Source organism: Lissotriton vulgaris, chromosome 8 (assembly GCF_964263255.1).
Source record: "Lissotriton vulgaris chromosome 8, aLisVul1.2, whole genome shotgun sequence".
NCBI classification, from domain to species: Eukaryota; Metazoa; Chordata; class Amphibia; order Caudata; family Salamandridae; genus Lissotriton; species Lissotriton vulgaris.
Window position 1 is genome coordinate 1,547,386,849 of NC_141696.1, and position 144,179 is coordinate 1,547,531,027.

Sequence of the window (144,179 nt, forward strand, 5' to 3'; positions counted from 1 at the left end):
TAGCCGCCGCCGGACATCCGTCTACTTCACACCCCGTGGTGACGGCTCAGCTAGACCGCTACACCACATCTCCCCCCTTTACACTTCCCAATATATCAGATCAGTCTTAGTTGCTCTCCGTGTTGAACTCTTCAAACCTCCTGGGTAGCATGATCCTTCTACCCCTCCGTGTCTGGAAGTCCTTCTGTGTGTTAGCGGGCGACGGTCTTAAAGTTTCACGACTGTGCACAGCCTCACTGCCCTCACTGCCTTCCTCCCATTCCTCTTTGTGATCCAGTCTCTCCAGTGTCCGGGACTCTTGCTCTCCTTCTCTCTCTCTCATGCGCGGTGATTCCCTTTGAATGGTTGCTTCTCTGCCTTCCTTCGGACTCCTGGGTACTCCTCCCGTCCTTGGCGTACCTTTCTCTCTCTCCTTCACTGTGTCCCAGTTCTCTACGCGATTGCACTTTGCCATAAGATCCTGTGACCATATTTTGCCATCGCTGAGTAACGCAGATCTGGAGTATGGTTCCACGACTTGGGGTGGAGGGGTGAACTTGCGGTCTCCCTTCTTCTTCTGGATGGGTTGCTTGACTCTCACCGATTCTCCCTTTTCCATAATGGTTTCTTGAGTGTTGCGTCTTTTGTTGTAATGCTCAGTACAGACCGCTTGAGCCTTCTCCAGGTTCTTACGGACTACAGCGGGGGACCAGTGGCTCTGGACAGTGAAACCCTTCCAGGCGACGTTGTCCTTGGTGAACGGTTCACGACCTCTCAATATCCTGAACGGGCTATACCCCGTGGTTGTCGGTGTTATACGGTATGCCCATATCAACCGCTTCAGCTCCTTCTCCCAATGCCTTGACTGATTGCTGCCTGGATGGAACCCATAATCACCCGGTTAAACCTCTCCGCTAGGCCATTACACGCCGGGTGATATACTGTTGTATGCCTCACTACGATGCCATTTCTTTCCATAAACATGGTCCATTTAGCTGAGGAGAATTGGGGTCCATTGTCATTTAATATCCCTTTGGGGATCCCTTCTCTTATGAAAATGTCCGTTAGGAATGCCAGCACCGTCTCTGTTTCTGTATCCTCTGTTATGTCAATTTCAGGCCACTTGGAGTATCGGTCTACAAGTACTGTTATGTACTTTTGCGTGCCTTGCAGATCCAGGACGGGCCCTAGGATGTCTATTGCTATCTCCTCCCCTGGATTCTCTGGACAGTCATGCTTACCTAGGGGTGGGCGTAACAGCTTTTGCGTTTTGTCAGCATTGCTGCACTGTTCGCATGTCCTGACATATTTTTCAATCTGCTTGTCCATCCCTGGCCACCAATAGTCTTCCTTCAACCTCCATTTTGTCTTGACGATGCCTAGGTGCCCTTCGTGCCCTATGCTTAGAAGGTGTTCAATCAGGGAGCCAGGCGGGATTACTTTATCACCTCTCAATAGGAAGCACGGGTTGTCTCCAACGGATAATTCCTCGCGGATCTCCCACAACTGCCTTAGCTCGTTGTCCAACATCCTCTTGTCTGACCATCCTGCGGACACATAAGATTTCACTGCATCGAGTTTGTCATCTTTGGTGTACTCTGCTTCCCACCCCTGGACGCTTATTGCTTGCTCTGGGTCTGCAGTTGTTGCTATTGCATACCCCTCCCATTCGTTGCTGCCTTATTCCCCCGCGCTTTCTTTGGCCGCTGATCTGCTCAAGAAATCAGCCACTTTGTTCTTGTGTCCTGGCAGATACTCCACGTCATATACATAGTCGAGCAGTCTCAATGTCATCTTCGCTATCAGTGGAGTCGCTCGCTCATGTCCGCTCGATGTGAGCACTTTTACCAAAGGTTTATGGTCGGTGCGTAGTGTAAACTTTCCTCCCCACAAAAACTGCCGGAATCTCTCCATGGCCCACACGGCCGCCAGCATTTCCTTCTTGATGACACTGAATTTTTGTTCATTGGGGGCCAATGCTCTTGATGCAAAGCTTATTGTGGTGGTAGACCCCCCGTTGTTTGTTGTGTGAGCACAGCACCCAATCCACGATCACTGGCGTCCGTGGTCAGTATTGTTAGCGCATCTTGGTCGAACCCTTGTATGGGCACTGCTTCACAGATGTTTTGTTTCATTTCCTCAAACTCCTTCTGTTCATCTTCAGTCCATCAGAATGCAGTTTTGCCCTTTAATATTTGCCGCATGTGATGAGTTTTCGATGCAAAGTGTGGGACAAATTTGCCGTAGAACTCTGCCATTCTTAGGAAGGTTCTTATGTCTTCTTTGGTCTCTGGTGTAGTGACGTTTTGGATCGCACTTACATTCGCTGCCTTGGGTTCAATACCCCGATTGCTTATCTCATGCCCCAAATATGTGACTTTATTCACTCCGAATTTGCACTTCTCCCATTGGGCGGTGAGCCCATTTTGTCTCAGTGTGGCCAGCACGTCTCTCAGCTTCTTGTCGTGGCCCTCTCGTGATGTTCCCATTACCAAGATGTCATCTTGGAAATATTGGATACCGTCCATCTTGTGGAAAAGGCGATACATACATTTTTGGAATACGGCCGCTGCTGAGGCTAGGCCGAACGGCATCCTCAAAAATTTGGAACACCCGAAGGGTGTGATAAATGACATTATTTGGCTACAGGACCGGTGTAGCTCAATCTGATGGTAGGCCGATGTGAGGTCAATCGTAGAGAACCATTCCACACCCTTGGTCCTTGGCAACATCTCGTTTATTTTGGGGAGAGGAAATTTGTCCACCAAAATGCATTTATTGAGTTCTCTGAGGTCTGTGCATAGTCTCACCTTCCCATTTGGCTTCTGCGCCACCACCAACGGCGCCAACCACTCCGCGCTGTAAATCGCCTATATCACTCCGTTCTCTTCCAACCTCTGTAGTTCTTCCTGCACAGCGGTCCTGATCCTGAACGGGATGTTCCGCACTTTATGACTGTTGGACTTGGCCCTTCTGGCAGGTTCACCCCTGAACTTTTTGCCTAGTGATTTCTGGTCTTTGCGCACTTTGACACTGTGGCGCAGTGTAAAGTGCGTCCTCTCCCTGAGTGCGTGTGTGAGATTGGCCTGCTCTCCCATAGGAATGCATGGGGAATGTCTGTGTCCCTGGTAGTTCCTGATGCGTGAGGCGTGCATGGTCAAGTTTGGTATGTGCGAACTCGTGAGAGTGAATGCTGCGCAATGGTATGTGCGGCGTTTATGTGTCTTGTACGGAAGCGCCACTTCTAGACATGGCTGTGTATGTGCTGTGAAGGTGCTGGCATGTGAAGTCTGTGTGGGTCTGCCCCGGTGGTGAATGGAGAGATTAGCATGCTGATGTGAGGGAGGGGCTGCGCCTGTGTCCTGAATGAGGCTGGGTTTCCCCCACACAATGCTGGCTCCGCCCCCTGTGGTGCGACTGATGACTCTAGCCTGCCTGGTGAATGAAAGGGGTGGTTGAGCCATCAAGGGTACTCCAAGACCAGCTGCGACTGGTTCTGCCCCCACCCTGCACCTACAGACAAAGGAAAAGGTGTATAAAAGAGGGGCTGTGACCCCATGAAAATGTTCTTGTTTCTGACTTGGATATACCAGCGGCAACCTGCTGCTTTGGCCCAGGGGAAGGCCCGCCCCCCCTGGGTCCTGCCCAGCCCCTGGCTTGCTGATGGACCCCTGAAGGACTTTTGTTGCTCTCTGTGCCTTCCTAGCGCCTGGAAGCGCTTTTGATTGCCTTTTAGCGCTTGAGAGCGCTTTATTTCTCCCTAAGCGCTGGGAGCGCGTTATGTTTACTGCCCAGCGCCTGCTAGCGCTTTGTCTGCAGAGGCCGGTGCCCACCCGGCATTGTCCGCCCCAAGCGAGTGCCACCTCGCTTATTTTTGAGTATTTCGTCCCCTGGCAGGTGCCCACCCTGCCATGGACCTTGCCGACATTTTTAGATTTATCACGAGGGAGCCCACTCCTTGGATAATTGGGACCCCACCTAACGTGCCTGGACGGGCCGCCGCGCTGCCCGCGACGACCCGGAAGTGCTTGGCCGGCCGGCCAATCACAGCGCGGCCGGCCGGAAGTCCCGCCCCCGGAGCCCGAGGAGCAGGGCTGCGGTGCTTGTGAAGCACCGCACCAAGGAGAGGACACCTAGCCACAGCCAGAAGGGGAAGCCCAGCGGAGAGAGCCGACGCCGCGAGGAGACGCCGCCTCTAGCTAACGGTGAGTGCGGGCGTTCCCCGGGTCGCGCCTCTGCCGGGGGCAGTGTCGGGCCCGATCTGGACGAGCCCTGAGGGGCTCAAGTGCATTCCCAACCAGAAGGGCAGCAAAGGGAGAGGGGCGTCGGGACTCATTGTCGGTGTCCGCCCCTCCCCCGTAGCGCGACCTCGCGCTGGTAGTTATTGAGAGCCTGCGAGGCTCTACACCGCCAGTAATTCTGAGTCCCCCGTGAGGGACCCCCACAGCCCAGCGAGGCTGCACCTTTGTTGTTGGAGCCCTGAGAGGCTCAAGGGGGCATTCCTTTGTTCTCGGAGTCTCCAGGAGGGGGACTCCAACGATGCCCGCAATTGTGCCTACAGCCTAGAGAGGCTCGAGGCACCCCCAGTGTTCCCGGGTCCCCCGTGAGGGACCCCAACAGCCCAGTGAGGCTGCATCTTTCTGGTTTTAGAGCCCAGAGGAGGCTCAAGGGGACAGTTGTTTATTTCTGCAGAGCCTGTGAGGCTCCCACGATTGGCCCATCTTGCTTGCACCAGTTGCCCAGCACTTTGTGGGCAACTGCCACGTTTAGGTTTTGGCGCAGTGTCGCAACCTGGACCCTGGACTTTGATGTAAGTTCTGGCTAATGTGATTCAGGCGCAATTATGATTTATGTGCTAATGTGATTTATGCGAAGTGTTCTTTGCTGCACCTCTGAATGTGTTGTAGATGCATCATGTGCCTTGTTCCTTACACCGCTGAACGTTTGCTGATGCGTCATGTGTTCCTTATGTCAGACTCCACGCTGCAGGATCCGGTTGTTGTACATATAACTCCACCTCCCGACCTCACCAACACGCTGGCACTAACAACACAGCGTGTTCGAGGGATAGGGCGAGGGAAAAAAGAAACAGAACAAGGAGGGGACGGAAGGGGACAGCAGGGAAGGGATGGCTGAAAGACAAGAAAACAAGTATACAGGTTATAAATGGTCACAGGGAAATCCTACTCTCGTTTTATTCTCTCTAAGTATATTAAGTTATTCACCTTTCCTGAAGAAGTGCACTCCACCTCCTCCCTGTATATTGAATATGAATAACCGCACCGCTAGTCCCTATGGAACATAAACACCAGTTACTCTCATATAACCCAGAGAACAGATGTTCAATTCACTCTATTGGATTTGTACGTAACCCGCCTTGTGATAGTTCAGTGCTCAAAAATAAACGTGTATATTTTCACCAACCAAAGTGTATCCAAATCAAAAGTCGGTCTCTTGAAAGACAAGTTCTTCCTTCATGAATGTACAAGTATAATCCTTAATGGATACGGCAAGACGTAGCTTCCTACTACAGTCTTCCGCTCTCAAACTAACAATCACGTGTCCTCAATAAAGAATGCTCCAAACACGGCAGGGTGTAGGATTCCCCCACTACCTTCCGCTGTGGCAATTGACCCTGTAGACACTAGTGCCTTTCTTCGTAGCGGCAGTGAGCAGAAGGCTTGCCCCACTACACTCCGCTCTCCCTTTTTTAACACAACAAGAAATCCGCTGCAGGACACAGCCGCGCCTGTCGTACACTCCGCAGTATTTCACTTGCAATCTAGGAAGAACTATTCAATACAATCCTAGCAACGCGTTAACTGTCACGCGTTGCTTAATTAACTCACAGTACTTGTGCCGAGCAGTCAAGGTCCGCTCTTCCTCCGTTAGGATTCCTCTCCTTCCAGCCACGATATTTGGCAGACAACAGGAACGCCAGGGGGAAACGAACAGGATGCACAACCCACGCGCTACTCGGTAGGACCCGAGTCAATCCAAAGTACTAAGCGCGTTTCCTCTTTCATTCGCGCTGGAAACGTTATGAAAGGGACAAAACCTCTCTCTGCAGAAAACAGGGAGAAGACGAGCAACAGCACACAACTAAAGGAAACCAAAAGCACTGCCGTTAACAAAATCACGAACAGAGTAGAAAGGGCCCACCCAGCCTTTATAGGACCACGCCCCCCTCTCAGGACTTCTGGGAGTTGTAGTTCCTATATTTTAGGTAGGCGCCTTGGCAGATCCTGACACCTTACACCGCTGAATGTGTTGTTGATACATCATGTGTTTTGTCCCTAGGTCTATACCCCTAAATGCATGGTGATATTTAGTTGGTTGTTCTTGCTAGTACAGGTGGTGCTAGTGAGGTCCTGGTTCCCTGCGTGACCTGTTCCTAAGGTGGTTAGGATTGCGTAGGGGGTACTTACCTGATTACCAGTAGTTACTGATTGTGTGCTCTTTTGTGCTCTGTAAATTCTGCCCGTGCCCCTGGCACATTGTAAAGTGTGTGTTTTTATCTAATGTGTTTATTGTAATACAAAGGCTATTTTTATATACAACCTTGTGTGGAGTTTCCTTTGTGGTGGGCCTTGGGTGTTGTTGCTGGGGTGCGTGCGCAAATACTTAACTCATATCGCCTCCAAGTTTAGCCTTGCTGCTCGCGCCACGTTACCTAGAGGGTGAGTAGGGGTTATCTTGGCGTGTAACTCCCTTGCCCTGACTTAGGAGTGGTGGTCTCTGACTGACTTTGGCGCAAGCCCTGGCCAGCCAGGGATCCCATTTCTAACAATGACATTTGGGTAGCATATCTTGTGCGGAAACTTCGTTAAACAACCTATGGTACTCCTAAAGACTTCCGGGAATTCCTCTTTCCAGGCCTCTGCTTCATATGTTCTGGCCTCTTCCGTTGCGAGTACTTGTGTGCGTCCTCCTGGGTTCAGCTTTATTCCGAGAGCTCCTTGATCCTTCGATCCCAACACTGACAGTCCCTTCTCTGCAACATATAATTTTCCTCCTGTCGACCTGGCCTTGAAGGTAAATGATAGTGGACAATATCCTACCATGGGAATTGGTTCCCCGGTGTATGTCACTGGGTGAATGTCTGATGGTAGGAGTTGACGTCCGATTTTGGGTGCGAACTCTCTTTCCCATATACTCCTCTGGATGATCGTGTAGGATGACCTCGAGTCGGCTATCATGGTCGTTTGTACTCCACCTATTTCCATCTCGCACTTCGGTTTCCTGTCAGTGGCGCATTCAATTCCTAGGATTTGCTCTCCCACCATCAAGATCTCGTCGTCTTCACCCTCATCGGCGTCTTCGTTCTCCTGGTTCGACTCATGTGCCACATATTTGACCTCGCTCCTGGACAGTTTTCTCCTGCACACTTTCTCATAGTGCCCCACGAGGCCGCAGAACGAGCACTTGGCTCTGAATGCCGGGCATCCCTTGTCGTTTGCCGCGTGAGTGATACTTCCGCACCTGTAGCATGCATTCTTACTCCAGTTCATTTGTCCTTGCGCCTTGTAAGTTTTCTGGTTATATTTCTTATACGTGCGTAATCCTTGGTGTCCTGATTGCTGTTTGGCTTTGGTCCCTCTTTTGTCTGTTACCCTGCATACAGCCGCACTTTGACTGTTGTCTTGTTTTGCTGCTTCAGCGCACCTTTTCGACATCTCCGCTTTCTTCACCAAGGCCACAACCTCCTTCAGTGGCACGTCGCCATTTACCCACAGCTTCTCCTGAATAGATGTGATGACGGTGTGCCTGATTATTTGGTCGCGGATCAATTCTTTCTGCAATGCCTCGAACTTGCACGTGATGGCTAGTTTTTGCAATGCAGCCATGTACTCGTCCACTGTTTCTCCTTTGGTCTGTTTTCTTTGGAAAAAGTTGTATCTGTTAATAGCTGTGCAGACCACGGGCCTGTAGTGAGAGTCCAAATCGCCCAACGCATGCTGGAACACATTTGTGTCCGTGGCTGGTCTCTCTGGTTTGACTAAGTTCAGGTATACTCTTTGGCCGGCTGGGCCTAAATTATGCAGCAATATTTTCTTGCGTCGCGCGTCCGGGAACGCGTCCTCGCCTTCTTCCTCCAATGCCGAGAGGTAATTAAGGAAGTTTTGCTTCCAGTCCTCCCAGGGCATCTCAGGTTCGCCCATCTTCGGCAGGAACGGCACTGGGTTTGTCAATGCAGAAGTTTGGACACACATGACCGGGACGCTGGTGGCACGAACCGCTCCTCCGTCACTATCTCTTGGGGGGAAAGTGCTTGGCGGCGCGTTGTCTCGCCCTGCTTTGTCTAATTGGGCCTGTTCTCCCTCCTGCGCTTGGCTTTCGCTGTGGTGCTCCAGCGCAGCACGCCTGTAGGTGGCACAGTGCCCACGTGGTCCGAGGGGTGACTGGTTGGGCGTCCGCAGCAGCCTACCCTGCTACTGGTGCCTGCTGTGTGATTGGCAGCACTGTCCTCGCTCTTACCCCGTCACTGCCACGCTCCCATACAATGCCTCTGGTCCTTGGTAGCCTGCTAGGCTGCAGGGCTTCCCTTGAGGGTTCTGGGTACTCCTGTGCAGGGGTGCCTTTCACCACCTCGTCGCCATTGTGAAGTTGCATGCATACATCAAGGGCCTAGGAAATACACCCGGACATGTTTCTGTGATATCAGGGGGTGTTTATTTCCGCTTCTAAATTTGCACAACTAATAACGTTCGGGAGCGCCGGAACAGGCTCCTGCTCGCATCGGAGTCTGCGCGCCAATGGTAAAACATGGCCGCCGCCGGACGTCCGTCTACGTCACACCCCGTGGTGACGGCGCAGCTAGACCGCTACACCACACGTACCATTGCAAGACGACCACATGCTGCTTTGTTTAATTTTTCTTTTTCTGTTTTTATACTTTTAATTTCTTGCGTACGTTGCTGAGTTTGGCAGAGCACTTTATTGTGTGGTGTAAATGAGTGAATTTAAGAGATACTCGGTGATAAATAGATGCATGAGTGCAAGGATGAGTAGAAGAATGCATGTATGAGAACGTATTCTGTACCTACACTTATTAATGATTAAGGAGGAACTTTATATATAAGCCAGTCCTATTGACATTGTCAGTGCTTATCAACCTTCCAGTGGTAGCTAGTCGATCTTCCTAGTTGCACATCTCATCACTCGGCTGCGCACACAAGCTAAAAATGTGTGCACACAAATGTTCTGTTGCCGCACACGAGGACAAATAATTTGAGGGAACATTGGTCACGGGTAGGTGACCTCTATCAAGAATCAATAGAAACACTGCCCCCCACTGCTAGAGAGCCTGTGATCATCTCAATTATGAATCCTGGCAAAGATGCCCATCCTGCAGACGACTATCTCTATTGAATCTCAATAATAAAAGTCTAGCTTGGATCATTGCAAACTGACTCAACACAGTAATGAGGAGCTTAGTGTTGTCAATGGACTGACTTCCATGCCATTTCCAGTGTATAGAGGTACACGAGGGGGATGTCCCCTCTGACCTTTGGCCATGGAGTATTTAGCTACATGGCTTCCCAAATAGATATGTTTTATTATCACTTTATGCTAATGACATTTATGTTCTTTGTGGAAAAAATGGAGGGTGATCATTAACAAAAGAATCAAGGTATGGAGCGCTTACAGGAATAGATGTTAACTGGACAAAATCAGAAATATTTCCCTTCACTGACTCCTCTCTTAGGCCACAGGCCAATTTGTTCACTTGTAATGCTCTCATGTATCAGTTCTGTTCCTATTGTGAAGCGCTCTGACACCTTCGGGTAAAGTCCGCGCTAAATAAAAACGCTTCCTTAGATAAATAAATAAACTCTCAGCCCTGTGTTCCTTAATTTCCTTTTCCGGGTCAGCGGGGGCAGAGACAGCACCAGCAGCGAATGCAGTCATTTCCGGCCTCTTCCGCGGCTCCAGCAGCTGTAGGGGTGGAAGGATCCTCGGTCTGTGCGGTGACCTTCACCCTCTGACCCCGGATGTCACCCCCGGCCTCGGATTGCCATCTTCACCGTCCCAGGCCGAGGGGGAGAGGACTCTGAGCAGGGGTCTGCGCAGGTAGGAGCCTTCAGGCAACCCCCTTCCCGCTTCAGACAACCTGAACTCTGCATCCCCACCCTTCAAGTCATGGCCCCTCCCGGGCTTCGGCCCCTTCACCTCTCCCCTCCCACCTCTGACCTCCCACCTTCCTTCCTCCCCTCCTCGCCTGCGGCCCCTTCACCTCTCCTAGTGCAGAGAGTGGGTGTTATTCACGAGGAAAGCTCAGCTGACTTTAAAGCCCCCTGAAGTTGTGTTGTCCTGCTTTTGTCTGCCCTCTCTGTCCTCACTTGCTTTGCTTCTTTGCTTTGTGGTGTTTTTAACTTCCAGTCCAGGCCACTGCACACAGGGATTCCAGATTGCTTCATGTCTTTGTGGTGTCAGGCAGAGAAGCATTGGTATTGATGTGTTCATTGCCTTGAATGATGTTTGCAATTTCCAGCTCCATGCAAGTAAAACCCTGAGCCAAGCTGTGAGCCTCCCATGAAATATGCTGCTCAGATGCCCTGCACTAAAGCTAGCTTTGACTAGCTAGTGAATTTCAAACTGCAGTAGTCATTAGGGCTTTAGCGCTGACAGCTGGAGCATCCAATGCAGTCTAGGTGTCACAACAAATCAGAAACAAGGAAAAGATATTCTACAACTTCTTTGTTGACCTTTAACCATTGAGAAACTACATACACAATAAGCGCACAACTGAATGAAAGATGATAAACCACACCTTAAAGAAAAGAATGAGAAATGCGTTATTTTATGTTACCATTCTCAAACGTCACTTTGTTAATGCAATCACTGCACATATTTTGTGTGGAACCAGAGAGAAACTGAATTGAACTTTTGTTGGCCCAGTGGGTTCTAGTGGCATCTGTGTTATAGAGGTCAAGTCAAGTCAAGTCAGAAAATTTATATAGCGCACTACATACCCAGAGGGTTTCAAGGCGCTTAGAAAGGGGAGGAGGATTACTTGTCAAAAATCCACGTTTTAAGATGCTTTCTGAATGCTAGGTGGTTCTGGGTAAGGCGAAGGTAAGCGGGGAGTGAGTTCCATGTTTTAGCAGCTAGGTATGAAAAGGATCTGCCTCCCATGGTGGTCTTGTTGATGCGAGGTACGGTGGCGAGGGCTTGGCTGGAAGAACGTAGTTGGCGGGAGGGGGTGTAGAAGGACAGTCGTGAGTTGAGGCAGTCTGGTCCGATGTCGTAGAGTGATTTGTGTGCGTGGGTAAGCAGTCGGAAAGTGATCCTCTTATTGACAGGTAGCCAGTGGAGGTCTTTAAGGTGACCAGAGATGTGTTCGTTGCGTGGGATGTCTAATATGATCCTGGCTGAGGCGTTTTGGATTCGTTGGAGTTTCTTCTGGAGTTTAGCGGTAGTGCCCGCGTAGAGGGTGTTTCCGTAGTCCAGTCGGCTCGTGACCAGAGCGTGGGTGACTGTTTTCCTTGTTTCGGTGGGGATCCAGCGAAATGTTTTTCTGAGCATGCGGAGAATGTTGAAGCAGGATGAAGAGACGGCGTTGACCTGCCTGTTCATTGAAAGTGAGGAATCAAGGATGACGCCTAGGTTCCGTGCGTGGTCTGTCGGGATGGGTGCTTTTCCGAGGGCTTCCGGCCACCAGGAGTCGTCCCATGCAGAGGGGGATGTACCTAAGATGAGGACTTCTGTTTTGTCTGAGTTCAGTTTCAGACGGCTTTGTTTCATCCATTCTGCAACTTCTTTCATTCCTTCGTGTAGGTTAGTTTTGGCGGTGCTGGGGTCATTGGTGAGAGAAAGGATTAGTTGAGTGTCATCCGCGTAGGAGATGATGTTGAGGTTGTGTTGGCGTGCGATGGTCGCGAGGTAAAAGGTGGCAGCCTGCAACTGAAAGCACAATGAAGATGCGCTTAGTTTTAAAATTGTATTGTACACAGTAAAAGGCTGCAGAGATTTATTTTTGTAAGGCAAGCATTAACCTTCTATTTCTATGTTCTTGCAACAGTTTCTTCATTACTTGGTTTTACTCATAAGAAAGTGTAATTCTAAGGAGTGTTACATATTGGCCAGTTGAGTGTCATAACATGTGTATTTGTAAAGCGCACATTCACCCAGAGGTTTTTTGGCACTGAATAACAGATGTTTATTGTTACCCAACTCAATGATACTCATTTTATCGACCTCGGGTGCATGAAAGGCTGAGTGGACCCGCGGGGAATTGAACCTGTGACCATGAGGTCGAACACAGGCCCCTGCAGTGGACGCATTAGACCAATGAGCCACCAGAGCCGGTCACTCGTAACTGCACTGAAATCATGGAAATGTCACACATAAGCAATCTAAAAACTTGGCAGCTCTGCTACGGTGGCCCTGAGTGGCCAAATCTGAGATTCACTACTTTGGTTCATTGTTTCTGCTGCAACGTTGCATGCAAAAACCAGTCCGGCCGAGCCCGGTCTCTACGGGAGACACATGGTGACATGTGGCATTGGATCAATTCGGCTGCAGGCTGCTAGGAGGAGACTTTAAATACACAAACAGCAAGCGCTGTATCCCAACACCTTTTGCAGTTTTCCGGATCCCTGAAACTAGTGATGTAGGTGACTAAACACTGAGCTGCCATTAGACCTACGGACCCCCCACTCACTCCTGTGCCCCTTGACCCTGGCTTCAGGGGGTGCATTACACTCTTGCAGTGCAGCTAAGGTCATCTGATTGGTGCCGGTGGGCGCCACTGGCACTTATCCTTGGGACCAGAACTCCTTCCTCACAAGCAGCAATCCTGAACATAATTTTGCTTGTTTTATGTAATTTATTTTTTTTAAACGTCTTTTCTGACAATCCAAGCATCATATCGTATGTGTTATGTCATTGTGTGACCTCAGCGTCATTATGATGAGTCATTCCCCTCTTCTTTGCCTGTGAGCGCCTTGTCTAGACCGGGCCTCTGCAATTGCAACACAGCCCACCCGTGAAGCATGTCTGCAAACAGTCATCAGGAAACATTGACCCGTAAAACAACCACACCATTGGCCTGTTCATTTCTACACATGCAACGCACTGGTGACTTATAGCACTGCTTTGTAATTTCATTTATCACTCCTCGGGTCCTGCCCCAGCCACTCCTACTTCATTGTCGACAGCCCGCAATCATTTCAATGTCAATTGTGCAGTCCATCCAGGAGGTTCCAGACCTCATGCAAGAGTGAGGGGTCAGGAGGTCATTGGTGACACCCAGCTTCATTTCTTGATGGCACATGGAACCAGGTACAAATACTGCCTCATTGGTTAGCAGCTGACCCCTGGTGCTCTGCAGCTCCTATATAAAGGAGGCAGTGTGCAGGGATTGAAGGACTCTGGGCCAGCATCAGCCTGTCAAGCAGATGCCTTATATGATATTTGATGACCTTAAAGTTAAACCACCCACTTAAGCAGTGAGTCACCTTTGGCACAATTCTTTCTCTATTTGCTATCGGTAAAGTGTTTTTGTTGTGCTTTAAAATGGAAACGGTTGAAAGAGCGGTGCTGCCTGACTTTGTAAAAAGAAAGAGTCACTTGTGATTTAATGCAGTTCTCTGTTCATATTAGTTGTGTTTTTCTTTCTAAATATAAACATTTGGGTGGAATAAATGGCTCACCATTTTCATTGCTGCGTAGAGCAACACATACACACCCAGAAAATATGGGACTGTCAGTCATAAGGATAATAAAAACCAGCAGCTATGTTGACCTGGACTGTGCACAGAAATTACCCTCACTCTGCTGCTGTGTGGAGCATAGGGTGCAGACAGGGCAGGGTCTGATCTGTCCCAGGGTGGTAGTGTTGTAGCACATAGTTAGTGCTTGATAACACTGAAAGGGTGCCAAAGCACGTTTTCAAAGGATGCAGCACACTTTCCCTGTGGGTGTGCCATGGATTCAATTTCATCAATTATATATGGGTAGTGTTTTGATGGACATGAGGACATAGATATATATTTATCTTGTTTGTCTTTGCAGCTTGGATTTGATGCGAACATGATTGAGAAATTAATCACTTTAGCCTTGGGTGCCAGTGTTTGAAAGGGTACAAACTGTGCGAGTGAAGTATATTTTGTGTGGCAATTGGTCTGGTGTTTTACCTGTACGCAGAGTCTGCTCAAACCACACTAGAGCAAGTGTGCAGCATTGTCTGTGCACCAGTGTGGGGGAAAGGTGAGAGAAAAGATGCGCTCATCCCTGCAAGTGGATACCTACCAGTTTTGGCTTGGTCTCTCTTGAATGTGAGCATAGGAAGGGGCAAGACATGAGATGATACCACTCTTTGGGCGGGTACTTTCTTTCATTATCTACAGCATGGGTGCTCATAAAAGTTTTACTGGAGTAGCAGCTTCTGCATTGGGGTGTTGGGGCTCCACCCTTCAGAATTTGAGGTCTGGATTTCTTCCATCTGTTCTTACACTTAATACGTAACCTTACTCATAGCATTATTGGGCAGCCAGCCAATTATGGGATGACCATTTGGTTGTATGGGATTCACTCTAATAGGGCTTATCCTTTTACTTTCTTTTTACATTTCTTTTTATTGAATACAGGTGAGGCTACATTCCAACAGCACATCGTTTGCATACAGTATGACATTATGTGAAATGGCATGAATTAGATCAACCATAGACATATCAGCTACCAATCTAGATAAGCTTTTACCTATGTACTCTACACTGGTATCACAGTTGTGTTGTAAAGGTAACACAGTTGTTACCTTTACTTGTGCAGCTCTCTGTGTGGCACTTCGAAACTGTCTAGTGCTCTGTTGATAGCCTAGTCTTACTTCTCTGTTCTTCTCTCCCAGCGCAGCGCAGCAGACTACGTGCTGATGCTGCGGGAGAGACTAGCCAGATCTGACCTATTGGAGGGAGGAAAGGGGTGCGGTCCAGTTACTGGCCGCATCCCACCCTCCTCCGTACTGGATAAAAGGACTCACCCGTCCCGTCCGCGCAGCGGGCGGGCGCAGCGAGCGCGCCAAAGGCAAGCCCGTCTGTGCCCGTCCGGGGCCGGAAGGGGCTAGGGGCCCAAACCTATGTCCAAATCACCACCGATGCCCAAAAACCGATCACATATTCGAAAGACCAGCTAATAAATCTCAGCTCTTCCACTCAGAAAGCGTGTAATCATACGCTGAATGCTGCTAGCCTACCCCTATTTTGTGAACACTGTCGTTACAACCCTGCTAATGACATCACTGTAGAGGGTAAATTTGAGTCTCTTAATATGCTATCGATTAATTGCCGCTCGTTGAGGAAGCATAAGCTGCATATATACGACCTCTTAGTGGAAAAACAACCAGATGCACTCTTCCTCACCGAGACCTGGCTGGATGCAGAGTCAATCCTGATATACTGGAAGCAATTCCCCAGGATTACGGGATAATAAGACTTGACCGGGTCAAACAGAGGGGAGGTGGGATTGCCATTATTCACAAACTGGATCTGCTATGTACTTTGGAGAGAGTACTAATTAAAGAATGTGAACGATAAAAGACCATCATAACAGGGCCATAAATGGATATCTGATTTACCGTCCGCCAGGTAGGACGTCGCTCTTTTTGGATAGCTTGACGGAGGTAATAGCCCTTCATGCTTTACGGTATAATAAGTTCCTCGTGTTGGGGGCCTCAATTTTCATATTGAGGATGTAAATGATAAGGAGGCTTTAAGTCTACTTGCATCTTTAAAAATGTTTAATCTTAATGTTCAATCCCTGATGCCCACCCATAAAGCAGGCCATTTGTTGGACCCTATCTTTGCCAACTGGGAGGGGGTGGCGGTGCAATCCCCCAGTAAGGTATTATGGACTGACCATTTTCTGGTGGAGTTTACCATCCGTAAGGAGTCCAAGCTATTACCTAGCATTAAACCCATGGTATGTAAACGGAGGCAATGGGGGAAAATTAAACAGGATCAGTTAGAATTGGCTCTAAAAAGAAGCAGCCCCCACTAAAAGATAATGTTGATGAAGCTTGGACAGATTATAAAAAATGGCGGTCAGGAGCTTTAGATGAAACTGCCCCGTGGACCACTAAGGCCCCTGCGAGGCGCTCAAAAACAGCTCAGTGGTTTAATAAAGATCTAAAAGCATGTAAAACGGAATGTAAAAAATTGGAGCGCATTTGGCGCAATAATTATGAGGAGGTGGCTAGACTCAACTATAAAAACAGCATAAAGAGCTATCACAAATTGATTAGATTCACAAAGCGCAACTTCTTAAAAATTAGAATTGAATTGGCTGATAACTCTACCAAAGAACTCTTTGTTATTTACAAAGAACTCACCTCATTGAAGAGAACCATAGCTCCTGAACTACATTCTAAGGATATGTGTGAAGCCATTGCTGACTTTTTTTGTGCAGAAAGTGGATAACATATATAAAACCTTTCCAGACACACCGGCAGAACCCCCTAAGGACGCCTCTACCAATAGGCAGATGATTAACAACGGAGGCCTTAATCAGTTTGTGGTGCCTAATACTATGGAGTTGGCGAGTATCATACATAGTATTAAATCTGGCTCCCCTGAGGAAATGGAAAATAGCGCAAGTCATTCCCTTAAAAAAAAAAACCCATGTGAGTGCTGCGCAGTTGTTGGACAACTATCGACCTATATCGCTGCTGCCTTTTTGTGCTAAGGTGGTGGAAAAGATAGTTAATAAACAGCTCTCTAAACATTTGGATAACGGACTGTATCTGCATCCCTCTCAGTCAGGGTTCAGAGTTCACCACTTGACTGAATCGGCACTCCTCTTCTCCACCGAACTATTGAGGAGTAGAGTAGATGAGGGGAAGACCGCTGCGCTCCTTTTACTAGACCTGAGCGCGGCATTTGACACCGTCTCCCATCCTGCTCCTTTGTCTTAAGGAGGCGGGTATCGACGGTCTGGCTCATGAGTGGATGTGTTCATTTTTGGCAAATAGACAATTTCAGGTCTATTGTCCTCCGTTCAAATCCGAGGTGCGCTCGCTCAGATACGGGGTGCCTCGGGGCTGAATTTTGAGCCCGACCTTGTTCAATCTTTATATGGCACCCCTGGCCAAGCTGGTGGTGACGTACGGGGTTGAGATAGTGTCATATGCTGATGACACCCAGCTGGTAGTGACACTGTCTCAGCCCCCGGAAGAGGCCTCATCCAATTTCTCGGCATGTCTGAGCAGAGTAGCCGGATGGATGAACACCAATTGCTTACGCCTCAACGCTAACAAAACTGAGCTTTTGGTGTTGGGGAAATCTCCATCCATCTGGTCATCGGCATGGTGGCCTAAAGAACTTGGCACCCTCCCGAAACCATTAGATCAGGTTAAAAATTTAGAGGTCAGATTGGACGAGACTCTATCCTTCGAACACCACACTAGAGGGATAGCAGGGAAATGCTATGGGATCCTTAAGGTCCTACGCAAGACCCTGGACTCGCTCCCTGCTAACAGCAGGAAAACGTTAATCCACACTTTGGTGACACCCCACCTTGACTATAGTAACGCCTTGTATCTAGGTTTGAGTAGGAAAGGTTTACATAGGTTACAGTGTGTCCAAAACACGGCAGCGAGACTAGCTCTCAATCTCCCAAGAAGATCTTCAGGGAAACAAGCCTTAGCTCAACTTCACTGGCTCCCTATACGGGAACGTATTATCTTCAAGAGCATGTGTATGACCCATCGCATTGCTTATGAGAGAGGGCCCGCCTATCTACAAAAGCTACTCACCAAATACCACCCCAATCGTCCGTTACGATCTCAGGGCCGTATGCTCTTTCAGGTACCCAGGATTCAACGGGCACGGATGGGGGGTCGTTCTTTCAGGTATTTGGCTAGCAAATAATGGAATGACCTCCCCATTGAGCTCCGGATGGAGCCATCAGAAGCAAGCTTTAGGCGTAGTTTGAAAACTCACCTCTTTCCCAAATCTTGATATTCTCTTGACCTCTCCCTTAGCGGCCTTTTTGTTTATGGGGTTTAGTACTGGTGAACAGTTTAAAGCGCGGGGACACACTGTTCCTAGTGTAACCAGGCGCTATATAAAAGGTGTTATTATTATTATTATTATTATTGCCATAGCCACAAATAATGAAAACGCGTGAGACAAGAAGGAAAGAAAGGGATTATAAGAGAGGGAAGGGGATTACGGCCTCATCACGATATGTACCGGTATGACATCTTTCTCAATCACTGCTCTGCATTCACGTGTATTTTGGCCACTATGTGTCTATCTTTCGATTGAAGCGGAGAGGATCATCTTAATCTTATGGGTTGGTACTAAGGTACCTCTGCAATTGTTCCCAGATGTCCCTGGGGTGAGCCTGTGCATAAATTCCCAGTAAAGTACGCCGCATCCTAAGCCAATCTGTGGCACGTGGTTTCTGGTGGCAGCCCCAGCACATCGCCACCCGACGTTTAGCCAGCAACAGAAGCATGGACACTAGTTTTCTACTTGTCGCATGTGCATTTCTCACATAGCCGAGCAACTCTTATCAAGGGGGATTGTTCTTTCTGACACTTCAGCATCTTATCTAATGCATCAAACATGGTTTCCCAGTAACATGTAATATCTGGGCAGCAGCAGACCAAATGCAAAAAGGACACCTCCTGTGCAGGGCATCTCAGACATCTCACATCCCCACTCAAACCAACTTTATATGACCATCAGGAGTCCTGTATAATCTATGTAAAAACTTAAAGTGAATGAGAAATTTCCTAGTTCATACAAAGGAAAGTTTCATTTCTATTAAGGACGTGGAGGCGAGGATTATGCATGTCCTTTCTCCATTTTATTGGACAGCAAGTTAAAAGCATAAGAAAAAACAACCCAGCCATGAACTACCTGTCCCAATATGCTTAGCGGTAGTCATGGTAACCAAACAGCCAATAACAGTCCATCCAAGAATATATAGAAATCCCACGCCGTAGTCCTTCCTCTTTCTTTTCTGCTGCTGGAATGAAGTCCTCTACCCTCTAGTCTGCTTATCTCGTCCAGAATAATGTGGAATAAATCAGAATCACATTGCAATGTGGAAAAATACAAGAAACATCAATAATCAGATGCAAGAGAAAACACCATGCGAATGCAGCAAAGCAGAATACAGCATGAAATATCGAAAAACCAATACTTCTCTGAATTGAAGAAATTATCTCTGGAAACCAAAATCCAGGAAGGGAGGCTAGATGAAGCCAGGCAGGGATAATCCTCGCCTCCGCGTCCTTAAGAGAATTGAAACTTTCCTTTGTGTGAACTAGGAAATTTCTCATTCTATGTCAGGAAGCGGAGGCGAGGATTATGCATGTTTAAAGCTTACTCACAACCAGAGTAGCAGCTTCATGAATTGGCTTAAAATAAAACTTTTTGAAAGTTGAATCAGAAGACCAATCCGCCGCATTCATAATGTCCTCCAATCTGCCCTCAACTTGGACAGCCTTGGATGCCATTGCGCCTCTAGTGGAGTGAGCACCAAAGTTTGTAATATCAATTCCAGCCTCGGACATAATCCATCTGACCCATCGGGCAATAGTGGGAGATGAAACCGCTTTAAAAGGTTTTTTGATAGCAATGAGCAGTTGTCTTTCACCTGGTGGACGAACCTCCAGAGTCCTGTTCTCATAAGCTTTGAGGCAACGTACAACACACAGTTTAGGTGAATCTGGAAAAGCTGGATAGGATACTGACCTGGTATTGCACTTTGTTCTTCTGGAAACAGTAAAGCTAACACCCTCAGGTGTAAAAACTCTAGCGGAGATATCTAGAGCCTGAACATCGGAAGCCCTTTTACAAGATATAAGACAGAGGAGAATAGCTAACTTAGCCGAAAGTTCCTTACGTGAAAGGTATTCATTATCCTGCCAGGATAAAAGATGACGTAAAACCATATTAACGTCCCACAGGCCCGAATAACGGGGCTCCAGGGGACGTGAAAGACGAATACCTTTTAGAAGCTTGCAAACCCAAGGATGTTCCCCAACCGGAGATCCATCCACCAGGGAATGACCAGCGGAAATTGCTGACCTGAAAGAATTGATGGTGCAGTAAGCTAGATTTTGTGGAAAAGATCAGCAAGGAAGTTAACTACGTCAGTGACAGGGGAGCCCACGGGATCCAGGTGTTTTGCCACACACCAATGAACCCATCTGTTCCAGGCTGATCGGTAGCGTTTTGTGGTACTTGGGGCCCAGGCTCACTGAATGAGGAGTTCAGCCTCTCTCGAAAGCGTGTCGTTAGACCAACGTTCCCTGAAATCCTCCAGGCAATGAGATGTAGATGGCTTTGGAGAACCAGGGGATGAGGGTGACCTAAGGGATCTGTCAGAATGAGGTTGAATGATGGTAACCGAAGAGGCTTGTCCCATGATAATTCTAGAAGGGACGGGAACCAACACTGAGCCTTCCAGATCGGGGTGATCAATATCAGAGAGGCCTGTTGTCTGCGGACCTGGGCTGCTACTCTCTGAATGAAAAGAAATGGGGGAAACGCATATGCTGGGAACCCTGACCAATCCTGCATAAAAGCATCCACCGCTTCCGCTCCCGGATCCGGCTTCCAGCTGAAGAACCGTGGAAGCTGGGCATCCCACCTGGACGCAAACAGGTCCACCACAGGATGGTCCCAAAGATCCGAGATCTTTTGAAACACTGACGGATCCAGTCTCCAATCGATGGCATCCCGAAAATTCCTGGATTGCCAATACGCCACCGTGTTCTGATCGCCGGGGAGATATTCCGCCGTAACAGAGTTCTGATGTAGAAGGCAATAATTCCAAAAATCCTTGGCAAGATCAGCTAGGACTTTGGAATGAGTGCCTCCTAGGCGATTGATATACCTGAACGCTGTTGTATCTATCGTCCATCCGGAGAAGAACACAACAAGAGACCTTGGTCGAGGTGAACGATCGGAAGGCAAAAGAACCCGTTAGGAGTTCTAGGCAGTTGATGTGGAGGTGTAGCTCCTCCTCCGTCCATCTGCCCCCCACAGAGAGGGAGCCGCAACTGGCTCCCCAGCCTTGGCGACTGGCATCCGATTTGATCACAAGATCCGGGTGGGAGCAGAAAATCGCCCTCCTGTTCCAGGCATCCATGTGATCCAGCCACCAGAGGAGTTCCAACTTGGCCTCCGTGGACAGGGAGATGAGTTCCGAATAAGTGAGACCTTTGCGGAGATTAAACGCCTTTAGTCTCTGGAGAGCCCTGTAATGAAGGGGTCCCGGAAAAATGGCCTGGATCGATGACGACAACAAGCCCACAATCCTGGCCAACTGGCGGAGGGAAATTCGGTCCCGACGTAGAACTTTGCAAATCTCCTTCTTGATATTGGATATCTTCTGAGAAGGGAGATGCAACGTTGCGTCCCTCGTTTTGATAAGAAAGCCGAGGAAAGTCATGTCCTGCTGAGGGACTAAGTCCGATTTCTGGACATTGATAATGAACCCTAGAGATTGGAGAAGAGAAATGGTGATCTGCAGATGTCGAAGGAGAAGATCCTTGGATTGGTTCATGATGAGAATATCGTTCAGGTAGATAATTAGTCGAATCCCCTTGGTGCGGAGATGTTCGACTAACAGACGTAGGAGCTTGGTAAAGCACCAGGGTGCTGAGGAAAGCCCAAAGGGGAGAGTGCAAAACTCGTAAACTTGATCCTTCCACAGAAATTGGAGGAACCGGCAATGTGGAGGGTAGATTGGAACCGAAAGATAGGCATCCTTGAGATCCAATTGTACCAGCCAGTCGTTCTGAAGAAGTAAGTCTCTCAGAAGATGGATGCCCTCCATCTTGAAGTGCCGGTAAATCAACCATTCGTTGAAGGAGCGGAGGTTGATTACAGGTCTGAAGCCCTTGTTCTTCTTTTGGACAAGAAAGATATTGCTGAGAAAACCCCTTGGATGAAGGAAAGACGGAGTGATGGCGCCTTTTAGGAGCATATCCTGAACAGTCTATGAGTGCCTGATCTGTGGTTGAAAAAACCAAGGGACGAGGACGAGAGAGCTTAACGGGGGATCCGTAAAATTCTATGTGAAACCCCTGAACAGTCACTAGAACGCAATAATCTGAAGTGAGATCTGACCAGGCGTCTAGAAACACAGCAATCCTGCCCCCCAGGCGCACTGGGGAGAGGATAGAAAAGCTTACAGTTGAATCCTTAGGAGGTGGATTGATTCCCTCCGCATCCTCTGCCCTGGCCTCTGCCTCCACGGGAAGGGTAGAAGGAGCCTTGTCTCCCGTCTTTCCACCCGTTGTCCCTTCTGCCTTGACCCTTATTGGAGCATTATTGGAATTGGCGGCCGGCAGAGCGACCCCTGCCTCTGCCGGCCCCAGCAAAAACCTTCCTCGGGAAAATCTTTTTCATGGAGGCTTGCACCTTATCTAGAGCAGAGAAGGTAGCCGCAAACTTGCCTAATTCCTTTGCGAAAGGATCACCAAATAAGGTACCCTGAGCTACTGAACCCGCCTCCGACGAGTACAACTCCCCAAGCTTAGGGTCAATTTTGAGGAGGAGAGAATGGCGACGCTCGGCAGAAAGGGCACAGTTGGCGTTACCCAAAAGGCACATGGCCCTCTGTGCCCAACCCGCTACGTCATCTATGGAAAGAGGCTGACCAGATTCTTTGGAGCGTTGAGCGAGCACGATAATTTTTGTAAGAGGGCCTACGATGTCCAGGAGGTTATCCTGACACGCCTTCCAGGACCTGTCAATCCCCTTTTTTGGGTCTTTAATATACTTAGCAAAGAACGTGCACAATTTGCGGTCTATCTCAGGAGTTACAGCCACCCTGTTAGGAAGGGAAGGTCTAGGGCACTCCGACCGCAGTCGTTACCGCACGTCTTGAGCAAGGGGTTGACGAATCTTAGCGGCTACATAGTCCGCAGTTGTTTTATCAGGGAGCCACTCGGTGGAACGAGGCCAAAAAATAGTGTTAGGATCAAACATATCCGGTTGAACCAGTTCGCCGTCACCAAAATCCGAGCCACTGGACTTAGGGCGCCAAGACCTGCCAGCGTCCGTCCTGACCTCAGAGGACTCATCATCATCATCATCCATGTCATCGTCATCGTCATCATCTCCCTCTAGGGGAAACCCTTCCTCCGGGTCAAGGTCCTGTGTGGCATCGCCACCAATAACTCCGGGCGAGTCCTCCCCCGGTAGGGTGCGCTTCTGAGCATGCGCGCACTCTTATGGAACACCTCAGCAAGCCCGCTGAAGCCCTCCAGGTGCCCCGCGTCACACTTCTTGGCCGTGCGTGGTGGCACAGTGTGAACACCACTAGGCCCCGCCCCACTGTCTCCCAATATACCAGAACTAGTTTTAAAAAACATGGGCAGACAGCTTATTGATGCTGTCCTGCAGAGGTGCCAGCACTTGGGCAATCGCCGAAGAGAGGAGTCTGTCCACCTCTTCAGGAGGACGCAAAAGGGGAGGTTGAATTTGCTCATTTGCATTAGCCACATAAACATGGTCCTGACGAGACTGCATTTCCGTCCAGGATTGGGCACCCATAGACATCCACACCCCAAACGAATTAAAAGGGGGGTTCCCCCAACACAGGTACCCAACAGGCAACAGTAGGATATAACACTAAGCCAATAATGTGTGACTAGTAAGGTAAAATACACCAGGACCACAAAGTCAGTCACAACCTAATCGTACCACAGAAATACGGTGTCAGTGAGGGGGGAAAGAGGCACAATTAAAATTAATGAAGCGCAAAAGCCTCTGCGCGTGTTCTCCACAGACGCGCAAAAGGCGCTGTGGAGAAGCCGGCAAGCGTCTGAGGTGAACGACGCCACACACCGCACACGCGCACCACAAAGACGCTCGGGCTGAAAGCCTACCGCGTCGCGCTAAAAATAGAAACAGCCTGCGAAACACAGGAAATAACAACAAATGCCAGAAAAACCACGCTGACCACAAAATATATATATCAACTGCCCCGCCACAAGTTAAAGCGGTAAGAAAACGGGGACTTAACTTGACGCGGCAGCAATGGAGAAAGAGGAAGGACTCCGCCGTGGGATTCCTATATATTCTTGGATGGACTGTTATTGGCTGTTTGGTTACCATGACTACCGCTAAGCATATTGGGATAGGGAGTTCATGGCTGTGTTGTTTTTTCTTGTGCTTTTAACTTGCTGTCCAATAAAATGGAGAAAGGACATTCATAATCCTCGCCTCCGCTTCCTGACATAGAATCAACCATAGCCTATAGTTAGGGGACAGCTCCTGAGCCTGCCCGCAGCAGTATTTATTTTATTTATTTTAAAGGTTTTATATAGCGCTACCTGGACCCTAGAGTGTCAGAGCGCTTTACAGGATCTGGTTAAACATAAAGACTGGCCAAACTAAATACAATTGCTAAAATAAGGTAAGGGAGTTGAACTTTAAGAGTGATTTAAGGTTAGGAAGTTCAAAATCATGTAGCAAATGAGTGTTAGTAGGGATTATGTGGGAATGCATGAGCAAAGGGTGCTATGGAATTGTTGCAGTACAAAGTGGTTCCTTTAGGAGGCACTCTCTGAGCGGGCGTTGTCAGCATGCACAAGGACATGGCCTTACGGGAATAGATCTCCTGTGGTGTGCAGGTCATGGTGTTGTAAGGTGTGCTTAAGAGTGAGGGGGGTCCAGGGGCTATCAGCCTAAGGTAAAGCAGAAGAGTAAAGGATGCCCTCTCCAAAGACACAGCAGAGCTTACACCATGCCCAGCAAGTGGTAGACGAAGTCTGGATGTCTAAAGGATCCACAGGGATGCCCTTCGGTAGGACAGAAGACGAGGGTGATAGATCACCAAGCTGGTCTCTCTCGGGTTTGAGATAAGGGATACAGACGTCTGGGTGGTACAAGTGATCTGGATATTGGCATTGTGCTGTCAGGTAATAAAAGTGAAAGTCTGTGTCTCCAAAGCCACCGCGTTCTTAAGGGATGTTAAGGTATATGCCCACTGGTCCTCTGCTATGGGGAATCCCAGCAGTGTCTCCCACTCCTCACACACCCCAGGGATGCATATCGGCGCTGTGCACTACATGCCTGTGTATAGTCGGGTAATCAGTTTGCCAGGTGATGGGTTAGTTAGAAAGTCTACTTGTACCTGGAATGTGGGCGGCGCCATCGGGAAAGAAGCAAAGCCAGCATGCAGTGCCGCGCTGAGCTGATATGAGGTCATTCTGTCAAGCAACCCCATGCGTTACCCTGCCATCACTCTATCTAGCTCGATAAATGTTCCCTCCGGGAACGCAGCTCCAAAAGTGTGAAGATGAAGCTTCCTAAGTCTCCTTTAGGCACCCGTATCCCCGGGAAATGGCAATGTTGTGTGCCGAGGCAGTGGCACAGATGGGGCATATAACATCTTCAGTTGTGCCCTACGTCGCAATCTCTGCCAGGCCCATACTGCACAGCCCACTGTATCTACCCTAGATCACAGTGTAGTGTGTGGCCTTTAAAGGACTGTGTTCAGTGGCGTCAGAGCCGATTGGTCGTGTTCCAGCGCTGTATGTGCCATGAATTGCAGTGGGAATATCCAATGAAATCCGAACTGAGCTTGGGCATAATTGTAGTACAGCTCCATGAATTTCACATATAAGGAAGGTGCACTCATCGAAAGTGAATCCGAGCCAACAAGTAATTTCCATTTATCTTCTTTTAATCCAAAAATCGTTAAAAAACGGCAAACAGCCAATGCGTTTCGTTCTTTATAGCCAAAGGAACTGCTTCAGGGCTATAAATCAATTGAATTGAAGAGTATTGAAACAACAAATAAACGATATACAAGATATCCAAAACTTGCTGCCAGTTATTATGCTGTTTGGTACGCCTGCATTGTACACATACTCATTTTAGTTACAAATGTAAATCGTCGTTTATCTACTTTTGGAACCTTATTTCGTGTACTCCTCATTAACTTTAGTATGGAAGCAACATTTATATGATGGAAGAATTATAGTAATCAAGCTTTGGATATCGTGTATTTGTCGTTTCAATACTCTTTGATCCAATTGATTTATAGCTCTGAAGAAGTTCCTATGGCAATAAGGAACAAAACGCGTTGGCTGTTTGCCATTTTTTTACAATTTTTGGAATAAAAGAAGATAAATGGAAATTACTTTTTGGCTCTGATTCACTTTCGCTGAGTCACCTTCCTTATTTATTTCTTTGAACTCTGTAGCATCGAACAGCGATGGATGCTGGAAGTAGTTGCACCCAATTTGACAACATAAATTTGGTAATTGAAGTGCTTCACCTTGGTCTGTCATTGATGGCTTCTTTTGTTTATTTAGTAAAGCTCCATGTCTGGGGCACCCAAACCTTCCTGCTCAAAGGGTAGGGTCAGGGTTTCCAAAGAAATCCTGGGTTGTTTTCCGGCCCAGGCAAGGGATATCAAGTTTGATCGCAGTCTACTTCTGAAACTAGTGCTAAGAGGGAGCGGGAGGTTAATAAACATGTAGAGAAACTTGAAGACAACAACCATTTTTGCTATGCCCTGTCATCCTGCTAGGGACAGCAGCAGACCAGCCCCTCATCCCATTAGACTTTCCAGCCTGTCCATGAGTCGCCCGTAGTTATATTGCCAAAGTTCCTCAATATTATGGCTTAGCCAAAATCCTAGGTATTTCACTGGGCCCTCCGCCCAGCAGAGTGGATACTCCGATTGAAACCGTTCTGTGACTGTCGTCTGCGGCAAGATAACAGATTTCCCCCCAGTTAATGTTTATGCCCATGAGGTCTAAGTTTTTGGCTAGGTGTTTGACGTACAGGGTCATGTCATCCACATGCAATAAAAAAAGTATTACCCAAGGAGCAAATGCCTTGCCTCAGTGCGCATGATGCTGCCTTAGTCTGGCCGCCAGGGGTTACATTGCTATGGCAAAAAGAAGGCGAGACAACCGGCATCCTTGCCTCGTGCCCCGAAATATATGGAAAGCTGGCGGGGGGGGGGGGTATCGTCCTGTTAATCCAAAGCCTCACCATAGGGTAAGATTATAGGAGAGCGTTCAATTTGATGAATTTGAAGCCAATGCTCAATCTGGAAAGGAGAGCAGATAAATACGGCCATTCTAAGGAATCAAATGCCTAAGTGGCATCCCGATATATCACAGCCGCTTGGAATGAAGGGTCAATTTCTTGAATTGTTGCAACAAAGGTGCGTAGATTGTGAGATGTAGCCTTTCCGGTAACAAAGACGCACTGGTCAGGGTGCATCACGAGGAGCAGCAGTGGAAGTAGTCTCGCAGTAATGAGTTTGGCGAGGATTTTATTGTCCAAATCGATCATGGGTAGGCACCTATAGGAATCGCACTGCTTAGGATTTTTATCTGATATTAGAATTGTAATGATAAGCGCTTCACAAAGCGAGAGGAGGAGTTCGCCCCTCTCCAGCGTTTCCTCATACATGCTTATGAGATGGGGCACAAGCAGTGGTGCAAATTCTTTTAAAAGGCTGCTGTCAGGCCATCCAGTCTGGGAGCCCTATCCCCTGGTAAGGCGCGGATGACTTTGATCACCTCTTCCTCGGAGAACGGCTCATCCAGATAGCTACGGTGGCCGTTCTCGAGCCACAGCAGCTGGATAGAGTAAAAAAAGTCAACCAAATCCGGGTGGAAAACATTTTGCCTCGCCTCATAAAGTGAGGAGTAAAAGGATATAATTTCCGCCTAGACGGTGGTCTGACCAATCCCCTCTGTTGAAGTGCTTAATTTGCTGATGTAGTCCCAAGCCCATGGTTTCTTTTATAAGCTGGCTAGTGTCTTGCTCGCTCTGTCCCCCTCTCCATATCTTCTAGCACATGCCTCCATTCCAGGGTAGTGTGTCTTCTGTATGGCCCCTTCTTTAAACTTCCCAATCTTACCCCTAATATCCCCAAGGTTTTGGACTTGGTGGCAAAGGATTCGCTTACCAGACCCTATATATCCTATTCTAGGCACTTAATGTCTCTCGACAGTGAGTGTAGGACCCCCGCCTGCTTTGCAATACATTCCCCCCCGAATCACAGACTTAAATGCCTCCTCAAGCATAGTGGGGGAATCACCTGTGCCCTCGTTTAACGCAAATTACTCTACTATTGCAGATCTGATTGTATCGCGGTACACCTCATCCAGTAGTGCACCTCACAGGAGTCACCAGCGAAACTCTCTGCTTGGGCAGTCCGGCAGAGTCAGTTCAACAAGTACAGGGGAGTGGTTAGAAAGGGCTCTAGCTATATGGGTGACTGTAGAAACCCAGGCGAGTACGTCCCTTGAGGTCAGTCAGTAGTCGATTCTGGACCAAGAGGGACCTGCTGATGATACACATGTACCCTCCTCCATGTTTGCGTTTCGACTGCGCCACAAATCTATCAGTCTGTGGTCTGCTATAATAGAATGCTGTTGTGCTGATGCCCTTGGGTGGGGCGTTGGGCACTGCCCTATCTGTCTCTGTTGGGTTCTAAGACTTTATTGAAGTCCTCTACGACCCCTCCCCCACACCGAATCACTCCTGGGCGTAGGGTATCTGCTGATCTCCAGACCTCTCCGAAGAAGTCTGAAGGTCTTGCGGAGGATACGGAGGGTGTTGAAGCACCTGGAGGTGACGGCGTTGACCTGTCGGTTCATGGTGAGTGATGAGTCGAGCACGATGCCAAGTTTTTGGCGTGGTCTGAGGGGGTAGGTGGACTTCTGAGGGCGGTCGACCACCGGGTGTTGTCCCATGCTGAAGGGGTGGTTAAAAGGATGAGGACTTCTATCTTCTCAGCATTGAGTTTTTGGCAGCTGTTGGCCATCCAAACTGTGACGTCCTGCATTCCTTTCTGTTTGGCGGCGGTGGGGTCTTTGGTGCGGGAGAGAAATAGCTGGGTGTCGTCTGCGTAGGATACAATGTTGAGGCCGTGTTGTCGGACAATGGCTGCGAGGGGGGTCATGTAGATATTGAAGAGGGTCGGGCTCAGTGATGACCCCTGTGGGACTCCGCAGGTCATTTTCTTGGAATCGAAGATGTAGGGTGGTAGTCTGATGCTTTGGCTTCTCCCAGTGAGGAATGATCAGATCCAGTCCAGGGCTGTTCCTTGAATGCCGGCGTCGAGTAGTTTGGCGATTAGTGTGCAATGGGACACGGGTCGAAGGCCGCTGATAGGTCGAGTAGAATAAGGGCTGCGGAGTGGCCTTGGACAAGGAGGGTACAGATGTCGTCTGTGGCGGCGAGTAGGGTGGTCTCGGTGCTGTGGTTGCTTCGGAATCCAGATTGGGACAGGTCGAGGATGGCGTTCTCTTCGATGAATCGCGTCAGTTCCTTGTTGACTGTTTTCTCTGCAACTTTGGTTGCGAAGGAGAGGAGCTAGATGGGCCGGTAGTTCTTGAGGTCGGTGGGGGTCAGTTGAGGGGCTTCTGTAGCAGGGGCCTGACTTCTGCACGCTTCCAGTCGTCAGGGAAGGTGCCTGTGTTGAAGGTGGTGTTGATGGCATGTTGAAGTTCGGGGGCGATGGTGGCCGCGGCTCTGTGGTAAATGTGAGGAGGGCAGGGGTCGGTGGGGGACCCCGAGTGGATGCCTTTCATGGTCGAGGTGGTGTCTTTGGCCTTGACAAGTGTCCAGTTGGTGATTGTGGGCTGACTGGTGTTCCTGGGGGCAGGGGTCCAGCTGTGGCGTCTGGTGGGTGGTCGATGAAGTTGTTGTATAGGTTTTTGATCTTGAGGTTGAAGTATGTTCCAAGCTTATTGCAGAGGTCTTGGGATGGGGTGATGTCTGTGGCTTCACTGCGTGGGTTGTTGAATTCCTGGATGACACTGAAGAGTTCTTTGGAGATGGTGAAGTTGGCGAGGATTTTGTTGTGGATGAAGTTCCTCTTGGTGGATCTGATTTGGTTGTGGTAGTCCGTCATGGCGTCCTTGTAAGTGTTGTAGTTTTCAAATGTGTTGGTGTTTCTCTAGTTGTTTTCCAGGCATTTGCAGGTGCGTCTGGCTTCTTGGAGGGCGGTGGTGAACCAGGCGGCATTCCTGGGTCGCTGTTTGTCGTGATTGCGTAGCGGGCGAGCTCATCTGCACAGTTGGAGATCCAGGTGTGGAGTCCTCTGGCTCTTGCGTTAGCGTCGAATGCACCTGTGTGGTTGTCTCGGGTGAACGTGGAGATGAGTTGCTCATCGGTAACCTTGCTCCAATTCCTTCGTGGTGGGCGTGGGGCTGGATTGGGTCGACGGCAAAGTGTACGCAGTGGCGGTCGGTCCATGATGGTTGCGTTGTGTGGCTTAAGTGAATGCTGTTTCCTGCAGGGAAGATGGGGTCTAGTGTGTGTCCTGCTCTGTGGGCAAGTGTTATGATGAGTTGCTTAGGATGGTGGAGTTGTGGTCACTTGGGGTGTCGAGGTATGTAGTTCAGTGAGGCGATGGTGTGGGGTGCGATGAAGTCGGTGATGGTGGTGGCGAAGGTTGTTTGAGGGCTGGGGGGTCTGTAGACGAGGGTTCCTCGGGGTGTCGCGTTGGGGCTGATCTGGATCTGGAAGTGCCAACTAACTAGTCCCAGAGTTCCCCACCCCACACCATCTACAGCCACCAAACCTGGAGGGTCCCCCCACAACCAAAATACGGCCACCTGTGGCCAACTAAAAGACATAATAGAGGAATCATCCTTGAGGGGGTAATCACTAGGGGCTCAGCACTTCCCATCTGGTGGAAGATGGGTGGCTGGACAAAGTTAACGCAACAGGAAGGAACTCCCAGCTGCCGGTAAGGCAGGCATCAATGCATGTTCAACATATATGTGGCTCTGTTGTCCGCTATTACAAGAGCACATGGCTTTGACACCATCTCTTATGCGGACGACAATCAGGTGATTATTCCTTTTGATTCAGATCCTGCTGTCACCAGAGTCAAGTTCAGGACCTCTATGTTGAACATAGCCGAATGGATGGGGGACAATTTCCTCCAATTGAATGCCAACAAAACAGAGATCATCCTGTTCAGGAAGGCGGAGGAACTCTGGTCAAAGGATTAGTGGCTTACAGAGCTGGGGCAATCTCCCTCCACTGCAAAGCATGTCAGGAATCTGGAGGTTTTACTGGACAGCAAATTGTCATCTGAAGATCATATCAAATCACTTTCCGGCACTTGTTTTGGAATTCTGAAGATGTTAAGAAAGGTATTTCCTTTGATTCCCCTAGGGGCAAGAAAGACTCTGATACAGGCACTTATTGTAAGCAGATTGGACTACGGTAACGCCCTATTGGTCGGAGCCAAGCAAGATTTGCTTACGAGGCTCCAAGTGCTGCAAAATGCGGCCGCAAGAATGGTCTTGAATAAAACCCACACGCTCCCCTTCGCAACCTTTGCTGCCTGTAAAGAAAAGAGCAGTCTTCAAACTCCTTATTCTGGTGTTTAAGGCAACTCGAGACCTGGGGCCAGCTTACTTGAGGAAAAAGACTAGGCCTTATGTTCCTGGCCACCTCCTCAGGTCAAGTAATCAAAATTTGCTAGTACCTTGCAGAATCCATAATTCCAGAATGGGAGGACGGGCTTTCTCCTATCTGGCCCCATTCCATTGGAATAGGCTGCCGGAAGAGATGCGTCGCTGTACCTCAATGGGACACTTTAAACAAGCATTTACAATGCAATGGTCTCGGCAATATTATAGGTAGAGCTATTAGAATTGCTCATTATTTTTTTAATCTTTTTTGTATCCCTAAATAAATGGCATTGTCATTTGTATTGGCATTAGCTTTGTTTTTTGCATATGTGAACCTATTGCATTAGCAGAGAGAGAGAGTGAGATAGAGAGAGCGAGTGAGGTATTGAAATAGAGAGAGAGTGAGGTAGTGAGATAGAGAGTGAGGTAGTAAAGAGTGAGGTAGTGAGAGGGATGTTGTGAGGTAGTGAGATATAAGCATAGAGTGATGTTGTGCTGTAGTGAGAAAGAGGTAGTGAAAGAGAGAGTGAAAGTGAGTTAGTGAGATAGAAAGAGTGAGGTAGTGAGAGAGAGTGATTGAGGTAGTGAGTGAGTTTGTGAGGTAGTGAGATAAAGAGGTCGTGAAAGAATGAGGTAGTGAGGGTGAGAGTTGTTGTGCTGTATTGAGATAGAAACAGAGCGATGTTGTGAAGTAGTGAGCTAGAGTGAGGTAGTGTATGAGAGCGTAAAAGTGAGTTAGTGTATTTGAGAGAGAGAGAGAGAGTGCGGTAGTGAGATAGAGAGAGTGAAGTTGTGGGGTAGTGAGAGAGTGATGTAGTGAACTTTACAGAGAGTGTGTCGTGATATAGTGAGAGAGAGATAGTGAGATAGAAATAGTGAGGTAGTATATAGAGAGAGTGTGAGGTAGTGAGATAGAGAGAGTGAAGCAATGAGTTAGAGAGAGAGAGTGAAGTTGTGAGGTAGTGAGAGAGTTGTGAATTTTTGAGAGAGTGTGTCGTGATATAGTGAGGCAGTGAGAATGAGATAGTGAGATAGTAATAGATAGAGTTAGGTAGTGATGTAGAGAGAGTGAGGTAGTGAGATAGAGAGAGTTACGTTGTGAAGTAGTGTGTTAGAGAGATATAGTTCCTGTGGTAGTGATATTGTGATGCTGTGAGAAAGAGAGTTGAGTAGTGAGGTAGAGATTGAGGTAGAGAGAGAGTTAATGAGCGATAGTGTAGTAGTGTGAGAGATAGTGAGTTAGTGAAAGAGAGAGTGAGGTAGTGATAGAGAGAGTGAGGTAGTAGGGACGGTATAGTGGAGCTGAGGAGAGAGTGAAGGGATGGTGCAGTGAGAGGCTGAGGAGAGTGCATCAGTGAAGGGACGGTACCATAAGAGGCTGAGGAGAAAGTGCAGCAGTGAGTGATGGTGCAGTGGAGGAGTGAGGGCTGCAGCCTGGATGGGGGGCGGGGCTGAGCAGAAAGTGCAGCAATGAAGGGACGATGCAATGGGGGGCTGAGCAGAGTGCATCAGTGAAGGGACGGTGCAAGGAGAGGCTGAGGAGAGTGCATCAGTGAAGGGACAGTGCAGGGAGAGGCTGAGCAGAGAGTGCAGCAGTGAAGGGACGGTGCAGGGAGAAGCTGAGGAGAGTGCAGCAGTAAAAGGACGGTGCCGTGGGGGCTGAGCATAGAGTGCAGCAGTGAAGGGACGGTGCAGTGGGACTGAGGAGAGAGTGTAGCAGTGAAGGGATAATGCAGTGAGAGGCTGAGGAGAGTACAGCAGTGAAGGGACGGTGCAGTGGGGAGGAGGAGTGAGTGCAGCAGTGAAGTGACCGTGCAGTGAGAGGCTGAGGAGAGTGCAGCAGTGAAGGGACTGTGCAAGGAGAGGCTAAGGAGAGAGTGCATTAGTAAAGGGATGGTGCAGGGAGAGGCTGAAGAGAGTGCAGCAGTGAAGGGATGGTGCAGTGAGAGACTGAGGAGTGCACAAGTGAAGGGACGGTGCAGGGAGAGGCTGAAGAGAGTGCAGCAGTGAAGGGACGATGCAATGGGAGGCTGAGCAGAGAGTGCATCAGTGAATGGACGGTGCAGGGAGAGGCTGAGCAGAGAGTGCAGCAGTGAAGGGACGGTGCAGGGAGGGGCTGTGGAGAGAGTGCATCAGTGAAGGGACGGTGCAGGGAGAGGCTGAGGAGAGAGTGCAGTAGTGAAGGTATGGGGTAGAGAGAGAGTCTGAGGAGAGTGCAGCAGTGAAGGGACAGTACCGTGAGAGGCTGAGAGAGAGTGCAGCAGTGAGTGATGGTGCAGTGGAGGAGTGAGGGCTGCAGCCTGGATGGGGGGGCTGAGCAGAGAGTGCAGCGATGGCGCAGGGAGAGGCTGAGGAGAGAGTGCGGCAGTGAAGCGATGTTGCAGTGAGAGGCTGAGGAAAGTGCAGCAGTGAAGGGACAATGCAGGCTGAGCAGAGTGCATCAGTGAATGGACGGTGCAGGGAGAGGCTGAGCAGAGAGTGCAGCAGTGAAGGGACGGTGCAGGGAGGGGCTGTGGAGAGAGTGCATCAGTGAAGGGACGGTGCAGGGAGAGGCTGAGGAGAGAGTGCAGTAGTGAAGGTATGGGGTAGAGAGAGAGTCTGAGGAGAGTGCAGCAGTGAAGGAACAGTACCGTGAGAGGCTGAGAGAGAGTGCAGCAGTGAGTGATGGTGCAGTGGAGGAGTGAGGGCTGCAGCCTGGATGGGGGGGCTGAGCAGAGAGTGAAGCGATGGCGCAGGGAGAGGCTGAGGAGAGAGTGCTGCAGTGAAGCGATGTTGCAGTGAGAGGCTGAGGAAAGTGCAGCAGTGAAGGGACAATGCAATGGGGGGCTGAACAGAGAGTGCATCAGTGAAGGGACGGTGCAGGAAGAGGCTGAGGAGAGAGTGCTGCAGTGAGAGGTTGAGGAGAGTGCAGCAGGGAAGGGATGGTGCAATGGGGGGCTGAACAGAGTGCATCAGTGAAGGGACGGTGCAGGGAGAGGCTGAGCAGAGTGCATCAGTGAAGGGACGGTGCAGGGAGAGGCTGAGGAGAGTGCATCAGTGAAGGGACAGTGGAGGGAGAGGCTGAGGAGAGAGTGCGTCAGTGAAAGGATGGTGCAGGGAGAGGCTGAGGAGAGAGTGCAGCAGTGAAAGGATGGTGCAGTGAGAGACTGAGGAGAGTACAAAAAAAGACAGAGCCATATAACCTCCACTACGAGAGTAGGAAGAGACACTCTGAGACAGACACAGAAAGAGACAGACTAAAACACCTAAAAAGACAGAGGCCCGCAACACACAGAAAGGGAGCGACAAGAGAAACTCTGAGACAGACACAGATCTCTCTCTCACCCCCACCCACCTCCCCACAGAGAGGCATTGAAAGCAGATCACAGCCTCCAAGAGACACTCTGGGACAGACACAGATCTCTCTCTCTCTCCCCCCAAACCCCTCCCCACAGAGAGGCCATTGAAAATAGATCACAGCCTGCAAGAGACACTCTGAGACAGTCAGATTTATCTCTCTTTATGTCTCTTCCCTCCCTCCAATCAGCGCGGGAGATTGTGGTTAGACAAATATTTCTGTGAATTACCTAAAACTTCTAACGCAAAGTTCTTCTATTCGTCTTCCACTCTCTCTGCACCCCAACACTGCTGCACCCCGCTTTACTCATTTTAAGTGAGTTGGGGAGACTCCTTGATAACCCCGCACATATCCAAAGCCCCCGAGCTCAGGCCCGGCCCAAAGGACGCCGGGGCATGCGCACTGCGCTCCTGTCTATCTGGGAGTTAACTCGAAACACATGTGCGCTCACATTTCTGAGCAGGAGAATAACAAAAATGTCAGAGCTCAGGCTCTCCCCTCACAGGGACCAGGACACCGAGCTCCGCCTGACTGAAAGCAGACTCCAGGCTGACGGGAAAGACCTGATCACAGCCCCACGTGGAGGCGAGGCCTGGCCACATCAGCCGTCACTTCATTCTGACAACGGCACATGTGGTACAAACATCACATTCATTTGAATGTTAATCTTGACAGAAGGGAAGGATTGCATTGCCCTGGACACGCACGCGGCCATGCACACAGGCACGTCCACACACAAATGCTTTCACATACATAGGCAAACACACACACACCGATGCGCGCACACACACACCTACACATACACACAGGCAAACACACTCACGCCCAGTCGCACACACACACACACGCACACACACACACGCACACACACAAATGCGCACACACAACCGGACACGCGCACTCACACAGATGCACAGACACACAGATGCGCACACAAGGCCAGGCACGCACACACACAGACAGATGCACACACATAAACAGGTGTACACGTACACAGGCACACACACACATATGCGCGCACACATACACAAATGCGCAAACATCCAGGCACGCACACACACAGATGCGCATATACACGCACACACACACACATGCGCACACACGCCCAGAAACGCACACACACACAGATGTGCACACACCCAGGCACACGCACACACAGATTTTCACATACGCCCAGAAACACACACACACAGGCACACACACAGATGCGCACATACACAGGCACACACACCCAGGCACGCACCCCCACACAGATGCGCATATACATAGGCACACACTCACAGATGCACACTCACAGATGCACACACACACGCAGATGTGCACATACGCCCAGGTACGCACACACATGCAGATGCGCACATACGCCCACTCATGCTCACACAGATGCACACACATACACAGGCACACACACATAGGCACGCACACATACACAGATGCGCACACACGCCCAGGCACGCACACACACACATACATGTTTCCGTCTGCGAGGCTGGGAGAAAGAGTTAATTCCAAACTCCCCGAGTAGTCACATCTAAGATAAGAGCAGAATGTTCTACAACAAAACTGCCCAATCAGAGGCTCCGGCAGGAAGTAGTGTCAGAGCTCCAAGGGGCTGAAAACAGCATTTCACAGCAGCAGAAAATACTTAACCAGAACTACACCTTGAAAGAGAGGCCCATCAGGGTTTGTTGTATTCGGACTAGCGCAAAAGGGACACAAAAATAACATTCCTTTTCAGTTAATAATGACAGCAGCCCCTACTATTTTCGATCCCCCCCCTAACCCCCTTCATGCTCTTGCACGTGACGCTACAGAGCAGCCCGAGTGAGAAGAGCATTGTACTTCAGCGGAAATATCTGAATTAGACGCGCATCTGGAGGCGCCAGCAGGGCTTTACATGGGATGAAACTGGGCAGATGCAAAAAGGGGCGTGGCTTAAAAATATACGCGCATAGTGCCCCCCCCCCCCCCCCCCCCCCCCTGGTATTTTGCTGCTTCCGTCATTGCCCCCAGATATAGAATACAATACGTAACATTACACCTACAACAAGCCAGGACTATGGGCTTGGTCATTGGTTCTAAGTTGTGTAAGATAAATATGAAACAACCTTGGCTCCGTTGTATAGAACATTGAAAATGCTTCGGTTTTGAAATGATGAGATAAGAGAACCAGTCTCTCTGAGATTACATCATATACAGTGATGGTCGGCACTGCGGCAGAGTTAACATTTCTTTTTTTCACCCTCAGGGTGAGGGCAAAAACGGAGAGCCCGATAGGAACTCGTCTCAGCAGCTGCTCTTTAGATCTGCCGGTGCTGCGTACCAGTAGGACCCCGCCCACTTAAAACACTGGGTTCATGGTAAAAAAAACAAAAGCTGTAACATGTTTACCCAAGTCTTACCGTCCATATTTGTCAACAGACCTCATTCAGGCGGAAAACTCCAGATTTCTAGAGCAGAAAAGTGGCTAATGGTGGCTGTCTCCTGACTGAAATTGCCACTGCTGTAACAGAAGTCAGTAGGACGGATGCATTTTCCCGATTCTGTTAATTTATTCAAATCTCCCCCTTACCTCTTCTGAAATGCTGGCATGTGTGCCCATCGGTTCCCGATTTTCGGCCATGCTCTTAAATGAAAGCTGCTCCTTGGACCCTCTGACGCAGACGGGTGAATGGACTGCGGGACTCCGCATCTCACCAGGGCGGAGGACTGGTGCAAGGACTGCCGGTCTCCGCATCTCACCAGGGCGGGGGACGGATGCAAGGACTGCCGGTCTCCGCATCTCACCAGGGCGGGGGACGGGTGCAAGGACTGCTGGTCTCCGCATCTCACCAGGGCGGGGGACAGGTGAAAGGACTGCCGGTCTCCGCATCTCACCAGGGCGGACGGGGTTTCAGCAGATGTCCCGTTGCCTTCCCCCTCCGGCATAGCAGTCCTATAGGCCTCCCACTAATGTTACCAGCCACAGCTCCCCCATAAACTCCCACAGCAGCAGCCCTGCGGCCTGGAGTGTCTCTGCTTACCCTGTGCCGGCACAGCTCCAGCAGCACGTAGACGAAGTGCTGGTCCTCGAAGGAGCCGCAGAAGCGCAGCACGTGCGGGTGGTCCAGGCTGGGGTGGATGGCGATCTCCGTGCTCAGCTTCTGCTCCGGGTCCCGCAGCCGGCTCTTGGGCACGATCTTGCAGGCCAGCAGCTCCTCCGTCTCCATGTCCGAGACCTCGAAGCACTTGCAGAAGCTGCCCCTGCACAGGAAGCGGCCGCGCTTGTAGCGCCGTCCGGTGCGGGGGTCCGCCAGGATCTCGGGGATCTCCTTGGGCACCTCCTCGGGCACGGCGGCGGGGGGCTCCTCGGGCACTGCGGCAGGGGCTGCTCCGCCTCGGCCTGCCTCACCTCGGCGGGGGGGCTGCTCCTCCTCGGGCACTGCGGCGGGGGGCTGCTCCTCCTCGGGCACCGCGGTGGAAGGGGCAGCTGCCCTCCCGGGGATGACGGGCATGGCAGGCAGGGTCGGATTGGGATCACACTTCGGCCTGGGCACCGGAGGTGCGCTGCAGCTGTGGGAGGGAGCCAACACGCAGCTCGCGGAGACACTTTTAAAGAGGAGCCCCGGGCGCACGACGACCCTCGGGTCCCCCCCCCCCCCCAGGAGCAGGAAGCATTTAAACAAAAGCGAGCCCCCAGGCGCCATTAGAGGCTCGGCCAGGGGGCACGCAGGCGGACAAAGTGCAAACCGAGCCCCCAGGCACCCTCAGAGGCAGAGGCTCGGCCAGAGAGCACGACGTGAGGGAAAAACAAAGGAGATAAATAACGCGAGCCCCCAGGCGCACTGTAAAGTGCTCGGCCAAGGGGCACGCAGGAAAACAGAAGCACACGACCCAAACCGACCTCCGGAGGGCTCGAAGCGAGCTTCAAAATGGCTGAAAAAAGCCCCGAGATTTTTTCGGATTTGGGGGCGTGGTTTTGCGCCCTGAGTGACAGACGACGTCACAGGGCTAAAGAATGCAAAAAATCACGCCCCCGAATCCGAAAAAGACGGAGCTTCTTTGGAGGGACGGCTCTCTCCTCCAATGGCTGGCCTCCTTTTAGGAAGCCAGCCAATGGGAGATGAGACGAAAAGAGAGGTGGGATAAAGGAGCCACTCTAAGTAGCATTAATTCTCCTGACTTCCGGTCTTGGCCTTCGGCCAAGCCTACAGTCCCTCGACCTAAAAAGTTTAAAAACCTGGATGTTCTGGGGGTCCGCACCGCACATGGTCTCTGTCTGGTGTAATACCCAGGCGCCGTGAGATCCCCCTGGGGATGATACGATGCGCTCTATAAATGCCAAATAAATAAATAAATAAAAAACGGAAAGACAAAAAGAGAAAGGTCGGTAGTTACGTCCCTATGAATGTAGAATAGATGCTCTGTGGGCCCGACCAGATTCCAGGTCGCGTTGGGTTGGCGTGTCTCGATCTTTTAGTCATTGTCGCTGATGCCGCAATCTTTTCCACTGTCCTTCTCTGATTCTTTTACTTTCTTGATTGTCAAGAGCAGGGGTACTCATAGTACAACAAAAGAGTGTTCCTTGGTTTTTACATACAAAAGTAAAGGAGCACAAGAAACCAACAAAGCCCATTAGGTTTGTTTAGAAAGCCCTCACTCACCGACCTGGTCGGTGACATGCTTCATCATCGGGCCCCACTGGGTGTGACCGAATGTCACCCCAGTGTGCTACAACGCCAGATTTGCTGCGGAGCTGGTAATGTGAAGATGTGAGGGCTATGTGGTGAGTTAAGTGAACACAGTGAGGTGGTGAGTTAAAATTGCCTTGTATGTATCAAAAATTGATTTAATGTATGATCATCAAGGGCAAGGTTAAAAAATGTGTTGGTAAGCAAGGTCAACTTAGTTGGATGGTCTGCTTCCAATAACATTAAGTGAAGAAGTGATTGGTCAACATGTCTCAGCCGATGTTGGTATAGTTAACCTGGCATTCGTCAGGACCTAGAGTGAGTAAACCCCGGCGGTATGGGCACACTAAGGCCCACCCTACCAAAGGACGTGAAAGTGAAAAAGTGTCTGTGAAGTGCAACAAAAAAAGGGGGGCCTCACCGAACAAAAAAGCGGGACGCACACACCCTCTTGGTCTCTAAATCAGAGACAAAAAATTCAGTGCACCTGTGGAGATAAAAAGGATACAGACAAACATAGAAAGACAAACACACAGTTAGATCTTTGTCAATGAGCCAACAGCTTAGAACCGGTGACTTGTGCTCGGTGTGCCAACAAGTGCATCACTCATACTTAGTAGCAGAGGTGCGTGGCTCTGCCTGTGACTGGATCTTAATTATTTATTCACTATCTTTAACTAGTGCCAAGTCAGTCTCACGTGTAGTACTTAGTGTTTGGACACTAGTACAATGACCCTCAGTGCGTGTGTGCTACGAGGCAGGTACGTGAGAAAATGGGGAATGGCGGTACGGTTGACACTCGCTCACAACTTAGCAACTAAGTGATCAATGGGCCAAAGGCCTGTGACCACTAACCCCATCCAAAAATAGTGAGATAGACAAGTTCTCACTTCAAAAGGGATGAACTTTCAACCCATAGACCGCGGGAGGGGGGTGACGGCGTATATGGCACATCCTGCAAGGGGGAAATAAACAAACAAGGGACAAACTCGCTACAGAAGCTTCAAAAGTACTTAGCTCAAATGGCAGCGTGCAGCCGGAACATTACTCACGCCCACGACGCCAGGCACCCGAATGTACACCTGGTCAGCCCTCAGAACCGGGTCTCGCCGATCCGGGCTTTGGATGACAAGCCGGTTTAAATACCCGGGCTGACTAAGCAACGCACGCTCTTCCGGGGTGGGCGTGGCATATTGTGCGCATGCGTAAAAAATGGCCAATGGGATTGGAAGTATGAAGTAAACAAACCCGTGAAGACAATCTCACAGCGGAGAGCGTCTAGCGGTATCGTAACTGAAGGACTAGCATGTTTGTAGCCTCAAAAAATTCAGTGATGCGGACATAAAGTCCTGAATTAACGGGTGGGTGAAAAAAACGATAAAAAATCAAAATTAATTTGTATTGCGAGTCTGGGTATTGTTTGCTCTAAAAGACATAGCACACAGCAGTAGTAACTAGCAGTTAGGTAAAGCAACAGAACTTGTACGGGTAGTATTAACAGAAGATAATAGGGACCATTTGTCAGGACAGGTTACTTGAGAACAGAACCCCAAGGGATATCGTCATTCAGGCCATTCTCGTGGGTGCCAAGGCGATACACCCACCGTTGTTCCTTCTCGAAGAGTCTGTCAGAAATGTTGGGCCCCCCGGATATATCAGTTTCTGAACCTAAACCTGAGCCTACCACCGAATCTGAGGTGCCTGATTCTGAATCTGAAATAGATGAATCTAAGCTGTTTGTTTCGCTTCCATCAAGCTCATCCTCATCTTCTTCATTGTCTGCTTCATCATTCCCAGTGTAGAAAATCTCTTCACCAGGTGATGCCAACAATGGCTCTGGAATACTTTGCAAATGCTTTATGTCACCAGTGCTTGTGCTTGTGGCCCCTAAGATGTAATTATTTAACTTCAATGGCTCCATTGCTTCCTGTACTTGTGCCTGTGTCTGCATTTCCATAGCCTGCATTCCTCCATTATCTCCAAGGGGGGCGGTATTCACAGCCTCACTCACCGCACTGTTCGCAATGCCAGGTTCAGAATCTCTAATTAGGTATAGGACTGGGGATGGATCTGTAGGATTATTTTCTCCCTCTGTTAAGGCAGTGTCTGCATCAGGCTCCTGGCCCTTTAAATCCGTGGCTCCGCCCCTGCTGCTGCCGCATCCAGGACTGGTAACGCCTCAACCCTCTCGGACAGCGATACTGATTCCTTGGAGCATGAGACAGTCCAAAAAGTGGTAAGGCGAAAAGTAAAAAAAAGGCCTACGAGAGGAGCCTAGGAAGTCAAAAGATAATGACTCTGTATATAAGGGTAAAGCGAGAACCGTCAACCCAAGTCGCAGGAATCAATCTAAAGCACCACACAGAAGACAAGTGAAACCAGTTGCAAAAAAATTAGTTTGGGATAATACAGCAGAGTGCGGAATAACCCAGACTGGAGTATTTGTTAATACGGAAGCAAGTGTTCAGGAGTTTACCTCTCACAGAGCGGAGGGAGGCTCTGAAAGGGGTGCCTCAAATTTCGAAGTCCTATTCTCGACTTTAAAGCAAATCCAAACTGAGGCACGTGCTGAGAGTCAGAGATCAAGTAGGAGGGCTAGACGTGCAAACAAAAAGATACAATCCTCTCTGCACAAGGTTAACAAAATGTATGAGGACATGGTTGGGAGAGTATCTGAGCTAGAGGTCAGAACAAGTAAATTGAAAGACGATTTTGTTAAGATGAAAGATGGCGGTGATGATAAGGATAAGACAACTGCTGACATGCTCTGGAAGCTAGAGGACTTCGAAAATAGACAAAGGCGGAATAATGTCAGATTAATTGGAATTCAGGAGGGGAAAGAGGGGGGGGATGCACGAGCTTTTGTTATTGAATTGTTGAAAGGTGCATTTCCCGATCTAGCCTCATGGGACTGGGAACATGAGATTCAAAGAGCGCAACGATTCCCGCTGGTACGAAAGGAATTGCAGGGCAAGCCCCGTGCAATATTGATTTATGTTGGTAACTTTCTTTTGCGCGAAGAAATAATCAACAAGGCAAAGCCACAGTCTAAACGCTCCTACAAGGAAACTGAGTTTTTTGCCCGTCCTGATTTCTGCCACGCCACCGTGGAAAGAAGGTGGCGGATGAGACAGCTCATTACTCCGTTTCAAAATATAGGTTATGAGGCTTTCCTTTTGTTTCCGGCACGTCTAAAAGTTGGACTGGAGGGTAATTTCAGAGTTTTTTATTCTGAAATTATGGCGCAAGAATATCTCACCTACTCGAGAGAGAATAGGAGCCGTCAAAAGTCTCCACGTAGTACTCTGGAGGTTCAAGATGTACAAACTGGCCCTGTTAAAAACATACCCCGTAAAAAGTAGCATATTATACAAAAAAAACAAAAAAAAAGAGAAAAAGTAGGGTAGCAGGAGCAGTCAGATCTCTAAGTATATCTTTATAAATTTTTTAATTGAAGGTTGATTGTACAACAGTGCTCCTAACTGCTTTGCCTATTCCCTTTTTTTCTTGCCATATACTTATTCTCGAGGAAAATTTCTCTTTTTTTATTTTTGATATGGTTAATTTTCTATTGTTGTTTAAGTTGGTTGATATACCTGTTTAAAGTGCAAAACTATTACCTAGCGGGTAGCAGTTGCTTACAAAAATTTCAAGTGACAGTATACTCGCCTAACTATGTTTATACGTGAGGGAGCATTCTGAATGATGTATATAGTCTAGGAAAATCAGGGAGGGGGGGGTGGGATAACCCGGTGGCAAATGTCGGCCAGACATAGGTCTTATGGACCTATTTGCCCGTAGGGGGGGAGGGATCCTGAGGGTGGGCTCTTCGGGGGGGGGAGGGAGAACTTAGGGACAGGGCACAAAGGCAATGAAATTTGTAGGGGTCATGGTGGGCACACGATGGAAAAAGTGACTCAGTGGCAGAGTGTCAAGGGAGGGAGCATTGAAATCAATATCTATGCACTGTATGTATCAGTAGTACTGAAGTCGAAATTTGTTAAAATAATGACAAGTGAACAAGCAGTCAATGGTTCCGGGCAATTCAGTAATGATACTTAGGTTTGTAACATGGAATGTGAGCGGCCTAAATGATGTCCAAAAGAGGTATAAGATAGGTGCTCGTTTACGCCAGATGAATGTGGATTTTATTTTTTTGCAAGAGACGCACATAATGAGTACCCAGGAGTTTTGTTTGAATTAGTTGGGCTATCAGCTCATAGCTAGTTCTAAACAAGGGGCTAAAAATAGAGGTGTTGCCATTTTGTCAAGGAGGAAGAATTTGATAATAGGGAGAACATTAGAGGACAAATGGGGAAGATGGGCCATAGCAGAGATAGAGATAGATGGGACTTGGACAACGATGGTGTCAGAATATGGATCCACGCAGGATGATCCGGAGGTATTACAGTTTTTAGACTCTGAGCTAGCTGCTTGGCCCCCACAGGTTATTATAGGAGGATATTTGAATATTAATGGGGCTGTTGGGTTAGGAACTGGTCATAATAGATGCTATAAAGGCCGTAAGAAAAGAGTCCATAAGGCACTTGTTGATCTCCTGCGTAATAATAACCTGAATGATGTTTGGGGCACAATTAGATCACAACAGAAAGGATATACTTACTACTCCGCACCACACCAAGTTTGTGTTAGGCTCGACTATTTTATGATCTCTAACAATTTAATGTCAAGGGTCAAGATTGAAAGACTGCCAAGAATTTTAAGTGATCATAACCCGTTAATTTTGGAATTAAAATTAGAAGGAGGTAAAAGATCTAATCGGGTATGGACTTTCGAAAGAAGACTTCTCTTAGAAGAGGATTATATACTACATATGTCGAAATGGATCACCGAGTTTTTTGAATATAATAAAGGAACTGCATCGGTGGGAGTCATATGGGATGCTTTCAAGGCAGGGGTCCGTGGAGAAACATGTAGTTATAGTATTCATAAACGCAAAATGGAAGGGGCACTGCAAAGGGAGTTAGAGAGAGCCGTCTCAGAAGCAGAAGAACAACGTAATAATTGTCTTATTAGAGGGGAGCCGGCTGAACAATATTTGATAGATCTAGTAAAAGTTAAAAGCGAGGCGGAAGGGGAATTGGCAAAAAAAGCGGCAGTACACTATACAATCCGTAGAGAGAAGTGTTATGAATATAATGAAAAAGTTGGGCATGTACTGGCAATGCGCACTAGGCAGATAGCGGCAGCAGGGACGGTTAAGCAAATTAGAGACGAAAACGGTAATATACAAACTGGCCCTGAAGAGATAAGGGAAGTATTTAGGAAGTTTTACCAGACCCTCTATGATCATCAACACCCCTGTAGTAGTGAAGAGATTAGCGATTACTTAGAGAATATACCAACTGAGAGGGTCTCGGATGAAGAAGCAGATAGATTAGAAACTCAGCTAGAGATGGAAGAGGTTAAGGAAGCCATGGGTAAATTCCCTTCAGGTAAGGCAGCTGGTCCTGACCAGATACCTCTAGAATTTTATAAAACTTTCTGGGGAGTGCTCTCTCAAGAGTTAACTAGAGTGATTCAATCTGCACAGCTCGGACAGTCCATACCAAAGTCGTGGGGGGGGTGCAGACATTGTCCTGATTCTCAAAAAGGGTAAGCCGGATGATGAGCCTGGGTCCTACCGCCCTATTACATTAATGAATAATGATACTAAAATATATTCAAAAATGTTGGCAATGAGATTTGCAGAAGTGATAAGCTCTTTAGTTTGTTATACCCAACATGGCTTCATTCCTGGTAGAGGAACGACCCACCATACTAGGAAAGTAACAACATTATTGGATTCCACCGAAGTCACAGGAGACCCGATGGCAGTAATGCTGCTCGACGCTGAAAAAGCGTTTGATCGGGTCTCCTGGGACTATTTGTGGTACACTTTGGCTAGAGCTGGACTTAGGGGTGGGTTTATAAAAGCATTACAAACTCTATATAAAGAACCAGCTGCGGCTTTAAGAGTTAATGGGGACACTACAGATCAATTCTTAATTAAAAGGGGTACACGGCAGGGGTGCCCATGTTCCCCATTATTATTCGCCATTTATATGGACCCATTGATCCGTAAATTAGAGCTTTGTCCAGAGATAACTTCATTGCCAACATTGTTAGGTCCGTGTAAGATATTGGCTTATGCTGATGACGTGGCGGTGATAACACCAAACCCCACAGAGGCAACTGTCTATATAGAAGAAGAGGCCCGCAGATTTGGACGGATATCCGGGTACGCCCTAAATGCCTCCAAGACCCAGATTATCAAAAACTCAGCGACTACGTGTGATGATAATCGTGTGGTTCAGGCGGGGACCTATCTTGGAATTAAAATATCAGCTGATTTAAATAATCTGGTAGAAAATAATATTGCTCCAATAATAAGTAAAACAAAGAAGGACCTGGACCGGTACGAAAATCTACACTTATCATTAGTTGGCCGGGTCAATATTATTAAAATGATGATATTGCCAAAATGTTTGTATATATTTAGGGCTATCCCACTTTTATTTGAAAACAAGTGGTTTAAAATATGTGAACAAATGATCAATCGCTTTGTTTGGGCTAAAGGAAAAACACGTAGGGCACTGAGATATATGTCTTTACCGCGGGAGCGTGGGGGCTGGTCTTTACCAGATTTAAAAGTGTATTATTGGGCCGCTGCATTCCAAAACATGTTGGGATTGGTAGGGGGGGGGCGGATATAGATGATTGGGACAACGTAGGTTCACTTGCAATTTATGGTTTGGTTCTTGGTAAAAATGCGGAAAATATATTTTTGAGATTCACTGAGGAAAGTTATTATAAAAGAACGCGGTTTAAGACCCTAATGGCAGCGCATAATGTTTGGAAGGGAATATCAAAAAAGATAGGAATTGGGAAATATAATTTTTACACTAGGTTCAAAAACAACCCTTCACTCCCTAGTATGGTTTTTTCGGGAGCTGTATTCCAAGACTGGGAGAGGCGGGGGATAAGAAAGATTGGAGATATTCACGGACCCCAAGGTATTTTACAATTTGTTGAGCTACAGGCTCGATATACTTTAGACACAAAACATTTTTTTAAATACCTTCAAATAAGGAGCTGTTTAATAAATAGGAAAGGAGGGCCCTTGGGGTTTGATAGAAATATAATGCTGGATATTATAGAAACAGGCTCAGACTGCACCATAAAGAGATTCTATTCGGAGATGACTATACTAAAGAAAGATGATATGGAGAAATGGATTAATAGGTGGTCTGTAGATTTGGATATAAATAGTGATATTTTCTCAGTTTCATTAGAGATGGGAAGAAAATTGTTGTGCTCATCATCACTACAGGCTCAACATTATAAGACCCTATTTCATCTGTATTATACACCTGGGAAAATTGCTCAATGGGGGGTATTTCGGGAACCACCTGCTTCAGATGTGGTAGTCCGGGGGCGGACCTAATGCATATTTTTTCACTTTGCCCACACTTAAATAGTATAAAACGGGATATTAAGCAATTTTTACAGAATGTATTAGCAACCACAATAGAATTAAATCCAGTTCTAATGTTATTAGGAGTCAGCCTCGAGACGCACGTGGATAATGAAAAGTTTCTATTTGTAGCATTGGCTACTCTCAGACTATTAGTCGCTTCGGCATGGTTGGATCCTAACCCTCCTACATATCAACAATGGTTGGGGAAGATACTATCTATTCAAAAGTTAGAATCAGCCATTTATGCAAGGAGGGGGAGAAACAGCAAGAAGCTGGGGCTGCAAATATGGGAGCCTCTTGTTCGCTGGAAACAAGGTCCCGATTATTGATTATGGTTTTATTGGCGGGGGGGAGGAAATCGAGAACGTAGTGTATAGAAGTTTTTGTATCTCTGGTATATATGATTTGCTTTGGAAAAACTATGTATGATTTAATATTACACTTGTTTTCTATGCTTTGTATAATTCTCAAATGTATATATGATTTTGCGCTGCATTGATTGTTATTGTGCCCTGTCCATATCTCAGGGGGGGGGGAAAAAAGAGGAAAAACTTCAATAAAAATACTTAAAAGAAATGTTGGGGCCCCCAGTGATTTGTTCGATGACAGTCCATCTCAAGTCATTAGTGGTATGGTTGGTTTGTAAGAAGTGGTCACTCATTTTTGTGGTGGATTTTTTGCACCTAATATTGCTCCTATGCTCACATATCCTCTGTTTAACTTTCCTGGTCGTCATACCCACGTAACGGAGCAGACAGGGGCATGTGATAAGGTAGACAACATTGGTAGAGTTGCAGTTGGTGTGTGCTTTTTGCCACCATGTTTTGCCTGGTTCCAAAGCCAATGATTTGGTGGCCGTCGTCAGGTGACATACAGAGCAATTAGCACATGGAAAGTGGCCAGTGACTTTGGGTAGATTCCATGCATCGGTGACACTACGTGTTGGTGTAGCTGTTAGTTCTTTAGGTCTAGTGTGAACCAGTGAATCTTTTAGGCTCCTTCCCTTCTTAAATGAAAACAGGGGTTTCTGCCAATCCTTCTTAGTGCTAGAGATAATTTTCCAATTTTTACTAATGGATTTTTTCATTAAGTTGGATAAAGCACTGTAGGTAGTAACACACGTGAGAGGGGATTCCACCGTGGTTCTTATGACAGGTTCCAGTAGGACTTCACGTGGCTGGTTGCGTGCCCGTTTGAATCCCTTGTTTAGAATATGATTGGGATAGCCTCTCTGTTGTAACTTCTCAGTTAGATCAGTTGATTGCTGTTTGAAATCTTCTGTGCTACTGCAGTTACGCCGGATTCACAGATATTGTCCATAAGGAAGGTTTGCCCTTAAAGGGCGTGGGTGAAAGCTGGAAAACTGCAGCAGGTTATTTTTTGCCGTGGCCTTGTAGTGGGTTTTGGTGGTTAGAGTCGTACCACTGTTGGTTATCACCACATCAAGAAACACCACCTCCGTGGTGCTTACTGTGTGGGTGAATCTCCGGTATCTGTTGATGGTATTGATCCATCCGAGGAATTCCATCAGACGTTCCATACTTCCTTTCCATATTAGCAGCACATCATCTATGTACCGTTTCCAAAAGGAAATATTTCTGGCAAAGGGGTTATTTATGGACTGGATATTTTTGGCCTCAAAATCTGATACGTACAGCCCCGTCACACTAGGGGCGAACGTACTGCCCATCGAGGTCCCGGAGCATTGGAGGAACAATTGCCCTTTGTACGCAAAGAAATTCTCTTTGAGTGCGATGGTGGCACACTCTATTATGAGTTCTCTTGGTGTGTTGTAGTCCCAGGGGACTGAGTTCAGAGCTGTACTTAGGACTTTAATCGTCTCATCTTGAGGGATACTCGTATACAGGCTCTCAATGTCTAGAGTAGCAAGTATAATGGAGTTTGCCTCAAAGGAAATGGTCTGTAGTTGGTGGAGTAGACTCTTGGTATCCTTTAAGTATGTTGGTGTGTTCTGGACAATAGGTTTCAGGAATTGATCGCAAAATGTGGACAAGGGTTCTAGTAGGGACCCAATACCTGACACTATTGGACGACCAGGGGGCGGTAGTTTGTTTTTGTGGGTCTTTGGCAGTGTGTAAAAATAGGGGACAATGCTTTTACTGGTGGACAGGAAATCCGCCTCATTTTTCGACAAATGACCCCTTATTTTAGCTTCCTTGACCAAGTTGGTAATGCGATTTTGGAGATCGACAGAGGGGTCAGTAGTTAGTGGAGTGTAGTTGTTGGTGTCGTTCAGCAGCTCTTCACACCACGACACCAACAAGGAAGCTGACGGAAAATTCTAATGCGCCTGCCATATGCAACTGAATATTAGATTAACTTCTATTCTTTTTCATTTTGAAATGTTGAAATCATTATTGAGATCAGATATGGCGTTTTTAGTGGTTAATAGCCCTTTCCTCATTCCTAACATGAAAAGGACATTGATGCATTTCCTTTGTTTCCTTGCAAATGCATTTTGAAAACCCTGCTACATTGCAAAACAATTGCTTTAGCTCTGCTGATGTAGGAGACGGTTGTCTGAAAGGGGTTGTATTTCTGTCACTGATGTTCTGTCCCTGAAAAACAGCGAGTTCTTACCAAAATGCAAGAAGTGACTGCAAATGTTGCAGAGTGAAAATGTCTGTTGTTGTGAGCCATCCAGAACTGTCCGTGGCATGATCTTTTCTAGAACAACAAACTGCATTCTTACACCCGTGTTTGCCAGAGGACCTGTTTGTTAGCATTAATGTGAGCAAGCATAGGTGATGTATGGTGAGAATTTTTTACTTGGAAGTCGTGCGTGTTGTGTCTTGTACTCTCATGTCCTAAGTTCAGGGCTTTAAGGGGGATGAAAAAAACTAGGGGGTCTCTCAAAGTGGCGCCTCTGTCTCTGCAGCATAACAGAATGCAACATTGCCTGCTTTAATGCTTCTTCTCGTCCACGGCAGCGTCTTCTCGCCCCAAAGCCTCTTCTCTGCCTGAGGCCCCGTCTTCGCCACTTGGATTTGGCCAGCAGCAGCTCCATCACCACATCTGCCTCCATCTCCACGACCAGCTTGATTTCCATCACCCTGCAACATCAGCTCCACCCGCAGGTTGATCTTCGCACCCGGAGAGGTAAGCACAGGATCCCATTTTAGTAGGCAATGTGATGGTCTCATCTGTTTCTCCAATTGTCTCTTCCTTACTTTCCCTGACTCTATCACCCTTCGCCTTTTCTCAAGACTCTCATCACCTGTCTCACATGCCATTAGAATAATGTTAGATCAAAACAGGAACTCACATCTGATAAATGAGAGTGGTGTCACAGACATTACTTGCAGTAATATTAGTGAGCTGCTGCTGTGTTACAATATTGAAAACACTGTTACTTGCCATGATTATAAAATGTAAACACATTTAGAATGTAGGCGAGTGCACCTGTGCACTTTCAGTCACTGGGCCAAAGACGGCAGCAAGCTCTCAATTCATTGCAATATTTTCTTTGTGAAGTGAATCGCCCTTGATTGATGGGTGCATTTTGGTTGATCCTGTTTTAAGGTAGCTTTGTGCGTGACCTTGAATGTTTTATGGATTAAAGTCCTGGCAGCTTTGCCTTGCATCCTTGTTTTTAAGAATGCAGCAAATAAGCTGGCATAGAGGGCACATTTGAGCTACAATGTTTTGATAAAATTGTCACATTAAGCAGCAGATGATGTATTATGTGTCAAATATGAAAGGGCCATATTATTGAGGAAAACATTTGCAAAGTAGGTTATTTTCCCATTCATGTTTAAACTGCTCTTGTGGAAAAAGGGATGACAGAAACTGCACGTGACGGATACAAATGGCTTGTGAATCCACTTTTAAGCGTAATTGGAACATTTCGTGATTGGGAACATATTCCACTTTGTGAATGTATTTTAATGTCAAGAACTCATATTAAACCGTAAATAAACATTTGTATCCATTGGTTGAATTACATAACGTAATAAGCTGTAACTGGGCAATGAAATGCAAACAAATACTAAAAATTGGAATGTTTTGCTCTTTATGGCCACACCTGACTCTGCCCACTGGCCCAATCTTCAGATTATTCCCACCCTCTGATTCTCCGCCCGCCCTACTAACCCCCACCTGAAACCTCCCCTCCCATTGCCCATCCACTCTCTACAGGCCAGACCATTGTATCTGAGCCTTTCAGATTCCTTTAGTTTGACAGCTGCTCCACACCAAATAGCGCTGTCCAGATTAGTTCCTTCCATATGTGTTTCTACTCTGAATCCTTGTACTGTGTGCATGTCATTTATTTCAAATCTCTATTGAGTGACACATTTCCTGCATAAACCACTGGCTTTAGGAAAGCCTCCTGTTTTTCATGTACAGGTTTACCCATTAGTTTGTATGTTTAAACAAAACATTACTTTGGTGTTGCTCACAAATCTGTGCAAGAAGTGGTGTTGGTCCATTGGTCGTGATGTGGTGTCTGTCCAGCGGTCGTGACGCAGTGTCGGTCCATCGGTCGTGCCGGCCCATCGGTCGTGGGGCGGTGTCGGTCCATTGGTCCTCCGGTGGAAAATCCGATTCCTGGTCCTAGTTACATAGTAACGAACTAGCTGGAGAGCTCCGCAATGGCCTACAGTCCAGTTTCCAAGCCTTGCAAACGACCCAGAGCGATACAGAGCGAACACAGGACCTTTCAGGAAGCATGTGAAGAAGAGTACTTGTCTGTAGAATGTCCAAAAGAAAAAGCCACCTGTTTGCTTGGCAAAGAGAAAGTAAATGTTCTAAAGAGGTATAACCTGGAACGGCACTACAAAACGTGGCACTCTGGATACACTGCGAACTTCCCACTGAACTCAAAACTGTGTTCTGCAAAAGTGGCATCGTTGAAGCAAGCTCTTCTTTCCCAGCAGAAGATCTTCCTTTGCCAGATGAAGGAATCTGAGGCTGTAACAGAAGCGTCTTTCAAAATATGCTACTTGCTTGATAGACATAAAAAAACATTCTCAGATGCAGAGCTGGTGAAGCAATGTTTCCTTTCAGCAGCTGAAATTTTATTTGACAACTACACTATTAAAGCTAGCATTTTAAAGGAAATCGGTGCATTGCAGCTATCGGATTCCACGTGTGAACGCAGAATAGAGGCAATGGGACAAAACGTCCAAGAGCAGGTGATCCAAGCAGTGAGAGAGTCACCGTTCTACAGCATTGCCATGAATGAGTCCCCAGACATAGACGATGTGACCCAGTTATTAGTTTGGGTGAGGTATCTGGACCAATCGCTTCATCCCAAAGAAGAGCTCCTGTGCCTTCTACCACTGCAAGGGCACACAAGAGGAGAAGATATACTGGACAGCATGTGCAACTACTTTGAAACACATCATATACCACTGAACACTCTTGTCAGCATAACAACGGATGGGGCTCCTGCCATGGTAGGCCATGACAGAGGCTTCATATCTATGCTTAAAAAGAAGCTCATAGGACAACTTTGCTGGACTACCACTGCATTATTCGCCAGGAAGTACTGTGTGCAAAGTTAAAGCATGGAGAATTGAATAATGTCCTAAAAGGTGCAGTAAAATTGTTAATTTTATCCGTGCTAAAGGTCTGAACCGTAGACTTTAAAGCAATGCTGCATGAATCTGAAGCAGAATATACCGACGTCTTGATGCACACTGACGTGTGTTGGCTAAGCAAAGAAAAGGTTCTGGAGCGGTTCATCGCATTGAACTCCTGAAATTGAACTCTTTGTGAACAGTAGGGGCCAATCGTTCCCAGAACTAACAGATGTGAAATGGCTTATTATGCTCCATTTTCTTTGAGATATTTTCACACATTTTAATGCTCTTAATTTGACCCTGCAAGGTAAACAGCAGCTTGTGTGCTCCCTCATGAATGGTATTTATGCTTTTGAAAGGGGAAACATCCTTTACAACGGAACCGTTACAACGCGGTACCGTTACAACGCAGGATTTACAACGAAAGTTGTTACAACGACTTTCGCTGGAGGGCGCTCTAGGATAGGGCATAGTTTAATTTACTATCCAACACCTTCCCTACTATCCATGGGGACTGGTGTTGGAATAGTAAATTAAACTATTCACTATCCAGCGCCCAACAACGCAAGTCGTTGTAACGACTTGCGTTGTTAAGCCTGCGTCGTAAAGGTACGCGTTGTAACGGTATGCGTTGTACCGTCATACATTCTTTTGAAAGTAAGCTTGTGCTATTTAAAGAACAAGTGGGTGATAGTGACTTCACCCACTTCCCAAAACTGTTGGCTGTGATGCAGAGGTTTCCATATGCACAAGACATTCTGTCAAACCTAGACCTTGGTGCATGTCTTGAAGACATTTCTGGGTAGATCAAACGACGATTTGCTCAATTCAAAGCCCTCACCCCACTGTTCAGGCTGGTTGAAAACTCCTGGATGGTGAGTGCACGAAATCTTGATGTTGTTGCCCTTATTGGCATGGAAAGGGGTCAAGCAAAAATAGAGCTCATTGACATGCAGCACAATTCAGCCCTCAAAGCATTTATTTGCGTCAAACACCAGAAGAATTCTGGAAATTTGTGCCCTTTGACAAGTTTCCTCTTCTTTTTACAGTGGCCCAGAAGGTAATTTGTATGTTTGGGGCAATATGGGACTGTTGAAAAGCAAACTCAGAAATAAGCTTACAGACATACATCTGGAGCAGCTCTTAAGGCTTGCTCTTTCCAACTTCGTACCAGATTACAGAAAACTCATTGGTGACATGAAATGTAAAATTAGTTCGTAGTGTTTGGCTCTAACATGCCTGTTTTTGGGACTTTGAAGCCTGTGCTGAATATCCGGTTACTGCAAATTGCCATGCAATCCCACTTAAGATTGCTATTGTCTGCTAATAAAAACATGTTATAAACATGTACTCCATGTAGTTACAACTGCTTTGGAAATAGAGCATTGTCTAGTAATGTTTTGAAACAGCAGTGATTTTTTTCCCCCCTCTAGCCCCGCCCCCACTGACCCTGCCCCCACTGGTGCAGCCCTCGGCCACAAACCACACTTTAAATTTGCCCCACGAGAGAAAGTTTGTGAGAACCCATGGTCAAAAGAGAGGTGCTGCAGCAGTGACCCCCCTAAGGCTGATGAAATTCAGTCTCTAAGGGCTTTGGCATGAGGCAGTCAGACCCTATGCCTCGCAGGCGGTGAGAAACATTTGTCTTGCAGCAGTCCCTCTTCAATGTTTAACAGATGGCAGACTGCCCTCTTTTTGTTGTGATGCAGTATTCATGGCCATCAGAAACTTCCAGTAAATGCTTCAGGCGTCTTAGGAAAACACACCAGTGAGCATTTTTGACACTAAATGATGCCAGACGCACTTTCAGTGACTAAATTGATATAATGCAGTTGTTCTAACGTAGTGTAATTAAACAGCCCCAACCCCCATTGAAGGTGCAACTCGTCTAATGAAATTAATGCAGCTCTTTGTGAAATTGTTGTTATCAATGAGCTAAATTGTGCATGTGGTGCTTGCTTATTTCTTGTACTGACTGGGTGTAGATACATGGTCTCACAATAGTACTTTTTGTGGCAGAAATCTCCCAGCCAAACCTTCTTTTTGGGGTTATATGTTTTGTTTCTTTACTCACTGCATTTCACCTTGATTTTTTCCCATCCTGCTATTTTCACATTTCACCAGCTACCACTGGTCTGTGATATGACTCAGGGCTACAGTGACATGAAGGAATAAAGCTGCTTTTTCTGTACTGCCTTGTCTGTGGTCTATCGCCTGTATGTGTAGGTGGTCACATGCTTTTCTGCCTGCATAGAGAAAGAAAATAATATGCAAAACACTTATAGCTGACCATTTTGTATTTCGCTCCAACCAAGATGTTTGGTTTGCCTAGTTTCCTCACACTCCTAGATCAAATATTGTGCTAGGTGCAACTAAAATGTAACAAGCTTCGGTGACTGGAGACGGCAGAGGCAAACAAACTGCAGGAGTGCAGCAACAACAACAAGGAAGCAACAAAAACAGGATGGAGCAAGGATTAAAAAAAAGTACCTGAATCCGAGCTTCAGCCATGGCCGGGCACCAATAAAGCAATTAATCAGTACTTTGTCCATGCTCCATGAAAGGGACAAACATACAATGAAAAAAAGTGAAACTGACAGTTGCTGGCTAATGATAAGCAAGGAAAGGAACAAACAAAAGATCCTGCAAGCGAATCTCAGGAGAAACCTTAAAATTACCAAGAGAAGCAGAGGAAGACATGATGGACAGGCACATGAATAGATGTAGGCTACAAACACCCCTACATCAAAAATATCAAACAGCAATACTTGCATCCAGACCAAAGCCTAGACTGCTCCCTTCTTAACCCTCAGGGGTCTGAGTTAAACACAGAGACAGACGGACTAGGCCAGGTGCAAATACATAACAAACACAAGGAGATGATGGACGGAGCTCTGAAACCTTTCAGACACTCACCCCCAGTCACTATTACATTTAGGTTGAATCCATCATTGTTCTTTAGCTCGTTTCACCACCCCATTTCAGACCCAGCTATATGCAAATCAGTCTTGTCTCTGTTCCTCATGGGAACAGTCCAGCCCAAGCCAGGTGTTCCCTGGACCGGAAACAAGCATCCTGGGACCGGTTTTGGGTAACACCCTTCATCAGCCAGGCTATCTTTAATCCAGTGGCAAAGTGAGCAAGGGACCCCCGTCTGGGCATACTATGCCATCTGAAAATACAGACAGATGTACACACACACAAACACAGACACCCTTAAACATATTCAAGCACACTTTAAAAACACGCAGACTGTACATGGAACAGAGGCTCTTGGGGGCAAACAGAGGGTGTGGCATATGGGTTTGGTTTACTTCTGCAACACAGGCCAACTACAAGCCTCCCTGGGAATTTAAATGTTTTCTTGTTCTCCATTTATGATATAGGCTCACATTCTTCAAAAAGTCTACCAAGTACTCTGGGAAGCCCCCGAAAATGGACAAAAATTTTGGCGGCCTGGAATACTTTTCGGGGGGACATCTGTGACCCGCTACCAGAGTTAGATGTGGATAGCTCGGATAACGACTAAGGGTGGGGTGGGAAGCCTGATAGAGACTGATCTGCCGAAGGGACTACTACAGACTGTACAGAACACTATTGATTTCATAACGGCACTGTATTCGGACCTATGTAACCTAACCGTACTATATGATTTTCTGCTTACTGTCACTATTGCCTATATGTTGACTGAATATAATAAAAACATTTAAAAAAAAGAAAAGTCTACCAAGATCTCACAGAATAATTTCTCCAATTGTTCTTAGGCTCAGGCCTTGCAGACTCCTCCTCAGCTCCAGAGACTGAATGGCTCGACCTCCAGTTTCCTCAGATTAAAGGAAAATGTGAGTACCTTTTTAACCAGATAAAATACAAAAATCTCAACATGTTTGGATAACCAGTTCCTCTCAAATTCTCATCTATGGCAGTTCTTCCCAGCTCTATCGTATCCAGCTATGTTCTACTTTCTATGTACAGTTGTATTTCTTTTTCTTTATTCCTCCTGTCTGTTTTATTCTTCTTCTGCTGTGCTCTCATCCCTTCACACTCTCTTTGCCTGAACCCGCATCACAATTATAAGGCCCTTAGTTAGGCCGTCAAGACTTGCTTCTAAAAGAAAATAAACCCAGAAGATTTTAGGGCTCTCCCTGTAAGCAGTATTCTATGCACTATTGTCATGGCCCCCCCCCCCCCCATGTGTCACTCATGGGCTCTGCGTCAGCCTCTATGCCCGTACTCTCCATGACCTGTACCTTCCCTGTACTACCCCTGTTACGCACCTGGTCAGTCAAGGTCCTCCCAAGAACCATGGTGGGACCACAGCATTTCCAGGTAAGTGCAGACTCCCGTCTGTGTCGTTTGTCTGTATTTTGAGGTCGAACTCTTGGCTGTGTGGTTCTCCTCCCTACAACAGCAGCTCCTTGGTTTCGATTTTTGTCTATTTTGGGTAGTTCGCGCTTAGGCCCCCGTACCTTTTTGTCCACAATAGGTATTCACACCAAATTTGGGTCCTTTTCTTCTAACATCCTAAGGAGTCTAAAGGTACCCAGGGTTTGTGGATTCCACTTGACGGGCCCAAGAAATTACTCAAAATACAACAAAATTTGGGGTTTTGGAGGAAAAATTGAGAGAGTGCTGCAGCGAGATCCTGGTGGGATGCCACCAAGGCGCCTGTAGCCAGTATGTCACGCGAGGCCGTCACAGAAGGCCCAGCTGCAAAGCGGGCAGCGCTGCACCGGTGGTGCCAGCGGCAGCCCGCACTGCCCCTCTTACCACCTGTGGGAAGCCCAGGTGCCGGGCTTCCCACGTATGCACAACCTATGCTGGAGCTAGCCCCACTCTCACCACCAACGATGCAGCCTGGTACCAGCCCGGGCAGCCCAGGCATCAGCTGCCAGCCGCCAATGTAGTAGTGGGGGCCTCAATGTGCACGGTGCACAATGGGGAGTCTCTTTCCACCCCAAACGTGCAGGCTTGCGAGTGCATTCCGGGCCACTTAATGAGCAGTGTAGCCACGGGCCTTGACTACAGCCCGTTCGCATACTAAAGCATGTTCTTCAGGGGAGCACGGCCCAGACGAAAGGGCAAGCAGCAGCCGCAACGTGTCTCCTGGCTTCACCCTTCATGGGGAGCGCGGCCGCCCACTCTGGGACAGACCAAAGCGCACGGTCTCACAGATTGGGGTAGGTCTCACCCTGATGTCAGTAGAACCCCACACACTGCTCGGTGCTACGGGCTCCAGAGGTAGCCAAAGTTCGCCAGCGCGGCCTGGCGGGTTGCAGCCTGTATGATGGCTTTCCGGGTTGGTGGCCAGCCACCTGTATGTCTGTTGGCTGCTGGATTGTAAGTTCGGCAGAACCTCTCTAGAGAGGGCCCTTCTTGCAGCCTAGCTAAGCTCCACCTTCCTTCTTACTTTCTTAATGTTTTCTCTCATTGAACCCCCTCACAGTTGTCCCTTAAGGTTGTTATACTTCAAAACAGTTATTTTTGTATGCCATCACATCAGCAGGGCATGTCATGGAACTACAAGTGCTGACTGTAAAACCAGTCTCTACTACCTTCTTTCCAGACAAACTGGTATTACGGACCAGAACTGCCTTCCTCCCTAAAGTCGATCCATTACACTTCCCACCTTCTTTCCTCCTCCTCCTCCTCCTCCTCCTATGAAGGATGAAGAAAGACTGCGGGGACTTAACCGAAACGTGCAGTCGGCTTCTGTATTGATAGAACCAAAGAATTCAGACTCAGTGATCAACTCTTCATAGGATACATAGGGAAAGTGAAAGGAAAAGTGATTCACAAACCAACACTCTCAAGATGGATCATCCTGTGTATCAAAATCTGCTTCTCCATGGCTCAAAGGGAGCCACCTAAAGGTATTCATGCTCTTTCTGCTATAGCTACATCACCTAGTCTGCCCTAGCTAGAGGTGTTCCTACAGCAGATATATGAAAAGCAGCATCTTTGTTCTCCCTTCACAAGTTTTCAAAACACTATTGCTTGGATTCAGAAGTAGGAAGGGATAGTTACTTAACTCGCTCAGTTCTACAGGACTGTTTGGTTTAGTCAGCCTTGCTCACACCTTCAAGTGTGTCACTGCTTAGAAATTCTTTTCAAACGGTGCGGAATCTGCAGGTAGATTTATCAATCTGGAGAACAAGTTACATGCCTTTGGTAAATCTTTTACTGGTGGATACAAAGTCTATCTGTAGATTCCTCACCAATCCACCCTCCTCCCCATAGCTACCAAGACTCCTTCTCATTCCTACCTACAGCTGTTTACAAATGCATCTTTTATTCATAGTTTCTAATTACATTATGAATAATACATGTAGCAATAATATTCTATTGATACTTTTGCGAACCACACCTATCTTAGTAAGTTAGTATCTTCTGTTAGTCTCAAAGGGGCAACGAAGAAAAGAATGGGAACTGATGTCAGCATGCCACAGTGTGCTTTATGACTAGTGACGTCACACAGTGTGGAGGGGAACTGGCGGACAATGGCGGCGTGGGAGAGCTATCGGAGAAGGCAAATAACTTATTAATTTCTGCCCTATTTGTTTGGTAGGTCGAAACTCCCAGTCACGCAAGCAACACTAGGACGTATGGGAAGGGGCCACCTGCTGTTCAGAGCAGAAGGGCAAAATAGCAACAGACACCACTTTAGGAAGGAGGCGTGCTAAAACATGTGACTATCCTGGGACAATATCTGGATCAATAAACTGAAAGATTTGATTGAAGGCAAGAAAATGAGAAGGTTGCCTAGGTTACAAACATAGTGAGAATTAACTAGACTACAGATGTATAAATATATACAGTTGAGAAACGTACTCTAGGCAACATACCTACAGATTTACAGGAGAGATTATGGACTATGGAAGGTAAAGTGCTGGGGTTGATTGGGATGGGGGGCTGTATCCACTATATACAGAACCCTTATTAATAATATGCTGGATGGGTTGTAGACTTTCTGAAACAGAAGGGAGACTCGCCTAGGCACAGTGGAAGACCTTACCCTATCTTGCATAAAGCTGAGGTCATCATAGTTGACAACATTACTGGTTTCTTTCTTTCTTTCTTTTTTTTTGTAAATTATTTTTAAATTTCATTTGTCAAGATCAACAATCTCAACTAGTCTTTGGTTTATAACATTCTTCAAAGCATTCACATGATTTTCCACACAATACAGTACAATGTACATTTTTCGCCCTTCCATCCCACACCGAACCATTTCTTTGTTGTGTCCCCCTCTCCCCTTAGTAAGCCGTTGTGTACTTCTACCTGGCTCAGATCTTTTCATTGTTGTTATTATGAGCTGTTTTCCGGGCTTGATTCTATATGTAGGGGTTTACATAGGCCTCCTCTGAACTCATTCCACCTTCCCCAGATTTCCGACCACTTTTTGGGCAACCTCTGTGCGTATACACTACCCTTTCGGCCACCATTTCTGCGTCAATATCGTTCCTCCATTGTATGTAAGTAGGCACTATCCTCGAGCCCCAATTTCTAGCTATATTTCTTTTTGCAAACATCATCTCCAATGTTGCCCAGTTCTGCATCCGTAAATTCAAATCTGTTGGCTCCCAAATGTTGAGGAGGCATCTTTTGGGGTCTGGCGGAATGTCTGCCCCCCCCCCCACCACCTGGGAGATCACATTCATGACTTTTCTCCAGTATGGTTGGCGTCGCGGACACACCCATATTATATGAAAGAATGTCCCTGGGAGTCCACAGTGTCGCGCACACAGTTGGTCCGGCACGCGCCCTAGCTCATGCATTATGATGGGTGAGTAATACATACAATGTAAGAGTGGAGAAGTGTGGCTCACTGGTTAGAGCAGGCAGACCCTGAAGCAGAGGTCAGACCCGGGACCAGGGTTCGATTCCCGACGCGGCAGGGTGTTAAGCTCAAAATGTCCATGGACTCGATAATTCTCGTTTCGGTGCCTGACCTAATCATGGGTTCACACTCTGCAACTCTGGGCATTAAGCTTGCTTAATCTCCACAACGGCCCCCCCGCGGCAGGATGCCTGGCTTTCACCTTGGAGATGCCCTGTAGGGGCTATCTCACAGGGAAAAACCAGGACGGGTTCCCAAGGCAAGTGCGGAGATACCCCTTCGGGGGTCGATTCTGGCGCTATATAAGAAATGTAATAATAATAATAATAATAATGTAATACCTTGAGCTGTATTAATTTGAGCTTAGATGAGATCGCTCCTTCACAGGGTGATGTCAGCCTGCCATCTCTCTCTTAGGGTCATCGTGGGATCTGGTGAGTTGTTTATAATCTTACGGTATGTTTGGGAGATGGCCTTCTTTTGCATATGGTCAGTGAGGAGTCTATCTTCTAAGGGTGAGGTCTCTGCTAGTTGCGTCTCTGGGGGAATGGCACTTCTAAGTGCATGCCTGACTTGCGTGTATCTGTAGAGTTCGGTCTCTGCCATGCCGTATGTCTCTTGCAGTTTCGTGAAAGGCAGAACCTCCCCTTTTACCCACAGATCTCCTATTTTGGTGATACCAATGAGGTCCCACTTCTTGAACCCCTTTGTGTTGTATAAATTGCCTAACCTTTGGGTCTCCCAGAGGGTAGTAGCCTGCGTCAGCACCCCCTCCCATCCCAGTGCCCTCTGCACCGTATGCCATATTTTGATTGTGTGTGCTGTCAGACCCGCCAGGGTATTCTTCCGCTTGTTAGTGTATAGTGCTTTCATTAGGTTATCACAGGGTAAAACATACCTATCCATTCTATAGGCCGGTTCATCCTGCGGCGCGTGTATCCATTGATTTATTACCATAAGCTGCAAGGCCCAGTAATATAATTTTATGTTGGGCAGTGCTATTCCCCCGTCGTACTAACTACGAACCAGTTTATGTTGTGCTATACGTGCCGGCTTCCCATTCCACAGTAGAGTGGATACTTAAGTCTCAATGACCTTGAAATATGTTTCCTTCCTGTTTTTGTGCTCGTTCCCTCTTCCCGCTGCTGCGTCCCTGCGGCCCTGCCCCCCCGCCCCATTGGCTCTCCCCCTCCCAGCTGCTCCTCCCTCCCACCTCCCCTTCTTATGGCGGCCGCGCGCAGCGGGCATGCCCCTGGCGCGCCGAAGGCTCGCCAAAGGCAAGACCGTCTGTGCCCGTCCGCGCCTGGACCACGCCCAGCGCCAGAACCCCTGGACCCCGAAGCCGCCACAACACCGAACCGCACTACGATTCCAGCATCCTCCACACACTTAACCCCGGACGAGATCACTCCTGCTACTGAGCCACCCCGAATCGCACCCAAGGGCCTTTCACCTGCCGGAACTGCAGCTTCACCAGCATCCGGCCCACCAAACCATCAACTAGAGAACCCAACCACCTCTGATGCATTCTCCTCAACACCCGCTCCGCCCGTAAGCACGCCATCGAACTCTGGGACCTCCTAGACTCAACCACCCCTGACGTCGCCTTCCTGACAGAGACCTGGCTGAACACCACCTCGGCTCCAGACATCGCCATAGCCATCCCAGAAGGCTACAAGATCTCCTGCAGAGACCGCACCAATGGAGTGGGAGGTGGAATCGCCATCGTCCACAAGAACACCCTCCGAGTCTCGACCAACACCGACTACAATCTCGCCACCGCCGAGCACATGCACTTCCAGATCCACACCGACCCCAACACCACCCTCAGAGGAACACTCGTCTGTAGACCACCCGGACCCTGACCACAGTTCAGCCACATCATCGCCGACCTCATCAGCACCCATGCCCTCGCCTCCACGGACTACATCCTCCTCGGGGACCTGAACTTTCATCTTGAGAACAACAACAACTCCACCGCCCTGACCGACAACCTCGCCAATCTCGGACTCAAACAGCTCGTGACGACACCCACCCACGCTGCTGGACACACACTGGACCCCATCTTCTCCGCAAGTCCCAAGTCTCCTTCAACCACACCACCGCACCCCACTGGACAGACCACAGATGCGTCCATTTTACCTTCAGGAAACCCACCACGCACCACCGCACCCAACAGATGCTATGCCGCTGCTGGGGCAAGATCACCGAGGACCAACTTACCACCACCCTCGCCCTGGAACCACCCGTCGACCCCACCGACCCCGCCACCATCAACCTCAAACAGTGGATCAACGACTGCGCAGACACCCTCACCCAACTCAGGACCTCCGCCACCAATCACACCAACAAGAAAGCCGCATGGTTCACCGAAGACCTCCGAACCTCAAAGCGCACCTGTCGGAAGCTGGAGAAGAGCTGGCTCCGCGACCGAACACCAGACAGCTATACAGCCCACAAGAACGCCACCCGCAGACACCACCAACTCATCAGGACCTCCAAGAGGACCTCCTTCAAGAACCACCTAGACAGCAACGAACAAAACAGCAAAGAGCTCATCGTGAAAGAACTCTCCAACCCCAGCTCCAACACCAAACGACATTCCACCATCACAAGACCTGTGCGACTCACTGGCCACCTTCTTTCACCGCAAGATCACCGACATCCATGACAGCTTCAACACTGCCACCCCACATCCACCGCCGAGACCACCACCCCGACGACCACCACCCGCACCAGTCGCCTGATTGGCTGGTCCAACGTCAGCAATGAAGACACCATCAAGACCATGAACTCCATCCACTCAGGATCCCCATCTGACCCATGCCCTCACCATGTGTTCAACAGAGCCAGCACAGCCATCGCACCCCATCTCCAGAAAACAATCAACATCTCCTTCGAGACAGCAACTTTCCCGGAGAGCTGGAAGCACTCCGAGATCAACGCCCTACTGAAGAAACCCAAGGTAGACCCAAGGACCTCAAGAACTTCCGGCACATCTCCCTGCTCCCGTTTCCGGCGAAAGCCACGGAGAAGATCGTCAACAGACAGCTGACCCGCTACCTCGAAGAGAACAACATCCTGGACCCATCCCAGTCCGGCTTCCGCAGCAACCACAGCACCGAGACCGCCCTCATCGCCGCCACCGATGACATCAGTATCCTTATGGACAAAGGAGAAACAGCCGCCCTCATTCTTCTGGACCTATCAGCGGCCTTGGACACGGTCTGCCACCGCACCCTAACAGCACGCCTCCATGACGCTGGAATCCAAGAGAAGGCCCTGGCTTGGACTACATCCTTCCTCTCCGGCAGAACCCAGAGCGTACGCCTCCCACCCTTCCGCTCCAAGACCACTGAGATTATCTGCGGCGTTCCACAGTGATCATCCCTCAGTCCGACGCTGTTTAATATCTACATGGCACCACTCGCCAACGTCGCCCGACAGCATAGCCTCAACATCATCTCCTACGCTGACGACACCCAGCTGATCATCTCCCTCACTGAAGACCCCCAAACCGCCAAAGCCAACCTCCACAGAGGAATGAAGGCCGTCACTGAATGGATGAAGGACAGCAGGCTGATGCTGAATTCAGACAAGACGGAGGCCCTCATCCTCGGTTCCACCTTCTCGGCCTGGGACGACAGCTGGTGGCCAACATCGCTAGGATCAGCCCCAGAACCCACCGACCACGCACGCAACCTGGGGGTCATCCTCGACTCCTCCCTCTCCATGACCAAGCAGTTCAACGCCGTGTCCGCTTCCTGCTTCAACACCCTCCAATGCTCCGCAGGATCTTCAAATGGATCCCCTCCAACGCGAGAAAACCCGTCACCCAGGCCCTCGTCACCAGCAGACTGGACTACGGGAACGCCCTCTACGCATGAACAACAACCAAGCTCCTGAGACAGCTACAACGCATCCAGAACACCTCTGCACGACTGATCCTCGACACCCCCCGACGCAGCCACATCACACCCCTCCTTAGAGGCCTGCATTGGCTCCCCGTCATCAAGAGGATCACCTTCAAACTCCTCATCCAAGCACACAAAGCCCTCCACAGCGCCGGACCTACTTACCTCAACGGCTGACTCAGCTTCTAAACCCCCACCTGCAGCCTCCGCTCTGCCAACCTCGCCCTCGCCACAGTTCCACGCATCCGGAAAACCACTGCCGGCAGCAGATCCTTCTCCTACCTTGCCGCCAAGACCTGGAACTCTCTCCCTACCGGCCTAGGACAGACCCAGGACCTGCTGGCCTTCAGAAGACTTAGCTTTTCGATCAGTAGCAGCCTCCCCCCCCCTCCGCTCCCCCCCAGCGCCTTGAGACCCTCACAGGTATGTAGTGCACTTTACAAGTGTTTGATTGATTGATTGAGGGTCTCTTTAGGACCTGGGGATGTGTAGGGACACCTGAAACAAGGGGAAGGATATTCTCAGTCAGGAACTGCAGTGTGTCAGCAGTGCTTGAAAATGGAAAGGTGTACGCATATTGCAAAACCTGAAGGTGGGTCTGCGCAGCCTAGTGTAAGAGTTGTGCCACCGTGAGTGTAGTGAAGAAAAAGTACTCACACAGGATGTGTGAGAAAATGAAGCATATTATTGTCAAAGACGGAACATAGGCTTACATGTCTTCGTTGGGGTCGCACAATGAGGAGGTGAACTTACCCCATGTGAGGGTAGAAGTAGGCTGACAAATAAACAAAGAGCGTTCAAGGAAAATTCCTATATGAGGGGTTATCAGAATATGCAGTCTCGGCATGTGCGCTTTGGATAAAGAGTGGTAGTACTTTATGTAGATGGCTGTTCAAAGGCAACTGTTGGAAGTTTAGAAATGGAAAAACAGACTTACCCAGATGGGTGTGTTACGCGCTAAAGGTACAGGTTTTGTGTATACTGGAACACAATCGTTCCTAGTAATGCGAGGGACGGCTGCTCATTTTCAGTAATTATGTAGCTTGCGTCCTAGATTGATGGTCTAAGACAGAAGGGAGCACAATGTCAGCAGAGTGCTGGACGTGTCGTGGACACTGTGTGCATCATTGGCCAGCCGATATAGGCTGGGGTCTCTTACCTTACACGCTCGTAAGTAGGTATATGCCTGCATCCGGACCGCTGATCAGCAGAACAGCGATAGTCTTTCTGCTAGGTTCAGTGACAAAGCCTCTGTTGGGCTACGTGTATATCTCTTCCCGCCAAAGACGCAATGAAAATGCAGGCAGACGTGATTAGGAAAAAAACAAATGCCGATGGGAGCGAGCGCTCTGTGATTGTCAAAGGAAATAGTATACGGACCGATCCTGGTTACCTAGCGGAATGGGGGGGTGCCTGAAGAGTTGAATAATAATTCATGGCCAATCTTAATTGAGTGTATTAGTGGTGTCTCAACTGGTAAAAAGGAGAGAATTTATTGTGTGTCTCAATGCGTTTGCTGCCGCAACAGCGATGGAAGCATATATCAATGTTTAGCCATAGCAAGCACCTGAATATAGCTATTGATGCTTACAGATGACCAGGATGGACAATTGTAGCCGAGCTAATGGTGTTGGTATAGAGACAGCATATATTATAAAACCAGCATATTTGGCATACCAGGATGTGGATGTCTTTGATAAGTAAACATTGTGAATGTGTCAATAATCTATTTGGACAAGGATCGGTGCGGAATTACTTCTCTTACCTGGAGACTAACTGACCACTAGCGGCGTAGCAGATTGCCCCGCGAAGAGTTTCTGAAGATTATCACCACCCAGCTACGTCCTCACCCGATCAGGCTATGAGCTTCAGCCGATGTTCACCAACTTCGCTGCGGAGACGGACCTGATGGCTACTGGATTAGACGGAGAAGTTGGCTGACCCTGATAGAAGGGTCTGAACGTCACCCGTACCGTACCGAAGACCACCGTGGCAAGCTCTGGAGATTGTCCGGAGAGGCTGCAGGATCTCCGCGGCGTCCCACGAAATGACCCAGGTGACACCTGAACTGGGCAGCAGGCTGCCTCCGTGAGCGCATGAGCGGGCTCCGACAGCCCCAGGACAGTGCGGCGGAAGGTTCTCGATGAGCAGGAGCGGACCCATTCTGCTCAAGGGACAGGCCTTTGATGACCTGATTAGGAGGCGCTAGGATGCTCGCGTCCCAGTTGACGCCGCCTCTACGATCCATGCTCGAACCGGCAGCACCCCGCAGGGTCGGCAGGTTCGAATCCAAAAGGGCGCGCGAACTGCATCGAAGCTTGTCGTGGAGGCTCAGGACGTGGCAGCCCCCCACAGCAGCAGCGGAGACAGCACGCCGGCGAACCTCTGTGATTGGAGATCTAGCTTTCCTTCCTCATATCATCTCCCAGTTTGGATCGGCCGCACAATGGCGGCTCTTGGATTGAGGTTGTGGTTCAGCCCCGCCTTCTAAGGAGCAACAACCACCGATTCACAACAACGCCGGTAGCGCGTTCGCCCTACTTCCCACACAGCTTATTCAGGCTTCATTTTTCTACCATCTACGAAGCCTCTACATAGAAGGCATTGAGAAAATGGGGTATCACCCAACAAGGCCACAGTACCTGGGTATCAATTGGTACAGTAAAGAAATGGTCCTAGACATATATTTATATTCAAGAAAAGCTTAGAAAGTTATATTGCTAATGAATCAAAGTTACTTCATAGGACTTAATCCTGAAAGAGAAAACATGCAAAAGAACCAAATGCGTTTCAATTCTAAATCAAAATGTACCCATAAATAATTCAGAACATAATGTTCCATAGAGACATAATAATTCTCAATTTATTTCACATTTATATATACATGTTCATAAAAACAAGGACATTTAAGAAAATCAAAGGGATGCTGCCAGGTGCAGTGTAAGCTTTTCTTGAATATATCTACACAGAAGGCAGCAACGTTATCAAAGGCAAGCTAGTTTTTCCTCTTTCTTCAGCTGACTTACATTTTTAAACTCTGACTATATTTTACATTTGCTGTGTCTGAACTTCAGCACTCGATTAAAAAAAAAATTGTTTCACTTATATTTTTGTTGATTGCACTATGACTGAAGACAATGCATTTTTTACTTGCAGAATGGCTGTGTGTTTATTTAAATAGGGACAAGGGGCTCCTTAACCTATTTACCTAGTGCAAATGGCCGATTGTTTTAAAACCTGGGCATCGGGCCTCCTCCACCCCTGGGCCACTCCTAGGGGGTTTCAACAGTACTGCTGTTTATTTACTACGCCACTGTAATGGAAGGAGGACCCTGGTCTTTATAGCAACTAAACAGTGTAATAGGACTTCCTCGACCCCCCCCCCACACTATTCCCCCTCAGCCAGTTGGTCAGAAAACAGGACCCCATGGGTTCCCTCCCTGCACTGGAAACAAACAGAGGACTATACATTTGTGCATTAAGTCCTTGGCTAAGAATTCGGCCATCTTAGACTGTCATCACCATAGGTCTATAGCCTTATTTACCATAGGTCCAGGCAGCTCCTGATGATTCCTCTCTTCCTTTCACCCAATGTCTTCACCCCCTCTCCTGTACCCATCATCCCCATTACTATAGCCTTATTCACCATAGGCCAAGGCAGCTCCTGATGATTCCTCGCTTCCTTTCACCCCATTTCTTCACCCCTTCTCCTGTATCTAGCATCCCTAGTCTGCACCTTCAGGATAAACTCCCACGACTTCTGACTTCCCACCCTTTCACCTCATTGCCCACACCTCCATACATTTTTATACATATAACTGAAGCCACAGGCCCACTCATATACCTCAGCCTAGTTTGATTTAGGCACAGGTGCAGCTATTGTCATCCGAGCACTCCCTACCTCCATCCCTTACCCTTATTACCTCACTTCCATCCCCTTACCTGTCCCTTACCCCATACACATCCACGGCGCCTCATCACCTCTCTTACTCCTCAAACACGCATCATGGAACCCGCAGGCACACATACATTCAATATCATTTACCCCCCCACCTCACACAAAAAGCCACCAAATGCTTCAAGCACAAATTCATAAAAGTACATCCTGAAACCCTCTCAGCTGACCCCTACTTCTCTATACACAACGGAAACATAACCAATTACATTATCTTCCACACCAAACGAAGAGCCCAATGGCGGAAAGCATTCCTAGCATTACTCTGAATCTCTTCCACTAGAAAATCTCCACACGGCCTTGCAATCTCTATTACACCATCACAGCAATTCCAAGCTACAGCAACCATTACCATCTACAATAACGGAACTATCCTCATGCAATCCACGGATCATAACCTAAATCTTCTAGAGAACATCTTCCCCATCATTAAAGATCAGATATCCAATCCCTTCACTACTACCCAACCCACCACCACAGCCAACTCACATGTCGCCACATCCCCATCCCCCTCTGCCACCCCTCTCCCCCCTCATCCCCGTCCTCCACAGGCATCGGATCCATATGCCCCTTCCTCCCGAACTACCCCCCCTCGAACGCACCCCATTCCACCTCCCCTTACCCACTCACGTTTCCTCCACTTTTCATGACTGAGATAACACACACACACACTTCTTCCACCCAGCTTACCCCTCCCACCAACACCCCCATCCCATGCTAATTAATCTCCACATGCTATCTCCATTTAGCACGACTGAGACTACACCTGCACCCCCAACTGGATTTGAACCCCCCTCAAGAACAAGCATAGCTCTCCCCCTGCCACCATCTACTCCTCCTTACTCCTCCCTCCCACCATGCCACCCGTACCTCACATTGCCGCCCCTAACATAGAACCCAAACATCCCAGCCAACCCAATACACCTCAATCGCCAATACATATGAAGACACACCACCACCACCATACTGATCTTTGGCTGGCACATATGACGGCTCCCCTCCTCTCCCATCCCATCGGTGCGCTAGACCTCACCCAAATTTGCAACAGCCCCACACACAACAAAGGCTCAACCTTGGACTTATTAATCTCCAAAAATGACTCCAATCAGCTTGATTCAATCCTACCCTGTGATTGGTCAGACCACCATATCATCACCTTCTTTATCAGGGAAACCGTGAAACTCAACGCAGCCCAATCCACTAAGCCGAAGATATGGAAAAGAGACTTGAAAAAACACAACCCCAACACTTTACCCGCCTACAGCCATAAACTACTCAAGCCTCCGGCTGGCCTCTCCAAAGTACATGACCTCACCAACCACTACCTCAACTCTATGACCTCGGTTATCAACAAGGTGGCTCCTCTTTAACTAAAGAGAGTGTCCTCAAAAGACTCTAAACCTTGGTACAACGACCTGCTGAACGATGATAGACGCTCTCTTACAACTTCGGAACGTAATTGGAGATCAGTGCCATCCGCCAAGCACCTCAAAATTCTAAGGAAAAAGAGAAATACGTATCATAGAAAGATCAAGCCACCCGACTACTCACGGTCACAGAATGCCCCCACTCTCTGATTGCTCTATCTTAAAGCGAGTGCACACTGAGGGTACCCCTTGCCTCCCGACACCCAATATATCTTCCTCTACCGAGCTCCTGCCAGCGCCTATATGCTCCCCTCCCACAGTTCTGTCCCCCCAGTTACTGGTAATACCGTCATCAGATCTGTACAGACCCCGATCCGACGCCATCGAGGCGGGTCTTCATGTACCCACTAGTATTCTCCTTCCCCCCCTTACGAAGCACGATACCTAGACCCCAACCTGATGATGCATCTGTAAAATCTGTACTGTTCAATGGAAGAAATGACAATTGCCGCGAGTTTGTATTCAGAAAAGTTGCGCGCAACAGTTGACCGTGGCTGAATGTTGACGCCACGCCAGCAATCGGTCCACTTTGTATCCAGGTGTTATGATGCAACAATAAAAACATATTTAAAAAAAAAAAAAAATCATAGAAAGATCAAGCGCACTAAAGCAGACTTTTTCACCCACCAACTAGACCAAGCAAGAAACCGCCCCAAAAAACTTTTTGAATTAATCAAAACCCAATCTAAGGATGAACCTCACCGATTACAAGACCCCGCTCGTACTCAACCCACGTGCAAAGAATTTGCTACCTTCTTTAATCTAAAGACTGAAAATATCAAGAAAGATCTTCTTAATGACCTTATCCTACAATCAAGCGTGCACACCAAAACACCCCTTACTCTTCCAACGTCGCCACAACAAGCCACTCCAAAATTTGAACTAAAAAACGACGCAGCTTGGTCTTCCTTTTATACCTACACCGAAGAAGCAACAGGCAAGACTCTCAGCACCCTCAATCCGGCCAGTCACCCCTCCGATCCTCTCCCCGCTAACGCCGTTAAAGACTTAACCCCACTGATTCTGCCGCTCTGGACCAAAATCATCTACAGCTCACTCCATCAAGGCTGCATCCCGGACATCCTCAAAGAAGGAAAGGTTTCACCCATCCTAAAAAAACCCACAGCTGACCCCATGGACCTTAACAACTATCGCCCTATTTCCAATAGCACTATCCTAGCCAAACTCTTGGAAAAATGTGTACTCCACCAATTGACAAAACACATTGACCACTTCGATCTTCTCGATAAACAACAATCTGGATTCAGATCAGGGCACAGCACCGAATCAGCTATGACACACATAATTGATGATGCTTTACAAATACTTGATCATGCCTACTCATCCTATTAGACCTCTCCTCAGCCTTTGACACTGTCAAACACGAGAACCTGATAGATCTGCTGAATCAATGAATCAAAGAATGGGCCTATCAGGGTCAGTGCTTAATTGGTTTACCTTCTTTCTTCAAAACCGTACTCAAAAATTCAAGGCCAACAACTCCCTGTCCAAATCCGTGCCAGTAACTTTGGGAGTCCCACAAGGGTCCGCACAATCCCCAACACTATTTATGGAACTCACTGTCCTGTTGCAAGCATCCAATGTACAATTTCACATGTACGCTGATGATACACAACTTTACCTGAAGATACACACACCAGATGACATCAAACTGCTTATCAAAACGCTTTTGAACACCCAGTCATGGTTAGCTTAGAACCATCTCAAGCTAAACGCACTAAAAACTGAATTCCCCCTAATACCTCCACCCGCCAAAATACCCCTCTTGCATGACTGGTTCAAACACCTTACGGCATTCAACGTTCAACCAACCATCATTGACTCAGCAAAGTCATTGGGTATAACCCTTGATTGCAACCTCAACATGCATCAAAATATTAGCAACGCTACAAAGAGGGCACATTTCCAGATTAATACACTGAGAAAGCTGAAAGCCCTCTTACCATTCAATGATTTCAAGACAGCAGTTTAAGCTCTAGTCATCCCTAGAGTGGACTATGGAAGCATCTCTCTCTGTGGCCTCCCCAAAGCGACGACAGCTCCACTTAGAGCCTCCATCAATGCTGCAGTCAGACTCATCACAGGCTCGGAAAGAAGGTCCCACGTCTCCCTGACTTAAAAGCCTTGAACTGGCTTCCATTGAAAGCCAGAATTCTCCTGAAAATTGCCTGCATGACTCACAAAGCCATACACCATAATGCACCCAGCTACCTCACCCAGAAACGGACTATCTCTGGGGGTAATAGATCCACAAGAAGTGTTGAAAACCTATTATTGAAGCCACACAGATTTAACACGTATAAACGTTCCTTCTCAGGGATGGCTCCTAGGATTTGGAACGCACTACCCCCAGAAACCAGACTTATCATGTCTACGGCATTTTTCAAAGAGGAAGTAAAAGCGATTCCCATGGAAAAATTCACATGAACATTATCTAAGGAAACTACGAGTTCACTAGTACCTCTACCAATATTTCTTTTATCACTGGGTACAAACAGACAACCTATGCCCCACAGTTGCCTCCTTATTCTGCACCTCTTAGTTTAGATTTACTCTGCACAATATGTTATTTTATTTATACTTGATCTACCTGTTATTGTTTTGATTTACTTTCCACATTATGCTATGTATACTGGATTTACCTGTTGCTATTTGTGTTGCATAATTATCCTTCATTGATTGTAAAGCGCTCTGATATCCGCAAGGGTCTTGTTCGCACTCTATAAAACTTTCAAAATAAATAAATAAAGTATGAAAATGTAATCACATGCAGTGGCATCAGTTAAAGAACAGTTGACCCCCGATAATTGCTGAGTAAATAGCTGGTAAATACATACATTCCTAGACATATTCATGGGTCTTAAATTACATGATGGGTGAACATGTACATCATTGCTTTGTCAATTACTGAGTGTGGTAATGAAACCGCGCCACTCTTCTGCGGAGTTCAACCTTTGGGCTATGGAGTTAGTTCTTTCTATTCAACGGCATTCTAGTCGTCGTAGAATACTTCTGAGGTTCCTCCTCTTTCTGGAATAGAGGCTTTGTCCATGACTTGCCTTTTTATGTCATTTGCTGTGTGGTTCTTTTCGAAAAAATGGCTAACCAGAGGGGCATTCACTACTGAATGCTTAATGCGACTGCGGTGTTGCCCTATTCTTGCTTTTATGGGTTGCTGAGTTTGCCAATGTAAGGAAAGCCGCAGGGGCATGTAATGCAGTACACAACATTCCTTGTGTTGCAATGTGCAAACAAATTCTAGTGTGTGTTTAACATTTGCATGTTCAAATGTCTTAGTGTTAAAGGTGAATGCGCTTGATACACAGTTGCCTCATTTAAAATGCCAATTGACCTCTGGTAGGCCCCTACCGACTGCAATGAGCTCGTTGTTTGAGGTGGACTTTCTAAGGAGGACCGGATTAAGTGGTCTTTCTTCCTTTTATTTGATGCTTAAGGAATCACCTATATGCCCCTGATGAAGGGTCTCGACCCGAAATTGTGACGATTGAAATGTCACATATGATAAAGTTGATATCATGAAGCCGCTTGAAAGAACCTTATGATTTATATTAACGTGAAAACATTAACATTGTGATTCCTTAAGCATCAAATAAAAGGAAGAAAGACATTTCTTTGGAAAAAAGTAAAAAGGCCATTTGTGGATTCTATTTGAACTTTAGAAACAGAGTAATTATATTTCAGCGCAATTTGTAGAAGGGAACTGATAAATGTAGTGGGGACTTGGGTTGGTATAGGTCTGGTATCTAATAGATTTTCTATCATCTCTATACTTTCAATTTGTGGTATATTGGTGTGGAGAGAGGAAATGTCAAGAGTTTCCAGCCAATCTGTCGCGATACTGTATGACCTGTTTTCTACTAAGTTGATTATGTGCATGGAGTCTCTCACATATGTTTCCTGTAGTGAGGCATTGTCTATAATAAAAAATCTATATATTTACCAATCAGTTCTAAGATCGAACCACATCTCAAAAGTATAGGGCGTCCAAGAGGATTTGTGGTATTTTTATTGATCTTGGGGACGGTATAGTGGGTCAGGGTTATGGGTGTTCTACATTAAGAAATTCAAATTCTTTCCTGCCAAGAAACATTGCTCTCTTCCTTCCGTGGTTATTCTTAAAATCTCTTTAGTGATACTGGTCAATGGATTGGTATCTAATTTCTTGTTGTGTTTGAATTCTCCTATTTATTTTCTAATCTCAGTGTCGTAGTCTTTCTGAGCTTGGACATCAATACCACCACCTTTGTCTGTCGGTTAGAGTATGATAGATTCATAATTTTTAAGCCCCTCTAGGGCTTTTCGTTCTTCTAAGCTGATATTATATGGTATGAAATGACTGATACTTTTCAAGTTGTCCACTCCTGCAAGTATGATTTTCTCAAACGTTATGAGTTCTGGTGGCATCATGTCATTAGTGGGATAGAAAGTGGAAGGAGGTCTTAGTCCTGTGATGGAGTCTGGTATTATGTCATCTCTGTCCAAGTCGTATCTTGCGGTAGATCTGGTATAGTTCTGTCTTTAGATCGAAAAAGTTGGTACGCTCTGTAATTACAAATGATAGTCCTTTACTTAATAAAGAAATTTCTGATGAGGATAACACATGCTGTGGTAAATTGAAGGTATGGGTGGTCTCTGTTCTAAAACTCTCATGGCCTAGTATGGCTGGGGGCACCATTGGTAATGTTTGTTCAGTGTGTGCCGTTCCCCTGTGTATTGGTACCATGTTTTGGCCTTTCTCTTCCTGCCTCGGTCTAAAAAGGGCTGACCTGGGTGACGATCAGTGCGACTTGGTCCGGGTTGGGCGTCAGAGTGTTCTGAACCTCCTGATGACTCTGAGAAGGTGATAGGCTGATTCCTTCTAAATCTACCCCACGTATTTTGTCTGTTTTGTGTGCCAATTGTACTTTAATAGTCTTCTCTCGGGTAAGGATAAACCTTTTCTTTTGAGAAGTTTTTAATATCTTTTGTCACTTTGTCCGCCTTTTTCTTCAACTCAAAGGAGTTGAATTCATCAATTGTTTTGTTTAGTTTGTCCAAAAGTGTTTTAGCCTCTGTTACTCCGTCACCACCAAATAATTATTTTTCGAAATCTTCAATTTCTTTTAGTTTTGCCTTTGCATGTTCTATGGCCGTTTCTACACCTAACACCATCCAGTGGCGTGAACAGGTTGTGGAAATATGACTGAAACACCCTTTGAATTTCGGATCTTCTTGGAAAATTCCTGGGATGTTTATGACCTGCAAGCCTTGCGGAATTATTCCTGCCTTCAGATATTCTGTCAGCATCCAAGCGTGAAGCTCAGTTCTGACATGTTCTTTCTTTGCTTTCTCTAATTTGTCAAGCAACGGCTGTCGTGGGCTCACAGTCCTGCTAGGTTGGTTGGAAAACAAGGATGGTCCACAGATTATTTTCGCATTGTACTTATCAGTGTATAGGGGAGTTTCTCTTTCTGACATCATAACTCTGGGAGCTATAGTTAAACCCTACGTTACATAGGGTGTGTGGGAGATCCTGTTATGGGATACTTGCCTTGCGTGCAGCCACTGCTCTAAATGTCGAAAAACCAAAACAAGGGAACTCTACTCACTAGGAACCAGGGTAGTTAAAGTGTTAACAAAAAACAATGGCTCCTATGGACTAATGGCAACTTGATATAAGTATACAAATGTGCAATGGCAATGAAAAGGGTTAATAAGATGTAACAAAGAGAGCAAGCGAACACACGTTGGATTTGTATTTCATAAACAATTATTTATACAGCTTTTTTTATACGAGAACAATACATGCAGAGTATTGAAATATTAATTAAGCAATAGTGAATGGTGTCCCAGTAAAAAAAATGGAACCTAAAGTTGTAGTGACATATTGGTGACATATGTACAAGGTTTCCTTTATAACATAAAAACGACCATTAGAAAGTATACATTGTGTGAACCGCGCTTTATACAATTATAAAGCGATACCAAAGGGGATGATGGATGGAGCATTTGAGCAAATCAAACATACAGCCCAAGTCAACTGATCTGGGTCATCATTCTTTAGCTCACTCCACCACCCCAGTTCAGGCATGGCCATATGCAAAGCAGTCTGACCCTGTGCATCATGGTAACAGTCCAGCCCGAACTGCCAAGCCATGTCTTCCCTAGCCCGGAAACAAGCATCCTGGGACCGGTTTCTGGCTAATCAGCCGTCATCAGCCAGGCTAGCTTGAATATAGTGGCAAAGTGAGCAAGGGACCAACGCCTGGGCACACCCTGCCAACTTAGGGCAAACAAAGCGATACCAAAGGGGATGACGGACGGAGCTTTGAGCAAATCAAACACTCACCCTCAGTCAATTGATCTGGGTGTAATCCATCATCATTCTTTAGCTCACTCCCCCACCCCAGTTCAGACACAGCCATATGCAAATCAGTCTGACCCTGTGCCTCATGGTAACAGTCCAGCCCGAACTACCAAGCCAGTCTTCCTGGGACCGGAAACAAGCATCCTGGGACCGGTTTCTGGCTAATCGCCGTCATCAGCCAGGCTAGCTTGAATCCAGTGGCAAAGTTATCAAGGGACCAACGTCTGGGCATACCCTGCCAACTTAGGGTGAACAAAGCGATGCCAAAGGGGATGATGGACGGAGCATTTGATCAAATCAAACACACCCCCAGTCAACTGATCTGGGTTTAATCCATCATCATTCTTTAGCTCACTCCACCTCCCAAGTTCAGACATATGCAAATCAGTCTGACCCTGTGCCTCATGGGAACAGTCCAGTCCAAACTGCCAAGCCATGTCTTCCCTGGACTGGAAACAAGCATCCTGGGACTGGTTTCTGGCTAATCAGCCGTCATCTGCCAGGCTAGCCTCCTTATTGTGCGACCCCAGCGAAGACATGTAAGCCTATTTTACGTCTTAATTTGACAATAATGTGCTTCATTTTCTCACACATATAGCACCTGATCGGGTCCTGTGTGAGTACTTTTTCTTCACTGCACTCACGGTGGCAGTACTCTTACACTAGGCTGTGCAGACCCACCTTCAGGTATTGCAATAATATGCGTACACCTTCCCGTTGTCAAGCACTGCTGACACACCGCAGTTCCTGACTAACAATATCCTTCCCCTTGTTTCAGGTGTCCCTAAACACCCCCAGGTCCTGAAGAGACTCTACATTGCACACAGGGTCGAAACGCCGTCGACAATTTAAAAAGGGAACCATTAACAAAAACAAAAAAATAGCCCTTTCATTGTCTAAAGCGCAGTTCACACAATGTATACTTTCTAATGGTCATTTTTATGTTATAAAGGAAGCCTTCTACATATGTCACCAATATGTCACTACACCTTTAGGTTTCATTTTTTCACTTGGACAGCAATCACCATTGCTTAATTATTATTTCACGTCGTTTGACAGTAAGAGTATGAATGCTTGGTTGAGTGGAGTTCTTTCTCTACAGGTCCCATGATATTTCGGCACTATTTCTGCACTATTTCGGCACTACAGAGCTACATGTGCTTTTCTTACAGGACCCCATTGGGGCCTCTAACATCGTGTATTTCTGTTCTTTCTCCCCAAACTTTATTTCTAGTTTTGGACCTAAAGGGTCTCCTGCCCTCTCCCTCCTATGGGGCCATTTTGACCTCATCTTAGGGTAAGCATTGTGGAGATATTATCTCTGTGATTGGTGCACAGATTGCTGTCACATTATGCTGCACTTTTAGCCACTCACAATAGAACCATGGTGATTGTGGCTTACTCTGTTTTTTGTTGTATATGTCATAAGCTATGTGACAGTAAATATGTTTTTTCATATGTTTTTCTTTCAGGCTTTTAGAATTTAGCCATTTCACAGTGGAGTGTGATCTTCATCACCCCACTGAGTGGAATCCTCTCACCATAGTGTGGTAAGAGTGGCGCCCATACTCTCTTTCACGGTCCTGATGAATGCTGCGGACCCAACTGGGCCTTTAGGCAGAAACACGTTGACCTCTTTCACAGCGGTGGAGGTACATTAATATCCCCATTACACAATCACCCTATTTTAAACCACCATATAGATGCCAGCACTATAAAATTTAAGCTGACACCTTTAATGGCCTTTTTAATTCACATTTTTTTCCCCATGGGCCCCCACTTAGTTTAGAAGTGCATCCCTGTCGTCAGATGTCTGCCCGCCCTCTATCAAACCAAGTTTTTAGAGGGCGAGGACTGGTCTATGAGGAAGCATGACACCAGGTGGTGTGTGAGACCAGTCCTTCATTGTGAGATGCCTGCACTCACAAACTAAAAACTGCACTAGCGACACCACACTGGGAGCGGCTACATTGTGGTACATAGTTTTGGGATCACCATCTTTTGTATGTAAAAAACGTAAAAAACTGAAGACACATCTATTCCCTAAATAATGTCCCTCCCCTCTACCTCTCCCTCATCTGGATAACAATTCCTTACAGCGCGGGGATGCCCTTGGGTCACCAGGCGCTTTACAAGTCGCTAAATAAATAAAAATAAATAATAAATAAATATGTCCCCGGTAAAAACACCTGATTAGCCCCCACCTTACCCGCTCCTTGAACCGGACTGCCGAGCACTCCAATACACCAAAAGGATAAGGATTGTGGCGGTGTACCTACCGGGATTGTCGCCCTCCGCTACTCTGGTCGGCGCCCTCGCTGCACGGACCTCAGCACTGCTTGGCCCGACGGGTATAAAGTACCTGGAGGGATCGACGTGCTGACCGGTTGACGGCCAAGCTCCCTGGGAGAGGAGTCGGAGTTGTGCTGTGGGGTGTGCCACCGACCAGTAGTGGCTTCAAGGTGCATGTCACTCCCCGAATGGCTCCTGACGACTGTGGCAGCGGGGAGCGATCAGCCGGTAGGGGCTGTGAAGACCTGCAGGAAACGTTGAGGTGAGCAGAGCCCGACCGCAGCAGGGAGGCGATGGCTGCTAGACTAGCTCTTTACCCCCAATCGCCCTCTTCCTCCTCCCCTTCATGCCCAATCTCTGCTCCTGGTGATGCAGGCGTAGAAGTGCATCGCAAAGGGAAGCTGCCGTGAAGTCAAGCCATGAAGCAAACCTGTAGCAGTGCTGATACATCGAATAAAGGTGCAGGCTGGAGAGGGCCTGCGCCTACTGGACGCAGGGAAGTTCATGGCCTGAAACGAATGGGAGTGCTCGGGACGGTGAAGACGGATCCCCCCGATCCCGGTGAGTGGGTAGCGGACTGCAGTGTTGGGCGCCCCCCAGAGAACCGACCCCCGTTGACAAGAAGTAAATAGAGTTGCTTAATACACTTTAGCAGCTAATCTAAATTGGTGTATTTTGTGATAATTCACTGTTGGACCATCCGGATGAGTTCCATTTTCTTTTCCTTTATCTTTCCCTGAACATGAGCAGCTATTTTAAAGCTTCCACTACCAAATACCAGAGACAGAAGATGTCCTCACCTGTCTTTCCTCAGTGAAATAGAAAGAGGACTGTTTGAACTTTGGCAGCGGCCATCTTAGCATGGGCACATTAGGAGCAGTCCTTTCAGTCTAACTGCTGATTGAAACCAAGTAACCCTCTTTCTTCAACGGCTGTTTCAGCTTTGATTCATGGGAATTTATTTCAAACACTCGCTCTCACCTAAACCTCCAGGACGGCAGCGCATTTAAGAGAAGGCAACTCTGCATCTAATACAAAATTATAGATCAATTTAGTTAGTGCTTCTCATCATCAAATGCACCCCCAGGCCCTTGTCCTTACACAATTGTTCCGCAGCACATTTGTGAATAGGCCTAGATCACTGAACTGGCCTCTTATGCAACGAATCAATGCAGCACCACTAGGGTAGGATTCCCCTCAACACTAAGTCAATCCTGGAGACACCTGATGAAGCGATGAGAATACCCTAGGGGCCCCTGAGAAGACTAAAGGAAAAGATAAAAATGGGGATTGGACAAATGGAACCCCTGGGGTAGAATCTCTTGCCTGACCACTATTCCACCCTTCTCTTCCAAAGTAACTCTGATGCTTGTGCCTTTCCGTGAACAGTGCTAAATACTATCTATTGCTAATCAGGCTCGCATAATGGTCGACTTAAATTTATCTTTAATTTTTATATTATTCGTTGCATTTCCTTCTCATGCACTATTAATGGTCTACCTCAAATTATCTGATAAAAATGTAATGTGTTACCTTTAAATCTACACTCGTAATTTATATTCCTCCCTTTATCTTTTTGTTTATTTTGAAAAACTTTGTATATTTTATTTTTCCGATTTATTCTGGTCTCCTATTACCTTATTGATCTGTGTAATTTTTAAATCTACATGTTAGAAATGGGATCCCTGGCTGGCCAGGGCTTGCGCCAAAGTCAGTCATAGACCACCACTCCTAAGTCAGGGCAAGGGAGTTACACGCCAAGATAACCCCTGCTCACCCTCTAGGTAACGTGGCGCGAGTAGCAAGGCTAAACGTGGAGGCGATGTGAGTTAAGTATTTGCGCACGCACCACAGCAACAACACCAAAGGCCCACCACAAAGGAAACTCCACACAAGGTTATATAAAAATAGCCTTTGTATTACACCAAAACACATTAGATAAAAACACACACTTTACAATGTGCCAACAGGCACGGGCAGAATTTACAGGGGATATGTACAAGACAGGGCCACCTGGACCAATGTCAGGAATCAGTACTTTTAGAACTTGAAATACTGTTAGAAATAGCACGTTGTAGATCATAGAATAATAATCACATTAGCACACAACTAGTAACTACTGGTACCAGGTAAGTACCACCTACTCAACCCTAACCACCTTAGGAGAATGTCACGCAGGGAACTAGGACCTCACTAGCACCACCTGTACTAGCAAGAACAACCACCTAAGTATCACAATACCTGTAGGGGTATAAGCACATAACACATGATGCATAACATACATTCAGTGGTGTAAGGGACAAGGCACATGATGCATAAACAACACATTCAGAGGTGCAGGGAAGGAAAACACATGATGCCTAAAAACATTCAGAGGTGTATCAAAGAACACAATTGCGCAAAAATCACATTAGTCACCACCTGTGACTGTCCCTAGGCCAACTGGCCTCGTTGGGGTTAGGACGCCCTGTGTCCCAGTGTCAGGGGCCTAAACGTGGCAGCTGCCCACGAAGTGCTGGGCAGCTGTAGACAATGGTGGGGACAACGTTGGAGCCTTCCAGGCCCTGTACAAATAAAAGGTCCCCCCGAGCCTCTCAGGGCTCTAAACAAATGACTGGCCCCTGTGAGCCTCGCTGGGCTCCTACCAATGCAATGAGGGCACTCAAGAGCCTCTCAGGGCTCGTAAAGAATGTGTCCTGTTTGAGCCTCGCAGGCTCTGACCAATGCAATGCCCCTTAGAGCCTCCGTGGTCTGACAACAAATCTGGCGCCTTGAGCCTCTCGTGGGCAAGAAACAAAATGCCCCCACGAGCCTCTCAGGACTCTTCACCACTTTTCCCCCTGAGCCCCACCGGGCTCTAAGTAATGAAATGCCCTGTCGTTCGAGCCTCGCTGGGCTCTAAAGTAAGTGGTGCCCCCTTGAGCCTCTTGTGGGCTCCAAATATAAAATGCCGCCAAGAGGTGCCCTCGAGCCTTGCAGGCTCTTACGAATGGCCTCGCTGGGGTGAAGAAGTGATCCCGAGGGTGCCCACACTCCCCGGCTGTCTGGGGAGGCGGCGGCTCCTCGCGGCGTCAGCTCCTCTCTGCCGGGCTTCTTCTTCAGCCTCCTGGCAGCACTCCGGGGCTCTCCCTCAGTCCCGGGAGCCCCGTGAAGGCCGGCGCCGCTCTCCTTCTGGCCCGAGGCCCTGCCTACAGCCAGGCGAGCCGCGGGCACTTCCGGGTCGCGCTGCTGAGGGCAGCCAATAGCAGCGCGGCCCTGGGGGTGTGGAGGCGACACTTCCGGGTCGCACTAGGCAGCGGCCCGGCAACGGTTTCAATGCCCCTGGGCTGCGGCGGTGAATCTAGAGGGGCAATGCCGGGTGGGCACCGGCTGGTTAAAAATAAACAATAAATCGAGGTGGGCACTCGATCTGGCCAAAAACAGCGCAAGGTCCCTGGCGGGGTGGGCACCTGCCAGGGGACGTTAAAATCGTCGTGGGCAGCCGTAAAAGGGAAAGTAAAGCGCTCCCAGCGCTGGGGTGAAGGCACAGCATTCCCAAGCGCTATAAGACAAATACAGTTCTCCCAGGCGCCATAAGCCCAACAAGGTTCCAGCAAAGTTCCTAGGTAGGCAGGGAGGCAAGGCTGGGCCCAGAGCCAGCTCACTTGGCCTCCAGGCAGGGAGGCAGTCCAAGTAGCGGTCCTCCTGCTCAGTAACAGCAGCAGCCCCCTTAGGATCCTGGAAGAGAAAAACTTGCAAGGGGACACAGCCCCTTTTTATACTAATAAATCCTTTGTCTCTGTGTGCAGGGTGGGGGAGAAACCAGTCGTAGCTGGTTTTGGAGCAACCTTGATGGCTCAACCACCCCTTTCATTCATTAGGGAGGCTAGGGTCGTTAGACACACCACAGGGGGCGGAGCTTTCATTGTGTGGGAAAAGCCCAGCCCCATTCAGGAACCAGGTGCAGCCCTCCCTCACATCACTCATGCTGATCTCTCCGCTCACTCCTGGGCAGACCCATCCAGACTTCCTGGAGCCAGGCTTGCCAGCCAGCTCCAGCCAATCACGCTCCAGCACCCTCACTGCACACACACATCAATGTCTAGAAGTGGCACTTCCCCACTAGACACATACACGCCGCACATACCATTGCGCAGCATTCACTCTCACAAGTTCGCACATACCAAACTCGAGCCTGCACTCCCCACACATCAGGAACTAACATGGACACACACATTCCCCATGCATTCCTATGGGAGGGCAGGCCAACCTTACTCCATGCACTCAGAGTGCGCACGCACTTTCCACTGGGATACAGTGAAAGTGCGCAGAAACCAAACATCACCATCACTAGGTCACCATTAAAAGCAAAAAGTTTAGGGGTGAACCTGCCAGAAGGGCCAAGTCCAACACTACACTAATAATTTATATTAATCACTTTATACTTTTGGTTGTAATATGAATCGTATATTTCTTTATTTGTCCTGATCTATTCTCGCTTCCTATTGCCTCACTGATTTCTCTATCTGTACTATTGCCACTCCTCTCGGCTAGTTCTCTCCTTCTTGACCCCTTCTCCACTTCCACCTCTCTCTCTTATACTGCAACAGTGCATACCACCTCTTCCCCTGGAATCTCCCCCTCCTCCCACAACACCACCTCACTGGCCACCCCTCCAATCTTCCATTCTGCGTGATTTTTCACACTTTATTGAATAATTCTACCTCTCTCAGACTTCCTCCCCGTTCCATTCCCGTGCTCCTACTCCCGTTCCCTACTTCACGCCACCCCAATCTTCCACTCACTTCCTCCTCCCACGCTCCATTCTATCTCAGCTGACACATCATGCCTCCCCTCATACATACTCCCTTGATGCTAGAATCACCCATCTCCAGACACGGCCCAAACTCCTGGTCCATCATTTACCCCTCCAACCTTTCTAAAAACGTTAAGAAAAATCTTAAACACAAACTTCTTATTCTCCACCAAGAAACACTATTTGTAGACCACAACAGTAGCCTGGCCATCACCATAAAAACCAACTACATCTTCTTCACCAAACGCCCTTCTAAGTGGAAAAGCATCTTTCTCTGACACCTCCCTATCACAAATTCCCACAAAATTCCCTATGGTCTGAAACTCTCCACCACTCCTTCCTCTTCTTTTCCTGGTAAAATTGACATCTCTATATTCAAATCAGGAAATATACTTATTTAAGCGTCTGAAAAACACCTCAACATTTTTGAACACCACTTCAGTTCACTATCCCAAAACCTTATACCTACACTGAACACTAGCCTCTCTGCTTCCCCAACTGCAAGATACCTTCCTGTCCCCACAATCCACGACCCCCTCGCATCTATTCCCTGACTCATTAACCTTAACTGAAAGTCCTGATCCCCATATCCACTCACACTCAACCTCGCTAACTCTCAATTCTATACTCATTAGTGAAAGCCTCACTCCCCAATTTCAACCCCAGACTACCTCACTAGCATCCCCCCTCTATTGACTCTCCCTCAACTTCCTCTGCCTCCCAAAACCACCCTTCTCTATCTACTCCTCCTCTCGATCCATGATCTACTCCACTCCTCATCCCTTTTCTGTCTCCTCAATCCACGACCCACTTGCATCCATTCCCTGACTCATTAACCTTAACTGAAAGTCCTGATTCCCATACGCACTCTCACCCGACCTCACTAGATCTTAATTCTATAGTCAACAGCCCCTCCTTAACATTCCCCCTGTACCTCCTTCCACTTCCACCCCCGCTTGATCCCTCTCAACTTCCCCTCTCTATCACTCACTATGAACCTTACCCTACCGACCCCCAGCCAAAAAACAGCTCTTCTTGGAGTAATTTTTGTCCAGTATCAGAAAGGATGTTCTCAACATCATCAACAAGCTTAAACCATCCTTGCATACCAGAGATCCTCTTCCTGCCCATGTGTTACAAGAACTATAATACATCATCGCCCCATTATGGACCAATATTATCAACTCTTCCTTTGCCACAGGTATTGTTCCTGCTTCCTTCCAACTAGGCCAAATTACCCCCATCATCAAAAATACAGCGGCTGATCCCAACCACTTAAACAACCTGCGCCCTATCTCCAACCTTCCCTTCCTATCCAAAGCTCTCGAAAAATGCGTCCTGATACATTTGGACAAACACTTCGACACATTCAACCTCTTAGACGTTTTCCAATCAGGTTTGAGAAAGGGATGCAGCACGGAAACAGCTATGCTCAACATTACTGATGGCATACATCAGTCCCTGGACAAAGGCGAATCCTCCCTCCTCATTCTTCTTGACCTCTCTGCTGCTTTCGATACTGTTAACCATGTCACCTTATTCAACATTCTCAAAGACCGTTTCGGTTTTGACGGTGATGTTCTCAAGTGGGTTTCCTCTTTTTTTCCAAAATAGAACTCAACAAATTAAAGTCAGCGGTTGCCTTTCCAAACCTCAACCTGTCTCCTTGGGTGTTCCACAGGGTTCTATCCTTTCTCCAACTCTTTTCAACCTCTTCATGGAACCCCACGCTCCTATTCTTAAACAAGCAAAAATCAGTTATCACCTCTATGCCGATGACACACACCTATACTACAAGATCAAATTCCACGACGACATCTTACATCTTAATGATACCCTGACCAAAATTCAATTATGGTTCCATCGAAACCACCTCAAACTAAACCCCCAAAAAACAGAAATCATCCTATTCCCTCCCAAAACCAATTTGCTCCCTATTCAACACTGGATCACGGACATTAAGCTCTCAACTGCTCTCTCGCCATCTCCAATTCGTTCAAATCCCTCGGCATTAGCGTTGATTAGAACCTCAATCTCACTCCCCATATAACAAGCACTGGCGTTGCCAATAGGTCTCGCATTAGGAAAGTGTGAGCTATTGGTATTGTAAATGACACATTTTGGGACCTTATATGTATTTAGTTATGCAGCACAATATACTTGGTGCAACAACATCAACTGTTGCATGGCTAAACACTTATAAGGTCCCAAAAGCAACATCTATTGGCTATACCAATGCTTGATGATGGTCCCTATAACTAATAGGGGGACCGAAACGCTGTCGACTCCTGTGATACCATATACAAAATGTGATTGTTATGTAATGTAATGGTGTTCCTCTGATTTTTCTGTATAACTGCAATTACTACACAGAAAACGTTTGTTTGCCTTAAAAGCCTTTTTTCTATTTTGTGAACCTATCTTTTGCATTAAGACCTGCTAGTGTTGGGCACAGGCTTGTGTACCACACAGGTGATCAGTGGAAGGTATCTTATTGGATTTGAATTGTGTATTTAAGTAAATTATAGACCGCTGTCCGGCTGGACAAGTCACTCAAAATATAGAATGGATTCTCTCTATATTTATTGCTTTTTCTTTTATTTTTGAATGCATGGGACCGCTGTTGTCTGAAAGATTTAAGTTCCCCGAGGTCCCTTGTCGACTCAATTGGGGGTCCCTTGTTGTTATAAATATATATATGTTTATCATTGTCAACACATAAAACAACATCACTTCTATGTACATATGACAATTATGAAAAGAACTCACAGTGCACAATGGCCAGTTATTTGCACATGAACACTGTATGCGCTCTCGAAGGAGGAGGTGGCAAAATATAAACTAAATGTGGCACACACACATTTATTGTATTCACGCAGCTGACCTTTATACACACACCCAGAATTGGTGTACATACCCCATTACAGTGCACACTCACCAGTAATTTGTCCAAACATTCGTGCACTATCTCATAATGAATGTGCATTCTCGTGCATTTAGTGCAAAGTCAGCAAGGATGTGCTCGCTTACGCATGCAATGCATTTCTCTAAGTATCTTCTCCCCAGTGGTGCGCACAATCCCATTGACATACACTACACACAGAGCACAACAAACGAGGAAGTGCGTGTTCGTGTGTTCTATGCAAACCTGTCCGTTATCTACTAATGCACAATGCCCTCTTTTGCACTCTGTGCACAAATGTCTTTGATTGACATATTCTTATAGGAAGTGCCCAATCATTTGTGGTGTGCAGACTCCTGACATGAAGAGTATGTGTTCCTGTGTTGTGCAAACTGCGGCGCTCATTCAAGTAAATTCATATAGTCTGGGCAGGTAATCTATTCACTCATGAATGAGGTCACCTGTACATGTTGTGCACGCTTAATTATGCTTTTAGTAGTCACTTGTTGATTATAGTCCTTCCCCTTGAACTGCTACTCTTCAATGGTGTGCACGTTTCAAGTAGTTCACACGTGTGTGCCGCGTAAACTCCTGCATGCTGTGTCATGTATGTATCCACCTGCCAACTACGTCCTCGTCCGTGCAGCGTACGCACAGACAAAGGGTATATTCAAGTATAGGCATTTTACTGCTGCGGCAAGGGTGGGAACAGGCCTCCACAGCACCTTCGCCGCAAGCTCTTCGGTTCCGCAGAGCCTACACCCAGAGCTTCGGCTAAAATGTCCCGAGTGCCCCTAGGCAGCACAATCCATTGAAGTAACACGCACCTGTGGCAGCCTGGCAACAGGTGGGTACTGGGGAGAGAACGGGACTCCCGGTGCCAAAAATGAAACAAAGATTCACACGCACAGAGGCGCCGCCCACCGCATTCTTATAACAGACAAGGCACAACTTCGCCCGACATTCACGAGACAGTTAAGGCGAGTTTACAGTTTACAAATATAACGTGGACAATTGACATAAATGACACCAATAACCGCCTTCCAACCCCGCTAAAATACTAAAGTTTAAAACTGAGCACGGCGCCGCTTTACGGACACATGCTCGGTTTATTTGTTTATTTCTTAACTTTAACACTGAGCGCAGTGTCCGTGAAGCTGGCGCTGCACTCAGTGCTAAAGTTAGGAAATATATAAATAAACCGAGCGCATGGTCCGGAAAGCGGTGCCGCGCTCAGTTCCAAAGATAAAAACAAACGAACACAGAGCGCGTTGTCCCTGAAGTGGACGCCGCAAAAATGTAACAATAGCCGTGCTTGTGCAATTGAAGCTGCCCGCAATAACAAACGCATGCGATGGTTTAAAAAAAATGCAGCAAGTTAATATATTCTCCTATGTTGCCCTTCTTGGGACTGCCCCACAGCGACCCAGAGTCCATATTCACAAATGAGCAACCAGTTGCCAGGACGACCTTTGACACGTATGGTTAATGCGGTGTATAGTTACACTGATTTGAAATCAAGCTGGAACAGGAGTATTGTTAAATCCACAAACAATAGCACTTGGAGTGCCCTGATACATAAGCGGAGTTTTAAGATTGCCGCCGCTACACAAACGTGGCAGCGGTCTAGTGTTTGGTCTCGCACCTGTGTTAAGCCTTGGTGGAACGCGCTCTCCCTAATGTGTGCACTTCACCGAAGCCTTGCCCGAGTCCAGAGCTAAAAATATCGTAAAACACCTCTGTAGTAATTCCCAAGTTCTGAATGGTGTTTACCTTGAGGGTAGTAGCGTTATTATCTGTAGTCTGTGCCAAAAATTATCTTCCGAGTCTGGAGACGGAAGACTTCGTCAAGGAAATTCCCACAGCGTGACTCCTCCTCGCGGTGACGCATGACAGGAGTTAACCTTAGCGGTTGAAAAGAAGAGAAAGACGGAGAACAACAGAAAGCTAAGTTACATTTAGTTATTATGGTGACGCATGACAGGATTTAACCTTAGCGGTTGAAAAGAAGAGAAAGACGGAGAACAACAGAAAGCTAAGTTACATTTAGTTATTAATGAAAATACAAATACCGCGCGCAAGAGCGGCCGGGAAACTGAAAGTACGGCCGGCCAGCCATGATTAATTAGGAGAGGAGAAGCCGCAGAGCGCACGCTGGGCGAAGCCCTTTGATGTGCTGTGCGGCCGTTAAAAAATGCAATTAGGAGGGAGGGAGGCTGATGCGCGTGCTTGTTTGGTCACGTGATTCACATGAACTTAAAGAAAACCGCACCAAGAAGCCCTTGGTTTGACGAGGATTTTGAGCACTTGAATTCTCGCTCCGCTCAATGCGCTTGCGCACATTGATAGGTCGCGAGACCTAAAAACTCAGCAAAAGGTACCCTCTTCACACTACATCACCTTATAAAAATTAAACCCTTCATTCCAGCAGATGACTTTAAATCAGTTGTACAATTACTGGTCCTGTCTAGAATAGACTATGACAATGCCACTCTTGCGGGCACCCGTAAAGTCCACTTAGCCCCTATTAAATCCGTTCTTAACCTTGCTGCCAGGCTTATTTCTGACTGTAAGTGATACGATCACATCTCCCCTGGTCTTAAAAACCTCAAATGGCTTCCAATCGAAGGGAGATCCACCTACAAGATTATCTGCATCACACACAAAGCCCTTCACCAAAATAGCCCCTCTTACCTATCTGACAAACTCCAAAAAAGCTGGGTGTACTAAAACATTGAGGAACACTAACGCTCTTGTCGTTGTCCCTCCTCAGTTAAAAAAGAAAGCAACGCAATCTCGCTCATTCTCTGGTAACGCCCCTTCTATCTGGAATACTCTTCCCAAAGATCTACACTGTAACCAATCTTACCCCTGCTTAAAAAAACAAGCATTTGCAATGCAATAGGTCTCGCATTTGGAAAGTTTGAGGTATTGGTATTGCAAATGACAAATATTTTATTTATGTGTCTGTATTGAAAGTAGCGAAATTATTAGCTTTGTTATTTACAATGCCAATATTTTTTACTTTTGCAAACGTGACACCTATAGCATTCTAATGCAATATGTGTTGTATTTACACGACTTTGAAGTATTAATATTATAAATAATAATGGCTTTTATTTTTATTAATAATTAATACTTAAATAAAAGTTATTGTAATGTATAGTGGCAATAGCTTAAAGTTTTGTAAATAACTTATGGGAAGATTATGTTCAGTGTATTTTACTGTGAGGAAAATCCAAGAACATAAGTGAAATATTACCATTAATTTGTAACATTTCTAATAAAGCTTAAAACACTGAGAGAACATATTAGAACCAGTTGTTGATTGGTTGCAAAGAGTGATGCTGTGGCGTTCAGTGATGCTGTGGCTTTTAGTGGTGCAGAGTGATGCTGTGGCATTAAGTGTTGCTGTTTTGTTGAGTGTTGCTGTGGCGTTGAGTGATGCGGTGGCGTTGAGTGATGCGGTGGTGTTGAGTGGTGCTGTGGTGTTGAGTGTTGCTGTGGCGTTGAGTAGAGCTATGGAGTTGAGTGGTGGTGTGGCGTTGATTGGTGGTGTGGCGTTGATTGGTGGTGTGGCGTTGAGTGGTGCTGTGGCTTTGAGTGGTGCTGTGGCTTTGAGTGGTGCTGTGGCTTTGAGTGGTGCTGTGGCGTTGAGTGGTGCTGTTGCGTTGAGTGGTGCTGTTGCGTTGAGTGGTGCTGTTGCGTTGAGTGGTGCTGTTGCGATGAGTGGTGCTGTTGCGTTAAGTGGTGCTGTGGTGTTGAGTTGTGCTTTTGCGTTGAGTGTTGCTGTGGCATTGTCTGGTGCTGTGGCGTTGAGTGGTGCTGTGGCGTTGAGTGGTGCTGTAATGTTGTGGTGTGCTGAGTTATTGAGTGGTGCTGTGGCATTAAGTGGCGTTGTGGCATTGATTGGTGAAGTGGCATTGAGGAGTGGAGTTGGAGGTTGGAGTTGGAGGTTGGAGTTGGAGGTTGGAGTTGGAGGTTGGAGTTGGAGGGTGGCGTTGGAATGTGGAGTTGGAATGTGGAGTTGGAATGTGGAGTTGGAATGTGGAGTTGGAATGTGGAGTTTGAATGTGGAGTTTGAATGTGGAGTTGGAATGTGGAGTTGGAATGTGGAGCTGGAGTTGGAATGTGGAGTTGGAGCGTTGAGTTGGAGCGTTGAGTTGGAGCGTTGAGTTGGAGCGTTGAGTTGGAGGGTGGAGTTGGAGGGTGGAGTTGGAGGGTGGAGTTGGAGGGTGGAGTTGGAGGGTGGAGTTGGAGGGTGGAGTTGTATGTTTGAGTTGTAGGGTGGAGTTTAATTTTGAGGGTGGACTTGGCTTTTGTAGTTGTTTTGCGGGTTTATTTGGAGGGTGGATTTGGAGGCAGGAGTTGTAGTTGGAGGTTGGATTTGTAGGGTAGATTTGGATGTTGTATTTGGAGGGTGAATTTGGATGTTGTATTTGGAGGGTGGAGTTGTAGGGTGGAGTTGTAGGGTGGAGTTGTAGGGTGGAGTTGTAGGGTTGAGTTTGAGTATTGTGAGAGTGAGGGTGTGAGGATGAGTGAGGGCGTGTAAGGATGAGGGTGTGCCGGTGTGTGAGGGTGTGGGGATGTGTGGGTGTGAGGGTGAGGGGGTCTGAGGGGGTGTAAGGGTGACTGAGGCTGAGGGTGTGAGGGTGAGTGAGGGTGTGAGTGTTGTGAGAGGGGTAAGGGTGTGAGGGTGTGTGAGGATATGGGTGTGAGGGTGTGATGGTGAGTGATGGAGATTGAGGGTGAGGGGGTGAGGTGTGAGGGTGAGTGAGGATGTGAGTGTGTGTGAGGGTGATAGGGTGAGTGAGGTTGTGTGAGGGTGTGTGATGCTGATTTTTTGTATGAGGGGGTGTGAGAGTTCGTGATGGTGTGTGAGGCTGAGGGTGTTAGGGTGTGTGAGGGTGAGGGTGTGAGTGTTGTGAGGGTGAGAGGGATGAGGGTGTTAGGGTGAATGAAGGTGTGTGAGGATGGATGAGGGGGTGTGAGGGTGTGAAGGTGATTGTGGGTGTGTGAGGGTGATTGAGGGCGGTTGAGGGTGAGGGTGTGTGATGAGGAGGTGTGAGGGTTAGGGGGTGAGGGTGTGTGAGAGTTGTTAGGGTGTGAGGGTGAGTATAGGTGTGTGAGGGGTTGTGAGGGGGTGAGGGGATGTGAGGGTGAGTGATGGTAGATGGAATGCGATGCGTACATTTTGCCTAAGGGGTAAAGAGTGTATAGTATATAGCTTGGTAATGGAGCCTGTACACTAGCTACTCCAAGTCAGAATCGTCCCTGTGTCAGGGGCAGTCACAGGAACAAAGAAGTGTAGAAGTAACATCTGTGTCAAGCTTGCTTTCCTGCTGCAGAACTGATGGCACACTCTGCCTAACCGAGGCCCAAACACCCAACTCCCGGACATATCAAAAACGACCAGCTGCCCAAACAACATAAGTTAAAATGAGAAAATAGAACAAAATATACTTTCAAGAAATACAGTTGTTATGGGGTAATTAGCCAGGCAACGAGTGGGGAGAGCTTCTCTATACGTGTTTGTAAATACCTAAATGCATTCCTCTTTTGTTCCGTTTTAGACGTGAAAATACAAACAAATGAGCATTAAATGTGCAGTAAACAGAAGGATAAAGGGATGAGGAGGAGGGCAGCTTAGAGGGGACAGGCAGTGGGTCAGAATAGAAGGGCAGATATGAGGACTGGCAAAAGGATAAAAGGAGTGGGGAAAGGACATTCGGGAGGAGGAAGGAAAGGGGCAGACAGGAGGACATAGGAAAGGGAGGAGACAGTAGGCAAATGGCCAGACAAGAAGATAAGAGGAAATGGCCAGACATCCGGACAAAGGCAAAGGGACTGAAGTGTCAGTCGTAGATGTTGATGTCAGATTAGCTGCCAGGGCAGTGCCGATGCTATCAGCAGCCTCAGCCAGCCACATTCAATGCCTTTAATTAACAACAAGGGAGGAAGGGTGACAAGACGCATGGGGAGCAGCAGCCTTTGATGTGCCGGCCGGCATTCCAACTGATAATCTACCATCGGGAACGAACTGGAATGATAGGAATTCTGCAGGTTTCACTTTTTATCCTGAGGCTCGTAAGAGTTAAATGAGCTTATGTGGGCACCTTTAATTTTCCATTTCAAGCGCTGGTTAACAGTGGACAAAAATAGGCATGTTCCTCACCCCGGTGTTAAGATCCAGCTTTGAAATTAGAGTTGCCACCATTGGGGAAGAAGGAGGGCAAATCCACCCTTCTTCCAAAGCTGTCTCGACTAAAAAAGGGGAGCCAAGTTAAAATGACTGACCAGCGATCCCATCAACCAAGAAGCCTGACCCACTGGTGGACACTTTGGCAGCAAATGGAGGCGCGGGGCGGCTCATGCCCATGCCATATTGCTGCCTGGAAGCAGGGCGGAGCCAGCTCTGACTTGCTAGTCTGTTGCACAAATATCATACTATCGACTTTATAGCCGAGGCGGAGAATCGTCTCTCCAAAGCACAATGCCTATTTCAACTGGATCAGGGTGGAGGCATATTTGAGGCAGAACAATCAGTGCGACCGGTGCCGCGGCCCCAGTTGCTGACTTAAGCGGGCGCCATGCTTTCAAATATATTGTGGATGTAAAAGCACCTGCTGCAGCTTCTTTGCCTTCAGATATTGCCAGGCATCAAACTCTGCCACCAGCATTAAAGCCGGCCCTGGGTGACAAGCACTTTTACAAGTGAAAGTGCCGAAAGAGGGTCTTACAGAGAATAGTGCAGTCATAGTCTCTGGTGCGCTGTGTCGTCTAACAGCAAAGAAGGGCTTTATAGGAAACTCTGAGATGACATCACACAACCTGAATATCAGGCGCGGTGCTGGTTCCTTCACCTGCACCTACAAGACGTGTTGCTGCAAACACAGGTAATAACGGCCCGGGACGGAACATACCGGCCTGGGTGAATGTTTACTAAACACTGTCACAGATAACGGCGAAGGTTACACCGCGCTTCGGCTGGATCCTCAGGAGCCCATGTTTGGGTCAGGATTTGAAGAGTGGTGCGAGTTGCTGCGCTTGGAGCAAGGGTCACAAAAACAAACAAACTGACCAGTTAGTTACCAATGGTGGGGCTGGCCTGGGATGCCTGTCATGTTGGGCCAGGGAAGGTGCAGCCACCAGGTATCTGCTTTGATTCAGGCCCAGCCGTCATAGCGACTAGAAGCCGTGGCAGCAAACAGGCTGGGGGCATCTCTGTCTGAGGCGTGCAGTGAGAGCGTCAGGACTAAATCCTTAATGACTTCGCCTTTAGAATGAAACAGGAAGTGAGGCAGGGTTAAAGCTTCAGCCTAATGTGCGCCTCTACAATAGCACTTTCTTCCAGAGGACATCAAGAGGCTATTGGCACTTTCTTGAAGGAGCTCATAACTTCACTCTTGAACCTGCACTTAAACGTCTATTACACAGGTGTCTCTACCTTTCTCGCTGAATGAAAAGACGAGATTTCTTCATTTCGCAAAAGTGATACCTTTAAACAATGGGCCCGAGAGCTACAGGGCAGCAGCCTTTGATGTGCCGGCCGGTAATTAGGGGAGGAGAAATGCCGGCCTAAGGCCGAGCGCAAAGCAACAGATGGCTTTGATGTGGAGGCAGGCGGCAAGCTCGTGCACGAGGCGTGCACTTCCGAAAATCCGCTGGAGAGCCCTTGCTTGGCCTGAAGTATGGGTTGACTGCATTAGTGCTCGTTTCCTATTCCTGCGGAATAGGAAAGGACGAGCCCTAAAAATCAAGCTGCTCCTTCTGAAGTATGGGTTGACTGCATTAGTGCTCGTTTCCTATTCCTGGGGAATAGGAAAGGACGAGCCCTAAAAATCAAGCTGCTCCTTCTCACTGTCTCTGGCCATAAACTCCTCCTCTTTTCACCACTAATACAGGCTCCCCTCTACTTATAACTCACCTCATCCCTCCCTTGCACAATTGTACCTAAATCTCTCGCCTTTTTCGAACTATTTACATACTATTTTTGAACTTCCTAACCTTAAATCACTCTTAAAGTTAAACTCCCTTACCTTATTTTAGCAATTGTATTTAGTTTGGCCTGTCTTTATGTTTAACCAGATCCTGTAAAGCGCTCCGATACTTTTGGGTCCAGCTAGTGCCATATAAAACCTTTAAAATAAATAAATAAATACTTCATGTTGGAGGCTGCTGTCTCCCAGCACCCCGTGCCTCTGGTTCCCTCACCCCAGATTCGGTCTGGACTTCGTGGTTGCACATTTTGTACGGCTTATAGCCGTGGGAACATAGTTAGGGGTTGAAAATTATCGTAGTGTGGGTACTTTACTGGGGATACCTGGGACCCTGACCAGGCATCTCCAGCACTTGAAAAGACACATACCCAGTAATACACATCCTTGAATTATAAGGGTGTGTGGTGTTCAGCCAAAATGGACACCTAATTAGCATTAAGTTAGGAGAATTATTCAGAAATCCTTAGAACAACGTCTCTGCTGGCAGAGACAGTGGTAGCACAGACGGTCCAAAATCCAGATGAATGGGAGGCACTTTCTACCAAGAAGAAAGAACGTATTCGAACAGCTCTTCACGGAGCTTTCATGACGGAGTACCGGCGGAAAAACAGTGCACCGAGGGACCTAATAGTTACCAACAAACCCAGACTGTTTCTCAATATCAAAGAATTTCGCACTGACTGGTCAGGGATAGCCTGGAAGTGCACGAAGGACTGGCTAGTCCTTATCATCAACACTGCCAGGGAACTAGCAGATGCACAGTTGGTAGAGATTCAACAGAGAATGGACAGACTCAAAAATATGATCCAAACAACAGTTTTCAAAACAAGACTGGAGGAAAGGACCACTCGGAATACTAGGAGTACCTGACCCAGTCTAAACTCACTAAGCTGAAAAAAGATGTTCAGAAATTCAGCAAAGAGTCCATTTACCCGTATACCACCGACGAATATTATGAAAGACCAGTCTAGCCACAACAATATAAAAGACAACCGGTTCAGGGCAACACCACAAAACTGGACCTTTAGTTCAGGGGAAGAGAGGAGCTCTAGTGGAAGCAGCAGTGATGAAAGCACTGACAACTACCAGGGTAGAAGACAACATAATCATCACCAACAAATAATGCACCCACCATTGCCTCAGTGTGGGTTCTGGCAACAACCTTTTTACGGACCAGGACTTGGATTTCCACCAGGCCTGCAGCCTTTTTTATACCGGGGCAGAAGACGGGGAAAATGAAGGAAAAAACGGCAGAATACAAGGGTACAATGGGAACAAGGAGCAGGGGGAGAGGGAACGGCCCATCAACAAGCATAGAGTAACAAACATTGTCAACCTGAGTGACAACCAACTCTCTGAAGATGAAGAGACAGTTCTATCCAAAGGCCTATGCTTTGTCCCAACACCAATGAATTACCCTTTTGTGCTTAACACCGAACTGGCACAATTCTTTAGGAAAATGAAACTCTGCAATCATTTCTGGGAAACAAATGATGCGCAACTCGAGAAAAGTGACCCTGGACTCAGGAGAAAATCCACATATGTGCCCCAGACCTAGACAATCCCCTGCCATATTCTAGCGTTTGAGCAGGTGGTACTCAAGGAAGTGGAACAAATCAAATTCAAGAAAGAAAAGGGCTTTCAGAACCTCTCAAATCGAGAACGACAAGCCTTGGAGAAACTTAAAAACACAGAGCTTACAGTCAAACCAGCAGATAAAGGAGGGGCTATCGTTCTGATGAACAGATCAATGTACATAGATGAGTGCAATCGTCTTCTAGCAGATAACACAAGCTATGAGATACTCTAACGACCCGACAAGATGACTTCCTACCAAGATCAAGGCAATAGTTAACGAAGCACTGCGCAACGACTGGATCACCAAACAAGAGGCTGATCCCTTGTGAATGAAAACCCTAGAACACCAAGATTGTATCACCCCCAAAAATTCACAAAGAGAAATGTCCACCACCTGGCAGACCGATTGTGTCTGGAATAGATTCTGTCCTTGAGCCTCTGTCACAATTTTGTGATTGGTTTCTCAAACAAATAGTCCAAAAGTCAGGATCCTATCGTAGGTATACCACAGATGTACTGTGCCTCCTGAGGGATCTAGAAACCAACATCACGGAAGACCTGTTCTTTACGATGGACATCGAGGCACGCTACACGAGTATCCTCCAGAAACGTACCCTGGAAGTTGTGAAACATATTCTTCTAGACACAGGCTGGAACTTTCATACACAACCACAATTTATCATGGAATGTGCAGAGATAGCCCTGACAGAAAATTTCTTTGAATTTGAGGAAGCTTTATACCATCAAATCACTGGTGCATCTATGGGCAGCACATTTGCCCCAAGCCTCGCATGTCTATATGTACACCAGTTTGAGGAGGACCATATCTTCCACAAGCGCAATCCTTTCTCTACAAAACTGAGGACATGGAAACGTTATATCGATTATGTTCTCATAGTCTGGCGGGGTGACCAGGAAACAGCCAGATCCTTTGTGGATCTTGCTGTTTCACAAAGCTAAACACTAAAGACCGACACCAAAGATTCACCCATTCCATGAGTAGGAACCATGCGATCTTCTTGGATCTCGACAGCACGATGGACGCAGATGGCATCAGCACCAAAGTTCACAACAAACCGACTGACACAAACAGCTTATTACTGAATGAAAGCTATCATCCAAAGGCCCTGAGGGACAACCTACTGGTCGGCCAGTTTCTTAGGATATGCAGAAACTGTTCAGAGATGGAGAACTTCCAAGCACAAGCAGAGGAGCTTTAAGTGAAATTACAAGATCGACACTACCCTAAGAAACTGATCAGAAGGGCTAGGAATGTTAACTGCGACTCTCTTCTGGAAAATAACGATAAAGAAAAATCAGGCAAAATGGTGTGTGTCACAATATTCACACCGGCCTCCAACAGTGTGCAAAATATCATTAAAAGGAATTGGAATATCCTTCAAGGAGCAGAAAAATACTGGGAACCTACCCTCTTCGCATTTAAAAGAAGCAAGAACTTGCGGGATGAGCTAGTGTGGGCTAAATATCTCGAGCCCGGAGAAGAAGATCAATTGACACTGGAATACTGAAAGACCTACAGGACATTATGCCTGTGGCGCCTGTGTTGAATGCCACCTTACTACGACCACCAAAACGGTTGAAATTGGAACCACACGCCCGTGGATACTTAACCATTTCAGTAACTGCAATGCTGAAAACATGGTGTACCTCCTTACCTGCCCATGTAACCTCAGGTACGTGGGCATGACAACCAGAAAAATCATAACACGTACTAATGAGCATCGCAGCACTATTTGCTGCAAAAAAGCGAAACGAAACTTACCAGACATTTCCTGGACACAAACCATAGAGACACTGATCTTAAATGGGTGGTTCTGGAGGTCATGAAGAAACATAAAACTGACCTTAGCCGGCCGCTCCACGTAAGGGGCAACGGTGGGTCTACCGCCTCCGCACATGGAAAGAAGGCCTGAATGATGATATTCCGTGGCTTCAGCTAAGCCTTTAGGTGCCAGTTATCTTTCTGCTTCCCAGTTTCCCACATAACTGACTCAGCACAAGATGACACCATAACAACATTCTTTCGCACCACCTAAACACACCTAGTCTCTGGCTCTGATCTCTTAATTCCAAACCCGTGGGTAAACTATGATGGTTTTTAATTCTATATAAAAACACATCGCCAAAGGGATATCCACAAAATGCTCTTTTATATCAGAGTATAGAGCACTCCTACAACATAGAACACCAGTCTTCCGTCTACATTTTTTAAAGCCTGCTACCAAAATAACTGTGGCCACTGGTTATCGCCCTACTTTTGGGGTTAACTCTGATGATTTCTAGTATCATATAAACCACAACATCAAAGACCCAAAAACACACGCATTCTTGCGTTTGGATAGAGGGCACGTGTACACCATAGAACACCAGACGCCCTCCCTTCTTAATTACCAGAAGACTGTCATCAACTAAGACAATACCCCCCTTCCCCCCCCACCCGGGGTAACACACAAGTCACCTAACTGTCTGGGCCCATGAGGGACATTTTTCAACTCTGGGAATTAAGCATGAATTTTATGTGTTTCCAAAGTCGTGTTGTTTACTTTTTGTCCTGTGACACTAGAGCCTTTAACAGTGGCGACAGGCGGTGAGCACGCCCGTACACTTTTTATTTAGAATCGCCCCTCACACGCATGTGAAGTGCGTATACTTTCATTAACCATTGAGCCTCACCAAGGTATGCCCTCCCGCTTTTCCACACATGCGCACAGAACTAGTCTTTTTCTACCACGCGTGCGCGGTATCTTCTACCACCGACGCTCATGAACAAAGCTGGTCCACCAACAACCCGATTCCGGGGACGCCAGCCCCATCGTAAACTTAACTCCCCTCACGTACCATTCAATTAAGGTTCCATTTCCGCATGCCTTATTTGGATGGCCAGGCACTCCCCCAGACCTCCTTCAGACTATGTCTCGAGGACACCGGATCTGGCACAGCTGCCCCGCTTTTAGCACGCTTATTAACAATTACCTCCTCTAGCCCACACTATAAAACGCCAGCTTGCTCACTCTACTGACGAGTAGTGGAGACGCGCAGACCTAGGCACAGAGGAGGAGATCACGTCGTTTGACAGTAAGAGTATGAATGCTTGGTTCAGTGGGTTCTTTCTCTACAGGTCCCACAATATTTCTGCACTACAGAGCCACATGTGCTTTTCTTACAGAACCGCATGGGGGCCTCTAACATCGTGTATTTCTGGTTTTTCTCCCCAAACTTTACTTCTAGTTTTGGACCTAAAGGGTCTCCCTCCCTCTCCCTCCTATGGGGCCATTTTGACCTCATCTTAGGGTAAGCATTGTGGAGATATTATCTCCGTGATTGGTGCACAGATTGCTGTCACATTACTGCTGCACTTTTAGCCACTCACGATAGAACCATGGTGATTGTGGCTTACTCTGTTTTTCGTTGTATGTGTCAAAAGCTATGTGACAGTAAATATGTTTTTTATATGTTTTTCTTTTAGGCTTTTAGAATTTAGCCATTTCACAGTGGAGTGTGATCTTCATCACCCCACTGAGTGGAATCCTCTCACCATAGTGTGGTAAGAGTGGAGCCCGTACTTTCACGGTCCTGATGAATGCTGCGGACCCAACTGGTCCTTTATGCAGAAACATGTTGACCTCATTCACAGCAATGGGGGGCATTAATACCCCCATTACACCGATCACCTTATTTTAAACCACTATAGAGATGCCAGCACTATTAAATTTAAGCTGACACCTTTAATGGCCTTTTAATTCACATTTTTTTCCCCATGGGCCCCCATAGTGCATCCCTGTCGTCAGGTGTATGCCCACCCTCTATCAAACCAAGTTTTTAGAGGGCGAGGACTGGTCTATGATGAAGCATGACACTAGGTGGTGTGTGAGACCAGTCCTTCACTTTTTGTGAGATGCCTGTACTCGCAAACTAAACACTGCACTAGCACTAGCGACACCACACTGGGGGTGGCTACTTTGTGGTTCATAGTTTATGTTGGAGGCTGGCGTCTCCCAGCCCCCTGTGCCTCTGGTTCCCTCACCCCAGATTCGGTCTGGACTTTGTGATTGCATAAGTTCTTGTGTGCACAACACAGGTAAACTGGAAAACTAGATGCTCTCAGTCCCCACCCCAGTTACTAGGCCATCCTTTGCCACTAGATATAGAAGTGTCATCCACCACAAGCACTGACTGATCCAGCTATTGTTTTTTTTAAAAATAATGTATTTTATTTGCATTTCAAAACAAACATAACAGTCTAACCAATAAACAATTGCGCAGATATTTGTGGGGAATTAATAGTTCCATTCTATTCAGTATGGAGAATCTGTATCGTAATGGGTCTGGGGGTAAAGGAGTCGAGCAGCATCAGAGCAGTCCATAATCTCCATTAGCACGGCTCCATCTCTGTCTCTACTCCAGGCCCGGCTGGTCACCCATGCAATCCGATATCATTCCCAATCAACCCAAATGTTCTCAAATTTCCTATGAAACCCCTTTCTCTTGTATACCAGCTTTTCCTTGACACAGCATATGTTCACTTCCCTTTCCCAGTTACATAGTTGCAGTTTATTTGGCTTCCACCATAGCCATGCATTCTCCCTTTTTGCCAGCAGGAAGCCGAAGCTAACCAGCAATTTTTTTGTAAGAGGAGACGTCTGAGTTCTGCCATATCCCTAGCAATCCTAGGGTTGCCTCTGTCAGTGGGCGCACCTGCGGTGATTTACAGCCTCTCAGTAACTTCCTCCCAGAAATGGCGCATCTTGGGGAAAGCACATATGGTATGTATGAACGTACCCTCCTGGATGCCGGTGTGCAGGCATGTGTTGCCACTGGCCCTCCCTATTTTGTGTAGTAATGACTTTGTATAATAGATTCTCATTAGTATTTTCAGCGTAATTGGCTGAAAACTTGCCTGTATCACTACTGCATGCCAGTTCCCCAACGTCAGTTTGCCAACGGGACCTCAATTGGTAAAGCTTCTACTTTGTGTTAGTAAAGTGACATACGTGAGGGAGATTGCTTTCATAGTCATGTGGCAGTTCAGCAACCTCCTCTCCAGCAGTGAATCCTCTTTAGTTTCCTCCCTAGGTGTACTCTCAGTGCATGGCACAGTTGTAGCTTTTGTGTAGGTGCTCTCTCATACTCTGTCCTTGGATGTGTAAATGACACAATACCATTTGTGTCCCCCACATCTTCCAAGGTGGACAGGCTGATATGGCCCCATTTTGTTAAGCCTGGTAATGTTGTCATCTGGCCCAGTCTTGTGCCCAGCCACAGTGGGGTCTTCGAAGTTGATCTCCTCTCTCATTTCATTTCACTTGGTTATCTATGCCACGTAGTTGCCACTGTTGCATGGGGGACATTCGTTCAGTGTTCTCCACCTCATAGTGCATGCAGACAGCCCCTCCTGCCCAGCCAGACAATCCAGTAGGAAGGTCTTATAGCGGTACGTATCCTATTTGTTGACAACACTGATCTGTGCTAATTCAGCCAAGCGTAGTATTTACATATGTTAGCTAGTGCTATGCCCCAGTCATAGGTAGACCGCTGAATTGTTTGGAGTACTATTTGTGGTGGGCTGTCAAGCCTGAACAGTGATCACAGGAGCCTATTTATTGCAAGTGTTGGGCAAGGCACATGTGCTATTCTGCAGTATAAAGGTAAATTCAACAGTAGTAATGCCCTCCAGTGTTTCACATCTTTGTCTAACTTATTAACCAGTGGGATCAGGTTATCCTCATAGTGGGTATCATCTTTTTTTTAAATCCACAGACCCATGTATTTAAAGTGCTGGGTGGCAACATTTAATGTTATGGGAGGGCCCTCAGCTTCCCAGCTGCCCATCTGCAATATTGGGGAATTCTCCCAGTTTATCCCAAGGCCGGACAAGTTCCCATAAATATTGACTATCACACCTATCCGCAAAAAAGGATTTGTCCCTGTGGTATAGGTACAGTAGAATATCATCTGCATGGAGTGAAAGACGTTCCTCCCATGCGTGATCCCATCACCAGCCCTAGATTTGGGCTTCAACCCGAATCTATGCCACCAGAGCCTCTATCACTAGGACCAATACCACTGATGAGAGGGGGCAGCCCTGCTTCATGTCCTTCTTTTATGGCAAATTCCCGAGAGCGGACCCCTTTGACTTTGAGCTGCGCCTCAGGGGTAGTACAGAGCAACCTGGCCTATTTCAAGAAGTTGGGACCAAATCCCATCTTGTTCATAATGCCGAATAGGAATCCACTGAATCGAACGCCTTATTGGTGTTCAGTGAGGCTACCACCAACAGAGCCCTAACTCCCTCTTCTGCGGCAATGTTATTATAAAGACATTGAAGGTTAACTTTGGTCGATCTATAGGGCACAAATCCTATCCCTTCTCAGTCAGTTTGCTATTACTTTAGAAATATTTTGATATCCGAATTAAACAGAGATATCAACCTGTAGGAGGTCCACCTGTCTGCAGGTTTCCTGGCCCTGGGTATAAGGACAATGATTACTGTGCACCTCTCTTTTTTTTGTGTAAATAACTCCACACCCCAGCAGTATGATGCAGGGTTTGGACACATGTTGATAATGACTGCCTTATGATTAGGAGTGGGGAATACTGGGCATATCATAACAAAGACTAGCTCATGATGATGGGTTTTGGGGTTTTTGTATAGTGTGACGTAAAGCAATTAAACTGCATTTTAATGCACAGTATAATGAATCTGCCAGTTGAGGGATCTTGTATACTAACCTTAAAACAGCATCTGCCACTTGATGCTCATTGTAGTACTGCTGTTCTTACTTTTGCTTTTCATGTTTCTGGCCCAAAGTTATTGTGTCTGTAAATCCATGCCTGTTGCTGTCTGACTTGTTGCGATTTATCTCAGAGCATGTCTTGGAGGGTTGCATCTTGAACCTCACATCAGCCCCTGTATTTTAAGATATATTTGGTTTGTGGTTGGAGATGGCTATGTCAGTGCTGCTGGGTCTGCAGGTTACTATTCCATTGTAGTATGCTCTTGGGTCTTGTATGGTCCTGAGTGTCTGTGGTGTCATTGTGGTTAGTTGGTTCTTAGATTTATACCTTCTCTCACTAGATGCTGCTGTTTTATCAGTGCAGGGTCAAGACTGATTTGCATATGGCTCAGTCCAAACTGGAATATCATGGTGAGCAAAAAAATGATGGCTTAAGGCCCAGATCTCTGTACTGAGTTGAATGTATGACATTGTTCTGCATTCTGTCCATCAGTTGTTGTTTTTGCATTTGTCACCCTGAGTGGGACGGGTATGCCCAGACGTGGGTCCTGTGCTCTCCATGCCACTGGAGTCAAGCTATCCTAGCTGATAAGGGCTGAAAGCCCGAAACCGGTCCTAGGATGCTTGTTTCCAGTCCGGGGAGGACCTGGCCTGGCAGTTTGGTCTGGACTGTTCGCATTGGCTGCAAGGTCAAGGCTGATTTGCATATGGTTGGGTCCAAACTGGAATGGCATGGTGAGCAAAAAAATGATGGCATAAGGCCCAGATATCTGTACTGGGGTGAATGTATGACATTGTTTTGCATTCTGACCATCAATTGTTTTTTGCAGCTGTTTTATGAGTAGCATTACTTAGACTTTTCGGTTGAGTTGGGAGAAGTCGTAGTTAGCAATAGATTTTCTAGGTGATAGTTTTAGTTGCACTGTATGCACCGGTCAGAAGGTGCTTTGTTCCCATAAAGTACTAGACATTTCTGTAAGTATTCTGAGTTTTGTTTGATGATCTTTCAGCTCTCAATTTCTGGTTCACTGGCAGATTCTTTTTGTATTATGTTTTAATGATCTTTAAATACAAGCAGCAAACATAGTATGAAGTGGGTGATCTATGAACCTGACAAGTCATCAGTTATAGCCTAATAGATACTTACAAAATGTACTTACTTACTAGATACTTACAAAATGTAATAGTTCTAAATCAGATACACTAATTGTTGGCAAGGGTACTCTATAGAAAGACTGACAACTATATAATCAAGCTCTGTTGTGGTCAGGAAGGCAACATTTCCTAGGCATACATCACCTTTGACAGCATTTTGTATCATCTTCCCAGGTGCTGATTAAGTTTAGTGTCATTTCCTGCGTGATCATTTATTTTCATTGCAACACTATTCTTTCCTAAGCTATGAACATTATGAAATAAAATGTATTAATTAATAGTCTTGCTGTACCATAGGACTTAAGTCACACAGGGGTGTGGAATTTAATAAAATATCTACTTGTCTATGGGGCAGGTTGCTTCATAAATCTACTTGTCCTGTAACAAAATCCACTTGTCCCTTTGGTGCCATGTAGTGCAAGGACAAATTATGGCAGCAATCACATTATATAAGAGCTCTGATATAGCCTCACCGATTATGCCAGGGCTCATACCATAGTACTGTTTGAATACTTGCAATCCCCTTATGTTGCCACATTTCTGCAGATCTACATACTGGGGCTGAAGGTAGTGGTAAGCAATAGTTACAGGGTTAGACTGCCCTTTTGAGTCTCTGCAAACCTACTAACTTGTATGTTTTAAAGCTTTTCAACAGCTCTTCTCTTATCTTTTCCCATACTGAGAAATGTTGGAAATTTACTCCTGACAATGGCAGATGTAAACCTTCTTCCAGAGTTGCGGAAAAAAGGGGTTGGAGGGAACTTGCAAACACTCAGATTTTCGCATGAGCAGATCTACACAGGCACATTTGCTTATGCTAAAATGCAGTTCACAAATATTTTCTAGGAGCACTATTTCTTGTCCTACTTCTGTAAATTCTTGTGAATTAAGGAAAGCTGTATAGCTGCACTTAATGCAAGGACATATACCATGGGTGCACTTTTGAGACTTTCTTTAATAATTGGGCACTTTTGAGACTTTCTTTAATAATTGGTCCCCTAATTTGGTCGGCATTGACCATTACCTTTTGTGTTTATTAAAATTCTGTTTCTCACTCTCTCTGTATTGGCTGGCTTCACTGTGAGTGACATCATTCTGCTCTTTCACAAGGAGCATATCGGCACACTAAGTAGTTTTGTTCAGTGCCAGTACTTACTGTGGCAGTGTGTGCTTTTTGAGACCACATTTTTTTTCTTGCTTTTGCCAATGTGTGTTATGATGGTGAGGGCCCGGCAACTCCCACACCAATAAGGTTGTACACAAACCATGCTAAAACAAGTCACACATTGGCAAAACTAATTGAGTGGGGCAATATGCCTTCCGTCTAATTTGCGTTCTGTAATCCTGGTGCAAGGTATTTTAGTGATATTTACTCTCTAAAGCAAATCAGGATTTTCATTGAAAGGTTGGGCAAAGTGATGAAAAGTAGCACTATGTGCTACTTTGCTTCAAGGGGTCATTCTATAGGTGAATAATGGGTGTTTTCCTGCAACCAACCATGAGTAGTGATGCACATACTTCTCCATTAGTAGTTTTAGAAAATGATTTAAACCAAAACGTCATGTTTCCTTGAGGTAGGTGTGACGGAGGAGAAACATTTCAGCTTGTCCATACTTTTCAAACTTTGCATGTGTGCTGAGTTATACATCAGACATACAAAGTGGGTAAAATAGTAAAACATAGTTTTTAACCTATTCTTGATAGAATGCACATCCTCATGCACCATGGTGAACAAGTGTGTGTTGAGGAATGGCAGCCTCAAATGCACCAGCGCTGGGTGGGAGGGAAAGCAGCGCCATATCATGGTAGAAATAACACAGTTTTTTTCACACTCCCCTTGACGGATGCAGTGCTGCATTTTTGGTGCTGCATTGCGTCAAAAGTTTGCACATTTCTCCCTTAGGTTTAAGTTTTCAGACTCTTCCAGATGTATTCTTCAAGCCAATTGGAAAGGCGTACGTTGACAGCACATTTATAAGTTAAAATATATGGTATCCCATCTTTATCCGTTGCATATTTATGCACATCTATGAGGTCAGCTTGCCATTGATGATTAAGGACCCGATTTACAATTTGGCAGAGGGGTTTTTACTTCCTCAGGGCAACAGAGTAAATTACTGCTTCCCTACTATCCAAATTTAGAAATGACAACCAAGCCTCAGGTGATTTTAGGCATTGGCAACAACTGAAGTTACAGCAGGTCCTGTCAATGCTTTTTAAAGTTTGATGCATGTCTCCATCAAAATTACAGAGTCATCCGTCAAACTTATGTTTTTATTTTTAAAGAAAATTCTTTATTGAAATTATAATTATTTTTTAAAATGTATAAAAATGCATAAAACAGTTTTCACTGCCCCTTACCACAAGGATTTTTCTGGTGTGATGGGCAGTGAAAACTGACCTGTATGTCTGGGAGGACATACAGGTTAACTGCCCACAGTCCTTACTCGATCAGGCCATCAGAGGGGTGTAACCTTGCCGGAGATGGAGTGGTCTCCACTGCGGTTACATCAATGGACCTCCTACATTTAAATCAGGCAGACCGACCATTATCTTGGCCATAAGCATATCCTTAGCCTCAAGATATAAATCAGTACCTTAGTCCTGTGAAGAGTGTAGAATTTCTTTGAAAGCATTTGCATGCACTGTTACCTAATGTATGAGCATCTTCTCCTGAGAAACCTTTCCACTTCATGCTTTTTGTTGTTGTAAATTAGCTTTCTTTGTAAAATGCGTCAACCCCTCCAAAACTACTAATCCACAAGGGGTTGTAATACACTCCTTGGAAAAGTTTCTGCATCCTTTCATTTCTTGAATACAAAAAATGCCCACTATCCTAAATCATCAGTCTTTCCTAATTTTTTTTTTTTTTGTGGTATCAGGATATTAAGATGCTGTGATATTGTCTATTATGCATGGTTGCTTATGTTACTATTCAGATCCAGGTGAACTCCGGCACATACATGGCTGTTCATTTTGGAGCAGGATAAAAGCTGATTTCCATAAGAATGATTATTGTCTATAGTGGCACAGTGAGCTAAAAAGATAGACTGGATTGCTTTCTAGAGTAATAACCAGTGGCTGGAATTTATTCGTGTTCATTTTTTAACATTTCATCTGAGACATAGTGTATACTGTGCTGCTTATAGATTTTGATATTACAAGTTTTCTTGTATCCACAGATAGGAGATTCCTGAACACATAATACGATGAAGAGTAATGAAGAAAATATGACAATACTTGAAAGGTATCTAATACTCAAGAAGAACAAGAAATGATGCCAAGTAGTAATTAGAAAAAGAACAACTCAGTAGGAGACAGAGAATCACATACTCAAACAGACAAAGCCTGCAAGAACATCAAGTGCAATCCGGCTGCTTCAAGAGGCTGAAGACGTCCATGCTGCTGGACTCAAAAGATTAAAATAAATTAAAATCACAAAAATTAAACTGGCAGAACAGATCCAGTATTAAAATATGCTAAATACCATCCTTTATCTTAGATAACTATTAGGTAGTTACAACAGTGCTAACCTCTCTTACATGAAAATATAAAGACTGTGATGTTAGTCCACCATAAACAGTTTGGCTGGCCCCTACAATCCGTTCATTATTCTAGAATATAAAGACTTGGTAATGAGTTTTTTTCTTTGTGTGTGTATTTTATAAATATTCTCCTAAAAATATATTATTTAGATAAGCTGTGAGTTTGCAGTTCTACTTGGAAAGTACTTAACGCAGGTTGAAGACACAGCTCCTTATAGGAAGACCATGCATATGTTATCAGTCTTGCAAGAAGTCCAGTAACTATTTAACATTATTATTAAGAACACACACCCTTCAAATACTACAAATATCAAGTGAATTTTAAAATATAGTTGGTGGTTCAGGAACCACAATGGTCAGTCAGCAAGCACATGGCATAATATGATTTATGCCAAAATATAGCCAACACTTAGACTCTAAACCCCAAAGTAAAACACATACAATGGAAGATAAGCTTTAGGTTCCGCTCAGTGCTAAAGTAGTGTCACCAACAATGCACAGGGTGAAACCCATAAGGACACCGTTAATGTGGCACTAGTGTTCATCAGCAATTCACCACTAAGAGTTCATTAATAAAGAGAAGAAACAACATTAAGGTTCTGTGTTTGTGAGAAAATAGTTAATCATTCATCATTACTACACTGACACCAGTAACAATTCAACAGAAAATTCATTTTGGTGTGATGAATGTAGGATGACCTTTAATGAGTCATCGACTCTGTGGAGCAAATATTGCACGCATAAACCAGAAAATACAGACACAAGTAGTGAAAATGGAAAGTGCTTTACTCACACAGCAAACCCAAAGATCCATCAGCAAACACTCACAAGGGAAAAACTATACACATGCAGTGAATGTGGTGAGGGGTTTACTTATGCATCGGATCTAACCATCCATCTGCGACGACACACAGGAGAAAAGCCAGACACATGCCAAGAATGTGGAAAGAGCTTTAGTAAATCCTCAAATCTAAAGAGCCACTACCTAACACATACAGGAGAAAAACCACACACATGCAGTGAATGTGGAAAGAGCTTTAGTTCATCCTCAAATCTAAAGAGCCACTACCTAACACATACAGGAGAAAAACCACACACATGCAGTGAATGTGGAAAGAGCTTTGGTCGTTTATCAGATGTAAAGATCCACCAGCGTATGCATACAGGTGATAATCATTACACTTGCAGTGAATGTGGAAAGAGCTTTTCTAAAGCATCCATACTAACCATCCATCTGCGGCAGCATACGGGAGAAAAACCATACACTTGCAGTGAATGTGGAAAGAGCTTTTGTAGCTCTACGCAGCTAAAACGCCACCACCTAACACACACAGGAGAAAAACCATTCCCATGCAGTGAATGTGGAAAGAGGTTTACTGAAGCATCACACTTAGCAATTCATGTTCGATGGCATACAGGAGAAAAACCATACACTTGCAGGGAATGTGGAAAGAGCTTTCGTACATCTGCAAATCTAAAGAGCCACCAGCTTGCACACACCGGGGATAAACCATACACATGCAGTGAATGTGGAAAGAGTTTTACTGAAGCATCAACTTTAAGGAAACACCAGCGAATCCACACAGGGGAAAAACCTTACACTTGCAGTGAATGTGGAAAGAGCTTTACTGTAGCATCAAATGCAAGGAAACACCAGCTAATTCACACAGGAGAAAAACCATACGCTTGCAGTGAATGTGGAAAGAGCTTTAGTAGCTCTGCACATCTAAAGAGCCACCAGCTAACACACACTGGGGAAAAACCATACACATGCAGTGAATGTGGGAAGAGCTTCACTCAGACATCAGCCCTAACCATCCATCTGCGAAGGCATACAGGAGAAAAACCATACACATGCAGTGAATGTGGAAAGAGCTTTATTATTGCATCCGCCCTAAACATCCATCTGCGACGGCATACAGGAGAGAAACCATTCACATGCAGCAAATGTGGAAAGAGCTTTACTGACGCATCAGCTTTAAAGATCCACAAGCGAATACACACAGGAGAAAAACCTTACACTTGCAGTGAATGTGGAAAGAGCTTTATTATCTCCTCACATCTAAAGAGCCACCAGTTAACACACACAAAGAAAAAACCATACACATGTAGTGAATGTGGAAAGAGCTTTACTGAAGCATCAGCTTTAAAGATCCACAAGCGAACACACACAGGAGAAAAACCATACAGATGCAAGGAATGTGGAAAAAGGTTTACTCAACTATCACATGTAAGGAGACACCAGCGAATGCACACAGGAGAAAAACCATACACATGCAGTGAATGTGGAAAGAGCTTTACTACAGCATCAGAACTAACAATCCATTTACGGCGGCATACAGGAGAAAAACCATACACATGCATTGAATGTGGAAAGAGCTTTCGTATATCTGCAACTCTAAAGAGCCACCAGCTAACACACACAATGGAAAAACCATACACATGATGGGAATGTGGAATGAACTTTACGCGCTTATCAACTATAAAGGACCATCAGCGCATGCACACAGGAAAAACCATACACATGGAGTGAAACTGGAAATTCTTACACTTGGGGGTCAATCCTAACCATCCTTCTGCAAAGGCATGTAGCAGAGAAACCATGCACTTGCAGTGAATGTAGAACGATTTTTTGGAAATCCATGCATCCAAAGAGCCACCATCTAACACGCAGGGGAAATAAACATACAAATGCAGAGAATGTGGAAAGAGATTTACACAAGCTGCAGACCTAACCATCCATCTGTGATGGCTTACAGAAGAAAAAGCATAGAAATACAGTGAATGTTGAAAGAGCTTTAGTAAATCCGTACATCTTAAGAGACAGTAGCTAACATAGAAATGGAAAAACACACATGCAGTGGATGTGGAAAGAGCTTTACTCAAGCATAAGTCCTAACCATCTATCTGTGAAGGCATTCAGAAGAAAACCCATGCAAAAGCAATCAAATGCATTTAAGGTAGAATGGGCTTTGCTAGCTCAACATACATAAAATGACACCAGCAATCACACATAGGAAAAACAACATAAAATATGTACGATGTTTCAGTTAGTCATAACATATAAGACACCTTCTGCAAACCACAGATATAGTTAATGAGGGAAGAACTTGCATGATTTATTATGCCTAGTGGTCAATTAGTGAACACACAAAGTGTAAATAGCATTCTGTTGTAATGGGTGCGGAAAAAACTTCCATGTTTTTTCCATCTATATATGCATCGACAAGTTTACACACAGAAATCTCATACAGGAGCATTGTATAGGGTGTGTTTCAGTATTTCATTAAATTAAAAGTCACTGTCAGCAACACATCTTAGAAAATAAGGTTTATGAAGAAACTGTGTCTAGACCTTTCCGATGTCAGGTGAGCTTCAATATTGCGCTTTCTAGGTTTGGAAAAACTCAATATGTTGAAACTACCCTCCCAATGTGGAAGTTGTCTTTTTCACACTGTAAGGCGAGGTAGCTCTTTGATCCTGTTACTCAATGTATTGGTAACCTTTGACATTGGTGACCATGGGGTACATTTTTCTTTCCTTAATGAATTATGTAAACATTAAGTTCCAAGTATATTTCAATGTATAACCTTTGTTGTTTTTGTAGGATAATAATAGGTAACCATGTAGTATGGTCCTACATTTCCATCATGGTGTTCTGATAATGTAATAAACCACAAGGCTAAAGGCGGTGTGGTTTGTAAATATCACCAGATCCCTCAGATGGCAATGTAGGGTCATATCATAAACATTGGCCAGTTTATATTTTTTATTTTACATGATTATTTTGTGGCAGTTAGGTTAAAATGTATTGTTTTTCAAATGGGAATGTTTACTAAAAACTGTAAGTGAAGTCTGGTTAAGGGTGAGATTGTTAATGCTGTTCTCCTGATTCATTAATTAAAATAGGAACGGCCAAGTATGAGTTTTCATGATTGGAATATTAAATCAACAAAATGCAATAGTAAAGCTTTGCAGGTTGGTTTGATGCTGTCCACTTGCTAATCAACCCCATATTTCATAGTGGCCCATGAAATGTCTCCAAAACCCCCATGGGTCAGTATAAGATCATATTACAGGATAACCTGCTATGTGTTTGTCTTCTATTAAAGTATGATGTGATTTCATTGCTCGGATCTGGGAATTCTGTATGATTGTAAAAAGAAGAGTACAATGTGTTGATGATAGGATACGCCAATCTTTATGTATATTGTTTTTCTTTTATTAGGAAATATGATGTGTAGGGTAATCGGATGTCACCATTTGGCAAAAACCTTTCAAGTCCTAGACTTTCTTTTAACAATCCTTTAAAAAAGGTCTGGCAGTTTCTATTGAAAAAGAACCATGATTATAATACTTACAATGCACAAATAAATAAAATCCAGACCTTTCAACGTTGACTTATCTGGCCATCCTCATGGTGTCCCACTACTTATATTTAATTGACAAAAATAATTCTGAATGCATTTTTTTTTCACAACTGCGTTTATTAAATGTTTAGGCATAGCATATGTACAGTTCTCCACAGTCAGGAGGACACTGTCAATGGCAAACATGTAGCAGGATGTATACAGAGCCTAAACGCTTAAATAGCCCCCCTCCCACTCCCCCTTACCCCGCCAACTACCCCAAAACCCCCCGCTACCCACCCCTTATCCCACCCTAACCCAGCGCACGTGTTCACTTGCAGCTGCAGTATATGTAAATGTAAATGTAAATGTATAGGCATTTATATAGCGCACTACTTACCCGGAGGGTCCCAAGGCGCTTCGACCGCTGCGAAACCCTTCCTGGCTTCCCTGAGAGATGGTCCCTTAATGGGTATCTCCAGGGTGAGACCAGGCATCCTCGGCGGTCTGGTGGGGCCGTTAGTGAAGATGAGGCAAGCTAATGCCCAGAGTTGCCGAGTGTGAACGCTGATCAGAGTGGGCACCGAGGCGAGAGAATTATCGAGTCCGCTGACCCTGGTCCAGAAACCTGCCGCGCCGGGAATCAAACCCTGGTCCCGGGCCGTCCTCTGCTCTCGGGTCTGCCACCTCTAACCAGTGAGCCACACTACTTCACAGTACTACATACAGTTAGAGCACAGTAGGCATCAAATACCCTCCGAGGCCCCGAGGTCACCATCAGCAGGCAGTACATCGTTTAAGTCAATTGGGGGCTCCAAGGCCAACCCCCTGTAATCCGCCCACTGCTTCCAGATCTTGTAGTGTTTCCGGGGGCATCCCCTGGCCTCAAACAGGGCAATTCTAACCCCATGAGGAAGTCTAAGCCCGCTTTCCAGGCACTAAGTGGGGGAGCACGGTCGCTCTTCCATGCCCTCGCTAGGTCCCGCTTGGCCCCGACTAGGCCCAGCAACAGGAGGTGGCGCTTGTAGATGTTTCCACCCACATTCTCCAGGACATGCAGGAGACCCAACCTGGGCGTGCGGGGAAGGTCCCACCCCAGTACCTCTGACAAGCAATTCCACACCCCATTCCAGAATCGGGTCAGACCCACACAGGACCACGGGGCTAAATTCAGGAAGCTGGTCCAGCCCCACCAGACTCGGTGCAATTGCATGGCGGAATTGCAGACATTTGAAGAATTGGGTCTTGGGCATGTTGAATTCGGAGCTGAGGTCTTGAAAGGATTTGCGGGTAGTCCCCGCAAGAACATGACCAAGTGACGAAATCCTGATGGAGTCCCAGCCACCAAACCCCGACAGCGAGGCCAGTGCGGGGAGCCGTCCGTTATTCCATAACGGGGTTTCCGCTGTCAGCCTATCCCACCAGCCCATGCGGCGCAGCACTTGTCTCCAGATCATGAAGACCACCTGAGTGACCTGCGGCAATTTCTTCCGCCGCCCGGCCGAGTACAACAGCATATGCAACGTGGCATCGCCCATCAAGAAGTGTTCCAGTGCGTATGCCGGGTCATTATGATCGCCGTACCACCACTCATTCAGGACCAACAGGTGGGAGGCCTGATAATAGGACAGAAGGTCCAAAGTAGCCAGACCTCCACAGTATGTGGATAAGAAGCACGTCCGCAACGCCACCCTGGAAGCGCCCCCCGCCCACAGAAAGCGGCCCAGTATTGAGTTTACTCGACGGAACCACTGTGGGTCGATCCTATGTGGATGGTTCTGCAGTTGGTACAGGAGCCGTGGGAGGGCGACCATTTTAAAGATTGCGGACCTGCCATAGATATTGAGGGGCATACGAGACCATGTTTTGATGTCCGATTGGACTTTGTCCCACACCGGCAGCACGTTGCGCTCCCATGCAATAGCGGCAGACTCAGACAGGAAGACTCCTAGGTATTTTAGACCGCCGACCGCCACCTGTAAGGCCGATGCCCAAGGGTACGTCTCCGACTCTCCGCCCAGCACCCACAGGGTCGATTTGCGCGGGTTGAGGAAGAGTCCCGATACCTCTCCAAAGATGCGCATTATTTCCAATATTCGAGGGCCAGTGCGGTGAAGATCAGTCATAAAGAAGAGGACATCATCCGCATATAGCGCGATTCTGTCTGACAGTTCCGCCCCCCACACAAAGCCCCGAAGCTGTGCATCAATGCGCACCCACGCAGCTAATGGTTCCATGGCCAGTGCAAAAAGGTAGGGTGATAGGGGGCATCCCTGTCGGGTCCCCCTGGCAATTGGGAATTTCTCCGAGATCGCCCCTGAGATACGCACCGAAGCGGTGATGTCCGTGTATAGCAGCCGAACATAGGAAATAAACACCGGGCCCAATTTGAGGCGCGGTAAGAGGGCGAAGAGGTATGTCCAGCTTACCGAGTCGAACGCCCTGTCAATGTCTGCTAGCAGTAACGCTGCCCGTTCACCAGTCGCCCCCATAGCGTCCACTGCCACCTGTGCGCGTCTGATGTCGTGTCGCGTCGCCCTATGCGGCATGAAGCCCGCCTGATCCGGGTGAACTAAGTCTGTGACATACGGGAGAAGACGGTTCGCCAACGCTTTGGCCAGTAATTTGGCTTCGAAGTTGAGCAAGGATATGGGGCGATACGACTCATATCGGTCGGGGGGCCTACCTGGTTTCTGGAAAACCACAATTTCAGCCTGGCGCCAGTCTGCCGGCAGGCTACCACTCTCCCTTACTGCCTCCAACGCCCGCCTATAGTGCGGTCCTAGCTGCAGGTGGAATTTCTTGTAAAATTCACTGGGGAATCCACTCGGTCCCGGCGCCTTACCCGTGTTGAGTTGTCCCAGCGCATCTCCCAAGTCCTCCGCCGTCAAGGGGAGGTCCAGGGCTGTCCTGGCATCGTCTGAGATCGCACGGGGGGGAAGGTCAGCAATGAACTTATCAATTGCATCCGGTGGGAGACTGTCCCGGGGAGCATATTGCGCCGCGTAATAGCCGGCAAAGCTCGCCGCAAGAGTCGCAGGGTCCGTTATGGTAGTCCCCTCCCCGTCGGTGAGGCCCGGTAGAGCGATCGGCTGCAGAGTTTGTTGACACAGCCTATGGAGCATGGTGCAGGACTTATCGCCCCATTGGTAAACCCTGCTCCGAGTGGCTAGCCACGCTTGTCTAGCCTCATCCATTAAGACCAAGGCATAGGAGTGCTGCGCTTGCAGGAGCAGCCGTATCGCCACTCCGTCATCTTCCCCCTGACACCGTCTCTCCAACACCTCCACCCGCGCCGCAGCTGCGACAATGGCCTCTTGGCGACTACGACGGGCAGCAGCACACCATGCAATGTCAATACCTCCCAGAGTGGGCTTCATGGCCTCCCAGACCGTCACTCCATCCACCCCCTCTGCCAGATTCTCCTGCCAGTAGTGGGCAATCGCGCTGCGCATATGCTGCGTATAGTCTGCCTGCTGGAGATGCCACGAGGACATCCACCACCGGAATGTCCAGCAGAGAGGCGCTCTCCAATATGGCGCTGGCACCACACTGCCCCCCGAGCCACAGGTCTCTCCGCGCCTGGGGGCCACACTGCAGGGGCCCACACACTTAAGCGGTCGGGCCGGGCGTGCCCCTCCTCGGGCCAATGATCCGCCTCCAGCCCCGACTCAGCTATGGCCACCGGCAGCCCAGGGGGACCCGACTGGCTCCCCGGTCCGCGGGGCCCGCCACCGATACCGCCTCATCACAGCTCCCAGCAGCGTTGGCGTTCCGCAGGCGGCAGGAAGCTCCGCTGCTCTCTTCCCCGGCTGCCGGCTGCCAACTGTCCCCGGGAACACGGGGCCCGCCGGCGAGCAAGCAGGCCGACGTTCGGAGCCTCCGGCCGGGATCAGCACAAAATCGAGGCCCCGTCTCTCCCAGCGGCAGGTAGGCCCAGGGGGCGCCGCCGCGGCCAATCACGCCAGCCAGGGACCAGGGACCCCAAACGCGGCACCGGAGGGTGCACCCTGTCCACTACTGCCTCGGATGTCACTGTGTGGCCAAGGCTAGGTTCGGGGTCAGGATAAATTCAAGGATTAATGATGGGCCGGCGGGAGCTCTAGGAAGCTACGTCCGCCATTGCCGCCCTCGTAGCCACGCCCCCCTGAATGCATTTTTTAACGTAAAAAAATATTTAAGTTCATTCACGGTTAGTAATCTTGTCATATCTGTAAACAACAATATACATTATAAGATTTTTCTCTTGTTCACAGATTACACTTTAGAATAGATATTGTCTTCTTTGAGCATTATTGTGCAACTTTTTTAAAAGGATTTTATGTTAATACATTTTGTCTTATTAAACAGCAATTTTAGCTTTCATAGCACTCTGACTGTAGTGAACACTCGGGCACAAGAATGCTCATGGGGACATAAATGCATTTTTTTTTTTATAATAAACTGCAGAAGAAGCAGAGTGTGCTTCCTAGGTTCAACAGATTTGACTGTAACAAATCCACATGGGAATGCAGAAGTAAATGAAACTTCTTTTTAGAAATCCAGAATATGCTATTGAGAGAGCATAAAAAGCACCAATTGGCGTACAAAGCGCCAATGCGCTCACCTCCCATGGATACACTAGCAGCCGGCAGTGGCTCTCTCTCTTACACTCAAAAAATTGCAACCCTGCACCATGAACGACTGGTGCGCAATGACAATAATATAAGTAACGTAATGGCTCCCTCCTTGTTGTATTTTGGAAGGGGAAAACATGGCGGCTGGATAGTTGCGGGCTTCGAGTGTCTCCCGAGTCGGGTGGTGTTTGCAGGGGTTTTCTTTACCGAGTGGAGTCTGGCGAATAGGTGCAAGTAGTCTGAGGATGCGGTGATATCGTATTTGCTGCGATTTTGTTTGTGAAGACTAGAGCGGGCACGTTAAACAGTAAGATTTACCGGTCTCACTACGCGTGGGGTGGGGTCGACTTACGGAGCCGTACGGAGTCTGGAGAGGCGGGAGGAGGAATCAGAGGAGGAGCCCGCAAGCCAAGCGGATCTCAGCTGAGACAGAGGGCACTCTAGGTCGGCAAAGGGCGTTGAGCGGCAGCCAGGATTGTTTTTCGAGGGGGAGGACGGGGGAGAGGTCGGAGGTGCGGCTTTCCTCTACAGAGGTACAGGTACACTTTTCTCGCATACATGTAAAGCCCCAGCTATGGTCCCTTGAGACTTTACCCTCTAGGGCAAACAGTAAAGATAGTGAAGGTCCCAAGGCTGTGGTCGCATGTAAACAGTTGTGTTTGGAAAATTTGTGGCGGTTAGCAACCGTGGAGTTGGGGCAGGGGAATGGTCAGGCGCAAGGGGCATCTCTAGGTATGCGCTAAGAAGTGCAGGGAAAGTGGCGCAGAATTTCATATTAAATCAGGGCAGCTCTTCTGATTCAAATAACAAGGAGGTATAGGGAGGTGAAGCGCAGAGGAAGGCAAAGCGCAAAAAACAAATTTCATAACAAACTGGCAAGGGGCAACTCGTCAGAGCGCAAGATTAAGGTGACACTCCCGCAGATCATACTTTAAGGTGTTACCAAAGACTTTGGTGTTGAAGGGGAAATCTCCGACAAAGTTATTAAGGCCAGTGACACCCCCACTGGTCAGGTACATCAAAAGTGTGGGGATAATTTTGCTAGTGTTGGGGGTAGTTTGGGTGAGGTGTCTGATATAGATTTGGTTGATTGGTCCACACATTTGAGTCCTAACCGATTCCAGGTCCTGGCTCTAGACATGGGTGATGATGTATCACAGGTTCAGGTTCAGGATGAGGGTATTTTAAGGCTATCACGAACTGGCTCTGGCCCTGGCTCTGAAGCAACTGGCTCTGAAGTAACCGTAGTTGCAGTGGAAGTTGGAACTTTATCAACGATGGGGGTTGTATACTCTGAGCAGGAGAGGGAGGCAGAGCAGGAGAGCAGTGATTCTTCTATAATTACCGTGCTTATAAGTCTTATTCTTGAGAGGCAGAAGAGATTTGAGATGCCAGAGTCTAACCAGGAAAGTATCAGTGCGGCCTGTGACTTGTTAGACAAGAAGATTGATGACTTGAGTAGCCGAACTATTGCATTAGAGGTTGAGCTTAGAGATCTTAGAGATGAGGTCTTGGTTAATCGGAAGGAGCTAGAACTAATTAAGAATAAGGAGAGAGAGCACGAGGAAAGGGTAGAACGATTGGAGAATATGTAAAGAAGGAACAATCTGAAAATTCTAAAACCTCCAGAGGGTAAAGGAGAGGACTTCAGGAAGTATGCAGTACATTTGTTAAAGAGTGAGTTGCAGTTGGAAGAGACAGAGGAGGAAATCTCTAGAGATATTCAGTGAGTACATAGTGACCCCTTCAGGTTGAACCCTAATCGTGCTAAACCCAGAAGAATTCTGATAAATTTTAAGACCTTCACTTTGAAAGAGAAGATTCTAGCGAGTGCTCTTAAGAAGAAAACTTTGGAAGTAGACGGTGCTAAAGTTGAAGTAAGATCGGACTTATCAACTGTTACTGCTAATAGACAGTGGGCGCTTGGTAAAAGGATCGAGCCGCTGAGGAAATTGGGGACTTTGGTTCAACTGAAATTTCCAGCCCTTTTAAAGGTGATGTGGAATAGTAAGATGCACTTCTTCCGTTTTGTAGAAGATGTAGATACATTTTTGGAACAGTGTCAACCGGGTAGTATTTGAATTTGAAGTTATAAGGTGTTTTTGGGCTGCTCCGGCTGATCTTTCTTTAAGGATTCTACTTGTGTATTCTTTTTATTTTTAATGTTTAATGTTTATTAAATGCACCGCCCGTTAAGGGGCACTCATAGGGCTTATTAGCCATGGGTAGTTGGAAAGGGTTTTCCTGGGAAAGGGGGTGGGATGCAGGTCTTTTGTGTGTGGGGAGGGAATGTTAAGGTGTAAATGTAGAAAAATCCTCACTTGCATTTTTGCTGTCAATGGTAGGGAGGGTGTAAGAGTCTTTTTTTCTTGGTTGGGATGAACGGGGGTAGTTAAAACGAATTGAGAATATTATCATGGAATGTAAATGGAATGCGTGTAAAGAGAAGAAGGGAATTGAAAATGCAATATTTGAAGGATTCTCCAGCACAAATAGTTATATTACAGGAGACTCACCTGACCGGGGTGAGAGTAAGCAGCTGTTTTTATCTCAACGGTTGGTGGCTCATGTAGTATACACTCCAAAGACATCTGTGACTAAGGGAGTGGCTGTTCAAATTAAACAAGGCTTGAATATCTCAGTGGAAGGTACGGCTTCCAACGCTGGAGGGAGATGGTGGATTGTTAAGTTAAAGGTTTTTGGGCAAGTGTTTATTGTGGTAGGGTATTATGGCCCAAACCAGGACGATACGGGTCCACAAGATGACCTGGCAAGGGAATTACTGAACTTTTATGGGCTGATTATTATGGCTGGGGATTTTAATACAGTTTTGGATTACAAACTAGATAGATCTCAAAATAGTAGAGTGGCTGTAAATCCCAAAATGTCAAAAAGTGTTAGATTACTGATGAGCCAGCTGGGTTTATGTGATATATGGAGAAAGAGGTTTGGTCAGCAGTCAGGATTCACGTTCTACAATAAAAAATATAATCATAAATCCCAGATTGATTATTTTTTGGTGGACCACAGGATGGTTGATTCAGTTGCGCAGGTTGAGCATATTGGAGTTCATCTTTTTGACCACTCAGCTATTTCGCTTCGGTTGACAATAGGGGACAGCACTTTAGCCTAAATCTGGAGGTTGGATCGAACAATACTCTCTGAACAAGAGGCATGGAGGCTTTGAAAGAGGAGATGAGAACATTTTTTTAAAGGAATTGGGGGTCGGCTAAGACCGAGATTGTTTGGAATGCATACAAGGCATTTTTGCGAGGGAGACTAGGAGCTTTGGCAGCTAGGAAAAGAAGATATTATTACAACAGGGTTTCAGACGTCGGGGAGAAAATTCAAAGCTAGTAAATGTAGGACACAGAGGGGCTGGTGATAAAGACCTACAAGATCTAATTGATTTAAAGGCAGATTTAGCGGGAATGCTGAGAGATAGAGTCAAAGAGAAAGGGGATGCTAGCCATCTTTCTCATTTTGAGTATGGTAAGGGCTGCAGCAAGCTTTTAGCTTGGAAGACAAAGAGTGACCAAGTTCGAAATCTGTTTAAAAAAGTGAAAAGTGACGAGACAGGTCTGATTATCACAGATAATGAAGGAATAGCTGCAGCCTTTCATGAGTATTTTGGGAAGGTATATCGGGGAGATTGGGTGGTGGAAGATCAGGCAGTTCTGAGATGGGTGGAACTCATGGACCCTTTATCGGAGGATTTTAAGGATGTTTTGAATCAAGAGATCACTGAGGGAGAGGTTGAGGAGGCCATGAGACGGGGAGAAAGAGGCAAGGCACCCGGGCCAGACAGCCTTCCGGCGGAAGTTTATAAAGCCCTGGTTGGAATTTTAACTCTATCATGACACAGTTGTTTAATGAGATTTTCATGGGAGATAGTTCTCTGCCTCCCTCTTGAAATTAGACAAATATAACGCTTATTCTCAAGCCAGGGAAATCACCAAAGAATGTTGAATCATACAGACCTATCTCCCTTTTAAATACCGACTACAAGCTTTTTGCCAAAATCATTGCAGGGAGGCTGAATAGTGTCATTTCACACTTAGTTCATGAGGATCAAAAGGGCTTTATTAGAGGTAGACAGCTGAAAGAGCTGACCTTTCCCCTTATTGGCTCTATAGACATAGCCTCTTCCTACGATCTTCCCTTGGCAGTTATCGCATTAGATGCTGCCAAGGCCTTTGATCAAGTCAATTGGGTTTACTTGCACACTCTAGTTAAACATCTTAATCTATGCACAAATCTTTGTCAAACCCTGTCACACAGAGTGCTGGTGAACGGGGCGCTAACGCAGCCAGTACTCATTAGGCATGGCACTAGGCAAGGGTGCCCGTTGTCACCACTCTTGTTTGATCTGTATATATAACGTCTCACACTTAAGATAAGGCTCTCTGAGAATATTGTGCCTTTTGATGTTGGAGGTTGGTCCAAGAAGATCGGATTGTATGCAGATGACATAATAATTTACACCCCTAAACTAAGACAAACTATGAGCGGTCTACTAGAGATGACGAAAGAGTTTGGGTCTGTTTCAGGCTACGATATTTTTTAGATAATCAACTTTATTGGTTTTTTAATAACAATTAAATTCATTGGCAGTAGATCAAGCATCGTAATAAAAAACATCTCATCATATACAGTCGACAAAGGTAAAGTTGGCCCGCTGGACTGGGTGTGGTAATCCCATTGCAGATGTACAAGATTAGTCAGACCCTCACACTGGTAGCAAACTGAACCATTTACCCCACACTTTACAGAATAATTCGGGACAACCCCAGGCGTCGAAGAGAGACTCCTCCTCTGCTCCACACCAATCCACCCCTTCTTCCATTTACGCACCTTCGGCACCTTAGCCTGGGACCAGAGCGCAGCTATATCCCTTTTTGCCACTGCCACTGCTGTCCCCAGGAAACGCTTATCTGCCCTGGAGCCATCCAGGCCGTCGAACACCCCCAACAGCAAGCGCCTCGGTTCATGGGGAACCTCCCATCCTAGGGACTGCGTGAACTCGAGTTCCATCCCTCTCCAGAACGGCGCCAGGGCCGGGCATTGCCATACCATGTGATAGAAATTTGCTGGAGCACACTCCCAGCGCGCGCATGCTGGGGAAGATCGCATATGGGCCCGGAAAAGGCGTGCCGAAGTGAGCTATGCCGCATGGAGGTGGTAAAGTTGGACCATGCCTAACTTGGAGGATGTAGTCAAGGTTTTGGGTGCCATAAGGGCATCCCGCCAATCCGCCTCCTCCAGGGGACCCAGCCACTCCTCCCAGCGAGCCCGGAGCTGGTCTAGGGACGCAGTATATGCGGGACACCCCCCTCCTCCCCAGGTTCCCCATCATCACCTGGGTCTCCAGGGGACTGAATTCCGGGAGAGAGGTGGGAGATGGAATGTGGGTGTGAAGGGCTTGTCTGAGTTGTAGATACTTATAGAATTGGGAATGAAGAAGGGCGTGGTGGTGTTGTAGGACAGCAAAGGATCGAATGTGGTCTCCCACCCACAAGTCTCCAAGAAGTGAGAGTCCCAATGAGGTCCCAGCGGCGGAACTCTTGCAGGGACGAGACCTTCCTCAACTAAGCACCATTCCACAGCGGCGTTTGCCTGTTGAGCTTCCGGTCCCATTGCACGTGGCGAAGGGCTGTACGCCAGGCCGTGAGCACCGTCCTAGTGACAGGGGCTAGAGCCTGCGGCACCGGGCAGCCATATAAAAACGCCTGAATCTGCGTGAAGTCCAATGTTCTGAGTTCCACCCGGTATGCTAGGTCGGACCAGCCGCCCGCAAACCAGTCATGTATCATGATAAGTCTTGTGGCCAGGTAGTAGAGGTGGAGATTAGTTACCCATGTATCTTAACAGACCCCTTTCTTAAGGTGTCAATAAGCCATGAGTAAATCTTACCCTACTGCTTAATTATGCCCTTGTAGTCATGAGCTCAACTCTAAAAATGATATCTAAAACTGTGTGTGGTACTGAAGACAACTACACACCCTCACACGCTCTGCCCTTTTTAAACGGTGGTGGTGTCACACTTTGAGATCAGAGTGGTTGCACCGCATTGGGTCACTTACACAGAGCACATTTTTGGTTTATGTTGTCTGCACTGTTTGTTATCCCTTTCTTTGTTATAGTTGGCAGTTGCTGATGATGATAACGTGAGGACACAGACGAGTACCAGTCTGTTTATTCCTCCGCGGGTGTTGCTCCCGTGAGGCACTGCCAACTCCCCCTCCCCCCTTTTTTTGAAGTTTTTTCTTTAGAAGGTTTGGTGAGGGTGTGTAGTTGTCTTCAGTACCACACACAGTTTTCAATATCATTTTTAGGGGTCAGGTGATGACGGTGAGCCAGAGCCAGGTGGAGGATACGAATGCAGTGATGGGTACCCCTGGCAGGTATGAACCCATATTGATCGGGATGGACCAAGTCTTGTAGGAGGAGACGGAGTCGCTGGGCTATCACGGTGGCAAAGACCTTAACCTCTGTGTTAATCAACGAGATTGGACGGTAGTCCGCACAGTCCAAGGAGGGCGGTTGTGTCTTTGGTATGACCACTATGGTGACCACGCCGGTTTCAGGCGGGAAGGACCCCTCTTTTACCACATGTTTGAATAGCTCCACTAAGTCGGGAACCAAATCATCGCGGAAGGCCGCGTAATACTCTTGGGGGTATCCGTCAGGTCCGGGTGTCTTGCCGGGATGTAATGGTGAGATCGCCCCGTGAATTTCTTCCGGGGTGAAGGGGTGGTCTAAAGTATCAGCTATCGCCTGGGGGAGACATGGCAGCCGAGTACCGGTCTCCTTCAGCAAGCCAGCCAGGGGAGCACACGGAGGGCGAGCGCCGTATAAGGCGCGTAGTAGCCAGCAAAGGTTTGCGCAATGGCGATGATGTTACATGGTGGACCCCAGTGTCCGACCGAATCTTGGGAATAATGCGGTTAACTTTGGGGTAGGACACTAGGTTGTGGAAAAGCTTGCCATTTTTATCGCCCCAGCCATAAATACGTGCCATCAAAGAGCGCCAGAGCATTTTAGCGGATTCCAATGAGATCTGACGTATCTCACCGTGGACCATTGCATGTTGTCGAGAGGGGTCCTCGCTACCGTTGGTCAGTTGGATTCTTTCCAACTGCACTGCCGGAGTCTCCAGCAGTACGAGCTGGGCGGCCTGTTCCACATGTTTTGTGTGGACCAGTCCCCTGGCCACACCCCGAATGACAGCCTTGCCGGCCTCCCACAGCGTCCCCGTTGAGGGGACCGAACCCGTATTAGTGGCGAAGTAGTGACGCAATTCTTTCCCGAGTGACTCCACCAGCGCGGAGTCTTGCAGGAACCAGGCGTTCAGCCGCCAAGTCGCCCGTGGACCAACAGTGGAGGTCCCAATACGGAGGGAGACAGGGGAGTGATCCGAGATCCCCCTGGGCAATATAAAGGCTCCAGACAATAATTGGCAGTCCGTGGTGGGCATCAGGATGAGCTCTATACGGGAGTGGGTATGATAAGCCGCCAATGTGTGTGTGTATTGTTCTTAATACAAAAAGGGTGAAAAAAGGGTCATGGGGGAGTTTAAAGACCTAGCCTAGGTTATACCCCTTATTCAATAACTTTAAACACCAGAAAACCTAGGGGTCTAATGAGGAGGAAATATCTAAACCTCTAATCCAAAAACTGAATTGATATCACAAACATTAGGAGTGGAATAAATAATAACCTGTCTGGAGGGAGGTGTTAGTGGTTGGGAAAAAGGACTCGCTCAGTTCATAGGATCCCCATCAAACTATTGTATGATCAATTATATCATCTGGTCATCCTACTGTGGTAAAAAGTCTCTAGATCATTGAGACCCATATATACCCAGTTTAGAGAGCGAGATCACTGCTCACAAGCACTTGGTGACCAGTGAAAAACCATGATGGGTAAAAGTGCAGTGCAAAAAGAAGAAGAATGTGGTGAATGTAAAATAGGATAGAGGGCAAAACAGTACCTTTATTGTGAGTATGCACTCTTCCTAACTAAAAACAAAACGAACAGTGCAAGAATGCAGTATGGAAACAAATTACTGCATTAGTGGTCAACATGTTTCAACCTGAAAGGGAAGGACCCAAGGCTTTCATCAGGACCTCTGTTCTTTAATGATGCTACTGCTTAGTGAAAATAAAATTGAAAAAGTGATATTTCAAAAAGGATACAACGTGTTAGTTGCAACTCCTCCATGTAGATAGATCCATTGCGTGATCTATAAAGACAACAAACACCACCCAGAATTCAGGAAAAATATATTAAAAAATGCATGGGCGAATTTTGCGAATCTCGCGTTCGCGAATTTTGCGGATTTGCGAACTCGCAATCCGCAAAATCCGCGAATTCTTGCGAATTTGCAGATTTTTTTTTGTGTTCGCGTGGGTTTCTGCCAGTTCGCGAGGGTTTTGTACAATTTCGCAAACGCGAACTTACCTGTCGGGTCGCAAGTTTTGCGAACTTGTTGTTTCTACCTGTCCAGCCTGTTTGGGACACTCTTCTTCATCACTGCCACCCTCTGTCACCACTGCCACTCTCTGACTACTCATGCCACCCTCTGGCCCACCCATGCCACCCTCTGTTTCATCACAGCACCCTCTGGTTGTCCAGTGTACATTATTGTGGCAAAGCAAAGCACACCTTCCCTGCCTCAAGTGACCTGAATTAATTTGGGGCTGATTAATGTGTCACAGAATATTTTTTTAGCTGGCACCTGCTTCCTTAGTGCTTCCTGATTAGTGATCTTTTGCACTTGCTAAGTGGTTTCATTGTTGCAAAATTTGTTACAACACCTGCCCTGCCCCAACTGACAATAATGAATTAGGGGCTGATTAATGTGTCACTGGATTTGAACTTCCAGCCTGGCTCCTGCTTGTCTCCCTTAGCTGTAATTCAGGACCTTTGTGGCATATGTGTAACTATTCTGAGGGTCAGAGCAGGGTCACATAATAGTTGCAAGTAGGCAACTGAACTCTGGAGGGGCCCCTCAGGAAGCACTACAGGAAATGGCTACTAATGATGAGCTTGAACTTTTGAACCTGGTAAGTAGTTTCAGTTTTGCTAAGATCGTATTTCTGCAATTTAGCGCTTATTCGCCGGGCGCGAAGTTGAACTGGGAAGCCGCGAACTCACGCAAACAGGGCGAGCAAGCCATAAAATCCGCTGCTCGCGGATTTGCGGATTTTGCGGGAAATTCGCGAATCTCGCGGATTGCGAATTTACCGAAAATCCGCAAAATCCGCGAGCGGAACGGATTTTCCGCCCATACTTAATTTCAACACTAAGTAAGGAAAGCATACTGTAGAAGTTTAATTGAGAAAAGGGAGCATATACCTATTGAAATGAAATGTGAGGATTAATGACTAGCTGTTCATAACTCAGCGTTCTACAGTATGCTTTCCTTACTCTCTTTAGAGCGTGGCTTCACTTTTTCCTGAGTTTGAGTCCAGGCGAGGTGAGGTCTTCTCCCCGGTAGCACTGGGTGAGTGGTTTAAATTACCAATTGTTTGTAAGAAACATGGAGTGATTTCTGTGTCCCTGCAGTAAATAAACGCTGAATCTTTGACGCCGAAGGAAGTGTCCTGTGTCTCTGTGATTTGTACGCCGAACAGGTATACCCAAGAAGGTTTCAGGTGTTGTTCCCTGGCACCGCTGGGCCTTAAAATAGCCCAGTCCTTCAGTTGGCGCCCAGCGTGGGGCGACATCATGCGGTACCGGTCCAAAGCCTGACGATCGTGAGGAACTTCGTGTGAAATCTCCGAGGGAAGGTGGACCCCGCTTCATCGATCCTGTTGTCGAAATAAGTGGTCCGAAGATTTTTCCCGCGAAGATTCCCGCTTCCTGACGGCTGCGACGGACTGATGCCCTGACTGACGACCTGTTTTGGCGCCTGGCGTAGTCCTTTGTACGGCGAGACGATAGACGGGCCTTCCTGGTGACGCTATTGTTCTTTCAGTTAAGTATTTGTGGGTCGCTCCCAGTCCTTAGGTTAATTCTTTGGTTCCTTTTTGGGACGTTTGCTTCGTACTTTGAAACTTGGTTGTTGTTGTTGAAACTTGGTTGGTTGCATGGTTCCATTGCATTTGTGGTCCTTAGTTGTTGGTTCTCTCTTTTGGGTTTTTCTTTGACAATTGCAATTGCCAAAAACCGAGGGTCTCGTATTTTTGCGAGGATATCGTAATTCTTGAAGTTTGAAACTCGGTTAGTGTGCACGATGCCTGGCTGTAGTATTTTGTTTGGTTTCTTTAGATGTTGCAACACGGATTCCCGGTTGGAGGACTCGTGTCCGATACCTCCAGTTGGAACTCCGATTTATGAGCTCTATAGTCGACATGGAGTGGGCCCCATTGTATATAATGAATTTTGGATCCGTTATACGAGGAAAGATGGTGTCCTTAGTTGGCCACCCCATGGTAGCTTTGAAACTGAGATTTTAGATAATCTCGAGGCAAAATTGTTTAAAAAGAAAGCTAGGCCAGCAATGTTTGATTCCTTCCGGTTATGGCGCAAAGAGGCCAGACAGAAAGAAATCAAGCAGATTAAGAAAAATAAGAAAGAGGGTATCATTTCGATGATGCAAGGTGCAGAACAGCATCAGCGAGACAAGGCAGAGAAGGAAAAGGAAGTTTCTATTAGACAGCATAGCATGGCGGTGGATAAATGTTATCCGGTTTTACCGTCGAGTTCTGAAAAGAAGGAAGAAGCATCGAAAGAGGATCCTTTGTTATCTTATTTACTAAAGTCACCACCTCCTTATGTACAGGATACTATAGTCCCTATAGTTCCTCCTGTTCTTCCGCCTGTTGTTCCGGCGGCTGCTGGTCAGCCTGTAGCTGGTCCTGTTCCTCCGAATCACCTTGTTCCTCAAGTGGGCCCTGCTCCTTTACCACCTCTTCTTCCTACTGCTCCTACGTTTACTCCTAATATTGTTGCTCCTGTTCTTCTTTCTTCTTCTCCTTCTGTTCGTAACCGTATACCGCATTCTGTTGCTACTCTCTATTCTCCACTTTTCGGATCGTTATTTGAATCCGATGTCTCTGAAATCTCCCAGAGACGAAGTCAAATCCCTGGTGGAAGGGAGAGTGAGATGTTAGTAACTATGGCGCGTAGGTGGATTAGACACCCTGCTAAGTACACTTCGCGCATAGTTTTCGATACATTCTCTCAGTTTAATGAACCCACACAGAGATTCGTGTTCGAGGAGATGTGCAAATCATTGAGAGAAGAGTGGGATAATGATGATTTAGATATCGTACCGCCCGATTTGACTGAACTTCAGAGTCAGTTTTCTAACAGTATGATTGTAGGTGTAGATGTACGGCGTGCATTAGAGCGTTTGTTAGCTTTTAGGTCCACAGTGCCTTCTCGAGTGTCGTTTGATGACGAATCCGATGACCCGAAAGCGAAATCTGGTCAGTATCCTATGCGAGAGGTTCCCCAGTGTGGATGCCGGGTGATGCTACTGCTAATCCTGCAATTTTGCCACACTTCCAGAGAGTTTGGATACACCTCCCATGGAAGCGAGCAGAAGTTTTGCAGGTGAAACAATCTTTGCCTGACCCCCGGAAGAATCCAGCAGGTTATTACAAGGAGGTATCCCAACTCGTGGATGCTTCTATTATGAACCTTGCTGATATCGACATGTTGTTTGGTAATGTCGTACCGCAACCGATCTGGGCGTAAATTCGTCAAGAGAATCATGCAGCGGAGTTAGGTGGTGATTGGGCTGCACTTGTAGCGGCTGATGGACGGCAAGTTGGTGGGGCTAAGCCTGAACAGTTAATTACGGATCTGCCCCAAAGAATCATTACGCTCATGAAAACACTTATGCCAGCGATGAGGGTGAACTGGGATAAATTGTCTGCTTGCAAACAAAAGAAAGACGAGAGTGTCTCCGATTTCTTTACTAGGTTTGAGGAGGCATTTATCGATCATAGTGGTCAGGATATGAGCACTCTGGGAGGTCAGCGATTGTTTGTCGATAAGTTCGTGCTCAATCTGTTGCCTGAGTTATGCAACAAATTTGAAAAATTCTGAAAGTGCATGGGCTGTTTCAACCACAGCTCAAATATTAGCAACGGCTCAATATTATGAGAATAGAGAAAAAGAGGAGAATGATCGTGCAGATAAGAAAACGAAGGAGCTAAAAACTAAGGTCATATTGCAGCAAGCGTATCCTCCCCGCTCGAATCAGAATGACTCGCAACAGCAGCATGTGCAGTATCGACCGCAAGCGCAGTCTTCTAGGATGCAGTCGCGCTCTGACTTCTCTGCATCCAGATCTATGCTTGGGTATAATCAGTGTGCATATTGTAGGGGTGAGGGCCATTTGAAGTTTAATTGTCCTGTTTTACGTGACCGAACGAATGGTGTTTCGGTTCGAGGAGGTCGTGGTGGTCATCAGCAAGCATCTCGAGGTAGAGGTCGTGACACCTCTCACAATCAAAATGAGCGTTCTGCTCCTTCATCGGACGCGAACAATTGTTTTGATCAGCAAAATACATCGTCTGTAGATCTGCGCAGTATCATGTGGATGACTATTATGTTGAGCATGAGATTGGCGCGGACAACAATTACTAGGACAGCCATAGACAAAGAGAGAGAGTAGTATCAGTTCCGGTTGATCAGAGAGGGCCTTACGTCGCAGTTGCCACATCGGGCGTAGTTGAGCCTTTTCTGTTGGACACTGGTGCAGCAAAAAGTTCCATCATGCATTCGAAACTCCCTGGCGCACCTTTGTCTGGCTTAACGAACGTTTCTGTTGGATTCTCTGGCGCCCCGGTTAGCAATCCAGTTTCTAGCCCTTTGTCCCTTACGATCGGGCCACGTGAGCTAGAGGCTCCTTTGATTTTAACTACTGGTTGTGGTGAGAATCTCTTGGGTCTGGATTTGTTGAAGCGGTTATATGCGACTCTGTATTGCTCTCCTACGGGAGTGGAGCTTACATTAGGTCAGAGAGTGATCTCTCCTATGTACTTGTCAACTGATAAGCTCCCGCCGGAATTGAGTTCCCTTCCTGAGTCTTTATGGGCAACAGGTCCCAATGATGTGGGCCTACTGGACATACCACCTTATGTAGTCCAATTGAAATCACATGTGAGATTACCACGTATCCCACAATATCGTATCTCTCTTAATGGCGAGCGAGCGCTATTAGCGATCATTTATGATTTGATCGAAAAGGATGTTATTGAAGAAACTCGGGGAAATGTGTGTAATAGTCCTGTGTTACCTATTTTGAAACAAACTGACCCATCCAAGCCTCCTGTGTACCGTTTTGTAATTGATTTGAGAGAAGTGAATAAAATCGTGATTCCACAGTTTCCAGTGGTGCCTGATATTACAGCTTTGCTGACCCTGATTCAAGTTCTGAACTGTCACCTGAACAATCGAACACTGTTTTGCCATCTGAACCGTTGTTTGAAGAGCAAACTCGATATATGTCGATATTTCCTTCGATCGCGTGATAAGGACAAATAAAATTCCCTTTTGTTTTTGAATACAAAATTTTCTAGCTATCGCGACAAGAATTTTAGATTCTATTAAGGACACGGAGGCGAGGATTATGCTTTCTCATTTCTTTACTGCAACAACAGCAGCCAATGAAAATGAAAGTACACATGTAAAAAATAACATTTCTCATGAGGCTTTGAACCACGCCTCTCTTACAACAACCAATCACAAAGGTATCATGTCTATAAATCCTGGAGAGACTACTCCGGCCTCCTCTTTCTTTGCGCGAACAGTCAGTAACAGTCTCATCACACTGAAAAGTTTAATACTGCAACGGAAAACAGATCCATCAGAAGTCCCAACGGAGAAATCCTGAACCGAAAAGGAAAACCTCCATCCGGAAGGAGCGGTAGCAAAATCACAGGTGGTCTTCAACTCTTGTTGGAGTCGTTTCCTAGAACAGAAAAAGGGAAGTTTGAGAGAAGTTTCCACCGCAACCTAGATCGTTGTAAGGGTGGGCAAAACAGTTAGGTAAAACCACGTAAACAACAACAGTTGTATAACAGTCCCAACGGGTGGGATAATCCTCGCCTCCGTGTCCTTAATAGAATCTAAAATTCTTGTCGCGATAGCTAGAACATTTTGTATTCTATGGAAGGACCGGAGGCTTCTGATTATGCTGGTTCAAAGCTCACATTAAAGCTCGTCAATCACAGCATCAGAAACATGAGGAATCGGTTTGTAATAAAACACCTTAAACATTGAATCTGAGGACCAGTCAGCTGCCTTCAGAATGTCCTCCAAGCGGGAACCCAATAAGTAAGCCTTAGAAGCCATAGCACCCCTCGCAGAGTGTGCCCCATAAGCAGAAATATCAATGCCGGCTTCCGACATGATCCACCTGACCCATCTGGCTAAAGTAGCAGCAGCGACTGGCTTGAACGGTTTTTGAATAGATATCAATAACTGCCCCAGAGGATATGCCCTGTGTACACTAGTATGTTGAATAGTCATGAACATAATGATATACCTTGAACAAAATGAGAAATAAATGAATCATTCTACAAGAAAGTAAAATTTGTATGAAAATCTATGAAAGTTTGAAAAGGAGTGCATGGATGGAATGCATCTTGTGTTCACAGGATACATAGTTTAATGGTACACTAGTACGCTCCTCATAACATTTAAGACATTGAAGAACACACAGCCTGCCGTTATGAGGAAAGGCAGGATAATCAACTGAACGGGACATGGTTTTAGTACGTCTAGTAATGACAAAGGATACACCTTGGGGTGAAAACATCCTCCCAGCCAAATCCAAAGCTCTGACATCCAAAACCCTCCGACATGAAATAAGGCACAACAGCATAGTAAGCTTGGCAGAAAGCTGTTTCAGCGACAAATCACCATTATCGGGCCAGGATTCCAACAAATTCAGAACCTTAGTAACATCCCACATGGTGGAATACCTGGGCCGAGGAGGGTTGGCCACACTCACACCCTTAAGCAACTTACAAACCAAGGGATGCATCCCCACAGGTTTACCATCTATGTGGTCGTGACAAGCAGAAATAGCAGACCTGAAGTTGTTAACCGACCTGTAAGCCAGGCCAGAAGTCGCACACTCTGACAAAAAGTTCAGTACCTCTGTTATATTTGATCCCACGGGATCCACCTGTTTTGGAAGGCACCAACCCACCCACTTCTTCCACGAAGCAGAGTATAGTTTTCGGGTGGAAGGAGCCCACGCTTGCCGCATAAAGCTGGAAGCCTCTCGTGAAAGGCCTGCAAGGCGTTCATGTCTCCGGAGAGCGTCCATACCATCAATGACAGCTGGTTCTGCAGGACCAGGGGGTGGCACGTTCCCACTGGGTCCAGCAGAAGCGTTGAGAAGACTGGGAGCTGGAAGGGGAGGTCTACTGACAATTCCAACAGTGTGGGAAACCACGACTGAGTCGACCAATAAGGCGTTACTAGCACCACCGTCGCCTCCTGTCGGCGCAGCAATGCTGCTACTCTCGGGATCAGTGCAAACGGTGGGAACGCATAATTCCTCTGATGCCCCCAATGGTGAAGGAACGCGTCCGTCCCCAGTGCCATCGGGTCCGGTCTCCAACTGTAAAACAGGGGAAGGTGGGCATTGAGGCGCGAGGCGAACAGGTCTATCCGACATGGGCCTCGTAGTGACATGATCCGGGAAAACAGCGATGGATGGAGTCTCCAATCGCTGGAGTCCCGGAGAAATCGGGAATGCCAATCCGCTACTTGATTGAGTTTCCCGGGAAGGTATTCCGCCACCACGGAGATCTTGCGATCCAGGCAGAAGTGCCAGAATTCCTTTGCAATGTGCACCAGCATCCGGGACTTCGTCCCGCCCAATCGATTGATGTATCGCACCGCGGAGACATTGTCCATCCGAAGGAGGATACAACAATTGCTCTCCAGCGGCGAGATAGATCTGATGGCAAAGGACCCTGCCAGAAGCTCTAGACAATTGATGTGAAGTGATAGTTCGTCTGCAGACCAACGTCCTCCTGTGGCAAACTCGCCGCAGCGAGCGCCCCAGCCCCACTAGCTGGCGTCGAATTCCACCACCACATCCGGGGCTGTGCCGAAAATAGCTCGGCCGTTCCAGGCCGACATGTGGTCCAACCACCACTGAAGCTCCTCCTTGGACTCGGAGGAGAGAGGGATCAAATGATCGTAGTGAAAGTTTCTTTGCAGGTAGAAGATCTTGAGCCTCTGCAGGGCTCTGTAATGCAAAGGTCCGGGAAAAATGGCCTGAATCGACGAGGCCAGAAGGCCCACAATCCGTGCCAAAACCCTCAAAGAAATCTTCTCTTTGGCCAGGGTAGCTGTGATCTCTCTCTTGATCGACCTGATCTTCGACAGGGGAAGGAGAAGCTGGGCCGAGACCGAGTCTATCAGGAAGCCTAGGAATTCCATCTGCCGATCCGGTATCAGCACCGATTTCTTGGTGTTGATAACGAATCCCAGATTCTGCAATAAGGACGTCGTCCACTCCAAATGCGTGAGAAGGAGAGGCCTGTCCTGTGCCAGGATCAGCTTATCGTCTAGATAGACAATCAACCGAACACCCATTTCCCGGAGGCGGGAGACCACCGGCTTGAGTAGTTTGGTGAACACCCAAGGGGCCGAGGACAGTCCGAAAGGAAGTACCTCGTAACTAAACCAACGCCCTTTCCAGGGGAACTGCAAAAACTTTTGATGTGATGGGCAGACTGGGACCGTCAAGTAGGCATCTTTCAGGTCCATTCTGACCATCCAGTCGTTCTCCAGGAGAAGGTCTCACAAAAGATGGATGCCCTCCATCTTGAAATGGCGATACGTGACAAAGGGGTTGAAATCCCTCAAGTTTAACACGAGGCGTTGACCGCCTCCTTTCTTTTGCACAAGAAAGACGTTGCTGCAGAAGCCTCCTGGAAGGAAGGGTCCTGCAGCAATGGCCTGTTTTGCCAAAAGCTCGTCCAGTTCTGAGTCTATAAAACTCTGTTCGAGAAGGGAAAAAAGGAGAGGACGGGGGGGGAAGGGCTGAATGGGGCAAGACACCATCTCTATCTCGTAACCCTGGACGGTCCAAAGGACCCATACATCTGAAGTGAGAGCTGCCCAATTCTTGACAAAATGGCGCAATCTTCCCCCTAACGGAAGTAAAGGAAGAGAGAGACTTACCGGAAGATTGGTTATCGAAGTTCTTGTAGCCCCTATTGATTCCTTTGTTATAGCGGCCCCTGAAGCCGCGTGATCGGGATGGGTAAAATCCGGCTTGATCCGGTTCTTGCGTGTACCCTCTTCCCCGTCTAGGGGCGTAGCCTCTTTGAGGACTGTGATTTGAGTAGCGGCCGGTCGAGCGTCCTCTCCCACGCCCGGCCCTACCAGAGACCTGCAGAACACGTTTCAGCGAGGCCTGAGACTTGTCCAAGGAAGCAAAAGTGTTCACAAATTTTGCAATATCCTTAACAAAATTGTCCCCAAACAACTGTCCTTCCACCAAAGGACCCGGTTCAGAGGAAGCCAATTCCACCAGTTGGGGGTCGATTCGGAGAAGGACGGACTTCCGCCGTTCAGAGGCAAGGGCGCAATTCGCGTTGCCCAGCATACAAATGGCCCTCTGAGCCCAACCCGCCAGAACCTCAGGATGTATGGCGGCACCAGTCTCTTGCGCCTGCAGGGCCAATTCCAGGATCTTGGCCAACGGGCCCGAAAGGTCGAGGACCTTATCTTGGCACGTTCTGAGCACGCGATCAATCCCTTTCTTCGGGTCCTTTTTATACTTTTTAAGAAAAGTGGTCATGGAGGGGTCTATGTCCGGTGTGAGAGCCACTTTGTGGGGTAAATCAGGGCGCGGGCATTCAGATTTCTTTCGGGCACGAACCTCCTTGTCGAATCCCTTGCGGAGATGGGTCTCCAGATAGGCCGCCAAAGCAGGAGGGGGAACCCAGTCGGATGATCTGGGATGGACAATGTCCGTCGGATCAAATACAAAGGGGGTGGGAATGACCGGTGAAGTATGCTTACGCTTTTTAGAGCGTTTGCGCGGAGCGGCATCCGAGGAATCGGTATCGGTGCCAGTATCCGTAGTGGTGATAACCAGGGGGGAATTGGGGGGAGGGGTAGCAGGCTTGTCTTGGGATCGGGACTCCTGGTACTTATAAAGTTTGACGTAAGACTGGGCATGAGGCCAGGAAAGGTCAAGAGCCGCCTTCTTCGGGGGGTGGGGGGGTGAAGGGGATCTTTGCCCGGAGCGGGCATCGGCTTACCCGGGACCAGCAGGTCCAACTTCTTGGCCAACGGGGAGAGGGCCGAGGAAAGGGCTTTTTCCAATTTGGCATCGAGTTTTTTGTCTATGATCTCCTCCATGGAGTCCCCTTCATAGAATTCCTGCTGTCCTTGATAACCATAAGCAGCATCCTCCTCTTCGCAGTACTCAGCGTCTGCCATCGCAATCAGGAATTCGAAATTCCAACTCTAATCCCCAGCGGGAAGCAAAGACCAGCCCAAGCAAGGGCGTCGAGGGTGGGGGGTGCCAGGCGCAGGAGCCGGAAATACCAGGAAAAGACAAGAGCAAGGTCTAGTCCCACTCTAGGACTAACGGAGGAAAACGGGTATGCCGCCTGAACCAATATAAGCTGCCAAAAACACGGAAATCGCCCACGGCTCCTGGCCCAAGCTGCGCCGATCCCCACTTCAGCCGGGGGCAGAGCGTCGATCTGGCACCTTCAAGAACTGCGCGTGCCAACACGGCGTGCGCGGGCTCCCCGAGATGTACGTAAGGCCTCAACGGCTCCTACGCACGCTCGTCCCCGAGGGGGGGGCTAACCCCTCACTAGTGCGGCTAGCCGAAGCGTGCGCCGCGGGCAGCAACGACTGGAAGTCGGGGGGAAGGGTTGGACGGGCCTAGGTGCGCAACACACGCCACCACGGGGAAGCGGGGAACGGAGCGAAGCTCCGGCCCCAAATCTAAGAGCAAATCGGACAATGTATAAATAAACAGTGCCAAGAGAGCGTGAAGCGATCAATCAAATCATGCAATATACATGAATAAGAAGAAACAATAATCAATGGCATCAAACAATGCAAAGGGCATAAATCACAAGTAATAGAGCAAGCATGAAAGGAAAGAGCACTTATCTGGGCTGCGGAGCAGCAAAGAAAGAGGAGGCCGGAGTAGTGTCTCCAGGATTTATAGACATGATACCTTTGTGATTGGTTGTTGTAAGAGAGGCGTGGTTCAAAGCCTCATGAGAAATGTTATTTTTTACATGTGTACTTTCATTTTCATTGGCTGCTGTTGTTGCAGTAAAGAAATGAGAAAGCATAATCGGAAGCCTCCGGTCCTGCCATAGAATTTACATTACCCCCTCACTGTTGCTATGAATATTGTGGACATTTGCATTTTTTCCTGATTTTGAGTTCTTCAATTTTGTTTTACATATCACGTGTGTTCCTCTTCTGTGCAGCTAGGAGACTTATATTAAATTGAATGCTTAATTGATTAAACCTACCATCTGGGTTGGCCGTAGGGCCGTGCGGGTACCTACTTCTGTTTAGCAGGTTTCTGACACTAGGTCGGTTACTTTTGTCGGTTTCTGGGAACTCCTGGGAATTGACAATCGCTACTCAGACCCAGGTGCGTCAAGAACGTTACGGACGGTCTTTAGAGGATGGAGTTCTCTAAGCTGTCAGAAATAGAGAGGATGTCAGCGCAAAGATCTAAATTGCATAAGATTTTACGAACGAAATGTTTTTTGTTTCAGATTTTCATGTTGTTCCTGACTGTGTCTATGTTATTGGTGGGTGGAGTGTATTTTGGGAGTCAGTCGCTATTGCCTTCCACTTCACCTACCTCCCCCTCTCATGATCTGAATTCTGTTCTCGTTCCCACTATTTCTTCACATTCCTTTCATCTTCTGCCCCAACATGAACAGGTCAGACGTGCGGAATTCATGAACAATTCCTTTGTCCAACTTCTGCATCAGCATCAGTTGGTGATGAACACTACCAACTTTTGGGTGTGTGGTTTAATGCCACATACCATGGATAAGGGTATTCCGTATTTGGGTCTTCCCTACAGCTCCCAGGGGTCAGCTTGAGCATTCCAAACCATGTTCCGTAGTGCACTAGATTCCTACCCCCGTCGAGAGCCACGCTCCACAGACCTTGGTTCTGGCCCGTACCACAAGTCGTTAGCGATAGCGATTGCCGATCTGGATAGAGATATTTTTGATACATCGCTTATTCCAGAGGAAGAGGTGCGAGCCTACAAGGATCTGAGTGAGGCCGAGTATAGTATGTCAGTGGGTGATAGACAGCTTAAAAGCTCGTCTCCGATCTGGATCGTACCCCACCTTGGTCATTTCTGCCTGCAAGGTCTTGGTCGAAATCCGAGAGCTCAGCTTGGGAAGAGTGCTTGTACTGAGACATACGTTTTACTGATGCTCTCTTCCCCTGTATTTTTGACTGACAAGGGTACCTATTTTGTGTGTTATGATCGCGCTTATACGTGGTTGCCCCGTGACTTCTCGGGCACATGTTATATTGCGAATCTTTTGCCACCGACTTTTACAGTTGCCTCAGACTATCACAAGACAAGAGTTGTGAGAGGCGTTATTAGCAAAGAGGACACTGCCGGTCAAGAAGCAGGAGACTTCTTTAAGGGGTTCCTACCGTTTTGGGGACCTATGGTTAATAGTAGGAACCTGAGACAGTTGACTCGTGCGGTAGAATCGACTGCTAACATAACTGCAAGTGCTCTTGGTAACCTGACAGCAGAGCTTCAAGCGGATAGACTTATGAAGTTACAGAACCGTATGGTTCTAGATGTTGTACTCGCAGATAGAGGTGGTGTGTGTAAGGTGATCCATTCGAGCTGCTGTATTTTCATACCTGATAATGCTCCAACTGTTTATCAAACCATCTCGAAGTTGCATAAAATCTCCGAGTCCATACACGTGGACGAAGGTGATTGGACGCTTCTAGGATGGTTTTGGGGTCTGATGTCGACTTGGGGTTGGAAGATTCTGATGATTGCAGGGGTTGTTGTGACGTTTCGGTTCACGTGTTGTCTTTGTGTGCAGTGTGGTCCAGCCTTATGTGGCCTTTGTGCTACAACGTGTATAAGAAGGCCATCTGTTACCAGAGAGACATTGATGGATAGAATAATGTTCCAGCAACATCTAAACGATCTGATGAATATCGATATTGATTCTGATATTGACTAGTGCTTGCCTACATGAGGGCAAAAGGAGCGTGTGAGGTTCCGTGAGAATCGTAATGACGTTTCGGGGCTTGATCGGATATGGATGAGTTTGGTATCTACGAACCGCAAATGATGAGTTTAGTAGGTGTACGTGTTTTCGCTACACTACTTAGAAGGGTTCGTATTATTTACGGGTTTCTTCATCTGAACCTTCGGGTTCCATTTTAGATACGGTATCCATTTTGTTTCTTGCCCTCACATAGCCGGCGAACGAACGATGTTCGCTCGATGACCCTGGGATTCCCAAGCTCTTGCGGAAGATGTAAATCCCTTTGAGTGTGCCTTTATGACTAGGGGAATGACACGGCAAAGGCAGATGGCTCCGCTCGAGGCTCATCTTGCCGTGCCGGTCTATTGTTTCAGCCTTGCAAACGTTAGGCTCAAATCCTTTGATCCTGTGATCACGCTTCCGATATTGCCCCCACACTCTTTTTGAATCTGTTGTCTGTCTTTGTTTTCCTTGCACCTGTTCCTGTCCCTTCTCTTAGCTCGTTTACAACTAGAATGGAATGTGCCTAATGGTGGGATAGCGTGCTTTTACAGTTGGGAACCGGCAATGTTTCTGTAATTATGTTCCGGGCTTCTGAAAACATGAATGCAATCCTTTTGAAATTTACTGTGGGAACTGAGTTGTAACCTTTTGTTCGTTATGTTGTGCAATGACGAAAATGTGTATAAAAGGAGCGATCCACTTTTGCAATTCGAAGCAGACTCTCTGAACATACATTCTGTTGTACTTCTAGCGATTTCTGTGTCCCTGCAGTAAATAAACGCTGAATCTTTGACGCCGAAGGAAGTGTCCCGTGTCCCTGTGATTTGTACGCCGAACAGGTATACCCACGAAGGTTTCAGGTGTTGTTCCCTGGCACCGCTGGGCCTTAAAATAGCCCAGTCCTTCAGTGGCGGTCTCCCAGGCAGCCCCGATGGCACCCAAGTCCTCAGAGCTCTCCCATCCGCTTCCAGCAGCAAAAGTTTCAGGCACTCCGGGGGGCACTACCCGATGCAATGGCCGATGTGCCCCTATGCACCGGGCCGCAGCGCAGTACTCGCCTGCCTAGTCGTTGATATGAAGTGGTCCTCTGCAGCAGTGTACCCGGGGCAGGCTGGTGAAATCTCGGGGCCTCGGAGGATGGGGTACTCAGCAGCACCTTTGCCCGGGTAGCCGCTGGAGTCAGAGGTCAGTACAGTGCCGCGCCTGCCCCCAGAGACCACAGAATGTCCAAGGCTCAACTTGATCCGCACTCCCGATTAAGCCAGTAGTCCCTTGCGCCCCCGCTCCGCGCTCCCTAAATGGCAGAGGACACGAAAGTCAGCAGCAGTCAAGAAGGAAATGCGCCCCCCGATTCAGCCCCTCTCAAACCAGGATTGAGGCGCGGTTTTTCCAGCAGCAACCCATACAATGGCTTCCCGCTCGCCAGGGCACTGCAACTGTCCACAGCCCTTCCGTCCTCACGGGGGGAGCACATGTGCGTGACCCCAGCAGCCTGGAAGCGGACCCTGGAGAAAGGGGCACCGAGCTGAACTCCTGGTCCCTGCTCACTCCACAGCGGGCCCCGCGTATCAGTCCAGCCGCGACCCAGGAAGAAGGCAAGCATTCAGCCCACGCGGCTGGCCAGCGCCGGCCACTCCCGCACCAGAGCAGTCCAACCGCGCCACACAGGCTCCGCCTCCACTCACCACATCCTCGCCCGTGGGCCTCTTTCGGTGAGATCAGGCACAGCGACTCAGCCCAATCCGGCAGTCTTCCGCCACCGCTCCATCAGCAACAGTGCAGCAGCAGTGCAGCTCGTGTCTGTGCACCATATGGCCCGGGAGCGGGTCCGACAGTTCCATGCAGCCGCCATAACCTCGGGGGCCAGAGCGCACCTCTCATCACTCCAGGGCCCTTCACCTTCTCCAGGGACCGCCCCCATCCTCCTCCGGTCCTGCAGCCAAGGGGGGTGAGCTCGTCACAGCAGCCCCGGGCTCCGAGGCGAGTCAGCTGGACGCCGACACAATCCACCGCCACTAGGTGAGTCTCAGGCAGTGGGGGCAAGGTGTGCGCTGGACCGTCAGGGCAGAGACTTCAGGCCCGGAGACGGGATGGCAAAGGGGCCACCATCTTGAGTGTTCAAGGCCTCAGGGGAGAGGGGACCAGTGGAGGCAGCAGAGGCACCGAGCAGCCCCCAAAGGGAATCGGGCCAAAGCAGGCAGGATTGGGAGCAGCGGCGGGTGGATGTGGAGATACAATGGCAGTTGAAATCTGGCGGATGTGAGGCGGATGACGTAGGGGGTGCGGATCACTCTTAAAGTGTGACCGCCATCTTGACCCCTCAGGCCACGACCCCAGGCTCCGATATTAACAAGGCAAAAACAGAAGTTATGGCCTGGAACATGAACACTGAGGTAATCCTATGTAAAAAAGATATGAGGTATCTTGGAGTTAGGATAACTCACAACATAGCGGATCTTACCAGGATTAATTTTGTTAGGCTTAAAAAGGAGATAAGTGCGAGTCTAAGAGGATGGTCGCATTTACCACTCACATTGTTTGGTCGTGTAAATCTGTTGAAAATGATGATTTTGCCAAAGCTGACATTTTTATTTGAAACAGTCCCCTTGACTTTTAAGAAGGAGTGGTTTTCAAGACTGCAGAATGAGATTAGCACTTTTCTTTGGGCATCTAAAGGACTGCGCCTTTTTTGGAAGAAGCTTAGGAGAAGCTTAGGAGGGTGAAGTGTGGTCTGGTAGTGCCGGATTTTCAACTTTATTTGTGGGCTTTTTTGTTGAAAAATAGTAGGATGCTGTTGGGTATCCCGACTGATACCGCAATTGGCAGAATGTTTGGAGCAATGTTGAAGAAGCAAAACTATAACGAGAATGGTTTCATGTATAAATTTGCTGATCAGAAGTTTTTCAAGAAGGTTAGGTTGAAAGTTTTAAGAGACATCGCGGAGACATGGCAGAGAATCTGGCAGGCTTTAAAAATTCCATATTATTGTCAGAAGGCTTCAATTTGGTATGCGCCAAGATCCCCACCCTGGTCAAGGGATTTGCTGGCTCGACCACTAAAGGAAATGGGTCTTCGGAGATGGGAGCAGCTATTCTCGGATGGAATATTAATTACATGGGGTCAGTGTGAGGAGGAATGGGGTCCCAGTTTCCCTAGATTTAAATATTCACAGATTCAAAGTTGGTCGGTGGCAATGGGCGACCAAATAGGATCTCACAATGAGCTGGAGGAGAAGCTCTTTTCGAATTGTGACTTTAAGAAAGAAATGGCACTGTGGTACTGGCTGGTGCTAGAAATGGAGGATGGCCCTTTCACGCTTCCAGAGACCCTGTGGGGAGACTGCTTGCCGGAGATCGCGGCGGAAGACCAATGGCAAGTAGCAATGTCTATGCTTTATGAAATAGTAAAACCCGCATATTTAAGGAGGAATCATTTTTTCACAGTGCACAGGGAGTATTCGACTCCTTGAAGACTCTCCAAATTTGGTTCAGGAGGTGTGGTGTTGTACCCTAAGTGTAAAAGCCAATGAAGATGATCTGCATATGTTTCTGCGGTGTCCGAAGATTAAAGTTTTTTGGGAGGCCGTGAGTAGCTCTCTGTCAAGTGTACTTGGGGTGCAGATTAAGGTAAGCCCTGAGATGGTTATATTTGGAAGACTGGATCTGCAAGGTAAGGGCACAGATGACAATGTGAAGCTTATTTTTTATGCTGTACTTTTGGCTGGAAGAGAGATATGCAAACAATGGGTGTCCCTGGCCTCTCCAACAGAGCTCGATTGGTTACGTTCCATGAGATTTATTGCATAATTGGATATTTCGGATCAGACAAAGAATTTTGGAATTCTTTTTTGGCAGGTTTTGGGTGAAGGGTAGGGTGTTATGGCGTATAAGAGGTATCGGTCCAATGATTAAGCCTTAGCCTGCCTCGGCTGGTGAAAGTCTACTTGGTTTACCGGGAAGATCTGGGGTAAGGGTGTGATTCGCTGTGATATGAGGCTCCCCGGTTTTCTTTTCCATCGAGGGTGCTTCCAAGAGGAGAGCCTCTATTCTAAAGGGCGTTGGTCTACCCCCCCCCTTTGTATCCAGTAAATGAGAGCGATAAGGCAAATGAGGATAAAAAGGAAAAAAAATGTAATGGCTCCCCCTTTTCTCTCATTCCATTTCTCCTCTTACCTTTCTTAACTATGTCTCTGTCTATTATTTTTAAGTTGGATAAGTCTCCTAGATCAATCCTTAACTTCAGACTTTTAGGTGACCTCCCCCCTTATGCATTATTTTAGGCCACTGTACATGTTATTGTTTACCTTATGTATTATTTATGTATTTTATTCATGTATTTATTTTTTATTGTGTATTTTTATGTATTTATTTATATATATGTATTTAGATTCAATAAAATCTTTGAAATATAGAAAAGCAGAATACGCTATGGAAAGATGTCGATAATCTATACTACTTCCTCATCACTCCCCTTTCTTTGAAAACCCCAAAACTAAATATGGAAGTGTGCATCATGCATCCCATGTACTTCCATGCTGACTTTATACAGTCTACTGTAGTTGACATTGATTTATATGCGCCAAATGAGGGTCCAGTAATGAGATCTTGCTAACTCTGCCACACTGGAGAGCTGGACTTTGTGTGGAAGGTGACTCTGTGGAAGGCCCAATATAATGTACAAATACTTACTTTTCGTTTCATTGTATTTATTTGATTAAGAAGGCTATGCTATACAGCAAATATTTCACAGTGATTTTTTTTCTGAAATATGGCTCTTGAAACTAATGCTAAATGTTTAAAAGTTATTTTCATGTAAATAAATAAAACAGTATGTATGTTGATTCACAGAATGCAATATGTTGTGTTGTTGGAAGAGGAAATGGATTTTGAGTAGTTAAATCTTAAGTTAGTCATCCATCAGCAAAGTTAAGTAGCAAACTATATTCAGCAGCTTTGCATTGTATGCTTACTCACGCTGTGGATTAGGTATTGGCCAAGTTATTTACTTTAACCAAAGCACAAGGGGTTACATTTGTGCAGTGGGTGGTGCCAGAGAGCTGCTGCCACCGATGGCCACTCTGCACTAAGATCCTGAGTTTAAAATTCACCTCCATCATTCAGATAACCTACTAAAAAAAAATCAAACAACAGCATACCTAAACAGTGCGTTGTCTGCTGATTCTGGAGAGCAGAACTCTGCTGCCTGGACAGATACGTGGGCCTGGACCACTACTATCCCAATGTGACTGGTGCGTGCTGAGGCCAGGGAGGGTACTTGGCATGACCACTGAGCTGAGTGAAATAAGGGATGCCTAAGGCCAGTCCTGCCGCGATAACTCATTCTAGTTGCAAGGTTTAATGGAGTGAAGAAAACCATGCAGTAACTCCATTCGACAGCAGTAAACCTCCATGTGGGTTCCAGCAAAGGAGGGACCATTACTGAGTGGCCCTCCAGTAGAGTCCCGCACTGGTGACTGCCTGATTAGACCTGGAAGAGTTCATGGACTGACTGCTCTGGCCTCCTGGGCAGTGGTATGGCCCACCACCATCACCTGGCCTACATCAACGTGCCCATTTGAAGGTGGGAGATAAAACGTATGAGAATACGAGTACAAAAAGCCAAAGATGGAGGATTAGGTTATCACGGGGGCCTATTGTGTCCAAGTAAGGCGTGGCATGACAATTCCAGCATGCTCATTGAGAGCCTCAATTCATGCTGCATGCCACAAAACAAGATTCTGAATTCAACTAATTTGCATCTGTCCGCCCCTTGTAAGTGCTAATGAGTATATTTACCTACTTTACTTGACCGAGTAACAGCTCATTGTTGGGCATGTGTCCACGGCGCGGGTGTTAGAGTAGGAGGACCGGTTGTGTGCCACAGGGGTTATAATATGGCTAGGCGAAAGCAAGATCGAACTACTGAACTTAACGTTGCCGCACTCTTGGGGGTTGTGTTTAGCATCAATATCAACTAAGAGCCTCAAAGCCTGGCTATAAGTGGATCGGTTAATTCTGACCCATTGGTAAACTCCTGATTATGCACTGGTTAGAATTATGAGCTAAAAGCTATTGATTGTATCCAATAATTATCAGTTGTATTAAATTCTTCAAGTTTCGTTATATTTCAGCAGGTCAAACCTGCCATAATTTAACAGTAGAAATATGTAAGTTATTAACTATACCATGTGGATCTTGGTGTATAAACACCAAAAGGCGCAAGTTATTCTCCACAAACTCTTAATAGGCGCTATCTATTGCAGCCGATAAATAACATACTCAGTGGTATCATTATTTATCAGGTGCGCTAAATAGAACCTACACTGGTAATCAGGGTCTTAGAATATTAACACAGACCTGCACATTCACCGCTATAATGGCGTGGGTCTCCATGATCACAAATGAGCACCATCTTACTTGAACATTATGAACAGAATCTGAGGACCTGGGAGCCCTAGCACTCACAAACCCACTAGGCACAGGAAAAATTCTACCACACCCCATGCAGATGGGAGATAGCAGATTCTCATTTAATCAGATGCTGAAGCCAGTGAATCTTCTGAAACCAAACATGGGTACACCAGGATCAGTGCCAATCCAAAGTGTTATACAAGCAAATGGGTGTGATGAAACAAGAAAACACAGATACAGGGGTAGGAGGTTACAGCCCTGGACACAGCCGGTAGCAAACCTCTTCTACTGGACCTGAAAACTGCCCGTACATCATGGTTAGGAAAAACAACTAATTGATTGTGCGTGTAGACCATGTAAAGGAGAGAATGGACAAACCGGGAGTGAGAATTGATGTGGTGGAGCAAGAGATAACTGACTGTGAGGACATTGTGGCAGTACATAACATTCAACTAACCAAACGTACTAAATGACTGAAATCAAAACTAAAAATAGAAAGATTCGGAAGTTCGCTCAAGAAGAAATAACCTCTGGCACTGGGCATCCCCAAGACCAAAGTAACACATAGGGTAAAACATCACTGTAATAAAAGCTGTATCCAGGGGCGTGGCCAAGCC

The 144,179-nt window shown here is 47.1% G+C and overlaps 1 protein-coding gene across 3 annotated transcripts; it reads left to right on the forward strand.

Moving 5' to 3' along the window:
- The first annotated feature begins 9,915 nt into the window (after positions 1-9,915).
- LOC147700341 (uncharacterized) lies at positions 9,916-111,065 on the forward strand. 3 transcript variants are annotated; one of them, XR_015299404.1, is made up of 4 exons: positions 9,916-10,053; positions 49,796-49,964; positions 56,155-56,232; positions 106,574-107,033. XR_015299404.1 is itself a non-coding variant. In XM_086935703.1 (2 exons), exon 2 carries the CDS (start codon positions 107,631-107,633, stop codon positions 109,380-109,382), a length of 1,752 nt encoding a protein of 583 aa, XP_086791829.1. In that variant the 5' UTR covers positions 100,101-100,265; positions 106,574-107,630; the 3' UTR covers positions 109,383-111,065. The 3 variants fall into 3 exon arrangements, 1 of the variants encoding a protein (XP_086791829.1); XR_015299405.1 differs by lacking the exons at positions 49,796-49,964; positions 106,574-107,033 and having other exon boundaries at positions 9,928-10,053; positions 56,155-56,234; XM_086935703.1 differs by lacking the exons at positions 9,916-10,053; positions 49,796-49,964; positions 56,155-56,232 and adding an exon at positions 100,101-100,265 and having other exon boundaries at positions 106,574-111,065.
- The last annotated feature ends 33,114 nt before the right edge of the window (positions 111,066-144,179 follow it).

Coding starts and splice junctions, on each gene's coding strand:
- LOC147700341 (XM_086935703.1), top strand. CDS start 107,631: ATGACCTTTAATGAGTCATCGACTCTGTGGAGCAAATATTGCACGCAT.